Below are 122,218 nucleotides of genomic sequence, written 5' to 3' on the forward strand. Positions count from 1 at the left end.
TGCTGGGGTAACTTAAAATTTGTTTAGATATACTTCGAAAGAGCCGTGTCACCATATGTAAGGTTGGAAATACAGTGCCTCTTATCGATGTCATATTACCATGAGAATACATGTCAAGCAAATCTAAATGAAAAATGTAATGCTGACATGCTCATGCAGAAAACTGGACTGATCATTTTATCTGGCAAATACACCTTGCAGGCTGCTTTTAATGCATTTCAGAACTGGAAAAATGAGAAGTAAAAGTTTGTTTTTTAGGTTTTCAGCACTGACAGCCTCTAAGGCTCCCTCACTTTCGAGTCCTGTAAAATTACGGAGTAGTGCCTCTGGGTGATGGGCCGCAGGGGTCTGTATCGCAGCAGAGGGGAAGCCTAATCCACAATCAGTAAAGACCCTACATCAGCGAGGAAGCTAAGATTGACGATTTGTGACATGTTGCAGCTCCAGTGGACGAGGGGGAGACCCACCATGGTCAACCAGCTGCTCAGGGTGAAGACACCAGTGCTTTTAAAGGTGAGGAGACAATGCGGCTCTATTCTAAATATGTGGCTGGCTGTTAGACATCTATTAACCACCGAAGGTGAATGTACAGGATGCTTAATTCAAAAGATTCTAATTTAGGTTTGTTTTCACACCATTTATTTTTTATCGATCGACTGACCAACTTGTCATTATCTAAAAGTAAAGGAAAAATAAGATTTCGGAAGCCTGGGATGGGCTCCTGACCAGGATAAGCAGCTAGATGATGGATGGATGATTTAAGTCTTTACTTTAGATGCTGGTGCATTACCAAAAAGTGCTGGTGTTGGAAGCCTTGGTATTACATCAGTACGCTAGGTGAAGGCATGGCTGGAAGGAACAACACACATGCCCAGGTGGTGCAGGTGGGGGATCTGTGCATCCTGGCTGCTCATGTTATGTGGACTGGTAGGGTTGAGCTGGCCTGGAGGAGTTAAATAATGAGTTGGCTGGAGGAAAACAGGAGAGAAGACACGTAATTGGGTTTGTATGCAGGTGGGCCAGTGGCAACTGGGATATACAGCAGGTGCTTGGAGATACAAGAATGAGTTGTTTTCTGATTTCTTGCTTATCAAGGCCAAGGAAGTTAAGCAACAGGTGGGGCCCATGTGAATGGGGGTTGTGGCGTAAATGAATGACACATCCAAGCAGTGGCAAGAGCACTACAGCAAGTGCATTGGTTGGCTAGGGCTGGCCGATATATCAATATATCACGCGTGCACATCAATGACCAGGGCTTCAGATGACAGGTGAAACATGTGGACAAAAGGCCAGATTTTCGGGCAGGGAAGAGGCACAGGGGTAGCTGGAGCTGCACGATACACCCTCACAGCCCTGTATTTCCCATGGATGGGTCGCCATGGTGGACAGTCAAGACGGGCATGTTCTCTGACAGAACAGTAACTCCAAGGCCCTGTGTGATGGATTAAGCGCTCACTGCACTAAGAGCAGGGATTGTGCTGTCAGCAGAGGTTCCTGTGTGGGGCAGGAGACAGGAGGTAGCAGAATGGCTGAAGCCTCAGTCATACAGTCTCCTTGTTAGACTCATGCACTATGACTAGTCTGTGCAGCTAAGCTGCTACTTCCACTGTGTGTCTGCAGAAACTACTATGTACGGTCATGTAATAACCAGTGTCCCCTGTGCTATGAGTAACGTCATGCAAGCTACAAACGGAGAGTAGCACATGTAGCACCGCCTGGGTACTTTCTCTGCAGAAACCTTACCCGTTCTCTTAAACAACTTTACATATTTTTACAAGATGAACGCAGGGCCCCACCTAAGTCTTCCACGTGAAACCTTTGAAGTCCGTTTTCCGAGTTGCTTTATCTATACATATGCAGTATGTCAGATAATGATTTGACGTTGCCCCCTTTACCCCAGACCCCGTTCTCCCTGCTGGCCTGGCTTTTGTAGGGTGGTACATGCCCCCCTCCCCCTCCACCTACTGTACCAACTGCATCATGAAGTGTCTATTTATATTAAACAAAATACAGTGCTGTGCAAAAGTCTTGTGCAGCCAAAAGGAAAGTTAAAAGCTATTTTCTGGGTAGTAAGTGCACTTTTGCTCAGAACAAAGAACACAATTTATCATTAGAACACATGCAAATTAACACATGTAATATTCTCCAAAAAGGTACTGATATCTTGGATGGCTAGATGAACATCGCTTTGGTTTCCAAACCTCTCCTCAGGGGCATCTCAGACATTCTATGGATGTGTTACATTTCACAACCAGATCACTTAATTAAATTAGTTTAATCAATTAAGAAGTCAATGAGATGTTGTTCTGGTCTATTCAAAATAACATGGGTGTACCGGATGGTTTTGAAATGGCTGGCATACTTTGACAAATATCATAGTTTTACACCAACATTAATATCATTTACTGTTTTCTGACTGCCTAAGACTTCTGCACAATACTGTATGTCAATAACCAAGTTATAAAATATAAAGAAATGTGTATTGCATAACACACTCTTAAAGCTCTCGTGATACCTCAGGGCACAGAGACCAAATGAAGTCCATTACCTGGCAGAGTGCCAGACAGACACTGACACTGCAGTCCTTAGACTTTTGTGGCCCTTTTCTCCATTCTCAGGTCCTCCAGCTGAACTGAGTACTCAGGGTGAGGAATCTGAAGTAATGCAGCCTGACAGAAATCAGTCCAAAGGTGAGAGAGCACAGGAAAGCACAAATACACACAGCCCTGTTGGTCTGCTGTGCAGCCTTTTCTGGTGGCTGTTGAATTAAAATTTGTCTGGTGATAGTTGTGGGTTCGTGTTTACTTGCTCTAAGGCAGGCACTGGGGATCTCGTCAAGGCTACTCGTGCACTTTAAACCCCGGGTGTCTCTCTGGACTGTCAAACATACTCCTTATACATCTAGCCATAGCGTGCTGGGACCAGCGTTTGACATTAAGCCGTGATATAAATCTCCAATGGTGTTTTGTAAACCCTGCAAGCCGGTACATGGAAACATGGCACGCTGGCCTTGCCTGCAGTTTCCAGTGCATCAGACTGCGCTTTTGGTGGCACAGTAATAATGCATTACAACATTCAGAAGCATACATGAATGAATGACTGAAACACGGGATTATCAAATCCCTCCCATGCCCACACAAAACCAATCAGGCTCCTCTTCCATCCACTGCAGAAGAAATAGAAAGAATTAAATTGTATAGGGGAGTCACTTGCACTTCTGATGCTCCTTCCACGGTCAAAGCATTTTGTCTTCTTTATCCCCCCCAGACCCATGAGGAGTGAAGAGACAATCAGCCTCATCATGGGAAGACAGCAAGACTGTGCAAAGGCACCATCACACTGACATTGTCCACTGGGAGAACTAGATGTTCTAGGAAGAGTAGAACAAAGTTCATTAACTTTTACGCTTTTGATTTTTTTACTAATCGCTTTCTTTCATAGAACTATATATGAAATATATAGAAATGTATAAAAAAACTATATATATATATTAAAAAGCAAATTATAAAATATATTCAAAAATGAAATGGGGAAAACATATCAAAAGATTTCTCAAGGTGAAGAGTGTGTGAATTGGCAGTGATAGCTGGTAGGTAACCGGCCTGATCTGTGATGGGGCGTCCTAGGGGCAAAGCGTACCTACCCATCTGGGAGCTGGTAACAGAGGTCTACCATTAATGGTCCTTTGGTCTGCAATGTCCAATAGCTGAAACTCACCAACCATCCTCATTCCAGTTTCCTTTACGATCAAGTTTTTTGGAAAACCTGCTACATAAGACACCCCCCACCCCAGCAATTCAGACACTACAGGGCAGTGCACTTTTGTTTTCTAAAGGCGCCAGAAATGTGGTTATTCTGTAGGTTAATCCTGCATTTTGTATTTGAGACTGAGCAAGTCACAGAAGCCCAGGAAGATAAGTCACTAATAACCTTTTGATGCATCGACACTGCTACAAATCCAGCGCTTTGCGGCTTCAGCATTTTTCATAAGTCTTGAGAACGCATTTGAATAGCCAGCGACCAAATGGCAAAAGCATCGAAATTCACCATCATCTCCCTTAACCACATCAATTAGTTTTGATCCACATACCTGCGGTGTGTTCAGTGGGGCTTATTAAAAGAAAGAGTTCATTAATTTGAAAAGACGATTGAGTTTAGTTGCCTATCTGTGTGAGGAGAAATTTGGCAATTTTCTGTGCATGGTAGCTTTGCTTTAAACTTCCAAAACATAACACACTTTGTCCTCTGACTTTCTCTCTTAGCGTTTAAAGGATCTGCCTTATTTCACATCAACACATGACCATACAGGAAAAGTGAAGGTGTAAATGCAAATATTTAGTGGTGCATTGTTCTGCATACAAGTTGTATTTGTTAGTACATAATGTGGTGGCTGATGCCTGTGTTTCTTTTCCTTTCTAATTTATATGGAACAAAATGGGAAGTTTTTTTTTCCCCCTAAGTATTTTTTTTTCCAACAGAAATCAATTAGTTCCTTTCATCTGTGCCATGTCATATTTTACTCAATGAAATGCCTTCATACTTTGATGTTTGCTTTGCTAAACAATGACAAAAAAAAAATAAACGTTTAATCAATGCCTGAATAACATCTATTCTGCACGATTTTCATTATGGAAAAAAAAACAGGGATCCTCTAATGTATGCGGAGTCCATTTCTCTGCTTTCAGCTTGTGTGTTTTACATATGTGACTCATTTCAACAAAAGCACACTGTGGCCGTTAAAACCCTGAAAAAACCTGCACCATTTCTGTACCGGTGCTCAAACTCTTTGTTCTCCATCCATTACTGCATGATGGAAACACAACTCCATAGTTTGCAACATTGTCGACACTGGAAAAAAAATCACGAGGTACAGAGAGAGAGTTGAAGTACGACGCCTTGGGTAATGGTCTTATAAATAACATACATGCAGAATATTGGATCATTATATACACTCTAAAGAGAGCCTTGCCTTCCAGCCAGAGTGCTTTTTTTTTTGCTAAATTACTGCTGCTAATTCAATCGAGTCCAGTTCAACACTTCAGCTGGGCTAGTGCATTTAACAAGGAAAGCGATTCCTGTTGAAAGTACTGCTCTCGATTTAAAAGGCTGGCAGTAAAGGAGATGGTCAGTCACGGCCAGCCTTGCGTTAAGAAGGACAAGGAAGGCAGCTCACAAGTAACTGGTTGGGATCTAAGCAATCCCGTTATCAGGGCTTGCCTGAAGATGCATTTAAAATATATGTGGACTGATGCAGATTTGTGTGTCAGAAAATAAAAACAAAGAGAATCAGTATATAATACAATCCCTTCTGCCTTGTTTCATATTTACAAGGAAGTAAAATATTGTACCATGACTGGTGACTGACTAGATTTACCACTTACATATTAAGGTAAAAGTTTGCTCAGATAATGTACACAGTAGATATATGTGTACATTAGACGGTAATGTAATGTACCTGTAATACTTTCAAAACAAGTACTAAAAGTTCAATGCTAAAAAGTAAACCTAACACTAGCTCCAACCCTAACCCCTGCTGCCCTTTTTTACCCTTATTGTGTCATAGTTGAAGAAACAAAGATATCACACCATTAGGTTATAGGGCACTGTCTACACATCGCACAATACAGATAAACTAGTTGATTCTGTACAAGTTAGAAACTCAGATGACATATTTTACCTATAACACATTCCAAAAGTTCATAAATTAGGTAAATTTAAAAAGCTTCTGTTTTTCAAGGTTTTCAAAAAATGTACATGACCTGAAAGTTCAGAAATTTTAGATTAGTGCTTTTTAACCATCTTAAAATTTCAAACATCCGAATTTTTTCCCCACCATTTGGTCTGAGTTCTTCATTTTAGATGTGAGTGGTCACTCTCTCCCTTTGGTTTGAAGCTGACTGGCTTAAAGTCTCAAAAAGGTCATTGGGGCAAATTTCAAAGTAGAAGATTTCCGAATGAAAGATACTTAACACAAAATTTTAAACATTTAGGTTTAATTCCAGTCAAAAAAATAACTACCAGCCTCAAAAGGAGTCAGTTCTCTGATTGATTAATAATTGTCTGTTACACTGAATTGGAAAAGCCAATTCTCCAATTTACAATACAGGATTTAGCAAGTGGCCAAATATCCATCAATTAATTATGTTGTTTTGCACTGGCACCTGACATACCTGAAAGTGTTCGTCAATGGTGACGTGAGCCAGACAATGCCCTTTAAATGAGTAACCGATAACAAAAGGGATAACAAGATTTATATAGCTCCTGCCACCTGCTGATTAGGAAACTTCACAAAGGGCAGTTGATGAAATTCAGATTTAGTCCTTCCAGAATTTATTTAGCCTAATTACACAAATTTGCCTAGAAAACAAATGAGGGATTTATCTAATCTTTGATTAACTTTAGACTACATTCTGAACCATTTCTCTCTCAATATGGAATTTGGCTTTAAACCAACAAGAGGATTTACCTACAATCTTTATTTGACCACAGTGCTGTTCTACAAGAACTAACACACCTGAGACTTAAATAATATGTATTTCCATGACAATGGATGTTATGTACATCCATGCCTGTCTGACAAATACTGTACACAGGAGGGCATTTCAAGGACATCCAGTACTACAACACTAAGACGCCACATCACTCTAAATACATTGCATATTTTCCTGAGTGTTAAATTCAGAGAATAATTACAAGTGCATTGTTTCCACTGGTAATATTTCTCTATGACGGCCTACCACGTCAAAGTCTTTACTGCCATGGTTAAAAACACATCTATCCAATCAATCATGTAATCCACGGCCTTGGTGACTCACCCGGGAAGCCCGATTTCAGCTGGTTAACGGCACTAACAGCCTATATTACCTTATAAAGCTCTTATAGAATGAGCTTACTTGGGTTCTCTCAAGGAAAAAAAGCAAGACGAGGTAGGTAAACAGAATAGGCATTTAGTTAGGTTGGGGGATGGGCGATGATGCATCTCTCTCCACGCGCTCTTATACGCTATTCTCACACACACTGAAACCTGCTTATTTATCACAATTTTACCGTTACGATGTTATGTGGGAATGGGACCAAAACAGTAAAGTCTACCCGTAAACTACCCCCTTCTAACCTAGTGACATTAACAGTTGGGAGTAACAGCACATCCGTTACTCACTTCCCACAACAAATCCACTAAGTTAGAGTCAATACAATGCAGTGCAGTTAGGCTTTTACATTGTTAAGTGAAGCACTAGAGATGGGCAAACTGTTGAAGACTTAATTTAACAACCGCTAAACAAAACAGTTTAAACTGTCACTGAAAAATAAGTAGCCTGTATGTATTCATATAATTATTAAGCGTTTGTTTACCTCCATAAAGTGAGGGAACAATAAACAAAAATGTATGACAAGAGCTTGATTTCTGCATTTTTTTCAGTCCCCCCCCCTCCCCAAACCTCTTGATCCACTGAACACACTAAATTACTGATATACTAACATTAACAATCCCCACAAGGGCTTTTTATAGTTTAAGGATAAGAAAAAATATTACTAGTAAAGTTTTGTCAATATCTCTGCCACTTTCTGATCATCATCGCTGTACACGCCAGTTGTGGTCTGTGTAACAGGCATCGGGGCCCTCGGTCCTTAACAAGCACACAGTTTGCTCGTTTTCACAATGAATCAGCCTCCACTCAAATGATAACACATCACTTTCTACCATCCATGGTGTAAAGGCCAATGCTGTGTATGACAGCCTTCTTACAGCACATGCTCATTAAACTAGACTTGAAATCCAGCCTGTGGTCAACTGAACACACATCTCAGGCCTGCATTAAGTTTACACAGTGCAAGGGTTCCAAACTTCCGATAAGACGGGCAATACTTCAGCCATGGCAACAGCTGCAGATAACTCATTAAAAATGGAACAGCATTCATCAGCAGACTGAATTTTTGATGAGAGATGTTGAATTGAGACCATAGAAAATTCTGTAATACTTAGATCAATCACTGGCAGGAACATTTTAAAAACTCATTTAGTCTTGGGTTAAACGGGTAGACGCTACATGACTCGGACAGACACGTACAGCTGGAGCTTTGTGCCAAGTCACCTCATACGGGCGATTTTACTGAGGTCAATTCGCCTTTCAGTCATTTAATTAAACACAGATAAAGACTGGCCTAAAAAACACTTTACATTCTATTATTCTTTCATCACTCCATCTTGACACAAACATCTGTATAATAAAGCATTTTCATATATGTGACCTGTCCATTACTACCTGGCCAGTAAGGTTGACACCCGTCATCCATTTACTTTTCCGATGATTGTAATCAACCTATGGAATCCACATTAGAGCACCTTAATATTCCCAAAAGCCCACGCCTTCCTTTTTTCCCAAAAGTAACAACCTTCTCTGATTCCCTTTTGATTTCATCCTTTGTTCTTTTTCCTTGTTCAATGATATCACCAACATTCATCTGGATGTAACCGTTTTATCGCGTCTGCTAACAATGCTATGCTTTACAGCAATTATGAGGCTTCGCAGCCAACAATAAGCTGGTTAGCTAATAAATGACAACAAAAAAAACTAGACCTCAGAAGCAATTACTTCTATGTTCAATTCATAACAGTAATGAACCAAACATGGCCCCACGTGCTGCTCATATTAATTGGACTGAAGTACAAGGACCTGGAAACAACAAACTGAATTCATTATACAAGCTTTACAGCCACCATACCAAAGGGAAAAATCCAGGAAAACACACACACACACACACACACACACACACCTTGCACAAGGATTTGGAGAAGCATGTATGCCAAGTAAATCACATCAAATGTTGCTTAAACTAGCACATTCCCGACAGTGCTGCAGTTCCATCCTGACAAATGCATGTGTATGCGCACGCAACAATGAAAGGGGGAAAAAAGAAGTCAAAGAATTTGTAATCTGACATCAATGAATTTCTGATTCGACTGATACTTGCTTCTCTCCTGACGGCTGGTGATGGACTGATGTCCCCATTATGAATACTGGAGCTGTGAACAAGGTGCCTTCACTCATGAGGAGATACACCTTGGTAACCTGCGATACGAAACGTCAGCTTTCCCCCCCCCAATTTGTTTTTTTGTTATTGCCTTAGTCCTAAAAACACAAATGTGCTTAAAGCATTGATATATTTACTATTTAAATCTTAAGCCTTCACCGAAGGTCAAAACTATACCTCACCATCTCATCATCTCCGTGAGAAATCGAAATCAAAACAAGATAACAAAATCAGGGATGTTTTGCAAAGTGACTCCATACAGTCACTGTAATTACTTTCTTGGGTATCAGTGCTCAAGGGCCTATATTATGGGGAAGGGCTTCCATGATAAATGATTTCTGATACGATCCCTCTCTTGAACACTATAAGCTCCATAGGAAGCTGCCCAGGGTATCAGAGGTTGGTGACCCCTAATTATTGAAACATTGAATCGAAGATGGGAAGTTAATGGAATCAGGCCTGGCCTACACTCTGGACTGCAGGAGACAAAGCGATTACCAAGGAAGCAGGATGCTTGACACTGTGGGAAAAACATTTTAAAAAATGTGTCGCGGATAGCCGAGTTAAATCCCTTTGATTTTGTCACCGGTCAGAGAAAACCGCGCCAGAATGAATTAGCCAGGAGATTGACTGGCATGTTGCATTTCAAGAGAAAATACCACTTTCCAAGACTCATAAGAATTTTTAGGTGTGGTTCGGGTTCAGCTTCGCACACCAAGGTCTTAGTTCCCCCTGAAACTGTAAAACAAACCGAGCGTGACTGGCTGTCTACGCCAGTTTAAGGACTGTGCAAAGACGTGCAATGACAGAAGGTCAAAAGTGACTTCCATTATGTAAGAAAAATGAAACGCTTCATTGATTTGCTGATTCTGATTCAGAAGCGTTGTCATCTTGCAAGCACCAGAGCATGACGCATGTTATTGGATTGATTGTTTCTATAATACAACGTGCAGACGTACTGGATGATTGATACATAAAAGGTGATGCAGCACATGTCCAAGTCAATGGCAAGTTATTCTTGTGTTTCGTAAGTCACTGAAAAGCACAGTGCCAGGCCTGTGAATAACTGCTGCCCACACAGGAAAGCAGCACACTTTGCTAACATGTCAAAGATGAAGACAACATGCCATCAGTGAAGCATTGTACTGGGAGCGTCTATCAGTTTATACCAGTGGTCACCAGCTGCTGGCTGCATCCAGACCAAAGCACGACTGGCAGATCCCTCCCTGCCCTCCGACTGGCGAATCTGAAACGGCATACAGTCGTCTATCAATAATAGTGCAAGTCAGTCCACAGCATTTGCATGGAAGAAAATGAACAGATGAGTCCAAGCAAAGGAAACCACAAGAATCCTGCATTACTGGAAAGTGCTACACAGTCAAGCAATTCCCTGGTGAAACCCATAAACTGATGCTCTTATCAGGGCATACTCTGCCTATTTTGAAGAATTGAAAATATACGTTTTGTCTCTTGTATTTTGCAAAGTGCTTTTTGTCTAATAATGAGAAGTCATAGAGAAAAAGCCTAGTCCAGAGCAAAAATACTACAACTTCTGACTGGTACTCTGCTTGTCAGATTGCTTCACATCTGTTACTCTGAGGCCAATAGGAATATGAGAGTTAATATAAAGCGTATCTAAGGCAATTACCCTTAGAGGTAAGTGAGATGCCCTTGCCAAAGCCCTTATTCTCTCCAGAGGAATACAACAAATTACATTTAATCACTACAGGAGTTCTGGGCTAAATTAGCAAATGAAATAGCTCAGCATTAATATGTGCTCTAATGACACAGGGCAAGAACTTCACCTGATTGAGCGCCTTCAGAGACATTTCTTTTGCAAGGTACTATTGAGTCCCATGTGGTTTATCTATAAACACAATTTAACAAAAACCTTCAGACAATCACACATAACCCATCTAACCCTTACTTTGTGTGACATTCCACTACACTAACCTCAGACCATTCTAACATTTCAGACAAACCTCCAAAGTCAATCTCTAATTACATCATATCCTCAGTTGAGCTGCACTCCAAACCTAACCTCTGCTCTAAATCTAAGGCACTCAGCCCTTCTACCATGTCACTGTGAACCTAACCGTGTGTATAAATATGCAGATCTGACCCTCCTCTCAGCCCATCCGTACTTCAGCCTTGAATGATGGTACATTAAGTACACGACACCTTATGGCCCCTGGGCCATATTTAAGGACTTGCCAACAAAATGGAACACAGGAGTACAGTAGGAGCACTCTCCAGTTCCACTGCACCCCCTCTGCCTTCAGAAAACTTCCCAAGACATGTCATCCACCCCACGGGCAGACACCACACCGCCATGATCAATTATTCATATATGCGCACGCACACACATATGTCAACGCACAGATGAATGAATGTCGTCAATACAAATCTTATTATAGTACAACATAATACTGTTGGACCAGTTAACATTCCTGAGACCAAGTAGGTAAACCTGGAAAAGTTCACTAGGCAGAAATATTCAGGTATTTTATGCAGAAAAAAAGCTACATTATTATGATTCATAGCAAAGACATTCAGTGCGTTTTTGTTCTATTGACTGCAATGCTGTATAAACTGTACATAATCCTGTGAAAACACAATTTTATGTAGGTAGGAAATAGTTTGGAATTTGCACAAATGAGACCAGAACTGACTGAGCTTAGTATCAGGAAATTCCTAATCCCCTGCCCCAGGGTAAGAAACACTCTAATCGCTTGGAGAGCACTTATTAAACTGATTGGAGGAGGATTTCATTAAACCTGGAAAATTTCATACATTCTCATATACGGTTGAAGGAATTCATAACAGGTCCTACATCTCTGAAATTTTCTTCCTGGCATTTGGACCATGGTCTGTACTTCACAGATTCAGTGTTCCCAGTGAGAAGTTCACCATTATCCCCTACTTTCACACTTTTCACACCCACACTAAAGATTCATGGGAAATGTGAGGTTTAGATACCAGTATAGGATGGAGATAGCCCGTCTTGTTAAATGTAAATACTGAAATGTAGCAAAGCTCAAAATATTTCAATATAGTAGTAGCAGACAACTGGGAGCACAATGAGCAAGCAAGTGACGCAAAGAATACTGACATTTTGTAAAGCACAAAATTTCAATCTTCCACTGAAAAAAATCTCACATGACACGTTTTCCCATTCACAGTGCCCATAATACAATTCCCAGCAGCTAAGCAAGGATATGTCAGCCGTAATAAAATTTCAGGCTGGAATTTGTTTTCATGGAGGTTTCTGAATATTGTTAAATTCAGATACCCCACCACCTACAAGTTTAGAAGAAAAGTCAGTGCATTTCTGTATATTGTTACTAAGATTCTTGACAAAGGGCAAAACACAAGCTTAAACTAATGAATAAAGGAAATATCCCACTGGGAACTAATCACATTACTAATTTAGCTAAGTTTACTGTTTTAACACAACAATAACACAGGTTTCAAAATAATACAAATATTTTTTTTAAAACTGGGTGGCACACCACCAGCCCCATTGCGACGTATTTTACACCAGGTTTTCATTGTTAAAATGCAGCTGGAAGTAGTGGATTGGAAGGGAAAAGGTCTGGCCCAGCAAGCACCGGGGATGATTGCAAGGTAACAGAAGAGCACGGCTGGGAAAGGTCAAAACCGCTGCTGAGAGAAAATAAACGAAAATCCCGACTCACACCCTGGCACCCACATTACAGTCTGCCGGCTTGAACACAGGATTCCGCTCCCAACCCTCGAGAAGAGTCAGGATGACAGGTAGATGCTGTACCTTTCCATGTCTTTCATTAGCTCGCCCTAACATACACCCACGTCTGCCAAAGTGATGACTGACATGAATGAGTGGTACGGCTTGATCTGAGCATCCTGAAGAATCTATTCATTTGTTACTAGATTGAAACTTATTTGTAGGGGGGTCCTGAGCACAGGTGCCATCACTGGCCTGGTGTTCATACCCCCATTTTAACAAATGCACATCATTGGTGACGTGATACATATCCATAACAGCGATTTCTACCACCGTTCAACCATATCAGGTGTTAATTATAGTAAAAAGTATAGTAAATCAGTTTTACTTCCTGGAAATAGGAACATGCACAGATGGGTAATGGTGGCATAATATTACTGTAGCCGTGGCCAAAAGTTTTGAGAATGACACACGTATTGGTTTTCGCAAAGTCTGCTGCCTCAGTGTTTATGATGGCAATCTGCATATACTCCACAATATCATTAAGAGTGATCAGATGAACTGCAATTAATTGCAGTCCCTCTTTGCCATGAAAATGAAAATAATACGTTCTGTGCATAAATGTGTGTGTGTAACAGCAAGCAGACGTACCATTTCTCCTTAGCAAAGCTTACAGCAAAAAAAAAAAAAAAAAGACAACAGGAACAAATACTGTGCCCCCTGCGAGACACAAGGCCAGACTCACAGAGTACAGGCCAGGTCATGGTGCAATGCAGCAGGTCCCTGCTACAGCTGCTCACTGCCTCCGCCTCCGACCGGAGAACAGGGGTCAGTTGGGCCCCCACCTTCCCTCCTCAGCTCCTGCCCACTTGAACATGTACATACATACAAAGAACTGAACTGAATAAAAAACCCAGGAGCGCAGACATTAACCAGTGGGGCACGATGCTGACGCAGGTCACGGCTGTAAAATAAAGTTACTTGGACCATTCTGCTGTACTCCTCAACTACCCTAATGCTGAAAAAGGATCAGCTTAAGAGAACACCACCACCACCACCATCATCAATAATGCTATTATTAATTAATAATAATAATAGATGTAAGGTTACATCACCTGACTGCCCGCATGTGTTAAATGTGCATGCGTGACGAAAAACAGAAGCAGCCCCAGGGAGGGTCAGGACAAAAGTCCCAAAAGTCCCCAGTAGGTGGCAGACTTGGGAGAGAGTGCAGTAATACCATCAGCACAGTAATAACATCCTGGCAATTATAATTACATCTTAAAAGTATAAAACACTATCCCCATCTTATGCATGACATCACACTGCAGTCCATCAGTTACGAGTAATAGCACATGGCACATTCCCAAGTGTTTTCACATGAATGAATTTCAGTGATGCAAATAAATAAATCCTACACAAGTCACTATACAGTTAATACTACGGTATGTCTATATTTAGCACAAAAAAGCGGGGCCATTTTTTCCTCTAAACTGCAGATTAATCCAACATTACAAACACTTTCAAATATCTTAAAACCTACTGACTGTGCACAGGAGTGAGATGAAAAACATCTTCACAGTACTATTTACATCCTGCCTAAAGAAATGCACACCACCTATGAAAAGTTACCATATGTACTTATTATATTTACAGTAAACAGAGAGACTCATGACGATGGATTATTGATACATGGACCAAAACCCACAGAGGGTTTGGCGCAACGAAATTGACCAAGCAATTTGTAGTTGTTGGCATTTTGGAAATGCCATCAGTGTTTAGCATGGCGGCACTAGCAAAAAGGCCAGAATGCTCCATGGCAGCAGTAGCAGCGATTCAGCCACCATCAGTGAAATCCCCGGGGGCGATGTACGAGATGTGTATGAAACTTCTGCTGAAAATCTATCCTCTAGAATTCCAAACATTTAACACACCATCTGTTGAATAATATCAACAACAACAACAGACATGCATTCCTTCTCCCATATGGGGAAAGAGACCAATCACCTAGTTACTTGACACAGACCTTAAATACTCCCAGCAGGGGCGACTCAAAAAAATACAAGAAAAACGGATGAGCAGATGTCACCAGGTCATGGTTCTGTTGTTATAAATTTTTAACTAAGCCCAACTGTCTCATGCATTTTTAGGGTGACCTTTCTTCCCAACATGAGAGGGAAGACATTCTTCCTGTACATCTCCCCACAGGTATACCACCGAAATACTGACCGAATGAGACAAACAGGGTGGATGAATTGGAGGTATTATTTGGAATTGAATGTTTTGAAGAAATACATTCTCAGTCTTACTCGGTGTCATAAAAAAAATATATGTTTAAAAAAATAGCCGAAAAAAAAAATATTCTGATTGCATCTATACCCGAAGAATCTATCAATATTAAGACATAAGCCAACAAACATGCACACTGGCAGCTCAACTGTAGCCTAAAAAACTGTAGTCAAATGTAGCCGAAAATTCTAATCAACAAGTCAGCAGTTTATAGGAAATTAGTGGAAGATGGAGGACAAAAAAAAACATCACATTGCTCCTTCATTTAACAACCCTGTGAATCTGTGTAACCTTCATCCTCCAAAAATGTGTTACTTAGTGACAGTGCCTCCTCGGGTGTCTTGCTCAATGCTATCGCAGCAGTTTCAGCCCGATTCCAGAAACCGCAACTTTGAGTTTCTTAACAGCTATGCCATCTGCTGCCTCCACCAAAAAAGCTACTAAAATATGTAAGCTTTTAAGAATGTCATTCAAGGTTTGTACCTGAAATTATTCATGTTGGCTTTTCTGCTCGATGTTTCAGTCAAAGCGCTGCTGCAGTTGGCAACTCTACTGCTAAATTAGCACTGATGTCGGAAGGAGCAAGGACCCTCCAACCGTGTGAGGCCAATCTTTTCTGATGATGTCATTTCAGTTCATCGGACAGAATTGCTCCTTTACAACCATTTGAACACATCAAATCACACAAGGAGAAAAAAAACTATTTAATCTACTTTACTGCAGACTTCACAGTAAGAATTATTAAAATTGGGAACTTGAGCTCAAGGAACATTTCAACATTAAACCTCTTCATATAATTGTAACGTCTACATTTCAACACCATGTTGCTTTGCAGTAAAGCACAAGCACTTAAATATGTACATGCTTCATCTTGAAGGCTGAATTGCCAGTGCAATGGGTCCAATATCAATGGAATTTTAAGGTGCCTATAGGAGGCAGTGCTGACTAACAATAACGGTTGGAAGATGGATGGATGGATATTGTAAGACAGCTGGGGACTCAAGAATTTTATACGACTACCATTTAGGCATGACAGCATTGGAGGATAATTTATATCAACAGCAAGAACATCTGTGATTCTTTGATTTCTAAAAGCTCTATAAAACCTGTTGTTCACCAACAGAACTAAGTTTGATCACCAACTGCGACAAGTTTGGCTTCTTCTGTGACTATTGCAAGTTAACGGTCACATTTCTGTTACAGAGGTATATATAGCAGCCTTCACGTATCACAACAGATGTCTGCTATCTGACTGGACATGAGATTCCACACTATTAAGCTTTATAAGAGGAATGATGCGATAGCCTCAATAGGATCTAATCCCCTACCAAGAGGGCTTTCATTTTTATTATTATTTAAAATGGAAATTTGTCATTTTTAATTCTTGCTTAGTAGATGAGCCAGTCAACCCACATCTACCATATTACACAGCGTTATGCATGTATGGTATGTATGTTCTCCTGAGAACCCAAGAGTCGTCTGGCAGCTATGTAAAAAGCACAAAAACACAAAAAATTCGCCTCAGCTTGTAACAATCTCTGCTCCTGACGGAATGAAGAGATCAGTTTGCCTTATAAAGTCACACCTACTATGGGAAACAATCAGGTGCATTCATGAGCTATGAGGTCAGGGGCCTCCAGTGGATCTGGGACTGACTGCATTGCCAAGTTTCCAAGCTCCATTATGGGGGGCTTGTTGTTCTTTTAAAATTCAAAATTAAATTTTTGGAAGTTACAGGTCATTTTTGGGCATTTGCTAAACAGAGAGAATTTATATCACCACTAATTTATTCTGAAATTAGCCCTGGAAAGAAAATGTCTGTCTGGATAATTTAAAGCTTAGATAAGTGCACAAATCTCTCTGAAGACCACAATCCAGTCGTGCTTACACCCCTAAATATCAGTGCTCAGAGTCTCATGTACATCAGATTCTGATGACCACCGGTAACTGTCAGGCAAACATTTCTTTAGCGCGCTGCATTAAAATGGTTTTATGAATGGTATTAGAACGCAAGGCATTACACTTCAACAAACATCAGTAGACGACCACATTTCTGAATTACAATCAGCATGACCTCAACAGAATTACAAACAAAAACCAAAAAGCTCCCATATTCTGAAATAAGGCAGATTCTCTACTGACATTTGTGGTAAACTTCAGAGAGCAACAGACGGATGCCCTCAGTGCTTCAGCTCCTGAATCTGTCAAGCTTCTCTCACAAGGCAATGGTAACTAAATGGCAGGCGCGTTATACAGTACAGGGCTTTCAGCTGACTGCCAGAAAATTTGGAAAAGTAGTTCATCTCCTTAATCCCACCCAATTTTATAGCCTTATTCATATTTGTCAAATCACCCTTGCCTCCTGAAAGTCAATGTGAACAAACCAAAGAGTTTTTATGCATAGTGAAAGGACAGAGCACTCAAACATTAGAAGGCAGTCTAATTTATGATGTTTCTGTAATGTCCAGCTTTTTTAGCTAGATAATGTGTAATATCACATAGAGTAGCCTCAGCAAGCTCACTGAAGTGCAGTCAGGGATAGGGACATTTATAAATAAATTGAAGTCTACAACTAATCCATATTCCTTTTAAGTTGTGTATGCACAAATAATCCATGTGCAGATACTTATTACCTATATATAAACACCAATTTAGAATGTGTGCAGATTACAAGAGGTTATTCTAATGCATATTTAAAGCATATTTTGGACAATCAATAAAAACACTTGAATTTTCTGTTCATTTATCACATCAGTCACTGCACTGACACACAAGTAATTCTACAACTACACAAAGAAAGATTTACTTAACCATAGCAAGGTTCAAGATCATTATGCATTTTAAATACATATAAAGCTCAAAACAACACAGTCTTAATGGAGTCACATGAAACGCGGGAAATGTGTATATACTTTCAAGATACATCAAGTTAAAATATTGACTCTGATTAATTCATTCTGGATACAGTTTCAGTTCATGAAATTAAAACAATAAGAATGACCTAACAAATATTACCACATATGGGCGTTTTTCTTTTGTTAGCCAATTCTTTCCCCTTGTTATTTGATTAAGGAGGCAAGCGAGAACAGGCAGGAAATAAACCCATCTTCTTTTTCCGATCTTAATTGAACCGTAATGAACTGTTTATCCATTTGCTAGGTTCTCATGTTTACACTTGTACTTGAGACAAAGTATGGGTCATTCCCGTTCACTGCTAAGTGGTTTTTGATTAGCAAGACCAACACATCCATTTTTCTGGAAATAATAATAATTTAAAAAAATCTAGCCAGTGGGTTGCTATAATTGCGTTTGACTCTAATATATTATCGCACATAAGGGAAGGAAGAAAATCATTAAAATGACAAATGGAATTTTAGATTAAGAGGAATTGTTTATAGTATTTTCTTATTTAAAAAGTCATGGCGAATAACCTAAATAGCGCCGAATGAGCGTTTAAGGAAAAATATATAGCCTACTTGTTCCCCGCAGCGTATAGAAACTGTAATTAAGAACGGAAGTTATCGTCAACCATGTGCAAGGTTAATTAAAACTGCAGAACTGGCCTGATACACCGAGCTTCCAAGGCAGGTACGTCGGTGATGCGGACTTATGTATTTTCACGCCACTTTATTAAGCCAACTTTTGATACATTCGTTCGAACGCAAGCAGAAAAGGCATCACTAAAATAAAAAAAAAAAAAAATATATATATATATATATATATATATATATATATATAAATAAATTGATGAGTATGAGAAGTAGGACATTTCCGTTCCGCGGGCCTACGTCGCCAATTTCGCGCGCATTGATCTGACGACCCGGCCGCGTTACTTACCATCTTACACCCCCCCCCCCCCGTAAGTATCCGTGCGCGGATCCAGTTCAAATAAACGTGAACCTGAGTTTTTAACGGAAGGCAGCCGTTAGCTAATTAAGCATTTTATAATGTTCAATGGATTCCATTCATCCTTTTCTAACCACGGGTGTGAAGGTGTAACTTTACTCACAATTCAACAGAACCTAGTATGCCTTTTGTCATTTTTATTCAGTCTGATTGTTTGATGTTTGTCGTTGTCTCCAAGCAGAAACTACGATTTTTACGCGAAAATTAGGTAAACCGCTTCAAGGCTTCCCACGTTGGTCGTGGAGGGCTAGTCTGTCAGAAACGTACATTTACACTTATAAAAATCAAAGGGGGAAAAAAGATATTAATCTTCAGTCTGAACATGACAACTATGGCAAACGCATATTATGCCATCTTAGCATGTTTTTATGTTTGGATAAAGCATATTTTATACGCATTTCACCCATAAAATGTTTGGCCCGGCCACAGACTAAATTGTGTGTGTATATATAATAGTTAGAATGGTTTCCCCATTAATTTATTTACCTTCATCTACAGAGTTAAAGATTTTAAATGGACAGTTAACCCAAAAACTGAAAAAGATGTTTTAGAAGGGCCTGTTTATCCATCTAGGTTGTTCTGTTGGAAGTTAACTAGTTTTGGAGAAAACGGCCGTAGAAATGTCGGGCTTCTCTCGAATATAATGGAAGTGAATGGCATTTTTTTGTAGTCATTAAGAACCAAAAACATACATTTTAAAAATTCGACAGTAGTGTTTCTTACCAGGAATTATGACCCGGTTATTGGAGATAATTCAGAGATTTTGGAGCGAGCAGTCTGACGTACGAACTACTTTCTTCAACCGAACGCCGCACACCAATCACTGCGCAGAAGATACGAGGACGAGTACGCAGTGATACGATTGGTGTGGAGTTCGGTAGAAGAAAATAGTTCCTACAAGTATTTGCCATTGATGGAAAGCTATGCACCAAACGTAGACGAGTCTTTTGAGGAGACATGCAGGGCATTCTGGGTTGTGGTTTACCTGGGAGGCAGCACGTGAAGGGGATCTCAACCAGTTTAACGACATGCTCATGAAATTCATTCAGAAAAATAAATAAATAAACAAAGCAACAAATTATATATTTTCAAAACATTTCTGGTTTGAAGATACAAGCTTTCATACTGGGCTCGCCAGGCCACATATGTGTAATGAGTATGTTTCAGTTACTGCACAACTTACTTTTGTTTATATGGGATTTTCACTAGTAAGTTTCCAGAAAGACTATTTATACTGAAGCACGATGCTATAAATAATTGCAAAAATAAACACTGGTGAGGTATATTTGATTTTGTGTGTTTAATAGTTATTTCTGTTTTGAGAGGTTGGAGACCAAAAGTATATGAAATGAAACCATTTGTTACGGCAGATATGCTGTATGAAATTTAAAGGGTTAAATCACTTTGATTTTGGAGCACTAACACCACAATGAAATATACAATTAATGTCCACAACTAAACAATAGCTAGAATATCCCATTAATAAGATCACAGCATGCCCTTCTCTTCCATTGTTTTGCTGTTAGTTACAATCTCGGCGAGTTTCATTCGAGATGAGCTCCAAACCCAGAATGGTAATTGTTTCCTATATGACTTACTACAGCTTCTGCCGAGGGCTTTGTGTTTGCTAAGCAGCATACAGCTGCATTGTTAAAATACATTGGATTTCAAAAAGAATTTATCGATTCCATTTGGACAGAAAAACACACTAAGCTTCAATAAAACACATGCAAATGTATTATAAATCGAAGTTTGATAGGAGTTGACATAATATAAAAATATGCTAAGATATAAAAACCGACTAAAATCTGCTGTAAAAACAAGCAAAAATCTTATTAAACTCCTCACTCTAAGCCAATTTTCATAAATGTAAAAGGGACAGCTATTCCAGTGTTGGATGTATGGAATTTCAATAAAACCTTTTTCAAAGCTATGTTAATGTCTGTTTTTGTATGTCTTCCTCTCAGTGGGTTAAAAATTGCCTAGAGGCTCAACTTACTCAAGTGACCAACATTTTTGACAAGCTAAACAAATTGGAAAAATTAATTCCAGTTTCAGAGCCTAATTCCCATCTCTGGGTATTATATATTTTCCCCTTTAACTGGGGTAGAGTTTGCCTTTCATGAAAATTCATCAACTCTCATAAGCAAAGGAACCACTATAGGTGAACTAGGCTTTGGTAAACACTTAACTGAGATGAAACGTGATGACATTCATTATCTGCCATCAGTTCAAAGACAGGGGAGCTATTGAAATGAGTGATAGACACGGACTTTCCAGTTTGCAGACTTTGAATATAATCTCCCATTTACAACATGAAAAATCAAGAGCACAAAGATCTGAAGTAGGAAGATAGGGCAAAAAGCAATTAAAATGCATGCATTTCTCTTTTATTTTGCAAAGCAAAATTTTAACAGCACAGATGATGCAGTGGACCTAATTTCTTTGAGGGCATATGGACAATGTTCCCAATCTCCTGAATCATAACAGCAATCATTGTGACCATAACGCCCATTTCAAAGAAATAACAGAAAACATTTTAGAAATCATTTAAATATCACTTTTCCCTAATAGCAGTATTGCAGTCAAACTGAATGGACACACTTGGATGAATTCAACATATATGCTTCACTTTAATTTTGGATAGTCTGTTTAAAATAGAGGCTTGGCACTTAGTTGCCTTCAGGAGGATCTGTGCTTATGAGAATGATCAGATTCTAACGGCTTCATCCTGGCAACGCTGACCAGGTTAAGAGGTTGGAGGATAGATGACTGATGGCTTCTTCTGCACTGGAGCCCAAGTCCCTCACTAGAGCCTGCTTCCCTAATGGCTGTTTCACGCTGAGCTGCTTTGAAGTTACACCTGGTCCATTAAGAATGACTCTACTTTCAGTACTTTTTCTTCATTAGAGTAGCCCAGATTTCTGAGGGGTGAGTCGGGGGGGGGGGGGTGGCTGGCGGCTGCACGGTGGAGAAGTCTGTGTAAATCGAACCTGAAGTGTGCCAGTTCAGATCCCATGAGGACGGTGATGTCGTCTCGAACAAGGCCTGCTGAATTACCAGAGTTAAGATATTCAGGCCTACAAAGCGATGAGAACAGAATAGATGTTGATAAAAAAAAAAAAAAAAAAGATTAAGCACAACAAAATAACCAGAGAAAAATTAGTTTTCATTCATAGCTTCATTCAGCCAAGGAAGATAGGATGCTGTCAGACCAGATGTTTAAAAAAAAAAAAACAAAGTTTTTCCCTTCTCAGAACAATTAGTGAAGTGTGATGTCACAACAGACGCCGAAGCACAGTACAGTCCTTTGGGCAGTAAATCCATGTAAATTTATGCCAACAGCCTCTTGGATTAAACTCAAATCAACGCAGGACAGCATAAACAGCGTTTACCCCAAAAGTGAGCACTGCGCACTAATTCTTAATCAAGTGAAGTGCAAATTGAGGATGCAGCGTCCATCTCTTAGAAACGGCACTGCAGGTTCTCATCTGTTGCCAGCTAATAATGATCCATAGATCCCCTGCTACATATTCATTGCCCAGAGACAAGGTCCGTCACAGAACATTTACCCTGTCCATTCGAGCCGTAATTTAAACGTTACTTTAAAACACATCGCACCTTAGTTTCATTGAAAAAAGCCGTATTAAGCTCGTCAACCTATGTGATTGGAATGTGGCTCATTTCAAACAGACATTTCGCTGGTGGGGCAGATCTAAAAGCCTTTGCAATTACAGCTGCATATCCTTGGGCTGAGCACGACATTTAATTGTGATTTATCGTGGGTAGGTGCAATGCCCAAACTCTGGCAGACTGCATACATATACAGGAAGGTGCAGGTTGTGCACAGAACAGCTGCCTTGAACAAAGTATTTTTTCTCAGGGAAACCATGGTAACCGAATCAGACTGAAAAGCTATCAAAAAGTGGGCAAGCGGTTTAATGCAAATGGCCTCACTGGTAGCACTCGGGTAGAATCAGTTTGGAGACCAGCCCGGCATCTTCTCAGCTTCATCATCACTGTCACACTGTTGGCCTACAAAATATGTACGGATATTACCTTCTCCAGAGCTGCTGATGACACGCAGAGCACTGACATCTACAGGCTCCAATCACTACACCCTATTACCTCTATCTCTTGCCTAAATAGAAAAATCTGCCACAAATGTCACAATGACACAAAATTCATTCGTCCAAGTATTTTCGATGTACACTGAAATTCTGCAAAACATTCCTCCAAGATGCAAGGCTTACAATAACAAATGTGAAAACTGCCCATACTGTGATATCTGTACGTCTCCAAACTGCAACAACACCCATCACTCACTGGTCAGCACTGGATGAATGTTGGAAATGAAAAATAAGGAACTGTGAACAATTTTGATTTACAAAGAATGGAAACAATCGGGCTGTTGAGCCTGGATGCGCAAACAGCATGATGTAGAAATAATAGAGTTTTTACCAGTTGTGGTCTCCCTGTCCTTCTTTGCCTTTTCCCAAAGTTGCCATCAATTTTGACATGGCTGCTGCTGCTGACACACTTTTATATCCTTTATAACATTTTTATAAAGGACTATTATAAATGATCATGTCATTCAGCTGGTCTCCAGCCCGGAGCTGGGTCTTCTCTATGTAAACACTGAGTAACAGAGTCCCTAACAGTAAAACGAGATGGATTCTCTCACTACACCCAGGCTTGGTACTCACCTGTTCCCGAGTCATTTGAGTCCTACATACTGTAAGCTTAAGTATCACTCTGTGGGTTGCAAACGCTTTCGTTTCAAATAGCCCAGGTGAAAGCTGCCCGTCGTTCTGAAGATAGTATGCTGCCTGACTGTAGACTGGGGGGAAGCACAGATCTCAACAGTCCAGCTGCAAAGGTGCAGTGGTTGCGTCCAAATTCAGGGGCTGCATTCGAAGACCAAATGCATTACAGTGGCATGAAAAGGTTGTCCCGTTTGGAAGACTCCTTCATATGCCGTCTAGATACCCCGAGATTCATTGTGCAGAGGAGAAGTGGGTGACTCAAGGGTAAGGCTGGGAACAGCCGGTGCTGGCCGTACCCTTAAGTATATCCCTTTTGTCAACGCTTTCAGTTCATACTTCGAAGAACGCACCTTACAAAGACTGTGCCTTCGTAGACTGTGTCCAATGAAAGATGCAGCCCCTGAATTTGGACACAGCTAGTGGGTCAAACAGTGAATCAAATGCTACTCCAATAAAATGAACTACTATGAACTTTATGATACACCAGGCGATAAGAGAAATGAGAAAACAACACAAGAACAAAAGGGACAGTACAGCATGCCAAAGTGAGCAATTTATTAAGCCAGTGTGACTGAAAATCAAAATCAGCTTGGACTGGTTTTTATACATACAGAATATAAACACAATGAGAGAAAGACTCTCAAAACAAACTGCAATATTTCTCCCAAAACAAGATCTGAACGATTTCCTGCATCACATACATTAGTCATCTACAGACAGACCAGCTTAACGTTGTAATCCAGCTCAGAGTCGCTCTGAGACATCAAAACACGATGAACAATCATATAGTAGTGAAAAGTCCGATTGTCACAAAGACAAAATGGTGGGCTCCTTCGTCTTGTTGGGATGCAACAAAATACATGGCAACACACAATAGAGGAAATGTCGATTTGAATGTCTGATTTACATTCCCTTCGTGACATTCATTACACGTGTGTTTATATGTAAATACAACCATTTCGCTGTTTGCTAACAATGTGGTTACATAGATACATTATGTTTTCTATGGCTTGCAAGAGATAATCAGGAAGTTGGCCAATATCATTAACCAGAAGGCAGGATAGGTAAGCTCAAGATAAGCTGGAGTGCAGTTTGAGGTCGGTCATTAATTAGTAGTGAGTGTTAAGTAGTGGGAAGTCCTACACAGTGAATGGGCCAGGCTTGGGGACCTGGGTCCCTGAGGAGACACAGTGTGTCTTCTGCTAGCGTTCCTACGCTGGAAGACTTTAGTTGCGAAGTGGACCTGAGCAAGAGTTGGACGCAGCGTGGGGAGGGACGAGGAGATTTTCCAGTCCGCAACAGGTCCCTGCCAGAACCGCCACTCCTGTAAGTCATCATCAGGAACTGCATCTCCTAAAGGCGTGCTCTGAAGGAAGCCAGCTGACCTTCGCCAAGCTGCAGAAAGCTCCGCCCACAAGTGACAAAAACCCTGAGGGTTTAAATGCCACAGCCAGACGGTGCCGTGACTATACCATGGAGCACAGAGAGGTGGCATTTTGTCTTTCCGGACACATTTGATTCCACCTTTTTCATATCCCATTTTGAAATATGTCAAAGCTTTTAGTTTGTGGGACATTATATTATGAATCCACCCATCACCTGGGACCAGATAAGCCAAATGAAACATTTAAATTTGCTCTTATAATGCTCTTTTTAAATGTTAATTATCACCCTAAAACATTTAAATGGGGCAGATAAAGAGCTTCTTCTGTTTATTGCTGTTTCTCCTGAAAAGATTTCAATTCCGTGTTTATTTTTGAACATGCAGCCTAAACTGAATGTGCAATGAAGGAAAATGAAAAATTAACAATTCTTGAAAGTCGCGCAGCTTTTACTGGAAATTAATAGATGCCTCGGTAGCGCTTTAATGCATTGTTTCGGTACGTGGCACTCGGCAAGAATATGCTAATCTATTCTAAACAAATCGCAGAGACTGACAGAAACATTGTTGCCTGGGAATCATATAGGAAGCCTTTAGCAGCACGGAGTACAAAGAGTCTTTGTGACGGACTCCACAATAAGGTGCAGCTTCAATAGTGCACGGAGATCCTCTATCTGTATCTTCTGGATTTTCACATCTCCCATAAAACTGCGGCACCCTTTTCCTGCTTCCCTGCTTGTCAAGCCCTGGAGATTCATCTTTATTTAACTGAAATAAAGACAGTAACTGTCCCGGCCCACCTTCACGTTCAATGTTTAATGGGGGGGGGGGGGGTCATAACAAAGGTTATGGCACACCTGTTCCTCAAAACAGTGCGGCGCTGATTTAATGCTAAGCTTAATGGCCCGAAGAGTATCCGATAGCCTCTACCTTTTCACCATTCCGCTGTCACCTTTGCGGGTGGTTGCCGCAGCAACGGGTACAAGAAGATGAGGTCCAAGGCATACTACGTGGCATAAGGCCACTGGGGACGAGACCCAAATGAAAAACACTGCCATGGATGTTGTTTGAATGCGCTACCTCAGCCAGATACTTGAAAATGCACGTAGACTCACAGAAGGGTTAGGCGTAATTGAAAACTACGGATGATTAACTTGGGTAGAAAGTTCTGTTGCTTTGCAGACTCTGGTCGGTTCCTCTTGGATGCCTTCAAAACTCAATTACCAGTTTCAGGCTCATTTTGATATTAATTTATTGGCCCACAGAAATTGAAAAGACAGCAGTCCTGAGGCGGTGCCAGGAGGTGGGAGGCTAAACTTTCGCCTTTGTTTCTGAGGTTGGTCGCGTCTGACCGAACCCGGAGGCGGGGGACCTTGCCGTGGTCTACGGAGAAGGGGAAGTGAGAGAGCGACGAAAAAACAGCTCAAAGATACCCCCGTTAGCTACAGCGAAACACTGTAGGAAAAAAACCACAGCCCAATGTACAGTGGTGGACATAATGCATCAAGAAGATTTAACAGGATAATGCTTTATTTGTCTGTTTTCTTGGGAGGGTGTCGGCTGCCCGTTCTCTCTTTGAAAACACTCGGAACAGTTCCGGATCAGCATGGAACCTGGTTTCAGGCACATGATCCGGACTCCTATGTGTCAAGCTGCGGTAAGCTGAGCAAGGCTGTGCAGAAACACTCGCCTGAAAGTCCACCGCCCTTGCCCTCAGCCTGTACCATGGCTACTGTAGTCGAACACGCCCTTCCTGAAGAATGGGGAGAACTCGCAGATGGCGTGCTTAGACAGCCGGAAGCCGGAGCGCTCCGCGTGCAGCGGGGAGTCCCTTGAGTCCAGCATCACCTGGAAGAAGTTCTTCAGGTATCTCTGCGGATGGAAAAAAACACCTTCAATACTGGGAACTATTGAGGAACTATTGAGGAACTATTGAATCTCTCTCACTAGAGAACACTAGTACCACATGCCAATGAATATGTGAGTTCACCATAAATGGGCAGTGAACCGAAATCACACAAAAGATGCATGTATTATTTATGGGGGGAGGAAGGGGGCACGGAACTGACTGAATTAGGGGATATGTATTAAAAAAGACAAATGAGGGCCAATCCAAGTGATTGTTTTGATAAATATTTCAAAGCAGCCCAAAAACTTCTTTATGGTTTATAGAGGTTTATAAATGAGTTTGTCAAGCTTTGCAACATCCCTCTCCCATTTGATTTAAGGGCTTTGGGGGGGGGGGGCATTGCCTGCACCAGCCAATTAAACTGAACTTGCTGGCTCAGAAGGCAAATAAATGTCTCCCATCGAAGCAGAGCATGCTGGGAGGGCTAAAAGTTCCAACCTGCGCCTTACTTTCCCACACAAAATTATTTATCATATTTCATAAAGGTACCACTGCTTCCGACCCCCTCCAATCTGGGCTATTTTCATAATTGGCGGATTATTGTTCATGGGAATTGCTGCATCACATTTACATATTTACATGAGTAATTGTTTCATAAGAAGATGCTGTAATGCAATTCCACTGCAATCTCACCCCCTGAACCTCGCAGGCAGCCTCCACCTCATGCGAACACGGCTTTATTGTGCACCAGCCGCCAATAAGAGAAACCTGCTGAAAAGCGGCTTCCTGCCACGCTCAGACACGGACAGCATGCAGGCCGCGATATCAAATCTTGTGTCCGGGTGGGGGGGGTGACGTTGCCATTCCGTCCTGCGCGGGGCTCCAGTCTCCTCAGGGAGCCAATCGGAGGGAGATCTCAATCCCCCCCGGGAAAGACAGAGGGATACCAATTCATTTACAATTCATGGTTTCACATGCTAATGCCAAGATGTTTACAGAACTTGGGAGAGAATGGCGTTTAGCATGAAGGTCACCGAGGCGTGCAGTTTAAAAAGAAAATCTATAAATCCCGCGTATTTGTAACTCCGAGTGCCAATTCAAATGAGCAACTATGCAAGGAGGACCTGTTTTTTTTTTGTTGCGTTCTGAAAGCCAGCTGCATAATTTCTAAAACTAATCTGCTGCTGAATGTCTTGGGGGTGGGGGGGGGTGTGTGCTGGGTAAAAATGTATTGTAAATTATGCAAATTGTGACAAAAAGGGCAAGCGATGCACTGGGGAATAATCGTAATAAATGCTGCCTGGAAATTTAAATAATCTGGTAAAAATCTACAAAAATAATGGACTGCGACTCCTCATATTTAGTATTCAAATTAGCCTGGTGACAATGAGAGTCCATCACTGTTATCATCATTTTTGGTGCTCAACAGATGTGTTTATACAGATCTTAAAAATCTATTGTCATTACAGTCTTCTCATTATTTACCATTAATGAAAAACTAGACTAGAGCAAAATTAAATACAACTGTGACTGAAGTCCCAGGGTACGTATACAACATCATGTGACCTCATGGGTGTAGAAATTTTGGGCTCATAAGCATAGATCCTTCGCTAATATGCTAGTCGCCGAGTCCCTGTGTTTGCCATGCTTTCATCATCTGATGGTGCCTACAAGGAAATGATTTGAATTAATGGTGACTGTCTGTTTCTCTCAGGCCCATAGAAGTCAGAATTCCTCCGAGGGGCGTAGACAAGCTAGCGCTCTATGGACAAGGCTTCACGGACTCACGCTGCAAAGAAACGCTCCCCATGGTGCAGCTTCTAGCGTAAATGCATTTATTAATGCGTAAACAGAAGATGAAGGGCGAGGCTGCTGCTCAGTGAGCCTCATTACCCTGCATCCTGCGCTCCCGCTGCCTGAAATTAATGCAAGTCGGGTTTCCGTGACGGAACTCGTCAGCGACGCGAGATCTGGGATCCTGCAGTCGGGAGGGTGTGGAAGATGATGAGGAAGGAGGATGAGGAAGACTGAGAACAAAGCGCTCTTCAGCCATCGGAACATTGCGGACAGCCTGCATTATTCCTGACATTTGCACTCAGGTCAGCTCCTCCCACAAATGCCACTCGTGAGGTCCCAGTACCACGGGTCAAGGCCTCGAAAGGAACTAATGGCGAACCAGAACCTTGCATTAATTAATGCCCGGACGTCCCTAAGCCACAGAAAGTAACGACGCGAGGAATCAAGGGTCGCCGTTTCGATTTCCAGGTGCATAATCACCACAGCTGCAATTAATTAATTTGTGTGATTAATTTAGCATCACTGTCAAACGCAGGAGCCTGGAGAGGTGCTAAAGATCCGAAGAGGAAGATGGGAATCGTTACAATCTCCGAGTGGTTTGTCTAATGCGACTCTCGGCTTCTACAGACCAAGAGCCGGGTTGAAACCTTGAAAAGCAAAGTTTAAGGGGGGGGGCAGTAGAGGTCAATAGACCTGCCAACAACCTAATGGAAAAGGGGTTCAAATACTGCCTATCAAAGGTCATACACCCCCTGTAAGAACCTGACAGCCAGATTGACTGAGTCGACCACTGAGACGATAGATAGATAGATAGCTGGATAGGTAGATAGACAGAAAGATAGACAGATGCAGATTGTATCGAAGGGCCATCGATTTACCACCTGTACCTTGGCAGGACAATTGGAAAGTTGCTTTTCTGTGCCGTCAGTTTCATAACGCCCTGCATTTTTCTGCCGTTTAATTTCCGAAGGATTAGCGTTCCACTGATGTTGGTTTTCAAACAAGCATTATTCTGTTATTATTCCAATTTCAATCTAGTTTTTTTTTTTTCCTTCTTTGAATCCGCAAAACCCCACTTTAAACCTCTGCAGTGTAGACGGCTTAGCATGCTGCTGAACCGTAAGGGAAAAGCATAAACAGAGCAGCATTTACATATCTGAGTATCCGCTAAAAGTATAATTTCCTAGGCTTTGATTAAGCGGATACGTGAGCGGAAGCTGAGGGTGTCTGAGGCGCTCCCAGCTGTCCGCCGGCTCCTGTTTCCCGCCAAACGCCCGACTGCCTGAGGTTCCGCAGGGCTGTTTACGTCCTCTTTCGTCCGCCATAAACATCCATCATCCGCCTGCCTCCACCTGGCACGGTACCATTTGTCCTAATATCTACGGCTGTCCCGTACTATTAGCCGATATTGAAATGCGCATAAGTGTGCTGAATTCCCATCGAGCCCCCCACCCCCTCCCCCTCATGGCAGCTCCAATCCGTACGTCACTCCGGGGGCTGCCAGCGGTACACGGCACGCTCCTCTAATCTGTCTCCCCAGGCTCTCGGATGGGCCTCCGTAGGATGACGGACGGGGAGGTGCGTCTGGGCGAGGGGAACCGAAAGAGAGCGACGCCAATTAAATCTTTCCACCAGCCGCCACGCAACACGTCGTCCTGGCTGCGAATGATGAATGCTGATTTCCACCCGCCACACCACCCTCCCCCTGGGTTGTGGGCAGAGGGGGGCAAAAAACCAGGTGAGTTGACGAGACTCGGCACCCGCCTGCCCGTCTCAGTCTCCCCGACGAGCTGCCCTGCCGCCTGTCCCAAAACAGGACGTGGTGTCCCTTTGGTGAAGCTGACGCCAGATGGATGATAGATTGCCAGAGAATGGCAGGAAAGGGAGAATGAGGTGAGGGGAGTCGGGGGTGGTGGGGGGGGGGGGGGGGGGGGATCCAGCCCACAGCTCAATCTTTCTCTAAGCAAGATGCACCGTTAAGAAGAAACAAGGTAAATGTGGGCAGAGAGGGAAGTTCCGATGGACGCTACACTATCCCACAAGGCAGGTGCAGCTACAAATTACTTGCGCGAGATATTTGTGTCAAGATCGAGGAGGGAGTACCATCTCTGTACAAATTTAAGTATAAAATAATGCTGTGTCATTGGTAAATATCTGGGTCAGGCAACATGCAAGATGGCGACGGCAGAAAGTCCGAAACGTACATACATGCTGTACATACTACAGTACGGTCGAGTGCTAGGCTTAGTACATACTATGTATGTAAAGTATGCGATTTCACATGCAAAGTTTGTTGAAGTTTCTCACTGCCCTTGTTCTCATGAGAGATAGTCAGACATTTTAATTAACGTCACAAAACCAGGCGGTGGATTTCACCCTTCCTCATCCTCGTGCCATTTCCTTTAGCTGTGGAGGATACTACAGCAATGAGTCACTGCGTATGTTCTGTTGTTCTTAAACACAGGATGGGGGGCAACGGCCTTCACAATTAAGTACACTGACACTGGGAAATTTTAATGAACTGTTGGAAAACATGTTCAGGGTCTAAGAGGGGAATGCAGAACAACGCGGAAATCCCTACTGCACTGACATTTATCTTAAAGAAGCACAGAAAGGGGCTTCGCTAGAATGCAAACCTTTCCCACAGCACCCGAGGCCTGCGAACCAATTGATCAGCCGTGGGGGGGCGGGGGGCACTATCCGCTGCATGCGTTGGAAGCTCTGGGTATGCCTCACCCCCGTAACGGTGACACACGAGCCAGTTCCCAAGTCCCCCAAGAATGCATCTCCCCAAGGAGATTCCTTCGGCCAGTTTAATTTAGGATGTCTCAGTGCAGGGTTGTGGCACGGCTTAGCAGCCCAAAAAACCAGATTGGACTGGACCTGCAGGCGTGGTGAATTGACCCAGAACACCAGTGTCCCACAGCAACAGTTGTCAAGCTAAAGATATGAGAGGAGAAGATGGATTGTGGGCTTGGAGGTTACCTTCAGTTATTGGGGGGGGGGGGGGGGGGGGGGGGGACAAAGTGGGGGGTGTCTGTTAACTGCAATCAAAGCCAACGAACAAAAAGAGGAATGGAGTAAGAGACATGGATTCCTCTCCCGGTCTTACAGGGCACTATGGGAGTGCAGCACAGAGATCTCCGAACGTTACAGAAACGATGAATCCGCCTGATCAGCTGCGCGTCGCCGTATTACGCCAGCGTGATCCCCCCCCCCCCCCACGAGCCATGTGCTGCATCTCCCGTGCCGCCAGTTTGAAAAGTAATTGATCGTGGAGATTCTTGCGTGGACAGCCAAGACCCCCGAATGAGGCTACACTGCATGTGAGGAAGCGGGTAGCCGTGCAGACGAAGGTGACAGATGCCGGATGGCAGCTATGGAAGGACGTTTTTGAAGGCAGGCACAGCGTTAAGATGTGACAGAGGACCGGATCTGTCAGGATCGATGGGCGGAGCCATCAGTGGACAGCGAGCCAAACAGGCGCCTGAAGGGGCCGAAGCACGAAGAGCCCCGACTCCGGGAAAACCGCGCTTCCGGAACATACCTCCAGGTGACCCCCTCCGCTCAGCGACCATTCTTTCGTCCCGGTTTCCGAACAACTTCTTCGGTGGGAACTCCAGGGAGCTCAGCTGCAGGGGGGACAGGAGAGAACAGCAAAAAATATCCGTGTTAAGGTATCAGAAAGAGCTGGGGAGGGGGGGGGGCTGGACCTCATAACTGGACAAGTAGGGGATAGGCAGGGTACGAAGGACAGCAGTAAGTGTAAGTAGCAGGGGGTTGTGGTGTCCCTAGCTGATGGTGCACTACCATGTTCCACCTGTGTGGGGTGCTGTGAGAGAACGGCGAGACTGCCGCTCTGGTCCCACCAAAAGCTATCCGACATATTTTTCCATTAGTTTTTACCGCCAATCATTGATACGTTTCTTAACACACCGACACTCGTGAATCGTAAATACATCACGGAAAAGTGGGACGAACTGATCCGGCGGGACAGCGGCACATGATGCTAACCGGGGTTCACCGCTAACCGTGCAGCCCCTGGCGAGGACCCGTATATCTGGGGAGAGAGGAAAGAGGGCACCACTCAAAATACCCTGGAGGGGAAAGCAGCCTAAGTAATTGGAGGAGAAACTCCCAGAGGACAAAGCAGAGGTATAGTAAACAGAGTGAGGAAGCCTATCGCCTTGTATTAGCATAACTGTCTCCAGAAAGGAAGAGGGGAGGAAAGGAGCACCCTCCTTGGTGGCTGGGGTAGCTCACTCCCCCCACCGAAGATTAGCGCACGGCTCAGATGGGCCATTAAGCGCTTAGGTACCGTTCCCCAGGTACGTCTCGTAGGTTCCTTACGCTGTCCTAACTCGACCGTCACTAGCCATCGTGGAAGCCCAGGGGGTTAGTATGGAGAAGCCCTCTGAGTGCTACCATTTTTACCGCTCAGTGCTTCACTCAGTGGCCAAGTACACCACAGAGGATGCTGGCCTATTGGTGATACCTCGGGCCAATAGAAAATGAGTAGCTGTTGACTGTGATGTATCCAATTGGCCAAATTTGACACACGGTATTTTTTATTTTTTTTCCCCAAAAGGAAGAGACTCACTTCTAAATATATATTCTCTGACACAACACACGTGTCGAATTCATTCTGTCGCAACTTGATAAGGATTCTGATGAGAGGAAAGGAACCCAAGCGAGGGAGCATCAGTTCATGATAAAACAAATCGGACACGCTCTCCTCTTATCAGTGGCCCCGATATTAACCTGTTTTGGCACGAGAGATTCCCCCGCAGACGATGCAGCGGCTATCGCAGCCTCTCATGTGACCCAGCGGACAGGGCACAAAAGGTCACCTGGGGGGGCAGGGATGTCTGTGGAGTGAGAGGAACCACGCCCCCTAGTGAGCGGCGTGACAGGAAGCCAAAGATATACATTCCCAAAGCGCAGCACCTCGAGGTTTTATGAATTTCATGAACGGCTCGTACAGATGTGCATTATGCATAGCAGGGAAAAAAAAAAAAAATTGATGATATCTCCCATTCACTTTGCGTTTGGTTCAGACACAGCGGATGTTATGGCACCTGGGGAAAAGGGCATCGGAACTCGGCACATCAACACCATCATCATCATCATCATCATCATCATCATCATCCCGGGATGATTCCAAATGAAAGGGCAGCTGCTGCACTCTCTCCTCTTCCCACTTCTGGCTGCAGCTGTTCTCCTCTGTGGACGACTGGAAAAGTGGAGCATGCTAACATTCGGGCTCGCAGCTGACAGAACTTCGGGGTCTCCAGCGCCAACGACTTGCCTCTCTCATCTGTTACGCCCCAAAGTTAGAGCTCAGTCCGACAAACTTACTGTAAAGCAAGGGGATGGCAATCCTGCAGGGGGCGCTGTGTGGCTCAATGAGTTCAGCCTCTGTGCATGTGACCAGAAGGTTACCAGTTTGAATCCTATCTGCAGCAGAATAATCACATTGCCATGGGGCCATTGGACAAGGTCCTTGATCCCAAAAATGCTCCAAGGACACTGGACAAATAGCTGACCTTGTGCTTGAACCTATACAGTATGTGCATGTGTATGTCTTATAGGTTAGCAAGAAAACATATATGAAAGGAAGAATTCTAATGCATCTGTACTGATATTTCTGCAAATGGAAAATAAAGCATGATCTGCAACTGCATGCAAAATCAAAGTTAAGATCGAAGATCAAGCCACTTTGACCCCTTGGAGGCAGCCAGGCAGAGCGTAAGTTTGAGCTGCAACACACGTGTTTGTCAAATAGCCGAGGAAGCTCAGGGAAAGTATGAAAAAGAACTGGCTCCTGACCGGGCTCAGAGAAAAGGGACGTCCTTCAAACTGCAGGGCCGGCGATGGGGGCCGGCGATGGGGGCCGGCTCAAGACGACAGCTAGTTGGGACTGGTTTGACTTTAAAAGTAGCGATGACCCCGTTACTCGCGTGCCATTTGTGAGAAGATGCTCTCATTATGCAGCAACCCTAAGAAAAGCCGCGTGACTCGGAGGAGCGGAGCTGTAAAAGAAATCTGTTGCGAGCTAATTATGCATTTTCCTGTGCAATTTATAACACTGCGTCGCCTGAAGTAACACTTAGCTTTGGCGGTGTGATTAATGCTGTCATATTAAAGCCGGAGGGAGCTGGGCGGTAGTGGTGCTGCTGGGGGGGGGGCAGGACAGTCAAAAAAAACTTTCTTCCATTGGATCACGTTCATGTAGTTCCAGGTGGCACCAGTTCCATAAAGTATGTTCCAGCAATGACATCGTCTCCCTTTATCAGCCAGTGTGTCACCAATAGACCTATCGTGACCAGTATCCTTTGTCAGTCAGTGAATGTACCCAGGCACCGGAATGGGTACGAGACCCTCCACACTGCTGTCGCGGCCGAGCAGGCAGATGGATTATAAATAATATCTAAATAAGACCGTTTTCAATTTAGCCGGGATAAAAAGAAGCATTCTGCCGCGGATGAAAGAGAAATGAATGAGGATGATGTTCAGTTACAGGGCAAAATATGGCCGAGCTTCCAGGCAGTAAGCTGCACTAATTAACTTGAGTGGCCGATCTTACCGTAAGAAGTGCGGCGATACGCGGCAAGACACTTGAGGAGGCTGGATTTTGTTACCTCCGAATACTGCGGTCTTAGCTAAAAAGGTTAAAATGGAGAGGGAAGAAACGGCAAGCCAGGATTCAAGTGAAAGGAAAACGACTCCATCACTTTAGGTCGTCTTCTCTTGTCACTCTTGCCTGGTTTTCTAGAATGTCTGGTAGACGACTGCTGTCCATGCATCCCCTGAAAACAAAGTAACCTCGACGCTATCAAAGACCATGACCTGTTCGTATCTAAAATCAAACAAGGGGCAGGTTGGGTTTTTGACGCCAACAATCAGTGTGTAGAATATGCCAGAAGAGCTTCTGCATTCATCTTGACCGTATGCTTTTCCGAAGTACCTACAGGAGCAGGCTACCCCAATTCATTCAAGGTACCCTGACAATTTTGCAATGTTTTTCAATATAGTGATGCATTCGCTCATTGTCCCTCCTCCAAAGTTCATTATTTTTTGAAGCACAGTGTTTACTTACTAAAGCCTTTTATCTACTTACCTTCAATTACTCACTGGTTGAGAACAGGGGAAAAAAAAAACACTAGGAAACAAACACAAGCTGCTTTAAGCTAAGATGCTCTAATTAGTGCTTGTTTTTAATAAGTAAATGGAGACGAAAATTAAATACTGTCGTGCCTTTCATCAGAGTTTCTTCATTGCAGGCCAGACAAAGGCGCACAAAAGGTACACCCACACAGAACGGGAAAGCAGGAAGATGTTTGAGGCACTTTCAGGAGGATTAAGCTGTTCTTTCAAGTTAGTAGGAGTATTACAATGTAAATAAACAGGAAAAAAAAGACATCAATGTTGAGCTTAAAGGGGCAAAAAGAAAAAAAAATAACTCCGGAATTATTTAGTATTTGTCTGCAGTTTCAAATTCAGCTACTGTATTTGCTGTCGGCTAAGAGTTTTCTGGTTAACCCATAAGGACTGAAAGGAAACTTGTGAGGACAGTATGAGCACACGTGACATGTTACACAGGATGTGATGTTGGCTTTCGCCAACAGGCACAACACTGCCCCCTAATGAACCAGGTGACTCGAACTCCTTTTGGAGGGTGAAGAGGGCTGATCAGAAGAAATGAAAACTCACTGGGTGCCGTTCCATCATTTGCAACCACCACTCCCACAAGACAACCTCTTAGACAAAACAACTTTAACATAGCCGCCTCTGCAGAATGATTACCCGAAAATAGACTGCCATTCCCCTGAGTACCATTCAGTCCTGCCGGTACCTGAAAACACATTGACCGCCCTTATTTCCTTTTCAGGGGCGGGGGGTTTAATTGCGGGTCCCTCTGGTCCATCTAGACCAGTTTCAGGTCATGTAAATCTTAACATGTAAATAACCTGTTTTTGTGTTAATTGGAAAACCACTAAGGGCAGGTAGTAGAATTGGATTTTCCAAGGTCTGTCAACCTTGAACAAAAATCTTGATGAGCTGCTTCTTTCGTAAAAAGGGAAGGACGCTTTTGTCTGTTAATTATATTTTAACATGATAAAACTTCTCTGTGAAGGGAAGTGAGACACAGCAGAACAGGCTTCTGTGAGTGACGTTTGGGGGTGCCATTGTACGAGTCTCCTTTGAGGCAGGGCCCAGGACAAATTCCATCAGAGGATCCGATAAAAACGGCTTTCGCTGGCATGGGCTGGCTTTCATTAAGGGGAAATAACAGAGGAGAAAATTGGGAAGTTAAAAAAAAAAGGAGACAGACGACTGCCGGTTTCGAGAAAAATGAATTGGAAAGAGCCACAGTGCTTTAAATGGCCCGTTTTCACACGCCGTGCTTTTTTCTTCAAAATATGTCCTTGCCACAAGGCCCAAGACAAAAAAAAAATAATAATAAAGAAATAAGAAAAGCAAGGAAATCAACATAAATTTCCATGGTTGATGCTTTGTGTATTTCAGACGATGCACACAGACACACTAATACACACATACACACACAGACACACACAAGAAGGATTAAAGACAGAAATGATTCCTAAACGATCATCCTTCACTATCTGCTTATTTGCACGGGGGATTTAGAATTCGTTTCTCTTGCGATTAATAATGCAAGCTAACAGCACCTGAAAAGAACCTCAGAAGGGCAACATCATTCGTGAGAAGTTTGAGGAGAACCTCAGAGCCCGATAGCCCGCCCGTGGACATCAAACAGCTTAATCGCAACTCTTCCTATTGAGCTGGACATGCTCACATCCCATTCGGGGCTGGACCCAAACCACTTGCATTCTGTCAGTCATACCTTTTCCCTCCCCAAAGTAAATAAGTTAATAAAAGTCTCAGAATGTAACCAAACCAAGATCACGTTGGTTGCCCTGGTGTAAGCCGTCAAACCAAAACAACTAATGTCGATGACACCACACCTTAAGAGGGCTGAGGTGCAGGGCTGGTACCATCTGTTCCAATCACACAACCTTGATGTTATTCCTGTTCTGGCGCGTCATGAAACCATGGCAGAGTTAGCAGTGATGCCAGAGAGAATAAATCCCGAGGGTTTATACTATTGACCCCAAGTCAAAAATCATCCGGAAGATCCTAGAACTTTTTTTGATACCCGTACTTACAACTGCTAAATGATTTGAAATTTTTTTTGTAAAAAAAACTCGTCTTCTCGAGTTTACAGCCCAAAGGACCCCATGTGTTTCACACCATGTTGTTTCCATAACCGCTAAACGTAAGCAAAAGATAAATGACTGAATTGCAGCTTTTCGCGAATTAACAGTTACGTTATTTTACACCGAGGGTTTATCGCATTTATTTTGTTTAGCATATAATTAGCTAAAAATAAAACTTAAACCCTCAACCTTAACTAATAAGGATTCATGCCTTTGTTCTGAGCATAATGGGTTTCAAAAATTATCTTGGAAACACTGCAGCCAAACAATTAACAAAATCTATCCCTTTTGTTGTTAGAAAGGCGGGCCAAAGATTTAACCGTGCAGAAATTATGTTGTGGGTATGTGCATCATGCTATAATTATGGAGAACGTGGCAAGAACACTTGCTTTTCAAGAATCATTTTTCTCTTCTCGAAATATTTTATTTTCTCAAGCAAAAACTTGTATCCATGCATTCACCTGCCTCACAATTGATGAGATGAGAACCCTTTATTGCTGTTGCAATACACCATGTCACTAGTCACAAGTACCAGTGAAAAAACTGGCCATCAACCCGACCATACATATACACAAACATCACAGTAGGGGGTAGACAGGTCGGGAGACATATATTTATTATTTAATTTTACTATAGATAATAAAATTTACAAACTTGTGCACCAGGAGATTCCTACAATATGCTTCCGTGGCCGAGCAGCTGCATGCAAGCCTCACGTCACCAAGCACAAAGCGTTAGATGCAGTGGTGTGAAGCTCACCACCACTGCACTCTGGAGCACTGGAAATGTGTTCTGTGGTGTGATGAATCACGCTTCTCTGTCAGACAGTCTAATGGATGGGTCTGGGTTGGCAGATGCCAGGAGAACATTACCAGCCTTACTGCATGGTGCCAACTGTAAATTTTGGCGGAGGAGGGATAATGGTCTGGGGTTGTTTTGCAGGGACTGGGCTAGACCCCTTAGTTCCAGTGAAGGGAACTCTTAATGTTTCAGCATACCAAGATATTTTAAACAATTCTATGCTTCCAACTTTGTGGGAACAGTTTGGGGATTTCCAGTTCCAGCATGGCTGTGCCCCAGTACACAAAGACACTGGTGTGGAAGAACTTGACTGACCCACACAGTGTCCTGAGCCTCAACCACATTGGACACCTTTGAGATGAAATGGAATGGAATGGAGACTGTGAGCCAACACTTCACATCCAACATTAGTGCCTCACAAATGCTCCTCTGGGCAAAAATTCCCAGACAAAATCTTGTGGAAAGCCTTCCCAGAAGAGTGGCAGCTGTTATAGCTGCAAAGGGGGGACCAGCTCCATATTGATGCCTATGGATTTACAATGTCACAAAAGCTATAATATATGCATGTATATATGTATGTGTGTATATATGTATGTATATATATATATATGTATGTGTATATATGCATGCGTGCATGTCCGTACGTACGTGTGTGTTTGTGTCCATCATATTTTCGTACCTCAGTGGATTCAGCCTCTGTGCCTGTGATAGGAAGGTTGCTGGTTCGAATCCCATGCTTGGGTGAAAAGCCACATTTTGTTAACCCTTTGATAAATACTCCTGGGGTGCTGTATGGATAGCTGATGCTGTGCTCAGACCCCAAGTTGTCTTAAGAATGGAATAAACAATACACACAGACACACACACTCCCCAGTGTACCTGGATTCATGCTTATGTGTGCATGAGTATATATACATACTATACTTAGTCATGTATATATAGAGTTACCTTCCTAAGTCTCAAAACGACAGACAGGGGGTGTGAGCGGGGAGCTGGAACCCCGTACTCCCCGATACGCCACTCCCGTAGTACCTCCCCCGGGGGACGTGCTCCTCACCGTGCCATGAACTCGTCAGCCTGCGATTTTAATAACCGTCTGTAGAATAATGCGTATTCGGGGAGCTGGGAGGCTGTCCCGGGCTGAGCGCTGGAGTAGGGAGATAATTCCCGGCCCGCGGCGGTAAGTGACACGTCTCATTCATCCTGAAATACAGGTAATGAGTCGCTGCCGCCTGCCACAGTCAGACTCGCTTATGGCCGGCATCACTCACAGGGCGGCGATCCCGGGCGTACGCCGCGTTCCCACCACACTCAATCCCCCTCCATTTCACAGCAAACTTTGTTAACCATGAAAGGTGGGGGGGGGGGGGGGGGGGGGGCAGATAAAGCCTGTTAAAAGCTGGGGACTCAGAGATGGGGACAAGACGGGATGGCACAATGGGGCCAGCGTGAGGCGTCAGAGAGCCAGGTTCAAGGCTGCCTGGGACGTGTCACATGTCAGGTGTTAAAGGGCACTGCAGACAACACTCACGCGTGAGCTACCCGGAATGTTAACGAAGCTGCGGCCAAAATTACAGCCCTGTAACCTCAGCTTTTACAGAGTGCTTTGCTGGTCCCAGAGTGGACCCTCACATTGTACCCTCTCCACCGACGACTCCAGTGCTATCTGTGTCGCTCAGTTTCCCCAGCCGGGCCACCGACTCCAAGACAGCCGCCCAGGAGGACAAGACAACCCCCATTCCCTCGTGGAGCCATTTGGGCTGGGAACAGGGCAGACAGAACCTGCAGACTGGAGGGTGAGGGAGATCATGGCTACTCCCATTTAACCTCCCGTATCCACGCCGAATACACTAGTAAGATGCGAACGAGCGGGACCGTCCACAAGAGCTTGGCCAAAGAGTAATACGAGCTTATTAACGGCAGCAGATGGAGATGCTGTAAACATGTCGGATAATGATTAGCAGAGGACCCATTACGTACTCTGGTTCGTTATCTTCCTGTTCCGCACAGAAGTCTGAGTGATAAAGAGGACCAGGAAGAAGATCACTCAAGAGGATTAGAGGATGTGCAAAAAGGTTCCAGTGAAAAGGCTAATTATCCACCCGACCTGCGGTGGTATTTATGTGGTTCTGGGGTCCCTGGTAAGGCGAGGCCTGGCAGAGCATCTGACCCTAGTTGGCCTGGTGACATTAAAGTGGCGAGAGACCATTATAAACATCCTCACTGTTTCTCCCTTAATCGGTCCATGTTCCAGTGGTACAGCTCACCCAACTTGGGGGAATATTGTCATCGTCACGTTTAAAATACATAGGAAACCATCTGAAGTCAGGCTGGAGGGATTTAGAAGGCCAGTTATATTATAAGATAAAGGACAGTGTGTGGCTCAGTGGGTTAGGATGCCGTGCCTGTAATCAGGAGGTTGCTGGTTCAGATCCCAGGGTCGGCACAGTGATTTTACAGTGACCCCTGACCAAGGTCCTTAACCTCCAAATGCTGCAGGGACTGTCTGACCCTGCTCTCTCAGAAAAAATGCATATGGCTTTGGATAAAAATGTCTGCAAAATAAATAAAACGTACAGTAATAACAGGTGGAGAGTTCAGGTCCATAAAGTACTAATCCAGGCCAAGGTTTTGTTTCAATTCAAACAGCCAGCTGAGGACTCTCTCACTGAGGCTCCTTATACTCCACTGGTTGGTTAAAACAAAACCTTGGTCTGGATTTGTACTTTCTGGACCAGAACTTCTGGTGAAATGGAATAACGGTAACAGTAATGGGCCTGGGGATATCGAAACCCGACCTGGGAAATCTGCTTTTCCATTTTGAAGATCAGAAGTGAATTCCAAGTAAATGGATATGCGATTGGCCTACATACATGCCACTGAGGGCAAACGGCTACAATCACTGAAAGCAGGTCTAGAGCAACGGCTGGGAAAAATTTGACCAAAACAAAGTGCGCACCGAATATGGACATCAAACAAACTGCAGCAATAACAGGCATGTGGAATCTAAAGGCTCACCTCAGGATATTTCATCTTCAGGGTCTTGTGCATTTCCCGAAAGCGGCTGTATCTCCTGAACACCGCCCACGTCTCGTCCAGGACTGTGATCTGTTAGAGCAGGGGAACAGGATGCAAGCTGACTGCCAGCCTCTTTTCGGCAAACCGTCGCAGTGTTCCAAGGCCACTCGGAAGTGGCAGCACAAAAATGAACACAAACAAAATGCACGGATGAGACCAAACGCATGTTAATGAGGAGATTATGCAAGAGAAAAGAAACATCGACAACCCAGCTAATATAGGACTTTATCCTCATACGAGAGAAAGGAAAAGTTACTTTCTTCACTTTTACCCAATATGAAAGGACAAATACATATAACTCTGAAATAGCGTGTATGGGGAGGCTATTCAGGGTTATTTAATGAATACGTATAAAACCTTTCCGAAAAGGAACTTCCTTTCAATGTGCTTTGTGTCCTTGGTATATGGGTGCTGGACGTCTGTACAAAAATAAGCGATGAAAGCCAGGCTGAAGTCCTACAGGTTGAGGGGAAAAAACCTCTGAAACCAAACACCCACCCGAAACAGGGTACCTGAGCCCCACAGAGAGGTGGAAATGTTGACCTGTGACACACACACACACATACACACATACATACATACACATATACACACATACATACATACATACATACATATATATATATATATATATATATATATATATATATATATATATATATATGAAAAAAGGGCTGCATCTGGTTAATGAGGCAGATATTTAAACTGTGCAGGCTGAATGTGCAGGAGTGCGTTTAACAATAAGAAAAGGAACATTTCTCCCATTAAAAATAAAACATGTGCATTGCATGGTCCGTGCCTGTGAGAAGGGGGGGGGGGGATGTGCTTCACAAGCCCGGATAAATGAAAAGTGTGTGTTTTTAATTATGGTGCCGTTATCGGCCAAGAGCTGGGGGACTGGGTCTCCCTTCCCTGCCCATCTCCGAATTAAGCACCGTTAAATAATCAGTGGAAATATTTGTACTATATTAGCTGTGATATCATTTTTGAACTCCAGAAGCGGAGTGACGAAAAAAAAAGGAGAATTAAAACATAAATCCAATCTCTAGGCTGCACATCTATGCAGTCCGCGCTTTTCAAAATGACGGCATTAAATTATGACTTCTCATCTTTTTTTAATTCAACTGCCTGAGATGACAAGATTCACAGCCGGTGACACAAACGCTAATTAAATGTCGTCAACCCAGAAAAGTATACTGGAAAAAGAAGGGAACCTTTTACACAGTGGGGGCTTTTTACGGAGATAAAATAATTCGATTTCTCAGAAGGGTACCTCGGCTCCATTCAGAGCTTCCTCCTTCACACCTCGCAGAGCAGCGGGAACTGACTGCATGCTATCGAACCCTGTGATTTCAGGCACTCTACTGGACAGGCCTAGAGGTCTGAACCGACCTTGAGCACTTCGCCCACCTCTTGATGCTCATCAGCAATGAGAATTCATATGAAACAAAGATGGCAGCGATAAGGTAACGTGTATCAAGGGGCATCAAGTGTGTGTGAGCCTGTTTCCTTGATGGCGGGAAAGGTTTGAGAAGCCGCTCACCTTGACCTCGAACTCATAGTGCTCATCTTTGCCTTGACCGCGCAGAACATAGCGAGGAATGCTGATCTTCACCGGGTTCTTCATATCCACTCGGCAGGGTCCGAGAGAGCGGGAAATGAGGCGCTATGCAGGAGAAACATGCAGCCAGTACACAAATGCTTAGGAGATGCATACACACACGAATACAGCAAAGAGGGTAAACACTGCAATCGTCCAGCGTTTCCCGAAAACCACCCAAAGTTATTCAAACATTGCCAGTTTGTGTATAAATAGACTCTACTTGTCCATCAGGGACCAGGAATATTGAGCGTATTTTTCAGAGTTGCTTGTTTTGAAGATACCTAGTAAGGTCCCTACTGCCACATAAGCTGGTGGTAACCATTAAATTAGAGAAGAATGAGAAAGTGAGAGAAGACCACGTCCAGAAGGTCTTGAACTTTCACTTGTAGGTTAAATAACTGGACTGATGCAGTCTTATTGCACTGGATCATAAGGCTTGGAGAGTCGTTAAAGGTAAAAGAGGAAGAAAATCCAGGTGGGTGGGGTCAATCGTAATAATGAACGTACCAGTGTGAAGCCTGCTGACCCAGAAAGACGAAATATTCTATATTGTCATCAATATGGTCACCTGGAGTCGGTGTTTACCTGACGGTACCTATTATCATTATTATTATTATTATTATTATTATTATTATTAAAGTATAATAGGTCAGACATCCAACCTACGTAAGAGACCAGAGAGCATGAACACACTGACACCCTGGGAACTGATGTCTTTGATACCAGCCCCCCACCTCCTAATCCAAACAGCACATGCATTAAACATGAACGTGTTGGCGGACATCGGCGGCACGGATGCAGCCAAGATCAGAACGACAGGCCGACGGTTGGAAGCCCGCGATTCCACATCTAAAGCGCAAAGCCTTCGTCGGGGCATCCTGTGGGGCTCAGAGAAAACGCCGAGAGGCAGAATGCGAGGGATTAGACAAATACAGGCACTGCATCAAATTTCTCTAGCATAAAAATTGATTAGATTTGTCTTACTGTATGCAAGCATCTGTGACGCGCAAGACACGGACTGCGACCGCTCATCCATACGCATCTTAAACACTGTTGTCAGTATTCCAACCGTGTCCCGTCATGGTCAAAATATTCAAACTGTCCCATGAGTTTAATTTCCAAACGTCTGCTGTCAGATCAAATCACTGTCTCAGTGGCATCAGGCTGTTTGCTCCAGGTAATACTGCAGTCAGGGATTTCCTGAGATAAAGGCACGTTTTTTACAGAATCAAGACCGTGTGCATGTGACGCGCTACATCAATGCTTGATAAGCCTCCGTTGATAATTATCATATGTTAATAGACATTTATCGGCAGAATTTTAATGGGAAAATCCAAATAAAGCATTCTGTTGCTTTTGAGATAAACCCCAAATCGATGCTAATTTTTTTTTATATATATATAATTAAATAACCCAGTTCTCCTGTCAAATTCACTTTTTCTGATGATGCAACAAGAGACATATGTAAGCAAGTCCGGAAAAGCAAACAGGTTATGCTTCGCTACGGTTTCATACAAAGAAACCAAAAGTTACCATTCTGTCAAATAGCTCAAATGAAGTAGATGATAAAAACCCAAATGCTTACAGCCAGCACCCATCACAAAACCGTATTTAAGGGTAAAGATCTGGAAGCTATTATTACCTACAGAATAAAGCCATGTCATGATTGTCCCAGTTTAGTGTTACTCTTGCTATATTGTGGTACGAAATAAAAACAGTAAGACACTGTCTTGTTATGCGACGTTACAAACTCGTTCCTTATGTCACTGCACAAGCATTTTGATGTAATGGCGGTTATCTTTTTAAATAGAAGGCCTATTTAGTGAGTGCTTTCCACTCCAATGCTAACAAAACAAACCGATTCGGAGCCAGTGTTTCAGGCCTGCTCTTCTCTGGAGAGAAGACAAACACAAACAGTGCGGTCCACCTGGGGGATCTCTGCCTGAGCACAATCAGACAGAGGATGGTGCAAGAACTCCTCTCTTACTGGCAAAAATCAGGCTCCTGGGATGGAGAAAGCCCAGCTCCTCCTAATTCGTCGACAGTGTGAACCAGGCATGTATTCCAAATTAAACAGATAAGAAGAGGTTAGGTGAGAACCATTACATCACACAGTCATTAACATATGTAGCTTTACCAAATACATTTATAGATATACTCTTTATTACATTATAATTTAAGAAATCTTTCCTCAGTGTCAACCCCCTTTTTTCTGAGTCGTTTCATTAATTACGAGGCACTGAGTTCTTTGATCAGACATTTATGTTATAAATGAGGACGCTGGGCCTCAGTAGCAGAGGCGAAAGTTAATTTCCACACTTCAGACTGAAGGGATGAATTACAGCCCGGGGGAAACGGGACTGCCGCCAAGCAGGATTCCTGCTGGACCCGCAGTTCAGGGTGACTCCTGCGTCTATCTTTTCCCCAGGAAGAGATAATGTCCAGTCTGTCTGGTGCATCCTTGGTGGCCGCCATCAAGCAACGGGCATCCGAATGCCGGCGAACGGTAATCTCCTTGATGCGGGCGCGCTGGGGCACTGGGGTACCTCATGGACCAGACCCACATGTGTGTTTGCGTGAATAAACTGGCAGAGAGCATCTGGGAATGAGCAGAGGGTCACCAATGCCCTCGCACTGGTGTATAAGAGTAGCTGAATGTCAACAAGGGAGGGCTGGTCTTGACCCATGTTGCCATGGGATAAGGAAGACAAGGTCAGCCAAGAATTTCTTGAACCGACAGCAGAGGCGACACCCATCGTCCAATATGAGTTCAGGAGCATGAGCTCTCCAGTCTAAAGACAGCCACAAAAGGTCCTCCTGGAGAAGGGGTGGTCCATGTATCTAGACTCCACTCTGTCTGGTTTATGACCTTCAAAATGACCCGGCAAAATTCCTGGGTGAGGTCTTTATTGTGGGTGTAGACAGCCAGCACGACACCATCTGTGGAGTCCAAGAGCTGGACGCTCTGGCTGGCAAAGCTGACACTGATCTCATTAGGCTGCTACAAGGGCAGCATGGTGAAATATGGTCAAAGTTTGATATGACTACCATAAGTCAACACATACAAAATACATTCTAACAAACTGTAAAGAAGGGAAGAATGTAAACTATTGGCAACCATGAGCCACAACACACAGAGTGCCTTCTGGGAGGAGAATACCTCTTGAGGTATCACAGAGTCCAGGCAAGAGAGAGAGGGGCTGCAGCTGCAGAAGGTCCTCAGGAAACTCCAAAAGCCTCCGGCAAAACACCTGAATGCCACCCCTTTGATATTTAACTGCAGAGCTCTGCAAGGGCCCAGTCTCCCCTGAGGGAGTCAAGGCCAACTCCACAACAAGGGAAGGAGGTAGAGTGGGCACATCTGCGGAACCACCCCTCTCACAAACGTCTGGTTTGTAGGTCACGTCAAGCTGTACGCGATGTATCAACGGTAGCTCCTTGATAGCGGAGCACACTTGGTTGAACCAGCTGCTTCCTTGTTGGAAGTCTGGCCTGTCGGAAGACCCTGCGAATGCTCTCCAGACAATAAGCGGCGACTTTCAACATCCAGGAGGACGTACTTGCCAAGGTCGGCAGGCCATAAGAGCCTGCCGTGAGATTCTGGGGCACAGATCGGGTTTTAGAAGGCAACTCTTTGGTCCTTTGCAGCGGATCTCACAACGGAGATGTGACTGCATGTGTATTCCCTCCTTTGACGGGCTTTTCTGCGAAAGGATTCCAGGTGGAGCACTGGCCCTGGAGAGCAGTGTCAAATTCATGGCTTCTCCGTGGACCGAAAGGCGAGTGAGACGGAGGGGGCTCGATCTAACAAGGTCCCCCCAGGTCTGGGATGTGAGCCACTGCAGACGTGGGGGCCCTTGTTAGCTGGCATCTCAGCGCCATCATCCCCAGACCCACCCCCAATCTGACAAGAGCCATCCTGGCATGCTGCCTCTCTCCGCTCCCCCACCGCCCCGCACTTCCTTGATTTATGAGGAGCGAAATCTGCACCTTCCTGGTCAGCATGGAATTCCACTGTAGATCCCCAGCCTCTGCCAATGTGACCCTCTCCCTTGTCACAGTCCTCTAGACAACAAAGCTCCACTTCTCCAAAGTGCCACTTCTCCTCTTGTTCTTCAGAGCTCTGTCCCATATTACTGCCCAGAGCCGGCTCCAGTTTGAGAGAATGCAGGGAGCCAGGCCGTGGCAAAGATTCAGGTCTTCTCTGTGTAGAAGAATGGATGGGGAGTTTGGGGGGGGGGCATTACTTAACCAGTATCTATTATTTATGTATAATTCTTCAGCACTCATCATTATATGGATCAGAATTTGGACACTTTGAAGTGATAATTCTTTTCTTTAACCGTCCACCAGGGTTATGAGAATCACACGATAATTGGAGACAAGTTTAAGGAATAGAAATCGAGACAGAAATTAACTGAAGAGGAAATAATTTCAGAAAGGGGAAATTATTGCTTGGAGAGGAGATAAAATGTATCCAATTTAACCCCCCTCCCCCACCCCGTTGATGTTTTGAAAGACACAGCCTTTTAAGGATTACCTACGCAAGAAAATAAAAATACGATTCAAAAACTGAGCATTAGAGCAAAATATTGCTGCTTGTGTTTGCGCTGTGGATGCCAGTGGGGCGCACTGTGCATTCTGGGCACCGCTCCAGCAAGATTATTTTGTGTTTTCAACGCTTGGCCGCGTATCACTTCAAAGCAGCCGACCACGGTTTGCGGAAAACGACAAGACCCTTGACGCAGGGGACAACTTCAGGTGCCCCCTCTGAGAGTTTGGTCCCCCGGGAGCCCAGCCGATGACAGTCAGGGGCGGGGGACCGACATCCGTCCCGCTTATCGGCCTCCCGAAGGAGAAGCCATAAATCACTCCCTTGACGTCGCCGCCGAGCTTCTGACTCCGTCTCTTGCTGACAAAAAGGTGAGAGGCGACTTCTGTAACCGCTTTTCTAACATTTCACTCCGCAAGAAATTTGCCTAATTTAATCACTGCCATGTAACTTGTTTTGCAGATTTTCTTTTCTTTTATTGGAAAAAAAAAAAGTTACTGGCGACCAAGTTTTAGAGCATTTTACCATTTTACTGCACTTTTACTGAAATTCCTTCACACTTTCTCATAATTACCTACTTTCCGTGAAACCAGTATTTTACAGCTGTTGTACCTTAATGGCCATTAAGGAAAGTGTTTCTGGAAAGGGAGAAAAAAAAATCATCCTATAAACAGCGGCCATTAAAAAAATAGGAGCGATTTAATTTACACCACTACATCATCATCTGTTTGCAGCCGGCATGCCTACATTTTCAGGCCTTTGGTTTTTTTTCTTCTTCAAAAAAGCTGCTATAGATCACAGACAAGAAGAGGAAGAAGCCGAACGACATCAAAAATAAGTATTATAAGATCTGTTTTTCTAGGGCTTTCCATACAGCTACTAATTTTGAGGAAATAGAACAAGAGAAACAGAATAATTACGCCCTTAAAATCTGTCTGTCCGTGATTGCCGCGTGATTGCGGAACACGACACACGTCCATGAATAAAATGAAAATAAACAGGATGTCGAAGGGCATCGCGAAGCTGCGAGGTAACCAATCAGAACGCGCCGTGGGAGGACATGCTTATAAAGCCCATGGGGTGGATGGATGGGGCCAAAAAGAAGCGTGGAATGGAGCTGGGATCATCCATCTATTCTGCTAGCACCTGACCCTCACCCTTTCCCTTAATTTATTTTTTTTAATGAAATCTGGTGTATACAAACAAACCTCAGCATTTGCGATTACGGTGATGGATTATGGGTTACACATCAACGACTCTTATTATTCACGCCAGAGTCCTGCTGCATGCAGGAGGGGCGGGGGCCTGGGGGGGGGGAGGGGGGGCTGTAAGGATTTTATGCTCCTTGTTATCAGAGTCCCCCATATCAGACTGTTACTTAGCTAAATGGTGATAAGCACTGACATTAAACAGTTTGGAGTCAACCAGCATAACCCCGACCAGCTTGGACGCAATCTACAGCCTCTGCTACCTGCGGTGATGCAAAGACTTGGGGGGGTTGGGGGTGTTACTGCTAGGGTTCACTCTAACAAAAGACCCTCGTTTTGTTCAGGGGACTGGTGAGCGAGGAGGGTGACCCATATAAGCTGGGGTCTGAGTGAAGGTCGGAAGAGAGTAACAACCGTGGTGAAGGACACGGGCCTGGAACCTGCCACTTCATCAGGAAGAACTCAGCTGTTGTACCTTTGAGTATTGTAGCTCTCCAGGAAATTATTAATGAAAAACATCACAAGTAACTCTGGATAGACATGTGGTTGGGTGGAGGGAGGCTTAGACTACTACTTCCTTCACCCACTGTAACTCTTCCACTGACAGGGAAAGCTCATCAGCTACAGAGCTCACCTCATACTTCAGCTTACGCAGATCAATCCCGTTTTGAGGTTTCTCCTCTTCCTGTATGTGGGGGGAGAGAGAGCAAGAGAGAGAGGGAAAGGAAGAAAAAGGGGGAGAGAGAGAGACAGAGAGAGAAAGGGAGAAAAAGGGGGGGGAGAGAGAGGGGTATTCTTAGCCCAACAATCAAAATGATAACAATAACCACCAACAAATCACATTGGGGCAGAAACTCCAGGCCGGACCAACGCAAAGCAGCCATTACTAACAGCCACCTGATTCACTGATCCTTCTCTACCCGCGGCAGGGGAGGGCAAACTGGGCTGTTATGCACATTGCGACAAGCGCAGCCCCAGGGTGAGCGAGACCTTCAGTTCGGGCCGAGGGAGGGCAGCACATGCAGTCGTGATCCATGCTTTATAAGCCTGAGTCCCCCAAGACCAGATCCCTCCTCCTACTTACCTCATCTGCCTCTTTAAGGGAGCTACACTCACTATTAGATGCTTGTCCCCCCTGCAGAACAGGAGAACGGTCACTTTCCCTGGCAACCTACCCCCTCCCCCCCCCATTATTATGGAACAGTCCGAGAGACGGGGAATTATATTGACAACCTGGCAACTCAAACAACTTTGCGCCCAAAAGGTGGGGCTGGTGGCTGAAGGAGAGAAGGGTCACAGATACAGAAACACAGTTCACTCCATTAAACGCTCCCCACATTCTGCAATTACATTTCCTGAGGCTAGAATGTACGACCTGGAGGGGCGCTGGGATGTGGTATGTGGTACTGACCTGACTATGATTATTTTATTGTTTTTTTTTTTTTGCATGTAATACACAAGCGGGCAACATAACCAAGAAAAAACCCACAGATTACTTTCTATTTCAACCGTCAGTTTAATTTCTGGCTCGCAGGAACCCAATGTTCTGCATGATCAGCTGAAAGAGAATGAATTATGCCCCCGTATGATTAAACCTGACAGTGCCGCTCTGCCCTCCGAGGGCGGCCTGTTTAACCGAGGTGCGATCCACTCCGCTTTCTTTTACGCCTGCAAACCCGTCCCCCTCCAGAGCCATTGGAGAGCCGCTTTATAAACGGATCAAACCCTCACGGGTCCTTCCTGGCCTTGGGCTGGACCTTAAAGGTACGGCGACACCGGGCAGGCCGGAGCGAGGTGACACACCTTCAGCGCCTCGCAGGGGAGCGAGAGCTCGATGCTGGCCCCATCATTGAAGAGATTCATCTTGTGCAGCCTCCTCTGTACCTCCTCCTCAATGTACGCGCTGATCCTGCTCACAGAAGAGGGAAAGCCATCAAAACACAAGGAAAACACCACCATACATTTGTAATTCTATTACCGTGTTAGAAGAAGGAAAGGAAGGGAAAAAAAACAAAAAAGGACATTTCTTTTTAATGATATTTACAGAGGAGAAGAGCAAAGCAAAGCAATTAGGTTTGTATTCAGATGCACACCGGCAGGCTCTTTGCTCTCATTTGAAAGGCAATTTTAATTACTTGGCATGCGCTGACACTGGAGACTTTTTCGCGGTTTGCAGGCTGTTAATGCTTTTCCTCCCAAAACCATCTATTAGACTCAAATAGTGAAATATCTCTGCGAGATCAGAGGCCTCCAAGTAGCTGTGAAATTAAACCGAATGTGTAGGTTGGTGGATTTATGGATTTTCAAAGAGCTTGGGTTCTGGGCAGAAACCCCCCCCCCCCCCCCCAGGCTTCCGACAGCAAGGGATCACCCCAGCCGCCCGCGTCCGGCCGCCCACCTGTCGTCGGCGATGGGCAGCATGCCAGGCCTCACGGGGCTGACGGGGGATGTACCCAGACCCGCCTTCTCGTCCCCGCTGCTGTGCCGGCTCCGTGGGCTGCCCTCGCTCTCCCGGATCCTCTGTTTCAGCTGCTGGATCTCTCTCTCTAGCCTTTGGGGGGGGGGGAGCAGAAAGACCAAAAAAAGAGGAGGGCGAGAGGGAGGGGGGGGGGGGGGAGAGTGAGAGCGGAAATCCAGCAGGGAAAATGAAAAAATGAGAAACGAGAGAGCAAAAAAAATGATGGTGAGCGATGGTGGGGGGGGGGGGGGTGAAAAGAGGGGGCTGAACTCCTTTTCAAACGGGCAGTCGTGTGCGAAATGACCAGCTGGGGGGGGTTGGTGTCTTCTGAACCTCCACCTTCTGGTGTAGTGAACGGGATTGGATTCCGAGAGACCGACCTCTACGGGCCCATATTCACAATCGGTCGCAATCGATTAGGCAGCATTTGCCCGTCGAAACAAACATGCAAGCGCGACCTGCGCCTTAGCGGTTACTCTCCCTGCGCGGAGTGATTTCCTCTGCCTATTCGGGCAATAAAGGATGAAGGAGAAAGGAGAAAAAACTCAAACTCTACAGGGAGCTCAATTTAAACTGTATTCCAATTAGAAGCCGACAAGGTAAATTAGGCAAACCTCGCACTGCCGAAATTTCATACTTGTACGTTCAGCTAAATTGGAACTCAGAGGAAATGATTCTTCCCGCCGATTTTCCCATGTTATGCCGTATTAAGTCTGCGGATACCTGAGGAAAGTCGATAACTGTAAAGTTAATTAGCATCCCCCCCCCCCCCCCCGACAACATGGGGCACCGGGTCGTTGACTCTGCAGCTGGCCCAAGGGTGAGCTGGCTAAAGAGACAAACAAACAAATAAACAGGCCCTTGACTAGGCAGCAAATCAGCTCTGAGCGTCACTTAATGCGCGGCGAGGCCAAGCGGTTCAGGAAATCACACGGTTCAGGTGCGATGCCGTTGCAGCCTTCGCTCGCAGCGCCTCGGGGAAGCCCGCTGACCTCAGCTGCACTGCCGCATGCTCAGCTGTTAAATGGGCGAATATGGAGAGCCCGTTCAAGCTTCCAGAACAGCAACCAAAGCATCAGCAAGCAAAAAAGAACCATCATCTAGAACATAAACTCCATCATCACCACCACGGTGAATATGCCACTGGCAAGCCTCAAGACCTAGACTGAAGACCGAATGATCTGTGGAGAAGTGCAGGCTGTTAGAGTGGTGTTTCCCAACACGGCCCTCGGGGACGTCAGACAGTAGACATTTTTGAAAAATTGTGGAACGTCTGGCAGGGAGCAAAAACAAGGACCAGGTTGGGAAACACTGAAGCTGGACATTAAATGGTAAAATACAACATGCTCTACAAGCCTCACGCTTTTTTACGTTCCCTGAATGTTCTTACGTTGCACTTCTGGTCCTTAAATAGTCTTATTAGTTTCTTGCTTTGTTACTTGTTGTTGTGTAGCTCCTGCTCCAGTCCTGCTTACACTCGTACCTGGGCTTTCACTGGAAGCTCAGCCTAGCTACACTTATGCCTCTCTGACTCCTTCACAGCATGTATGTAATGTGCTATTTGCCTCACTTTGGATGAAGGCATCAGCTAAATATCTAAATGTAAATACACATTTTTCTGCTGCCTTTTCAAATGTGAGTTTTTACACGGTCCCCCCAGGGTCTGGGCAGTTTCCCCTCATCCCATGACGTAGGCCCACCTCTCCCTGTCCAGCTCTATGGTCCTGTGCTCCGCCTCCAAGTTGGCCTGAAGCCCCGCCTGGCTGTTGGAAAGGTCCAGGCCGGAAAGCTTGCGTTTCTGTTCCTCCAGCTCCAGCTCCAGGGTGGAGCTGAGCTGCAGGGCGGAGTGCCGTCGCTCGAGGCGCGCCACCGCCTCCTGCAGGGCCTCGCGCTGCTGCTTCTCGCGGCACTCCAGGATCTCCTTTTCCTTGCGGCGCACCTTCTCCTCCTGCCGGGCCACGTTGGCTGTGAACTCGTAGGTCTCCCGCAGCTGCTGCAGCTGGTCGGCGCTGGCCAGGTACAGCGACAGCTGCTCCTCCTTCTCCTCCAGCTCCTTCTCTACCTGGTAGAGGGCGTTGTCCAGGCCCGGAGGGCCCCGCTCCAAGATCTCCGCCACGGAGCGACGCTCCTCCTCCAAGGCGGGCAGCCGTGTCTGTGTCAGGCGCTCCAGCTGCCGCTCCTTGTAGCGGAGCCACTGATCCGCTTGCCAGATGCGCTCCTTCTCCTGCGCCAGCCTGGCCACATCCTGGGCACCTGCCTTCTGCCTTTGGTGCTCCTCGTGGGCATGGAGGAGCACACCCAGGGCCTTCCGCTCGCTCTGCACGTCCATTTCCAGACGCTCCTTTTGCCGCAGAAGCCCAGCCCGGAGTCGCTCCAGCTGTGCGAGCTGCGCCACCTTGAAGTCCACGTAGTGGGCCTTGGCAATCCGCACCTCTGGGTGCTCCTCACTGCCATCGGGCCGCGCCTCCTTGGCCTCCAGCAGGGCACCCCTAATGCCCTCCAGGACAGCACGCTCGTCCTCGGCCCTCTGCACGTCATCCATGCGCAAGAGACCCATGCTCTCCTGCTTCTCACGTAGCTGCTCCTCCAGCCGGCCCACCAGGCGGCGCTGTTCCAGCTCCTGTTCCTCTAGCCGCCGCTTCTCCGCCTCCATTCGCATGGCCTGCTCATCACGTTCCCGCCGCAGCTTCTCCAGCTCGCGGAAGATCTCGGTCTTCTCAGCACGCTCCTTGTGGTGGGCCTCATGCAGCCGGTCCTGCTCCTCCTGGGCGCGGCTCAGACGCTCCTCCTCGAAGCGCTCCTTCTCGGCCAGGAGGTCACGCAGCCGGCTCTCGATGTCGCGGCTGCGACGCATCAGGCTCTCCTCTTGCCAGCGGATGCGCAGCTGCACCTGCTCCGACTCCTTGCGCTGGGACTCCACCTCCTGCTGGATGCGCTCCAGCTCCGCCTTCTCGCACCTCTGCTTCTCCTCCATCTCCTTAATCAAACGCCTGCCCATCAGAGAGAACGTAAAACGTTAGGAAGCCCACACCCGACGGCGTATTAAGCTTGACAAGCCAGGAGATCGCCCGAGAGCGCCTCCTGCAGGTCATCTCTGAAAGAACAGCCTTTCTTTCATACCGTTTATTCTCCAGTTTCTCCAGCTCCTCGCGCTGCTGCCTTTCGAATTCCAGCCTGCGGAAGGGGCGAGAGGCATTTCGGCAGTCAGGCAGAGCCGACCCCATCGCGACAATGGGTGGTGAGCACATGCTGACCGCAAAGGCCCAAGCTGACAAATGAAACGGGGGTGGGGGGTTTCATGCAACCACTCTCATGCCACTTATCAATCCTTGCCATCAGCCACATTCTTTTTCCAGCTGGCTATGATGGAGGTTAAGGAGAAATAAGGATTACAGTAAAAGGGGAGGCAATGAAATACAGGCAAACACGGAGAGGCACCACAGCGTCAGTGGCAGGTTAGCGCTCGGCGCGAAGCGGCAGCCACATTAGCATGGTGGGGGTCGCTCTACCTGAGACAGACGGGCCCCTTTACGCCGAAGAGTCTGCCGCCGCAGGCGCGGAGAGAGCAGAGACATCCAGTTAGCCATCGCATATGCGCAGTCGGGGTCACCTCCATCCTACCCACCCCTACGGCCAGCCGGCCTCCCACCCCCAAGAAAATATACATTAGATGACACAGATCACGGCGATAGGCTTTGCTGAGATACTGCCATAAGGTAACATCAACTACAGAAGCACCACCAAGTTCACACACAAAAAAACCGCGACGGGGCCTGCTGGAGCGACGCCTGTAGGTGCACCTGGGTGTGTGACTGATCCGAGTGCCCTGCAATGGGTCTGGCTTCCTTTTCTGGGTTACTTCCTGCCCCACACCCGTAGCTTCCAGGATAGGCTCCAGACTCCTGGGACCTTGCATCCAATAAGTGGGTGCAGAAAATGAATGCTGGCCCAATAAGGCAACAAGGTTTTCAGTTCCGACAAAATCAAGTCCTGGGCATTACTGCCCATAGTTACTGTTTATTAAATAGCTTTTGTGATTATCAGGGCCGACCTCACAGCTCAATAGGGCAGAAGGCACATTAAGATCAAGCTTTAATTGTGGGAGCCACGCCCGCGAGCTCATTGTAAGTCTGTCTCACCACCTACGTCCTCATTGACAGAGATCCTGGGGTCTTCAGGAAACTGCACCACAGCTGTGCTCCGGAGGCAGAAGCAATTACTCAGGATCATTTCGGGAAGTTAAATAAACAGTCCGACATGCGGGCTACAACGTCTCACTTAACTAAAAGCAGACTGCCTGGTTTGTCTCTAGAAATACAAGACAAAGTAACCTTTCCCTCACTCGGGTCTCAATTAGATCTCCATTCTGTCAACAAAATTTCACAGAACATTCGCAGAATTTAAAACCCACTGTGTTTCAGCCCCGGGAGATGCCCATTCGCAGGATATGTCCGAAATGAGCAAACCTCCAGCTCCCACAAGTTAAGCAGAAGGTTGACAGCCAGCTTTGCCTCTGCACACACAGGTCCATTTCCAGTGAAATTATACCACACCAGTCCGTCACATTAATCTCAAAAGTCTAATAAATCTTTGCTTGGATACACCATTAACCTTGCACTGGATTGTACCAGAATATCTCTCAAATAATAATAATAAAAAAAAAAAAGTTTAACCTTTTTAACAAGTTTAACCTCCTGTGGGCAAAAACTTTTTTTATGGTAAAAATTTAATTTTTTAAATATATAGCCGCTGTCCAAGTTTATATTACTTTCTCTAGCTCACTTGTAAACACGGACCCGCGATTTATGCCGAACCCCCGGGGTGAAAGAAAAATGCACAATTAAAAAAGGTGAACCCAGTCTGACCCCATAAAAATTCAATCTGCTGTAGAGGTCCCCAATGCCTGTGGGAAACCTCAGTACATCCAGTGATGGTGAACACCAGGGGCGAAATGACTGGCACCCAGCAGACCACGATCAGAACACCATAGGAAAATAAAACAGTAGAAAAATTGTTTTAAATTGAAAAGAAAAGGCAATTTATTAATAATTTGTCACCAAAAAAGGTAAACGTTAGGACAGGGTAAGGCAAGTCATACATTATTAGTACCTGACCAAAGATAAATCACTCACTTGCCCAGCTATCTGCCTCCATTCCCCTCTCAGGGGGATATTAATCCTGTGCGGCTTCTCGTACGTTTCTCTCGTACATTTGTTTTTCCCGCTCTCCTTTGACGGGAAGAGGGCAGTTTTACAGACAACCCCCCCAACTCAGAAATTGTATTTCGGACTGAAATGGGAACCTGTCCGGAAGTTTAACCGATCTCTGCTGAGAATGCGGGCCTGACCCCGCTCTAATCTCATTGGGGTCTTTTGTTCCGACGGGCATGTCGGTTAACTTACCATTTGACGGGTCATCTGATACGCGCCCGGACTATCTGCTCCGGCCTTTATTTTGCTATTTGTTTTTTAAGTGTCTAGCACCGAAGCCGACCGCCTGCTTCAATCTGACTGGCAGCCCTTGCCAGGATTTCTGACAGTTAAAAGATTACCATAATTAAATTAATATATGCAGAGAGGGCCCAATCCTATGAGACGCTCCCATTGGCGGAGCGGAGTGAGCTCAACCAGATTAGCTGGAATGCATCAGTCTTGTTATTTATTCCGACGATTCCGACGACGGTTAAGCGGGAGAACGCGATTTCTTTTGGCACGTCAGATGAACAGACATAGCTGTTGAAAATGTAAATTCTGGACAGGAGGAGGACGGGAGGAGTGGGGAATATATTGCTCCATCTTCTCATGAAAGTTTCATGAAGAAGAAACTCTAGTAGGACTCGAGGGAGAAGGACAAGGCCTCCCACGCACACCTGTAGGAGGCGCCGATATAGATTCTGTAGGTGAGGCGATTATTGAGACACCGAAGGAGGCCAAGCTCGGAAATGGGGTCCTGGAAAAGTCTCCACGGACTCCCACAGGGTGCACAAAACCTCCAGGCACTTAGGTCCAAAATCGTCTCGCATTTTTTTGGAATTACAGACGCTGAATTGCCATAAGCTCTGCTGATGTCAAAGGCGGAAAAAAATGAATTATTACAGAATTAACAGGATGGTTACGGAGATGTCAAAGCCCTCGGGGAGGAAATCAGGTGGTCAGCGCTGTGTCAGCACACTTCGTATGGGGGAGTCCCTCGCTGACACTGTGCTGCTCATATTAGTGCTCCTCCCAGTGGCCTGGAGGAAGGATTAAAAATAGGAGGCAGACATTTCCAGTCAGAGATGTGACCTGCCCCCCATAGTGGCCCAGTATTAACACCAGGCAAGCTTAATACCGTCTCCAAATCTGATTGGCCAATTCGCACAGCTTTCAAGCATTCAGTAAACACAAGAAGATGTGCAATGTTTACACACTCGCCTCGCAAGCCGGCACGCTCTGTTACCCCGTTTATTACTTTCGGGACTTCCGGCTCAAAATTAAAGCACTAAGAGAATGTGCAGTGGAGTGCAGTGCAGTGGCCTTGTTGACCCTGGAGGAAATACTGCCCTGAAGTAATTATTATAATGCGTTTTATTGTTTATTAATAATCTGTTTACCAGTAGCAGCTGCCAATAAGCTGCTAGAACAGTCAGAAATTTAGATAAAAATAATAAACAACAACAACAGAAAACATAGTAAAGTCACAAATAAAAATCACACAAAAGTGATTCAGGAGATGGAAACACAGCTGAACAGCAACTCACCAATGATCAGATGCTTCATAAAAATATGTTCAATCAAAGCAAGGCAAAGTGACTGTTATCTCACACAGCATGAGCAGACACACCCTTGTGTCAGGTCAAAGCCGTAAACAGGCTGAGATTCCCAGCCAAGATCTGCGGCTGAAACGTATTATTTTATCAGGGTTTCTCGCCCCGCACTTCTCCGCATCGCCCCGTCAGTGTTTATTCCCCGCCCCCCCCCCCTGCCCGCCGCGGTCCACTGCAGGTTGACAGATACGCGCGACCACGCGCCATTCTCAAGGTTGTCCGGCAGCTGCAGCCTTAAATCAAGGCCGGTGTACGGAAAGGAGGCTTTCGGCAGAGAAGGTTGTTCGATCGGATGCTCGCCGGGGCTTTGAATTAAGACTTCCAATCTATTCCTGTCCCCTGATGCACGGAGCCTTGTGCGAGGAGTGGCAGGAATCAGAATTATCTAAAGCACATGAATTCAGCCTCGATAAACTCAACGTGACAGGCTCACTTGCCTCTGCTTATTCCTCTCAAGTGCGCGCACACACACACACACACACACACACACACATCAAGCAAAGGTTCAATAATATATACGAGTACAAATGTCCCCTCACCACATCATAACCTGGTCATGTATGCATTTACACGCAGAACTTATAGCTAAAATAAAATGGTAATTTTTCCACAGTGTCATTGCTCTGAGGAAGATGAAAGAGGAAGAAGCGTTGAAAGACCAAAAATCAGGGTTTACAGTGGGGGGAAGGGAGAGGGGCGGGGCCAGCCAGGTGGAGGGGGCGGGGCCAGAGCACAGCGAGTGCGGAGCGGCTGCTTGGGAATAGGCGGGGCCATGCACGCTGCAGCACAAGGTGCCTGCCTCACTTACCCCGGGTTGTAGAGCATGACCGCTGACAGGTTCTCGCAGGACTTAGAGAGGTCCGTCATGGACAGGCTGAGGGTGGACAGGAGCCCGCTCTGAAACAGCAAGCGAGACAGGGGCGCTTGATGCGACAGGATGGAGCCGTCGGTGAAACGCGCGGAATCACGGGTGACAAATGTCCCATTTCAGTCCGGAGGCACGAGGGACGGAGTGTGATGAGGGCCCACGAATCAAATTTCATTGCCTCCTACAAGATGCCGGAAGGCCGACTCGAGAAAATTTCGCATGTCGGAGGCGGTTTCAGACAATGACGTACGTGTGACCTTTCGGCAGACAGCTGGCAGCGGAATGAGGCCTTGCCTCACAACCGAGCACAGTCATGTGTCCAGGAAATGAAGAGAAAGTATCATAGCCTTTCCCAGACACGCTTAATACAGATAACTGCATTTATTACATGGGGGGGAGGGAAGGCCACCACTGTAGATGTGTGGCATTCCAATGGCTTTACCCCAAATGGTGGTACCGCTGCTGTCTGACATTTCATTTTACACCGTGTGCTGTCTTTGTACTATGTTTTACACTTTATGTATCATGCTGTTGCATGCAGAATTTCCCCCGTGATCAATCAAGTTCATCGTCATTATTTCATCTTAGTTTATGACAAGACTGTCATACCTATTAAAGCAGAAAAGGCTGAAAAGATGATGACAAGAAGAATCAGGAGAAATTTCTATGTATGTGTGTGTGTGTGTGTGTGTGTGTGTGTGTGTGTGTGTGTGTATATATATATATATATATTAACATGTATTGTGTGCATAAAAATGTAACCTAATTAACATTAATAAGAACACCATGGTCTTAAAGGCATTTCTCTATTTTTCACACAGTTAAAAACTGTGAGCTCCTCAGGATAAAAGCCTTTCCAGAAGAATCGCTCCACATTTCATCAGATAAACGAAGTGCCGAGTCACGCCACCATCAAGGAAAAGGCCGGTCTGAAGGTGACAGGAGAGAACAGGCAGCGAGGACGCCTCCTAAATATGTAGGGACCACCTGCAGATATCTAATTACCTGCAAAACTAACAGCATCTGGCTACCGGCTCATAAAACAAAGCTGAGGCCTGACAGCTTCCCGGCCCTCACATGAGGAAAAACGCTCCTCAGTGAAAAACAATCTTCTGCTCTTCCAAAAAAAAGACAGCAAAAACAAAAAAATATGATATTTTAAGAATGGATTGATTTGCCTCAAATCCAATCAAATAAGGCGTATTTCCTCTGAGAAAAATCGCACGTCATCGGAGAGTTGCACCCGACACCTCCCTTGGGATCCCTTCTCCACAGATGGCTGTGGGGGTGCACAGTCAACGGGGGCTAAGAAGCCAGATCTGGGTGCAGACCCAGCAGCAACGGCCGTACCTTCCTCTTCTCCCGGAGCTCCGCAGCCTCCGTGGGGTGATTAAACCGGAACATGTTGGTCCGACCCAGTAATATGACAGCACCTGTCAGAACAAATCCAGCGAGCCAATTACAGATGTATGGCATCGAGACACGCAGCCCATCTCGCACCTGCCACGAAGCTGAGAATACGCTCAGCTACCATGAATATATAACTGTTTTAAAACTCACCGAAACCCCTCAAAGCACAGGTGTCGCTGGCTAACTGCATAAGCTCTATTAAACACTATTACAACGACTGACTATTTTAACGGAAAACGAAACAAAGTACTGCGTCACTGCGAGTGGAACAAACTAGCTGACTGCAAAACGTAAAAAAAAAAAAAAAAAAAAAAAAAGAAAAATCGGATTCAACGTGTACCCAGAATGCCTTTCAGCACCCACTTCCTCTCCCATGCACATATTACTTCAATCCCAGTGCCGTTAATGACTTCGCGGGAGTGACAAAGCAGGCCGAGCTGGGGACGTGATGGATTTCCGCAGCCGGGGTGAGAAATGGCTGCTGGGCACAGCGGCAGCGCTGCCGCCGTCTAAATGGCATATTGGCTAAATTGAAATTGTTATAAAGCAACCTGGCACGGCTCGCCTTTCTGATTCCCACCCCTCCCACCCTTTATCTCGCAGGGACCTGCAGAGAATAGATCATGCGGGCAGCAGACACGATGCCATTCTCCCAGGATATCCAAAGTTTCAGCTTCACCCGCCCCTTTAGAGAAGGTTAATCCTCTTCCCACCTGAACTCCAGGCCGCTATCGGCTCTATCTGACAATTAACCACATGGCCGAGCCACTTCTCCTCGCCCGCCTCCCGCCCCGGCGTATGTCGACTAGCAGTGACGGATACTCCGGACCACTCCAATCCCTCAAGTTCGTATGCAGGGAGTATCTCTCCGGGGGGGGGAGAGGTGGGTACGCGTGGGCATGAGGGGCAATTCGTTAATGTGACTGATCAACAGGCACACGTGACCGTGTGGGACAGACTGTTTTCTTCCGCCGTGATGAACGTTAAGTCAAAAAAATGGGGGGGATTCAAACAGATGTGTGGGGCCAATAGGCTGAAAGACCTGCAATATACGCGGTGATGGGGGGGGGGGGGGGGGTACACAGGCACATGGTGGACAGGGGGGGGGTTTGATCACCTTGGTTCAGCTGGCAGGGTTCTACAGCCTGCACCCCATTAACGGAACACTGGGCTCCATCCAGCGGGACCAGGGTCACGGTGCCGTCGAGGTTCTCGAAGACGCAATGTTCGCTCTCCAGGTCCAGGCCGTGAAGAACTAGCACAGAAAAAGAAGCATCCAGAGATGATTACATATGGAAACTTCAGAGAGAAATAGCAAGACTTAACAGTATCTTCTAGTAAAATTATGGATGGGATTTTGGGGGGGGGGGAATCAATACATATCTTGCCCTCACCAATGTCCTGCTCCGTCGTGGCATCTTCACGGCCAACATAGGTCCTTCCTTCCTAAAAGGACAAACAAAAAGGTTACATAACAGGTCCAGACCTAAGAAAGTCTTCCCCAGCCAGAGAAAATCACAGAAACTCCTTCTGATGTGATTCTTGGCTGCATATTTTTACATTGACAATAATAAAACACTGTTACCACACTTTCCTTGAAAAACGAGAGAACAAACAGTCTCTCCTGCTCACCTTCAGATGATACAGGATGATTCCAGTACTGAGAAGGTCATCATCGATGCCAATTAAGTGAGGCAATTCAGAGTCCAGGACCACCCCGATACCCTCCTTTCTTAAAGCAAGTGTCTCCTCCTACGAAAGACAAAAAGGATTGGGTGCATGAGACAGAAACCTATTTCTGTTTTCTGCTATTTGTGGAGAGGTGGTCATGTGACCAGGATCATATGCTAATTTATTCCAGCTGTCCTTTATTCAAGGAAAAAACAACAACACGTATAAAGTGATGTGTTCTGTTTTGTGTTGGTTCCATAAACCCAGACCATCAATTCCTTTCGGGGGTCCCTGAAACAGCCCCACCATATCCCATGTTTACCATCATATTTACTTGCCGGTTCCTATTGCCCCAAGGAAGCCACCGCTCCTCAATAAAATATTTACTGCCCACCCCGCAGAACCGGAGAAACTGTCACGCCACCAGTCCTTCTGTCCCGCGGTGACCAATACGAGACTAAGGTGGATATGAAATACAGGGGAAGCTGGAAATCAGGACAGTACCCCCTCAAACGGGAACACTCTGGAGTCTTGGGAGACTCTCGCCAGAGGTGTTTTCTAGGTGTTGAACCAGTGAACCACTCGTCCAACCTAACATCCCACTCCCACATTGACTTGTCACTAACAGCGGCGCCCAGGATCTAATCTGTGACTGCGCTGGGTACCGTTGTGTGTACCGTTTGTCTCCTCGGAGTTGAGTATTTGTTGCGTCTGTCAACTTCTCTGTAGCTCGACACGCAAGAGTGGTGGATGCATCAAGCAGCCGCCCGCTCTGATTTGTCCGCCACTCACAGAAGAGTGGAAACAAAGACAAAAAAGCCGAGCCATGGTTTATGAGGACTGAAGCACCTGTGAGCGGAGGGGAGGACGACCTCATTCCAGCCTGCTCATTACAGGTTTTTTTAATCCTGCCCGGTGACAGCACGATCATCCACAGCCAGGGGTCCGCACTACCAAAGCACTTGCATGGACTCGGAGAAGGAACGGGCATGCATGCCCCCCAAACACGGGCGAATGACAATGAAACAAGGTGAGTGTGTGACAAGCTCCATCCTTCGCACCCAGGACGGATTCCCCTACTCCATGGCACATGCTTAACCCAGGCAAACTCGACATAGAGCAAGGTGAACGTCTGCAGTCTCCTCTATGACCAGAAACAGCAGAAAATTAATGTTTTTCTTTTGGTTGATGTACAGGTAACGTCCAAGAGATCTGGGAGGGAGACATTTATGGTTTCTGATGAAGGCACCCAAAGAAAACTTGCCAGTACAGACCAGAAGCTCCTGAATCTGAAGGTCTGAAGGTCCTGAATTAGCACAGCATTCAGAATAATAAGCTCAATAACACTTCTTTGTTTGCCCATATAGGGCAACCTCTTCTTCCCAGGGCTTCCTTGGGTACTCTTAAGAATCATAGAGATCCTGTATTGGATATTTGGAAAATTGACTGATGGATGGATGGATGGATGGATGCAATGAACATGTTTTGGACTGTAAATGTACTGCACCTCCCATGCTCCTGAGTGGTCCAGCAATACCGGGCTTAAAACGACTGAAACAGAACACAGAACCTAACAGAAAGGACATGCATCGCTTGCTGTATATCTACTGCGCTTGTGTTTCACAGCCGAGCAACAATAAATTAGAGAAATAATTCAGAACTCATCATTTATTCAACGTCCTTTGACATGGCGGATAATAGCATCTGCTATAACGATAACAATGCACTCGGCTCCCTCGCCCCATTCGCCGTTTGTCTGCCTGCCAAAGAGCAAGCACGCTTTGTGCAAACAAACACGCAACCTGCAATAAAACATGACAGCGCGCCTGAATAGCGCCGAATGCGCTGCAGCCGCATTCGCCCGAAAAGCGGCATTTCGTGTACACAAATGCTGGATGTCAAAGACGCAAATAATATACGGGATTTGAGGCTCTGTGATCTGTACACGAGGAGATAATTCTGCCCAGCGGACCCGGATTTTATAAAAACTGCCGATTACACCAAAAATATTACCAAAATAAAAACTACGAATCAATGGGCAGGTGGAAAATGCGAAAGGTAAATAGGTATTTACACTTGTTTTTTTACCAGAAAAGCAGAGGAATGATTAGCAGATAATTTGCACCTTTCCAAGGCCACAAAGGACACCGGCGAGGTCACTACGATGGTTTTGGGGGCTGTCTAGTCAAGGCTAATGAGTAGTAGCCATCTTGGATTTCCTCACACACACACAACCCCAGGGCATAACGTGCCTTGCATCGTTAACTGCCACCATAACCGGCGTGTGGCTGTCCCCCCGAGACTCCGGGTAGTCCATTGAGCTGCCGCGAGATGTTGCCACTCTGGGATTAGCGTGTTCTTAATACACATCTCCCATAACAAGTATGTCAGGAATCAGGAGGCCTGCCTTGACAGGAAACAAAATGGTAGAGGTGTGGGCAGACATCTTAAGGGACCCGGTGATGTCCCCCCCCCCACCCATGGTCGATATGGAGCCCTCCACCCCAGCGTAGGCTGTCAGCGAGGCCTCGCGAAACACACAAGAGTGTTCTTTAATAAATTCCAGAGGGTAAATATCCTAAATCACATACCCGAGCCCCAGATCTGCGAGCGCTGGGCCGCTGGGCGCTTCCCTGACACCTCTGTAGAATTCTCAGCCTAAAAAGCCGCCCCAGCAAAGGTATCTGGGCCGTGCGGCACGAGTGCACCAGTTAATCACAAGTCCCATTAAAGTCACACGCTCCACACACAGGTCTGCAGCCCCTGACAAAGCCACCGGAGGCCATCTGCCCGCGGGACTGTTTTTATACGTTTCTTTTTCTCCATTAATCACCACGAAGCAATAAGTCTTTAGCAGAGCATAAGCAAAGGGCCCTTTGAGGAGTGAGACTCGCAGTCCTACACGGTACTGGCCGCATAAAAATCTGAAACACTTTTTAGTCCAGGCCAAGCTGGACAGATTGCCCCCCAAACCCATCCCCCACTCCCCATGGACATGCTTGTTGCTGTATAACATTGGTAAATGCAAGTAAATAAGCAAGACATATCCATCCATCCATACTCAAAACACTTAACCCAGACAGGGTCACAGATGGGCCTGCAGCCTACTCGAGGCATCACGAGGCAGAAGGTGGGGGCACACAGAAAGTATCTGGGGGAAAAAAAAAAGATTTTAAGGCCATTTGGGCTGCTGAAATCAAGATTCCAAAAGCCCAAGAAAGATAACCTGAGGGCAGGAAAAGGGTCACAAGAGGGGTTATGGGGGGGGGGGAGAGGGGCAGGGCAAGAGTAGGATGCAGATGTGGCAGGACACGGACCGGGAAGGAGGAAGGACGGGGGCATAGGAAACACCCCCAGACGGAGACGGGATTACGGGAAAGGGAATAGCATCAACGCTAATCGGCGTATCTTAAAGCAGGGGTGCCGGGCGGGGGCTCCGCGTTTCCCGCTCTTCTCCTCCTCCGCCGCCCCAATTAAATTACCTCAGCAGCGTGTGCGGCCGGCCTGTCAAGGATCTCTCTCCGCGTTAAGACACAGGACACTTGCATCACATTTCTATGGAGTATTAAGTATTTCCCCAGACCTCCCATGGTTAAGGGAAAATATATCAGACAAATGTCAATATTGTGGATGGAAGAGGTACTTACTGACTGACTGACTGACTGACTGACTGACTGAGTCTCTCTCTCTCTCTCTCTCTCTCTCTCTCTCTCTCTCATTCCTCCTCCTCCTCTTCCTGATATCAAATTTGGGGAATCTGATGAATGATGCTTCTACTTCCACCAAACCCTTCCTTTCAAAGTTAAAAGAAGCAAAGCCCCCCAACCCCCAGTCCCCCACACATCCCCCCCCCCCCCCCCCCGCAGACTCTGACTGTGAGACACTGACTGCGATCCCGTGTCTAATTAAAGGAATCCTTCAAAGACTTCATTAGCGGCAGTTCGGCGCAGTCCCAGATTAATGTGGCGTGTCACTTTTACGCCACACCGTTTGTTTTACGAACTATCGACGCTCTCGGGGCACGTGCACGCCTACACTCACGAGGAAACGCACCACGGAGAGGGAGATCAAGTCTCCCTGCTCCTCTTTTCAAGGATCAGCTGGCAAACTCTTGACGGATACCAAAGCTTTCCATCCCGTTCAAATCCATCATCAGTACTGATGACCACTTAGTATTCATGGTTAAGGCCGCCCCTGCATATGATATATTATATATACAGGTTATATATACTTGTATAATGATTAATACATCTACCCCACCCACAGGAAAAGACCTATTAAAATACGTCCACCATGCTGAACTAGCAGCTTCCAGTTTCCAAATTCAGAGCCTTTGAAGTCAAGGTTAAAAAGAAAGAAGCCAAATCTTCCTCCATCGCCGTTATTTTCAGTCAATAACCTTGGTTGTCAGGATCACTTTTTCCAGCCGCGCAGGATCATAAACTGATTGACGATCAAGTGGGCCCAGCTGGCCTTTTTGCGTCGGCCAGGACAGCCATTCTCAGCCGCTACTTGTACTTGGCTATGGGGGGATGGGGTGGGGGGGGGGGTGGGGGAGGGTGGTGGGGTTTAAGAACCCAGGATGGCGCTTATAATTACATCTGCAGGAAACACGGCTCACGTGGGCCGCATCTGACGAGCTCTCTAATTAGCGTCGTCAGTCGTATCAGAATTCAAGAGAAATGTAAGCGAGACTAGCGACTGACTGCGAGAGACACTCACCATGAAGCGAGTTATGTTTCAATAGGGACGGAACATAAAGAGATACCAAGGAGATGAATCAAAGCAATACTATTAATTCACATTATCACGTGATCAAAGAAGATATCGTTTTTTTTTTTCCATATATTTAATTTTTATATTGTTGGACTGTTGGCTAGAAAATCAACATAGCAAGAATCATTCACATCATTGCAGGGCAGAATTATGATTTAGGCTGATGGTAAAAGAAATTATGGGATGCCAGCTTCTTCGCTGTGAATGCAGATGTTCTGGGAAGGACATGGAAAAAAAAACACCAAAGAAGGTAGGCACGTGTTCCTACTGTCATCTGGAAGTACGAGAGAAAAACAGCCAGAGCTTCACATTCCTGCATCTTGGGGAAAATCAGGAAGGTTCTGGAGTAGCTTTGATCATCTGGAAACATCACAGATCAGACCATCATTATACAACATGTAAGAAGTTAGTCAGTCCAGTCTGACCAGATTCAATTAACACATTTGGAGAAATCACCCCCCCCCAAATGATCAACCTCTTCTGAGATATCTCAAGGTCCAAGGGATTAAGCTTTGGTCTGTATTCCAATGAAGTTTCAAATTAGTCACCATCGCGACACTCACCGTACTCACTTCCTGTCACGCACATGCTGGATACATCATTAACGAGTCAACCTTGGCTGCAGAAACAGGGTATTCATTAAGCGTTAAAGGGGCATTTCACCCCAAAACTGAAAAGCCATGTTTTAGAGGGACTTTAGTGCTAACTATCCAACACGGTTGTTCTGCTGAATTTTGCGGAAATTTTCCAACATATTTTTTTGCCGCTTTAATCACCATGGAAAGAATGTCATTCAGTCCCATTATATTCGAGAGAAGACCAACATTTCTACAGGCAACATCTCCAAAACTATAGGCAACTCCACACAAAAGAACCTAGACGGACAGACAGCACTAAAGCCCCTGTTAAACATATTTTTCCGGGGTGACCTAACCATTCAAAGCAACGTTTGGAGCACATCTGACGCACACCAGTATCTCAGAATCAAGACGCATTATTTTGATTTTGTTGCCATTTTTTGTCAGATTTGGACACCATTAGCCAAGCAAACGGCACGGAGCGCATTTGTTTGCTATGTCTCTCTTATACCTCCAAACTGTCCTTGGGTTGAACCAAGTGTAAGGATGGAACTCTGGGGCCTAGTGAGCTAATTGCATAGATAAACTAAAAACATTTCCGTTGACAATGAATGTAACGAGACCCAGATCTCAAATAGCATGTGAAGCATCAACATCCGCAAACCCAGGGGAGGTAGGCAGGGCGGCATGGGCTTTCGGAGGAAGACAGGCGAGAAAAGATCGAGGTCCCCGTCCGCTTGCAGCACCACATGAAGCCGCGAGAGGAAAAAAAAAAAGATGAAATGACCACACTAGGGATCGTCCTTTCCTCCGCCGACCGTCAAGAGGTCACACGTATACGAAGTGACAATGATGCATCAGGGGCAACAGTGGATGAAGCAGAGCAGAGGCGAAACGGTAATTAAAAACAGCGGGGGCCGCCGCGGATGTCCACGGCGGGCTAATTAAAGCAGAACTGCCGAGATGACGGAGTCGTGAAGATCGTCGGGAAACTTCAGCGCTACGTCAGGAAGGCTACACTCCTCACTCCGCTAAAGGGAACCAGCACGACAACCCTTAACGACTGGCGCTATTAAAGGCTTCTGAAAGCCACTATTCATGCATGGAGACACTTTCACACTCCTGCAAATCTCTGAAATAACCCTTCTGGTTACACACAATTAAGAAAACCCTGTATAAAGCAGAAAGCTCACAAAAAAGGTAATTATCTTCAGCTGACTTGCTGGAATCCACTATCGATCTCATTACACTCATCAGAAAGGCAATTCGAAGTCTCTGGGAGAAAAAAAATTTGCCAATGTTCTATTTTAAATACTGACTAAGGGAATTGGTACCTCAATTAATTAACAGGTACCCAGATTTCACAATGAGGCGGTCTAAGCACATCAAAATAAGGCGGCGCAAAGACAGAGTGTTGATTAGTGGAGCTGGGATCTAACTTAGCTTTCAAACCACCAGACTCTCCCAGAGCACCATCGCGATAAAACACACTTGCATCACCCCCAGGTCACATAGGAAAGGCGGCGTTCAGTTAACGAGAGAGCCTGGTCAGAGGAAATGGCGGAGAATGTGACACAGTGGTGACAAGCAGGGACCAGAGATGAGCCTCAGATCTCGGGCTCCGGGACAGACGAAAGCGACCAGGGGAGGTCTGACCACCCTATATCCCACACAACCTCCCCTGCTCCTTAAATTCAATACAGCAACAATCGCCTAAAAACTACAAGGAAGAGAAACACTTTCGTTAACTTAAAAATACATTTAAAAGAACAGGCTCTAAATGTTGTGAATGCTAGACAGGAAGGCTATTATTGCATTTTTTAACAGATGATTTTTTATTTTTTAAATATTCTGGTTTGCCTGCATGGCCCAGAACTCTGGTTGAGAGGAGGCAGCCGAGGGAGTGTGTGCCTAACAGGAACAGCTAACACCACATTAACACCTCTCCGCTGATACAGCAACCTGGTCCTCAGTGATTCTCCGACTCTTCCCACCCGCCAGGGTCTGGAAGCCAAGATGCAGATGACAAGCCTCTAAAACTGGTGCAAAATCAACAGCAACTTTTTTTTTAAAAAAAAAAGAAAAAAAAAAACATCACATTCAGATTTTTCTCCTCACCTATTAAGCTCCAGCAATAACAAACTAACTCACAAAACAACCACGTAAAAGTAAAATGCTTTTACTTCTGCTTTTCTTTAACATTGCTGCATAACACAGATACTGTACGTCGCACTCAAGTCAACGAATAAAAAAAACGTGAATTGCTATTCTAACGCCATCACAGGTATCGGTTTTTTAAACAACATGGACAGCGATCACCTTCGTGAGGAACACAGGAAGAGAAGAATGCGACCGCGTGATCGCAGCTTGAAGGCATGAAGCTGCCCGTCAAATGTTGGCATGGCACTGGATACGAACATCGACGGGCAGAGGATAGTGATTCCCCTCAATGTCTAAACACGTACCTGCGGAATAAAGCTGCACGTTTTTTGTTTCTTTAAAGATGACTAGATATGGTTTCATTATAGCAGGCCTACAGATACAAATTCATAAACGCAGTCATTGGATAAACAAACCCAACGCTTTACCCTGTCGGCTCTGCTGATGCTCCCGCTTAGGGCCACGGTGCTAACGCTAAAACCCATCGTCTGCATTTTTGACACCGATTCTAGCACATCTGCAGGGAACATCAAAACACTGGCATCTGCCACGGCCGACAAGCGCAGGTTTTTGCTTTCTAATCCAGATGTTAGCAACATCAAATCAGCTTGGCTTCTCGGAGACACCTTTCAAGTCACAGCAGACAGCTGCGTGGACAGGCAAACGGCCAGACGATCGTCTCCACTCCACAGACACACCTTTTCCTTAACCCTTAGGCCCTAGGATGTGTTCAGCATTGCACCACCTCGGGAAGTGTCATATCGATATGCCACCACAAGGGGGCGATACCCGGGGAAGTCCCCCGCAGCCACTAAAACCTCCTAAGCAAGATTCCACGGGAAACATGTGCTGCATAAGACTGCCTGCTAGCTAGGAAACACAACAGTTAGCCTCCAACAACGGTCGCTGGGCAACTGCCAAGAATGTGAGCCAACCGTGCCAGCATCCAAGTATCCAAGCTGAAGGCTCAAGATTCTAACAGGCAAACACTTAACAGTGGCACACTGCACTGCATTTTGGGTAAAATGTGACTGTTTCAAGAAACATTGCATTATGGTTGAGTAAAGTTGGCAATATTTAGAAAGGAGCTTCCATTCACTCCCTAAGGCACTGTGTTTACTACGCCCCCCACAGGACCGGACACGTATGTGCGCAGTCTCTGGTCAGTAATTGATGTCTGCTGCGAACCACCTCAATGGTTATAGGGGAATTCTGCCTGAGTTTAATAATTTCATACACCACTGCTCATATTTAATTTAAAGTGAATAACAGACTGGGGAGGGGGGACTGTGTCCATTGATGTACACATCACAGTATGGCTCGTTTTTAGAACACAAACGCCTCGCTTGTCAGACACGAGCAAGGGCTGAGACAGAGGTCAGGAGATATTGATGAGTCTCTGCTCTCCTTCATTCTGGTGACATTACAGGGTGAAACCTTTCAGGAAACCAAGTCAGTTCATGCAATGCAACGTCCTTCGGATACACGAGGACACCACATTCCAGAGAGTAACTCCACCTCGAAGAAGAGAGGAGAATGCGTGCAGCAAAGCATTATTATTTGCCGCCCCCCCCCCCCCCCCCGAAACCGGAGCACATACGCTCGTGGGGCCACGTATATAATGCTGCGTACGCCCATTTCAACGGTCACCTCGAGATGTATGAAAACAAAATTTTTCCACGCCGGTTTCAGATCGTGCGTACGCACGTTCCTGCTCGGTTCTGTAAACGGGCATCACCCAGCATCAGAGCAGTGCCACTGGGCCTGTGTGGTTTCCCTTTCGTTTTTATATTCGCATCCATGATGCCGGCTTTATCAAATACGCATATCGTTAACAAATACAAGGCCCTTGACTGTAATCAATCTGTAACAATATGGCACGTAGAATGGCCAAAGCATTCCAGCTACTGTGATTGCCAATGTTGTTAGAAGACATCGCAAATGGTTGAATTAGAAGAGATTCTGTTTAGAGGTCATACTGATTTCTTGTCCCGCGATGATGACTGGCTTCTAAGTCAGTTTTGATTTCAAACAGCTATCCTCTTGGAGCTGTGCGCTGACCTGGGGCCGGCAGGGACTTTACAACATAAATTGGCTGACAGATCGGGTATTTCTCAGCCGTCACCAAGTCACACCAAGCTGCATGGGAAGGTTTTGTCTGCTTATCATCCAGATATATAAGATTTCCTTAAACTGTGGTTGACAAACATCAAAGGACGATTCGCAGCAACGTGCGCTTTTTCGAATGCAATCGGAACGATCGACAGCACGCACACTTCCACAAAGGGTGAGAGCACAACCAGCGCCCGAAGTTGTGCTTGGCACAGGAACACCACCAATGTCTGGAGTTACGTCCCCAGCACGGGTGCAGCATCGGTAATATTGCATCTGCTGCCTGCTTGTTTGTCTTATTTAACATGCAGCCTATTTAAACGAATATTGATAATATTAAGTAGAAAATCACTCATCTTCACCCTCTGGCAAAATGGCAGTTAATACTGTATCCCCAAAAATTGCAGCAACTTGCTGCTCAAACTGTGTGAATTCTGCCACCTCCTCCAGTGTTGACACTCAGATGATGGGCCGCAACTCGTCTTTTCACGTTGACTTTAATATCTGACCACTTCTTCTTTATTCGGGGTGGGGTGACTCATGCAGGCGTGTTAAATTTCACGTTTTTATAAAGAGAAAGTGCATAGAACTTTACTTACGCATTTTTATGCATCTGAATTTTTTTGTACGTACGCACATTTCTAGTTTTGTCCGTACGCCATGTTTTAGTCTGAATTGTACACAAGGCATTTGACATGGGGTGGGGGGGAGACAAAAAAAACAGAAAAGAAAAAAAAACACAAATCGAAGTGGGGTATTTTGGCAAAACAGCCTCGCCGCGTGAATTCTAGAGGGAGACTGTCCCTGGGCATGCTAAACCAGAAGGCGTGCTAAACCAGAGGGCGTGCTAATCGAGAGAGGGGGTGTACTGATCCAGAGGAGTTCCTCTCACAGCAGCAACACCAACAGAAACAGAGGAAGACTTTAAGCATCTTATTACTTTTTAAACCAAAGCTTTCACACTGAAAATTATCTTGAAGCAATTTGACGTAATTCTGGTGAAGATCTTCATCAAAGAAATTTAACCTACGGGCAGCTTTCTGCGCCCACGAGCTTCACTACTTTGCTTCCACTGACCCCTGGTGGTCGTCCCATTTGTTTTGCCCTGAGGGCAAATCCCATCCCATGACCCCGCCCCACCCTTTAGCCTGACCAATCAGGTAGAGCATCTTTTAGCGGGTTATCTAAATATGCATAAAGACATTCAGAAATTGCGTAAACAACACACCAGCGATGGATATCACACATACAAATTAAAATTAAGGCTAAATAAAAGTCTGATGCAGCCTGATTTTTCTTTTCTATCGCTCCCCCTTTTCTCCCTTGCAGACTTATCGACAGCAGCTGTGTTGTTTCGGTCTAAGAGCCACAGCACATTGCCTCTGTGGCACGTCTAAGTCATCGGCCATTATTTTCCCTAATCATCTTAAACTATTTCCCACGGCGGGGAAAATGGTTTTGCAGATAAGGCTACATGAAATGAATGCAAAGCCCATATCTGTGCCTCCGGGCAGGGAAGCGGAGAGAGAAACATCTTCCTGCTGAACCTGAGCATCTCCGCCCCCAAAGGATGGCAAAGGCAGAAGAGATGATGGCTGGCTCTTCATAATGAAAGTCCAAACCAGGGCCTCATATCTGTAATATATACAGAGTCTCCCCTGTGCATTTCAAACTTCAGGATCAGACAGGTGGCCAAAGTTGTGCCTGATGGGTAACAGTTGTGCCTCTTTTTAATCAGGCAGTCGCTAGACACCCTCCTGCTTGCTTTCTACGCACCACCTCCTAACCCCTTGGCCGATATTAGCAGCTATCCATTTAAAGCCTTCTGGATCCATCTGCAGAAGTACACTGGAACTAATATACCCGCACAGGTCGGCATTCCTGCAGAGTCCATCAAAGACTTCTTCGACAAGGACTCCCCGTTGCTCTCCTCAAATTCACTGGCGAACGCTCTTATCTTGGGTAATTTACCGAGCAGCTACTCCTGATCTGCCCTCCATTTCTTTACTCTAATCATCTGGCGATTAGCTTCCCGTGATACTGAGGCTCAATGCTAACACAATAAGTAACCTCGATGGTGTTCCTGCATGCAACCTCAGCGATGAACAGGGCCCGCCGTCCAGCTGGCGCCCCCCCCCCCCCCGCCTCCTCCCCCAGAGTCTGTCAGTGGGGGCCCTCTTGCCGATAGCATGTAGGACAACTTGTTGGGTTGTTTTCCCATTAACGCCGAACAATGGACGCAGCTCCTGGCGAAGGCCCAGTCCCCTATGCGCCTGCCAACCGTTACGGCTCTGCTTCTTAAGCAACGCTTGAAACCAGAGGCGAAGACGCTCGAATGGCGGCTACATGCCCCCCCCCCAACCCTGTAGCAAAGAGGGCTTTCAGACAGCAAAACAAAGGAAAAGAAGCATGACCCACCGGCAACCAAACTACACTGCCAGGGTGTAGGGAATCCTGGACTGCTGCTGTGGGGGTGGGGGGGGGGGATTTCCTGGGATGGGATGGAAGGAGAAACGGAGGCCCCCTTTAACTGACCAACCAGTGCAGCCCCCGACAGGACTCCTGGGACTCCCTGTACCTTCGGCACAGGCCTCAACCAACAAACCAACCATTAGGAAAGCGACAACAATGGCTGTAACCCCCCCGGCTTAATCACACAGTACACACACACACACACACGCATTATCGAAAACATTTTACGTGATAATAAAATTAAAAAATACATTTTACATAACACGCACAGACGTGATGTGTGTTAATATCTGCCCCCTCACGCCAGAAGAGCATTTAAAGCATGACCAGGAACCGCTTCTCCGTCAGCCTCCTAATGATGCCTGGCTCCCGCTCTGACAAACGGTACAGTAAACTTCAGAGGAATAAGCAGCGATCCGCCATATGGGGAGGGCTCACACTCGTCCCTCTGATCTGATTCCACTCCTCTCACTCTGTTCACACTGTCAGATATAGACTTCAGGATCATTAAATTGGTTTAATGGCTGTTGGTTGCAATTCCGCTGTAAATAACTGAAAAATGTGACGGAGACGCCGGACGGACTCGTTCCGGCTACATCCCACACGGAGGCTCCTCAGCAAGCATCTTCGGTGGTTCTGCAGAGGCACCTAGTGGCCGTGCGGGTGAACTGCAAGGAGTCGTATGCAGGACAAGGCCGAACGGTCCCTACCGCCGCTGCTGCTGAGGGTCAGGTCTACGGCGGGTCCCACTGGGGGCTCTGACCGTTTGACCCCTAGGCAACGGCGCCATCTGCAGGCGCGACACAAATGTGCTGCGTCCCAAACCACCCGAACTCAAAGTTTTGGCGACAGTCTCGAAAAAAACGTGTCAAGGAGCTCCAAGACATTTTTTCCTTTCATCAGCTGCCTGCCGGCCACAGAGACCAAAACCCTCACATCTGTCTCCGATTTACATTCTACACAATCCTGCCAATATATTCCAGCTATTTTCCTGAGAGGCTATATCCCATGCGGGGCTGGAATACAGCCTTCTCTTCTGATGGGGAGCAGAACATTCCGGATGGTGTGGGGTGGGGGGGCAAATCAACTGTCCGGAGATGAGCGTCACCGCAGAAGCTACGTTAATCTGGCTCCCTTCTCCAGCTCGTTGGCGAGATGGATTTGGAAAACGATCAGTAAAAAAAAAAAAAAAAAAAAAAAAAATCAATTAAAGGCCTGCTAAACCGCTCATTATTTAGCAGGAATAAATCTGGCAGGCATGCCAAAAAAGTCACAATGGCAGCAGCAAGCGTCTCGGAAACGGCAGTCTATACAAAGGCGACCAATTAGAATGCAGGAGACAGCACTGCGCTGTCTGGGTTCCGGGAAATATCCGGGGCCAACAACAAATTGGTCCCTCGACGTCTGGATGCGGAAAAAAAAAAATTATAAAACACCCTCGACAACATACAAGGTGCCAGCGAAATAAAAAATATATATATAACACAGGTGCCATTTCGGGGCCTGGTCTCAGGGTGGAACGGATGCCGAACTCTGAGGCGGCGCTGGGCCATCTGTCAGGTTTGTTTGTTGTCACCCCAGCGCAGGCTGGCGGGGAGGGGGGGTGCGAGCCTTCTGCAGCTCTGAGCGAGTCCCCATGGGCGCAGCCAGGGGTTTCGAGTCCCACGGCGTCGAGGGCAGCCGGCACAAGGGCCGCATGCTAATGTCCGAGGCCCCCTCGGATGGGGGCGCCTGGCCTCGCCAGCAGAGGTCACCGGCGGGACAAATGCTCCTTAAGCCCCGCCCCCTTAGAGGCATATCCAGCCAGGGGGTGTGTCACACTCCATATGACACACCTGACCGCAGCCACTTTGCGTGCTGATCGCCACTAACCGGCGTGTGAGAGGATGGTTGCCTAGTAACCTATGATGCTATAGTTGCTAAGCCAATATCACCGAAAAAAAAACTGCAATGTGCAAACAGCCGAAAGAAAAATAAATACGGGTTTATTAAAATTGGCTGAGGAGCAGCATTACTTCATAATGGCACACTGGGCTGCAAGGAGGCCTAACAGGGAATCGGTGACAGGTTAATCCCAGGCGGAATGGCTGGTGGGTTTGGCATGGCCACTTACCTTCAGTATGTTCTGGGTTTCATTCCATTTGTTCGTCCATTCCTTGGTTAGTTCAATGACCTGGAAGACATTGAAGGGATCAATATCAGATGGGCATGCGGCTGATGGCACGTACCACCCACCCCAAGGAAGATACGCGGTCATCACTGAACCAGCAGGTGGATCCGTGGGGCGGGGCATGGCTAGAGGTAGCTCAGGGATTTCTGGGTGAGGAAGCAGCTTTGGGACCAGCGGTGGGGAACACCACACATTTGGGGGCGAGAAACAGTAAAACGGACTTACTCTGGCCTCGTTCTGATGAAGCTTCTCCTCCATGCTGAGGGCCGTGGGCGAGTCCAGCAGCGCAATCTGAGAAGATGAGAAGCGGCAGGTAGCACCACGGAAAACATCAAAAGAGAGCACTGCCCAGCGGCGACGGGGGTGGGGGGCTGACCTGGTTGCCCTGGGCGAGCAGCGCCTTCAGACGGGCGATCTCCGCCCTCAGCTCACGGATCAGCTTCACGTTGCTGTCCTCGTTGATCGTGGGCTTGTTGATGATATTCTTGGCCCGGTTCGCGTAGCGGAGCGTGCTTAGCGTCTCGCCGTAGTTCACGTCAGCGGGCGAGATGGCTGCCGGGCAACAAGGTGGCGGCGACAGCAGAGATGAAGAGCTACGTTTCAGTTCTAAGTCATTAACAAAGATTAAAGTCCTTCATGAATCCTTCAGATTAAAAAGAAGAAACCGTAACGTGATGCAATCGCAGAAGCTCTTTAATATCAAGACATCAGTCCAGATACAATGACTGGAGCAATCTAGGGGGTCTCTGAAGAAGTAGTTGGTACCGTGTGAGAATTAAAACAAGATCTCTCTTAGGACGAGATCGTTCTGAGGACAAGATCTTTCTGAGGAAGAGATCTCCCTCAGGGTGATCACACAGGGTTTCTGACTCAGGAAGACTCACTGGCAATCATTATGGTCTTGGAGTTCCCACCCAAGCTGTCCTTCAACAGCCACGTCAGCACAGAGTCTCGGTACGGCACAAACACCTGCTTCTTCTTGCCACCGGAGCCCCCAATGCTGTCCTGAGAAAGGTCAGCTTGGAGGCAGGAGAGGAGAGAGAACATTACTCTAGCTTGGCAAAGACACCCTGGCTACAGTGATTTCAAGCCCCCCTTTGAATATTTATAAATACATAATACATCCTACAAGGATGCCCTAAAATCCCATGTCTGATTAATGACTGTTCTTCGTTTAATTTTCTCCATTAATCGCAAATAAAAGCTTTCATAAGTTTATTCTCCATGGTACTTAGCTCTAACAAGCAGTATATATGACCAATTCGCATGAAGGCCATATGTCTTTCTGCGGTAAGTACTGCTGAGCCAACAGTCCCAGGTCACATGACGGCCAGCATCCTCACCCAGCGCCGAGATGACATTGCCTAGAGTGACCAAGGACTTGTTGATGTTGCCGCCCTCCTTCAGTCTGACGCCAGTGGCCCCTGTGGCATCCGCCCGCTCGCTGCCCGCCAGGTCCACCAGGTGGATCTTGCTCACGGTCTCGCAGGGCATCTCTGCGTCGAACTTAGCCTGCGGACGTACGGCGAGGAACGATTCAGCCGGGGTGGCCACAGACAAGGGAGAAGTTCATTCATCTCACAAGGCGACGGGAAGAAGAGCTGCGTGGCCCTTCAACTGATTACTTAATTGATTCATTATTGGAATAATTGATTTAGAAGTGCACAATGCAGACAGGTTTCCTAACGGAAAAAGCCAAGTGTCAATAAAGGCATCGGGTTTTAGACAAAGCGGGGAAAAAAGCAGATAGTATTATGGGATGGCCATAATGGTGTTTCTGAGTTTAGGGTAAACATCACTAACAAAGCTACTAATGAGGAGCATTTCAATTCCACACACTTAAAAAAACACGGTTTTAAAGTAATGGGCGAGTACATTTACTGAAGCATATTTTCTTTAAATGATGTTCAGCAACTCAAAATATGACTCACACTGTTTTGCTATTTTATTATATTTGTCAATGAGGGGAAAATCGTTGCGCACCCCCGTGAGACACCCACGAGAACTTTCTGTACTAAGACGGGTTCATTTCAGGGGGCACAGAGGGGCTGTAAGGCCACGTCCCACTGAAGCAGCACTCCGGTCTCAGATCTCCGCACTTGCCTGCGTGAAGTTGATAGTGAAGATGGCGTGCGAGCGGCTGCTGACGTCATTCATGCCTGTGCTGGCCGTGGTGCGGTTGATGTTGCCGGCCTCCATCAGATCTTCCACGTCACCGTAGTTCTGTACCAGGTGCTTCGAGAGGTCTGGGGGGGGGCAAGAAACAGAAAGTGATGGTGAAAATGTCCCTCACAGCTAAATTTATACCTATTACCCTTTAGATAAGAGGTGACAAACACCATCATAGCTTCTTTAGTGTGAAGAGCCACCTCTCTCGAAGTTGCCCAGCAAAACAGTGAGATATTAAACCCTAAACAGGGGCAGGGAGTGGCTCAGTGGGTTAAGATCCTGTATTTGTAATTGGAAGGTCACTAGTTCCAATTCCATGATGCACAGAATGAGCTCTTATCCTCAGTTGCTGCAGAGACTGGCTGATGAGACCCTGCTTTCACATGTATGTTGCTTTGCATAAAAGACTCAACCAAGGAATGGACTAAATAAATGGCAGGTTACTGGGGCTCACTGGGATGACTGGGTGAAACCAGAAAACATTCTCAAACACAGGGTCTGAGGAATGTCACACCTGTGAAAGATAGCCAGTCCCTCGGCATCATGGGCCACCCAGCCAGCTTACCCTCCACGTAGGGGCCATCCTTGGGGTGTTCCCTAACCCGCAGGTTGAACGTCTTGGTGGACTTCCTCCGCAGAAGGTCCCGAACCCGCTCGTTGTAGATCTCCAAGTAACTGAGGACAGAGAACACCGTCAAAACCGTGCAGATCCCGGCACGGACCAAAGTGCGGCAACGAGAAAATAAATACAAAGTTCCGGAAGCTGTGCAGAGCGACGGATGCACCAAGATACATGTCAAGATCAAAACTAACCAATGATAGAGCCGGAAACAGCTCACAAGCACATCAGACATGAGACTTTTCTCGTCATATTTGCATATCTGCATAGAGATTAGAAGTAGCCTTTCATGGAAAATTTTTAATGAAGCGGCTACCAGACAGTCACGGGCTATTAGCAGCGGACGCGACGCTGATTAATTGCATTCAGTTGCTGATGCGATCCTAGAGCAGATCTCTGATTCGCTGTGTCTTTGACATACAAAATAATGAACACAAGTGCAAATGGAAGGCCAATGCATCCCATGGCTGCCTTAATGTCCGCTTACATGGTAGAGAACATGGGGGAGGGGGACGAGTAATATGCCAGGTGGAAACATTAATGGAGCAGACAGCACTAATCATCGGGACTTTTTGGGACATCACGCAATGACCCCTGCTCACAGAGTCCAGAAAACGGACATCTCTCTCTTTGTAGGTAATATGGAGTTTAGCACCCCCCCCCCCATCATCAGTAATGCTCGCATAACCCATCCCCCCCAGTCTGGCTTGGCCTTCACCCACTGGTGACCTCAAGCAGCTCGCGCTGGCTTTGACGCCGACCTTCTAAAGCGTTTATAACTCATTAGATGGCTCCTAAACGAGGCCGGCCCCCTGGGTGGACAGACACTTCCTGCCTGACGAGCGGGATAATTAACAACCAAGCCTAGCTTCCAGGGGTCCTGCTGCGTACCTGAGATTATGGATCTCCGGCACTGAACAGAGAACTTTATCTCAAAAATCCTCTCGCCACCCCCCTCCCCACAAAGGCCCTGGTGCCGTATAAAGTGCATGAATAACAAGATAAATCCAGGACAGGTAGTGCAGTGTAGGACGCTCGTCAACCCCACAGCCTGAAGGAACCAGGCTACCTGCTCAATTAATGACATCGAGGGTTATTTTTGCTAACAAGACGAAAATGACCTCATCAACAGAAAACGCTGCACGCTCCAGACGAAGTCTCTAAAGACTCACTTTTTCAGACACAGAAGATGGACAAAGTTAGGGCTACACGTGCTCTGTGTACTTCCGTAACACTGTGAAGTCTCCCCTCTTCACCCTGCACCACCACCAACCAACTCACTCCACCCAACTGGTGCCCCCACCAGGCTGTGCAGCTCCGCTACACCCATTTGGGGAGCAGAGTCTGTTCCTTACCTGACCTCGGTGCGGAAGGAGGCCTCGTCCCAGCGGCTCATGTCGGAGATGCGGCTGAACAAGCCCTCGCAGATCCGGGGGATGAGGCCCAAGTCACCCTAGAGAGATGGAGAGACACACTCACTGCCATGTTCCCTCGCCAGCTTAACGTCACTGCATTTCCTGCTGTCCCTGAACATCTAGACAGAAATACAGTGATGGAGGCTGCGCTAATCGCTCTGTTTCGGGGGGGGGGGGGGGGGGTTCACCGTGACGGGCAGTTTAAGCATACCGTGCTTCTCGCAAATGTCGCAATAAAAGCCAAAGCGAGCGTCACAACTTCTTTACAGCTGGAAATAGGACTAAATCAAAGTCGTAAAAAGTGGCAGCCTGACAAAGTCGCTACTGAACACCAAGCCGAGAGAAACCCCCCTAATGTCGTGCGAGAGATGCTGAGGCGCGAGTCGGGTTTTAATGACATGTGCCCGGTGCCTGTATAAGACCCTGTGCGTGTGTACGTCACCTTCAGGAGGACATGTACCGTATGGCAACTTCTAAAGTTACCGCGGCTTCCATAAACATTCTCAGCGATCGTGGATTTCTTCAGCGGACCATGAATATTAAAGCTGATGATACGATTATCAAGCATGTCAACAAGGTTCCCCAAAAGTGACCTTGCGAGGACAGCAGCACGGGGAGTCGCGGAAATGTAATTAACAGCCGCTCGCGTTTTCCTGCGCGTGGGCCGGGAAATGTGAGACCGCAGAACAATCTGCGATTAGCGGAAATGTGTTTATTAAGTCTGTTAACTCCCCTTCCTCCAGCTGCTCGGCATACAGCCGCTAGCCGCAGGTCTCTTCATGCGATGTTATCGCTGCATCTCTGCCTGTCCCAGTCACACACACACACACAGAGGTGAGCGTACTTTGAGCACAGTGAAGGTCAGTCTCTCAGCTGTACTTATGGTTGACAGGTTACATGAGTTGCAATATTAAACAATAGTGTTTCTTCTAATAAACAATTAGCACCTGCATGCTAATAAATATGACAATAGCTCTACACCAAATAAAAACCTTGAGACCTGTGAAGATTTTCCCCCTGCATAATGCATAATGAAGGTCTGTCCCTGAGCAGTACTTATCCTTGGGAAGCTATACGAGTTACCATACACAGTGCTATGCAAAATTATTTCCTGTCAAAGGAGATGATTAAATGATCTTCATGTCACGTATAAAACTACGATACCTGTTAAAGGGTGCTAGCTTAACCATTTTGAAACCTCACTCCAGGACCCGAGGCAACCATTCAGTGCATCCATGTAATTTTTTTTCGACCAATGCCCCACCTAGTGTGGCTAATCAATATCTAATTGACTTTTAAAAACTTAAATTTAATAATATTTAGTTAAGCGATTGATTGATTGATTGATTGATTGATTGATTAAACTGTGATTTATATTCTGAGTAAATATACATTTATTGGAGGTGAATGGTTCAGGTCTTGAAAGTTGAGTACACCAACCAGTTGAGCACAAAGAGTCACTGTCACAGGGTACTCAACTGGTTGGTTGAAACAAAATCTCGGTCTGGATTTGTACTTTCTGGACCTGAACTATCCACCTCAGACACCTACTACCCAAAAAGTTCTTTTGACTACCTAAGATATTGGACAGTACCTTAAAACAGTACTGTTTCTTTAAACATACTATTAGCATGCTAATTATAGCATTTGCTACACTCCAAATAAAAAAATCTTGAGATTGGCGATTATTTCGCTCACTAAAATGCGTGTTTTCTCTTTGACGCACTGTATGCATACACACATTTTCCATGTCTTATAACAATTTTCTGATATTACTGTTTTGAGGCCTGAAAATGTTTAACTGATTATTTATTGGAGTGACGAAATAACTGCTGCAGTGGTGGACTGGACCAAACTAATGGTTCTGAAGGCATCAGTCAGAGAAAGCAGAGGATAGAAGGAGCCTCGTGGGTCCTACCGGGTTTCCCATCATGGTGTAGGACTTCCCAGAGCCTGTCTGACCATAGGCGAAAATGCAGGCATTGTAACCCTCGAAAGCAGCCTTGAGGACGTCGGAGCCCAAGTCCTTGAAGACCTGCAGCGACAAAAGAGCCAATCAGTGGACAGGGTGGGACAGGGAAACCCCCCAGACCAGGAGAAAATCAAGACCTTAGCAGTAACATCAAGTAATTTCATAGTAGGCCTGTGAACAAATTCTTGGCCTAAACTCAAGAGCGCCCCCTGGCTGTGGTGGAAGCATCGACAGTGAAATCAGCAGATGAACAAACATTCAGATGGATAGTATACAATAGTCTAGGCAGTGAGGGGAAGGAGGGTGCAGTCAACCCAGTCGGCAGCCACAGGGGCATCTACAGCCGTCCTAAGGTGAATAAACACACATCATTTAAAGTGGCGGCGTCACCTCCAACGCACCTGTCTGGGGCAAATTCAACAGCTGGCAAACTGCGTCACATGACTCACCTCTACTCCCCTTTACCACCCATATCAGGCAGGAGGGACCATGCAGCAGAGAGTCAATGACACAGGGGAACACAGGCGCATCAATTACATAAAGAAAACCCATAAATGACGGCGGCACGGTGCAAGGATGCAACTTCACCTGCAGCTTTCCCAGAATCCCCGGCATACATTAAGAAAGCATAAACCTGTCTATGTGACTTATGCCCAGGATTACGGTATATGTTAAGTAAACATGTCATTAAAAAACCGCCATTAATGCTAATGACATTGAGATGGCACTAGTCCATCACTGCATGCTAGAAGCCATTATGCATCGATATTGTGATTCAGAGTTTGCTTTCATTTATCCTTCTGCCGACTCGGCCTTGGGGAGGGATTAAAGGGCCGGGAAGCAACGTGGGCATTGATAGATGTCTGGAAACTTCCGCCTGGCATCAGCCATCCGGACTCTGCCGGCGGAGGCATGTAGGGCACTTAAAAACAACTAGGGCTTCGGCGTCGACCTTCAGCCGTCGTACCATTTTAAGCAAACGGCAGCCACTTCTCCTTCTCACATCATCTTCTAAAAGCCCGATTTAAAGGTAACCTGCGTCTATCCTTTTGCAGGAGTGTGCATCGCCTCCTCTTTGCAGAGGGAGATGAATGCAGAGCAGGTTTCCTGATGTTCCCTGAGGAGAACGTGGGTGGACATCGGTGACAGCCGGCCATCCCAGCGCGGATACGCTTCCCAGGAAAGTACCGGACGCTCCCAACGCATCCCGAAACGGAGATCAAATCTCCCACTCCCCTCACTCTCGTGACGGGAAGCAGAGCTCGGATCGTCAATTAGCGCCGAGATATTCGACAGACACCAGAAACCTCATGTTTCAGGGCATTCGCATTGCGTGGAGAGTCTCCTTTTAATCAAAGCCAATGTCCAAGATAAAAAAAAAAAAACATCCCTTTAATCAACAGCGAGAAAGCGAGCAGAAGAACACATATATTATTCTTCATCTCATGCAACTGACAGCTTGGTTATCTGTCTACGGACCCGTGACTTTTAATAACTGCATAAAAAATACCACCATTCCTCAGGAGAATTGCTGGTATGATCCACATCAGAAGGCTTCGCACGTCACACATCTACTGAACAGACACCAGACACGCCAGGCCTCAACGAACCCCTCAAACAGCAGCTTCAGCGCGGCAAACGCTGACAGAATTCTTCCTCTGTTTTTCAGGACGGTCTCTGGTCTTTCTCACAAGCTGTGATTTTTCATCCGGAAAAATAATACTGCAGCTGTCTGGGTCTTAGGTGACAGTCTGCTGAACATCCAAAATATTCGTACAAGGACGGCTTAATATTAAATAATTGAATAATACGGATCCCCTTCGCTATGATAGATAATTAAACATCTACAGTGAAATCACTGCACATTAGGAAACAGTTAAAATGACCAGTTACTAATGTTGCTGCAGTGGACAGTTTTATTATTTCACAGTTTGAAGCTTTTTTTTAGATACTGTATAAGACACGCTAAAGCCATGATTCAGAAATACACTGGGGGAAATAAATGGAAAAAAATGTTTTAATAAACTGAAAACTCATTTTATTCACACATGGGCCTTTAACATTATAGCACTAAATATTGTTCGATTGTATTTCACAACCAGAATGTAAAGCATGTTTTGCTGAAAGTTCAGTAAATGCATGACCATCTTTGCAAATAAACAAACAAACAACCGAAATAAAACAGAAAACAATTATGTAGGTATTGTCTTCGTTCGTGTTATTAAGGTAAAAAAAAATCATTGAGTCTTGAACCTAGTGTTTTGTTATGTAGTTTCAAAGCCATATTGAATTTTAATTTAGTGATCAATTGTCATTGTTGACACACCACAGCACACAGCACACAGCACACAACAATGAAATGTGTCTTCTGCATTTAACCCATATGTGACAATATGACATACAGTGAGGGATATAAGTATTTGACCCCTTGCTGAATTCTTAAGTTGACCCATTAATAAAGGACTGAGAAGTCTGTAATTTCACTGGTATGTTTATTTAAACAACAAAAGATAGATTATTAACAAAACAAGCAAGTAAAAATCATTATGTCATTATGACAGTTGCAAACCAATTTGTCATTTATCTAGGGAAATAAGTATTTGATCCCTTAGAACACATACTTTAGTACTTGGTGGAATAACCATTGTTTGCAAGCACAGCTGTCTGACGTTTCTTGTAGTTGGTCACCAGGATTGTGTGCAGATCATCAGGGATTCTCATCCACTCCTCTTTGCAGATCTCCTTCAAATCTCTAAGGTTTTTAGGCTGTAACTCGGATAGATGAAGCCTGAATTCCCTCCATAGATTTTCTATGGGATTAAAGTCCGGAGACTGGCTAGGGCCCCCCATGACCTTAATGTGCTTCTTCTTGAATCACTTCTTTGCTGCCTTATCCGTACGCCTAGGGTGGTTGTCTTACTGGAAGACCCACCCGCTGAAGGGGTGGCTGAAAGGAGGTGGTTCTCATCCAAGATTTTACGGTACATGGCCCCATCCATCTTTCCTTCGATGCGGTGCAGCCGTCCTGTACCCTTGGCAGAAAAACACCCCCAAGCATAATGCTTCCCCCTCCGTGTTTGACAGTAGGCATGGTGTTCCTAGTCAGCATTCTTTTTCCTCCAAACACAGCGAGTAGAGTTGATGCCAAACAGCTCGAGTTTGGTCTCATCTGACCACATAACATTCTTTCAAGCCTCATTGGAATTATTCAGGTTTTCACTGGCATACTTCAGACGGGCCTGAACATGGGCCCTCTTGAGCAGGGGTACTTAGCGAGCACTGCAGGATTTCAAGCCGTAACGGCAGGATGTGTTACCAATGGTTTTCTTGGTGACTGTGGTCCCCGCTGCTTTGGAATCATTAACAATGATCCTCCCATGTATATCTGGGGTTAGCCCTCACCATTCTTAAGATCAGTGATGCTGCATGAGATAAAATCTTCCTTGGGGCCCCAGACCGAGGGAGATTGACAGTTATTTTGTCTTTCTTCCATTTGCGAATATTTCCACCAACAGTTGTCACTTCCTCACCAGGTTGTTTGCTGATGGTAATGCAGCCAATTCCACCTTTGTGAAGGTCAACAATCGTTTCTCCGATGTCCTTAGACGTCTCTTTGGTATTTCCCAGAGTGATAAGGTTGAAGACGTAGACAGGTTAGTGACCCAAGAATGGCACTAACAAATTAGTGCCATTAAATGACAATGATGGCTTGGTATCTGCTAATACTTATTTAAGTATCACTTGTCTTATGTTAGTGCACATGCACTTGACCTAATTTCTTGCTGGCTTGTAGGGGATCAAATACTTATTTCCCTATATAAATGACAAATTGGTTTGTGACTGTTACATAATGATTTGCTTGTTTTGTTAATTATCTATCTTTTCCTGTTTAAATAAACACACCAGTGGAATTACAGACTTCTCATTTCTTTATTAATGGGTCAACTTAAGAATTCAGCAGAGGCTCAAATAATTATTTCCCTCACTGTAGCAGGGGGCAGCTAATTCGGCGCCCGGGGAGCAGTGCTTGGGGGCGGTACCTTGCTCAGGGTACCTCAGTGGTGCCTTGCTGGTCGGGGATTCGAACCTGCAATCCATCGATTACAAGTGTGCTTCCCTAATCATTAAGCCACCACTACCCACAAATTGATCTATTATTAAAAAAAACAACTATTTAATATCATATTTTCAACAGCAGAGGGGGAAAACAGGCAACTATACAATACTCTTTGCATCCAGTAAAAAAGTATAAGCCTTATAATTGGGACATATTTGATAGTTTGTTGTTTGCAGTTTTAGAAGCAGAGCACACCGGACTTTTGAGAGCTCGCATTGTGAAACGAACACATCTGTATAAGGTTGGCGATTGTCTGAACCCCCCTTGAGCACCATGCCAGTCCTTTGCGGGTTACATACAAATTCACATACACAATCGCACTGCAATTTAGACACGCCGGTTAGTCTACCTGTCTGTCTTTTGCCTGTGGGAAGAAAGCAGAGTTCCTAGCAAATAAAACCACACAAGGAGAACATGCAAAGTCCACACACAAGACACAAAGATGGGATTCAAACTCTCAGTCCTGCTACACAATATACTACTAATAAACCACAACTGCTGTATAAGCTACATGAAAATGAAAGGCAAAGATTAAATCTGCACAAACCCCCCCCCCCCCCCCCCCCTGCCAAATGTTAGTCGACTGTTAATCTCAACCAGTGATGAGCTACTGACACACTCTGATGGAAACAGTAGGTGCCACTACTAATATTCACTATGCTTTTCTGTCAGGGCTCAGCAAGACTGAACTAAGGAAGAGGAAAGAATATTGTGGAGGGTCAACCCACCACTATCCACTAGGTGGCGCCCTTAGAATGAAAACCAACAAATTATATCCTTCGCCTAATAAATTGAAAATACTGCAGTTCTGCTTCTTCATGAGATTAACCTGAGGAGAAAAAAATACTGACTAAACATGGCTTAACAAAGAAATAGCTCTCATTTTGGAATATTTTTCCCAGTAAAAGGGGAGCTGATCCCTAAATTAGACCAAAACAATAAGTAACACTTTTCACCTGACCCAGTTACATGCGTCAGCCTGGAACGAAACATTCAGCTTAATCTGGGACAAGGCTGTAGCTTAAAGTATAATCTGATTCCAGGCAACCCTAAACCCTAACCAGCCAACTCTCTCTACACCCAGCTCTGAAGGAATGCTCCAGACTTTGAAACCACAAGCACGCAAACTAGATTTTCAAAACGAAGGGATTGAGAGATATATAACAATCATTAATCTGCATCATTCAGAAGTGATTCACAACCCATAGACAACACAGAAAGCAAAGCAGCCACATGCACAAACGGACGCAAACATACAATCACAAAAGGTGCTTTACAGTCACCTGACCAGCATGTTGTCAGACTGTGGGAAGAAAGTTAGCGGAAACCTACATAAACAGGGAGAACATGCAAACTGCACACGCACGTTTATCAGGCTAGCTAGCTGATTTTAAATGCCTCCGTCATTTAAAGTGTCACGAGGCATCAAAAGCTAGGAAAGTCTATGCTTGTACCTTCTCCTGGGACACAAAGGTAGCGCTTCTTCCGTCACCGGAATCATAGGAGAAGTCGTACGTGAAGGTCTTGACCCGTTCCCGTACGGAATCTCCTGACAAGCCTTCGGGAATCTGTGGAAGGAGATAACCGGTGACGTGGCGGGACAAGGGGCATCTGGCCCCCCGTAAGGGGAACGTGTGCAGAAACTATCAGTTTCCAAGGGCCGCGAGCCCCTTACGACCCCCGGATGTGGGCGTCTCCCGTCAGCAGAATCTCACCTTTATGTTCGTTACAGATGTCTTGTTCCCTTCCATGTGAATGATGACTTTGGCGGATAAATCCTTTTCCCTATAAGACAGAGAGACACACAAAAAGGAAAAAGATTTTTAACATCAGAGAGGCTTTCAGCTGCCATGCTGCCAGCAGGACAAAAGCTTGGAAGGGGCTTCACAGCACATTGCAAAGGTGAAAATATCAGATCCACAGAAGTTCCATCCACCCATCTGTCATCCAAGAGCTCATCCGGTAGATGGTCATGGCAGAACGGGAGGATAAGCTGGCCAGAGCAGGGTGCAAAGCAGGGGACACCCTGCATGCCGAGCTACTCCAGAAGCTGTAAAGGCTACATTCCTGCATGTTGTCTTTAGGAAGAATTAAATAGTAATGACCAGATTTACAATTTGTTCTCTGTACAGAGGTGCGAAATCAGAGTACTGTCTGTCAGTGAAGGATGCAAGATGACCTCAACCTGCATTTGTTTCATATTTTTTTTCTTTTGATTTCCTTTCACCTAGTCCACCAGATCAAGACATGAAGTTCGAAATGAAGAGTTGGCTCTTCACCAAGCAGAGTGTAACTTCAGGGATATTAAGTGAAACTGTAACTGTTGTATGTAACATCCCCAAAGCCCCTCGACATGCCACCTTATGCATTACCAGTCAAAGGTTTTAGAGCACAACATTTCTTCTTCACATTTAAGCAGTTTCAATCCAATGAATGACCGGAAATGGTGAGGTAAGCAGTAAAGTATCAGAGGTTTAAAAAAAAAAGTTTAAATAAGCAAAAACTGAAATGAGCGTTATAAAAAAGGGCCTTTTTCAGGGGCACGTGATAGGTTAGCAACTTACAGCTGTTCTGTAGCTATTCAAGTAAACGAAGTCTTGCAAGCTGAAGCACGGAATTTGCACGTGTCCCAGCTTCTGCTGAGAACTTCCAGACCCTCTGTCTATATCAGAGTAATGTTGGATCAGACTGTTACTACAAACTATGAAGCGTTTCTTGGACAATACTGCACTGCAGAAAGATGTGTATTCCGAATGGCATAAAAACGGCAATTAAATTAAATGAGACAGAACATTATAACCATTAGAAGTGTAAGGCTTTCTTTTAGAAAAATTGCAAAGAAGAAGAGTGTCGGTCTTTTATTTAAAATTTAAATTAAACTTCGTAAACTAAATGATTTCTTGGTTTTTATTTTCTACTGTTGTTCTGTGCTTTGATTTCACTGAACATTGAGACGTTAAACCTTCATATAGGTTTAGACAAAGAAACAGGTGATCTAAAACTTCTGCGAAGTAGTGTACCTTAAAGGGGAGGCCCTGACTAAACATGTCACTCTAACACAGTCTGTCTCCCTGCATGTCACAGCGGTGTCACAAAAGAGGAACATACCACTGTTTAATATGTTAAAGAACTGTTTCCCCAAACCAAACAGACAAGCAGGTTGCGTGATAACGTAACACTGTAATTGTTCTTTTTGCCCAAAGGAGAATCACATGAATCACAGAATCACGTGGCCGAATGCGGTCATTGGCTGCACTTCCTGGGACTGGCGATCTCAGCTCCAGAGGCTACAGTATGTGATCCCAGATCGGAACATGTTTCCACAATAGAGAGTAGCCCACAGACTTCAAGGGGAGCAATAAGGTGAAATTTTGAAGACCGCATTCTCAACGAAATCTCCCCTGCATCTGCAACACTGTACGGTCTAGCAGAGAGAAAGCAAAACCAGGTGCTTTAACTCCTAAATAAAAACACATCAGCATAGATGTACCCCCTTTCCTGCTCTTTACTTTGTTCATTCAGTCCTGCTAAACTGTCAACAACTATGAACAACAACCGGATTAGTCCTGGTTACTTGAATGATGCATTAAAATCGGTAATCGTCAGCTAGTCTAAGCTGACCTTGTCTTTTAAGATGAAAAAAAATCCTATTACCCATAATAATTATACACACGGCTGCTAATTATCGCCAAAGTAATAACATAAAGGAATGACAACTACCTACTGCAGCACTCAAAATCTATGGCGTAAATACGGTAATGATAAAATCGGTATGTGGGACAGCGACTTTTTTTATTACAAGTTTGGGGGTTTAGTGCTTCATTTATCAGGCGCAAGGTGTCGATCGGGGTTGTGTCTATTTACCGTCACGGGGCATTAATGCTTGACTCTGTTATTAGCTGCTCCATTAGCTACAGACCTATCGCCTAACTGCAAACTTCACAAAGATGATCGCATACAATCGTTGAAACTGGCACGGATCAGTCCGGGACACAACCTACCGCCTGTTCATGGGCCTGACGCGGACGGCGACCCGCACCGATGCCATCGCACATCCCTGAGGTCCAGTCAGCGTCACCTGCTTCACGAAGCGGCTTCCCAGACAGCCCGAAATCCCGGAGCACTGCCCAGTCAACACGGATCTGTTAAAGCCCCTTTCGCCGCGGCGGCTCCGCTTACGGCAGAACAGGTTTGGCGTGATGTCTGTTTTTCCCTCTACTGATGAACTGAAGCGAGGAGTCTACCTGCCGTTGTTCGTAGCTCACTTCCCATCGCGTTAAAGCTTTAACAGCTAACTATACTTGATTACTTTTCCCGCAAAGGGGTGACAAACTTCGCCCAGCATCGTCATCAGGCAAAATACAAAGCCGGCTCTCGCTCGCGGGAAGGACAAACTGCACCGGCGCAGAAACGCGTTTGGGAATAATGTCCGTTTCATTGCAGATAATGAGGGTGTGTGGTGCTGTGAAAATAAACATATCTTGAAACGAGTGTATCTGTATAAAGAATGAAATCTACTAAACTGCAGAAAATAGGATTCCACTATTATACGTCATTTATTTATGAGTAGAAAAAAATTATAATACAGAACTTATATTTTCACTGATATATAACATTGTCCACCGGAGAATTTCAAATAAAAATGGTATTCGTTGCAAACGAATTATGTAAAATAGGGTCCAGTTTGGTTGTGCACGAAATCAGGTAGAAACAGGAACTGATTATAACGGCTTCCGTCCTGCCGGGGGAGCAACTACACGTGTTGCACACAGGAAGTGCGCTTAGGCGTGAGTTTCCTGGTTGTGGTGCTACATTTAAACACAGTAGCGTGAGTTTTTTCTTGTTTGATGTTTCTTTTTCTCTTTTTGTTGTATTGCGTTAGGTTTACTTAAGCAGTGCGAGTATATGGTTCCAGTTATGTTGATTGTTTTATTTGTTTTATGTTTAGCCATTTGCCTATCTTTTTATTTTGTCCGCTAAATTAACCTATGTCCATTGTCGTTTTATGTGTACCGTATTTGAGCATTTACGTTTTAGTGTTTTTTAGCTATTGTTTTATTAAAAATACACAATGAAAGAGTAATATATTATTTATTAAAATTTAAAATAGCGCCGTTCAACGTTGATTAAAATGCTTTACTTTTTACAGAAGGAGGATCCAGAACACCAATCATGGACATACGGCCCAACCACACCATCTACATAAATAATGTAAACGATAAAATTAAGAAAGAAGGTACGCGCCATATCTTTTCTAATGGTTCTTTGTGGCTTTTTTCCCCAACTAAAATCTATTAATCACACTTAGCATAGTTTTCATACCTTCTCAGTATATAATTAATTCTTATCTTGTCGTAGACCACGGAATTGTTTTCATAATTATGACGCTCGTAGGGGTGTCACAGCAGCGCCATGTTAAGCACAGTCACCTCGCGGAGTAGAGGGTTCGAGTATTTAGCTCGCCTCTATGTGTGTGGAGTTTGCATGTTCTCCCCTGATTCTTGTGGAGTCCCCCCCTCCCCCCCCCCCCCCCCCCCCCAATTCAATCAAGCTAAGGACAATTTGAGTTGCCAGACTTGTCTGTGAATGTGGTGTGTTTCCTGCATTGGGTTGCTCCCTGTCTAGAGTTATTACCTGCCTTGCACCCACTGCTTCTGGGACAGGCTCTGGACCCTGCAACCCTGTATCAGACAAGTGGCTATGTGGAATGAATGAATGACACACTAATGGATTACTAATGGGTTATTTTTGGATTATCTTGTTACAGAGTTGAAGAGGTCGCTTTATGCGTTGTTCTCCCAATTTGGGCAAATCCTCGATATTGTAGCGCTTAAGACCATGAAGATGAGAGGACAAGCATTCGTGGTTTTCAAAGAGCTGACTGCTGCCACCAACGCCCTTCGGCAGCTGCAGAGCTTCCCCTTCTACAACAAACCCATGGTACGCTGTGATTTTTCATTTTATTTCCAGTTGATTCGCTTTCACGGGCGGATGGTCACGTTCTCGTGTGCTCACATCTCTGTGCAGCGGATCCAGTATGCGAAGACAGATTCCGAAATCATTTCAAAAACGCGCGGCACGTTTGGCGAGAAAGAGAAAAAGAAGGACAAGAAGAAAAAGACTCAAGAACAGGCGCTGAACGCAGCCAAGAAACCGGCATCGGTAAATGAATAAATGTCTGCTATTGCGATTAAAGTCATCTTTGGTGATGTGTTGGTGCAGCATATATGGAAAGGGAATGCATTTATTCAGTTGGAACAAGACTCTGAGATGTTTTTCGCGTTGGGCCTGTCCAGCTGAACACATCACCAAAGGGAGATTATTTATTGAACATTAATCTGTCTGTTTTGTTCCTCGTAGGGTTCTGCTACCCCACAGGCAAATGCAGCCCCATCCCAGCAGGTTTGTGTCTGAAACTCTAAATACTAGTAGCTTATTTGTTTACATCAGAAGTAAACAAATCTACAAGGTCTGTGTCGCTAGGGTATCTTGAAATATTCTGTTTTATGAGTAGAAAACAGTGCCGATATGCTTGCTGAATGTGTTTTGACTTCTGTTTTCCTAACATGTAAAGTGACTGCTCATGGTACTATACTGTAAACCACCCCCTTCCTTATTGCAGGTTCCCGATAATCCACCTAATTACATTTTGTTCCTCAATAACCTCCCTGAGGAAACGAATGAGATGATGCTCTCAATGCTGTTCAATCAGTAAGTAGAAACCTCCGTCCACCAGGATCTCCAGTAATGGTTCGTTACCCAGTAGATTGTGTTTTTAAAATATATTCAGCTATAACTCCTGTGAACATATAGTAATCAAAAATATAAACTTCTGGCTCTAGTCTAGGAAGACAACACTATTTAAAATGTATTAAAAGCAATCTTTTTAAAATTGAGTGTTAAATTTGAATTTGATACAGGCAAACGCCTTAGTTTACCGGTGTTAAAATAAGCCGTACTCTGCCCAGGTTCCCTGGTTTCAAAGAGGTACGACTGGTGCCAGGGAGGCATGACATCGCCTTTGTGGAATTTGAGAGTGAAGGGCAGGCGGGCACGGCCAGGGACGCCCTCCAGGGCTTCCGCATCACCTCCACCTGCGCGATGAAGATCACCTATGCCAAGAAGTAGCCCGCTGGAGTCTGGCTGGATGCTACTCCATGGACTGTGGAAGCAGATTTCTATTTTATATGTATTTTTTTTTCTCTTCTAGGAAAAAGTGAATTTGTCTTTTGAATAGAGTGGGGACTTTTGAACATGTTGTTCAAAACTCAAATAAAGGACTTTTTTTAAAAAGAAAATATGATTTGGTGCCATGTAATGTCATTCTAACGTGAGACGAGCCCTTATGTAACTTCTACTGTATTTGCGGGCACATAACTCCAGTGGGATAGTGAAAATGCCAGACTCTAACCAACAAGAATCGGCATGTCTGTTCGGCTCCAGCAAATATGCCTGCAATACACCTAGAATATATATTTTCTTTTTAATGTGTCCCTGTTATCCTCCTGTTAATTTTTTATTTTTTTTGCTTAAATGCGGGTTTTTGTCTTGGTAGTTCAGTGGTTCATTAAAGCATATGAACAGTACAAATTGGCTTTGTAAATGTTAAGCTTATTTTGATTTTTCACTTCCCGCTTTGTTTGACGTTCCTTTTAATTGCATGTCGGCACTCTTCCATAGTCCCCAGGTTCTCTTCTGACAACACTTTAGCGCCTCTTAAGCTCACGACGTCATTTATTAACGCTGTACCAGCAAATTAACACGCAAATAACCTGCACAGAAACATCCAGAGACTTTGCAAGCATTTTCGCTTCCGTAATTCGTCTTCTATTCTTCTGCAAAAAGGGAAACTACCATTTCTTTGCTTTGCTTACATTGGTGATCATGTTATTAGGTTTTGTAAGCTCATAATGCCCTTACAGAGAGGATGGACTCGGAATAACTTGTGGAGATTATGAAAGTAACAGACTTAAGGTTTTGTGTTTTGCTGTAATGAGACACACAACATTAGTCCAGAAACCTAAATGTATCGAAACATCAGAAAGAAGTTTTTGAATCTTGCCAATGAACTGGTGGGGAATCATGGCCTCGTAAAACAAGGTTTTATTTTCGTAGGACTGCCACTGATTTATGTGGGTGGGTGTGTCAGGAAAATGGGGAGCAGGACAGCGTAGGATCCAGAAGATAGGAGGAGTTTTAACGTGGAGCGAACAGCCTGACTTATGAAGGTAGCAGCCTGGAATGTGGGGGGGGGGGGGGCGTGTCTTCAGTGGGATGGGGGTGGGTTTTGTTGCCTAAGTTTCACCAATTTCTGTAGTGAGACGGCAGTTTGACAAAGAGCTTCATGACCGCCAGTCGTCTCACTCACTTACGTCCGCCAGGATGGCCCCACTGAGCCGCCTCGCGTTTGTGCTGTTCACGCTCTGCGCTCTGTGCCGACTCTCCTTCCCCTTCGCTATGGATAAGCTGGCTGACGCCAAGCTCTGCGTGGATGAGGAATGCTCACGTAAGTGGTAGTGCAAACAGACCTGAAAATACCATCAATCTCAATGAGTTTCTAGGATTCTGGGTCTTCGCCTGTCATTAAGATCTTGTCTTATTTCTGGCTCTCAGGTACAATTTCCGTGGCGAGGGTCATCGAGGACTTCATAGCTCCAGATTGCAGGTTTATCAACCTCAGGAGGGGTCAGACGGTGTATGTCTATTCCAAACTGGTGGCAGAAGAGGGCACAGGTGTCTTCTGGTCTGGAAGTGTATGTAACTATATTTTTATATTTAGTAACACTATTTAGTCAGTATAAAGGCCTCAACTACATCTCTGTATGGATAATTTGGAAATCTGGCATGCAAAAATGACGAAGTAGCAGGCAACCCTGCAAAAACCCTTTGTTATTCCTTGAACCGATTTACCTGTTAGCTTACAGCAATCTTGGGTAGGATTCTTTCATGTCCAGACATTTTCCAGCTGCCTGCGACGCTGAACGTAAACAGACACACCCTGTATCCCTTCAGTAACCAACAGTGATACTTTGATCAATCTTGTTCTGTTGCAGCTGGCAGTAATTTTACATTTTGGCCATGAGCGGGTTGCTGGTGCAGCGTAGGTCCCCATTGTGACTATTGTGGTTGTACTGGGGCCAGGCCAGTGTAGTTGCTTGCAGCTCAGGAACTGTCAGCGCCGGTTCTGTTTTCTATTAGTTCCCCTGGCGTACCCCTTGAAGGAGACTCTCTCCAATGTGTGGCAGGTCTACAGTGACAGGTATGTGGACCAGATGGGAATTGTCGGCTACTTCCCCAGCAACCTGGTGAAAGAGATGCATGTGTTTGAGAAGGCAGAGGTCGAGGTTCCCACTGAGGTAGGCTTCCAAGTGCACAAGCTTTTGGAATAAGAGATTAAAGAAACCATGACAAACCAGTTCATTTTAATTACTGTGCGAATGTTAAGGAATATGGATGGATGGATGAATGGAACATCCCCTTTGTTCATCGAAATGTTTCTTTCTTCACAGGCTGTTGACTTCTACTGTATTTGAATCTCAAAGCAGGAAGTAACGAGAAACTGCCTTACAATTCATACTGTATTCTTTCTCCTTTTTCTGTGTCTTGTATTTCCTTTAATCTGCCTTGGGAAAAGGGAAGGAGCAGAACCCTGAAGCCGGGAGTCTGTCTCCGACGTGCATCACCTTTTGCTTTGATATACATCCTGCATTCATATAAATATATAATGTGACTTTTTTTTCCAATAAAATGTGTTGCCCATTTGGAAATGATGTACGGTAGATTCGAATTAAATAAAGAAAATTGGGTAGAGAAAAAAATGCAAACCAAATGATCATACTATCATTTTTATGGTTTTATATTATATTTTGACTGTTAGAATTATGATTAAAGTATGGAGTTCTGCAGTGTTCAACCATTAGCACTCTTGTTAATAATAATAATAATAATAATAAATAATATGTCACTGACCCCTTTTGGGGATCTTCTCTTTCTGCCCCCCATCATGACACAAGACACACACGTAGGTGATGGCCAACTTGGGAGTGAGGGGCAGCCTCCTGTAACGACACCCATGGAACTCGGGGTTAAGGGCATTGCTCAAGGGCCCATGGACATGGGACAATTCTGCTGGGGCTGGGCTTCAACCACCAACCTTCCATTTACAGGCACAGAGGCTTAACCCACTGAACCACAGGTTGCCCCCTACTGGTCAAAGGTGAAACAACACATTAACAGGAAACAAGACAAGATGAGAGAAAATTAGATTTATATATAGTTTGTAAAAAGCAAGGTAATGAAAACAAAACTGTAGTTTCTCTGGAAGCCTGGTACAAGATGGAGATATAGGCAGGGGCCCCAGAAGGCAAGGGAGAGAAGTTAGGGCAGTTCCAGGGGCCCCTGAATGACTGGGTATTGGGTTCAATCATAAACAATACCAGCATAAAAAAGAAGCAATTAAGTCCTGGGAAAGTACTGGCTGAATACAAATCCATCCATCCATTTTCTGTAAATAAAAAAACCTAAAATGACAATCTGGGTCATTGAATTTTAGAAATATAACTCGTTATACTGTTATGTTATTGTATTCTTCTCCCGTATTCTGTTCCTTAATTATCATGTTTAGGTTATTCAGATGCAATGGGTGAGAAAGTGGTATGACCACTGATTGTCCAGTAGAGGGCGATAAAATAACGCTAGAGAAGACCTGCGCTCCGAGAAGAATGTTGTTCAGTTGAAGTACCATTTCATTATAGCGAGAGAAGTAAATTGAAAACTTCCACCAAGTGTCTTAATGTCTTTTTGCCTCCTGTTACCTAACTAATAAATAGTGCAACAGTCCATACAATAACAAATTCAAATCCTCGACTAAATAACTGTCTCGCAATAGCTCCAAACAGCGACGTAAATATGATTTTGTCTGTTCATTAAACACATTGGCTATCATTCATGCTGATGCAATTACCTAAAGTGTATAATTTTATAGCATTACAGTTGTGCATGCAATAAGTCCGGTTCTGGAAATCTCACTGAGTAAAATACAATTCCGGGAAAAGCAGCAGTAAACCCATTGCTTAAAAAAAAAAAGAAAATAAAAGAGCTCCTTGGTCTGACATGTATCTCCTTCCCCCTCCCCCTTCCCACCCCCGGGAATGGATCAGCTTATGACAGCATACTATGCTCAGAATGACAGGGGCACCATTGTTGATAATGTAAAGATCATTACATGATGTGCTCCCTTTAACACGATCTAGCCTGGCTTGTTGGGAAAGGTGTCCTTCGAGTTGATCCATTGAAATTGAAATTCGGTGTAGTTTTCCCCACACACGCTCTCTCTCTCTCTCTCTCTCTCTCTCTCTCTCTCTATCCTTGGAGGAAGCTGAGTGGTTGCTATGGAGTTTAGCTCTTGTTCAGTTGTAAATCGTACTTGGTAAATTCTCAAAGGAGGTGGGGGTGGGGAGGGAGCTGGGGGGGGGGGGGGGGTTGGTGGGTCTGATCTGAGACACTGAAGTCTCTTTTCTGTCTCACATCAGGTGTGCCAGGGCATAGATGATGTGGTATATACACTGAAGACCATCACCGGCAGCCAGCGGACTGCTTTACACTAACCCTAACCCTAACCTGCTCTCACTCTCAAGACTAAACATTCAAATTTCAATTCCTTATTGTCACTGTACATGACAGCGCAACAAGACTGGGGTGGCAGCTTCCCGAGCGCTGAAAACAAAACACAAGAACAGGCAGAACAGGACGTGACATTTAACGATATATACAAAATACAGAATAGTCAATGAATAAGTGGAAATCAATAGATATGTGAAAAGTACATTGGAAAAACAGTGTATGGTGGTGTGGTTGGTGGAGTTGAGAGTCCTTAGTCTGAGTCCTTCAGTGCCCAATTCAGCCTGGTTACCACACTGGGGTAAAGATTGTTCCGGTAGTGTTCTGCTGTGACTGCCCTGTACCTTCTACTGGATGATGACAGTTCAGACAAATGGTGTTCAGGTGTGATATCTTGCTCAGCACACTTGTGACTCTGCGAAGACAATAAGAGTTACAGATGTGTTGCTGGGAAGGTACAGTAGTGGAGTTTGACTCACTATCAGTCATATTTTGCTGCTTGCATACATGACCCCTATTGGGGGGGTAAATGGCTTCGGGGGTTTGGGTTTGGCACAAGCTAACGTTCTATGATGGACTTGGAACACAAACATCCGACTCCAGGCTTGAGGATGAACAACTGGACCAAATCCTGGCCTTGTGTTGCCTGGTCAATGAAGGTAAAACTCTTATTCTATTATTCATGATTCATTCACAACGTCCAAAGCAGCATATTTACTATTTGTTTGCAACATTATGTTGAAATGACTAAAGAACCTAGGAGCCTGCCAGTATGAAACCCCACAGCCGCATGCGCAGTCATTACACCTTCTGTGAAAGATCTACTTCCTATACTTCCACCCGCACTGGATTCCCCAGTTAGTCATGGCCACACACCACTGCAAGCACTCCAGATGCAAATAAAACACAGTCTCTCGGTATAATTTATACCTAATTTATAATTTATACCTACCTTAAGATAATCCCGTTCAAGGAAATTGCTAAGACGGTATTCAGCCAGCAACCTTTCTGAAATGCCACGTTAAAATGGACTGCAGGAGAGACTGATGGGGCACCGGCTTTGTTTGCTCATCAGAGATTGCGTGCTATTGTCACTTTGTTTTGGTGTTGATTAATTTCTGTTGGGGTTGCAGCCGTCGCCGTGGGTGTAAGATGGAGTGGAATCGCTGCAGGAGGAGGTAATAACCTAGTCGAGCACATTTTCTCCCTGCCCCCGTAGAAGTATTGGTGCAACATGCAGTTTTAAACAAATAGCGTGCTTATTTTCCAAGTGTCAAACCTGCAATAACAGTCAAATAATAAGGTAAAGTAAGCCAACATATATTTAGCTTTTTTGTTATGTTGAGTAAGATAAGTTGAATGTTAGCGATAGACTATTTTTTATTTAATAGGCAACATACTATACAATAGGGGGATATTTAATAGGCCTGCTTTATGTAATGGAGGAATTGCTATTCATGGGTATGATAGAGGTTAGCCTAAAGGACTGTAGGTTCACGCTGGTCCTGGTCTGTCAGTTGTTGAGGTGGCCGAACTGCTGAGCTATGCAAATGTTCCACCTGCTTCCGAGGAGAACAGCACAGTTTAACCTTGAGACAATGGTAGTAGCAGTCTCGGGGGTGGGGGGGGGGGGGGAGTTAATGGTGGCAGTACACCTCCATGAATATGCAAAGGTGAACAGGCAAGATTTTCGTGCGATGATGCCGGATATGAATCCGTAGGGAGCCGTATCTGCAAAGTGACACACGGTTCGTGACTGAGGCACCCTTTGAGGTTTCTTACATTGCCGGCTGCCGCCCACATACCTGAGAGCGGTTCTCTTTCCAAACGCTTTTCTGTATTCATGATTGGCTGTCTGACTCTTTCAGCTCTTGTTGGGTTGCTGTGGTGAGGAGCTTCACTCTGTTGGATGATGAAGGTCTTTCATGTTGGGTTCATGGGGAGGCATTATCTGAAATCAATCATTTGTAATCAATTGTGAATATATGGCGACATGTTTAGGGGCTGTATTGTACTTATAGGCTTCTTTTCTGTAAAGAATGAGGGAAAATAGTTATTCTACATATTTTCAGGCTTGCTAATTATTTACTAAGTAGATACTGCTCTGGAAAAATATATGAGAGCACTCCATATTTAAAAAAAAAAAAAAAAATCTGCATTTTTAAACCCTGGTTTACTCCTGGGTCTGCTAGCAGTAGGCTACATCGCAGGTTACTTTCAAGCTCAAAGTGTGTAAGACAGCAGTATGTAAGAACAAGGGGATACGGGAGACACTGGGAACGGCCAAAAACCAGCCAGGTAAAGGGCAACAGCGACTTTCTAATACCAGAGATGATCATCAACTTATCCGACAGTTTCTCATGAATCGGAAGATGTCGTCAAGTGACCTTCAAAAGGAATGGGAAACATTAAGTGGTGTGGAGTGCACGTCTGGGACAAGTTCGTATCAGGCTCCTAGAAGCAGGACTGAAGTCCCGTAAAGCAAGGAAGAAGCCCTTCATCAGCGAGAAGCCGGGAAGAGCCAGGCTGGAGTTTGCAATATATATATAATCTGCTGGAGTCAGTCCTTTGGGAAACACTGTGCTCTGATTTACTAATTGCACCAATTATTAAAGAATTGGTAACATCTGGTCGGTCTGGAGGACATCAGTGAACACAATTCTGTAGAAAGGAGTATAAAAATGTATTCTGAGGGTTTCAAAAGATGAGAAACCACCCAAGGCACAAATTTCCTGTTCGATCCAAGCGGCACTCCAACGCAAAGCAGTAATAAAACAAGAAAATAGGTACCACATTTCCCCCGAGCAGAAGGAGCCATGAAGCCCGCAGTGGCTCTGATATAATCCGGCTTTTATTAAAGTCCGGGGTCGCGAAGGCAGCTAGATATCGGTTAATGATCAAAAACGTGCGGGCGCATGCTAGTAGGGTAATATGAGGCTTGATTACCAGTATCAGCAGCATTGTAGTTTGATTCATGGACCGAGCGTCCCGAAGCACATGCATCTGCATGCATTAAAGTACATTTCCTTTCCGACGTCACGCTCTCTCCGCGGGGCTGCATCAAGGCCGTCACTTTGCACATCCTCATCCCGACAGTTGTCTTCCTTATTCCCCTTCATCACGTCTTTCCTTGCCAAATCAATTTAAAGGTGCCGGTTTCTTACAGGTTTCACGGCAGATGCCTTGCCAAGGCTGCCATCTTAATTGATCTGACGCAATATGTGCTGTTATCATCCGTATCGTTTATCTGTTTCAATTAGCACCAAAGTCGCATTGACGACGCTCCCTATTTTCTTGCTTTTGTGGAAAGTGCCTTGAGCATACTGATATCTGCGAGCGAAGAGATATTTTCAACACAGACGTCAGCGATGGTTTCAGTTTTATTCTCCCTAGTTTCAAACACACAGACACCTGGACAAGATAAAAAAAAACTAAAAAAGATTGTGAGAAACGAGAAGGATGTTTTGGAAAAAGCAGAAAATGACTAAAATGGGGTTTCTATAAGGTCAATTAAGTCATTACCATCCTTTAGTAAGTTAGTAGTAGGTTAGTATGCTGTATCTACAATGCGTATATAAAAACAAAGTAGGTGCTCAAGACAGAAATATTATTTTGGCTGATATGCAGGAACAAGTATGACAGATGGGGGTGATCATCTGCAATGATTCATGTAGTTACTGGTCTTCACTGAACATTCAATGTCCGTGCAGTGGGAACGTGTGTCTGTCTTGACCTTAAAACCATTGTGATCATGTTTGAATACAACTTGTTCTGGGTATAAGTAGAGGTTGATCCTCCCTTGAGGACAAAACTCAGCATGGTATGACGTTTTCCACACCACTATGCAGAAACTGGCATTTGGATGGAGGTAACAGATGACAACATGGCTTGCGGGTAGAGGGGCTTTGGTTGCCAAAGTCAGCTGACCAGCTGGCTGCATACCGTGAAAAAATTAGAAGGTACTGAGGATTATGGGAAAATGTTAGGCTTTGCCCTACTCTTTCAGCTGCTTTTGCATATGGCTGCCATTTAAGAGAACCTTCGTGGAAGGAGGAGGAGACAAGCACATGGAGATGACTTCAGGGGAGGTTGTGAATTGAGGAGGTGGCTTGCTTGAAAGGAAGTCAGGTTGGAACCCGCCGTGCAGAGGACCAGCAAATTCAGGGCATACTCTGAGAAAATACTGCAGGTCACGGTTGCATGGTGTTCTCTCGTTCTCCCACCCGATTTCTTAATTAATCTGTAGTCAGATATACGTTCATTATAACGTTATAAAAATAAGAAGTGAAATGTTTGGCAGCTTTGCTTTAAACCTTCCAGAAGAATCACTGTCAAAACTAGGTCGAAAAGAAAACTAGTCTAATACTGAAGAGCTTCCCCTCATTTTCATATTCCCAATGTCAAGTAAATCTTTTTAGGGATGGTCGCATTTCTTTTCGGTGTTCTTCTTGAGTCCGATATTAATTATCTGTTTTCTTGTCCTACGCAGGGTCCAGGGCCTGTCTCAGAGGCTATGGGTGCAAGGCAGAGAATAACCCAGGATGGGGGAGCAAGCCAATGCAGGGCGCACTCACCATGTGGTGATATGGATTGACTGTAGAGTGTATTTGGACTGGTGGGGAAACCACAGCGCCCAACAGAACCTCCACAATGACATGGGGTGAGCGTGCACAGGGCCAGTGTGGCGACTGAAAGCCTGCTTCCAGAAGCAGGAGGCAAAACGTGGCTCTTGCGCAACCACGCTGCTCCTCAAATACAAACCGTTTAATCACTTCGAAGCGGCCTTGTAAAAATACTAAAATATGCCACTGGAGGGCGGCATTGTTCAGCAACCTCTCTATGCTGTTTTTCTAGACAATTAATGCAATTGGTTTATGAGAATAATCTTTCCAAGATATCTTGTCTGTGACACCCATGAAAAGGAAATAATGTAGAAAGTTTTAAAATTAATTTTGTGTTACAATTAATTAATTAAAGTAAGTTTAAACATATTCCGCTTTTTTGAATAGTTACGGTATGAGCAAAGTACAGTCTTTGGGTAGAAAATATAGGGTTAGGGTATATTAAAGTGGCAGCGATTGTCATCATTTCCAAAGAACAGCGTGAGAGGGAGACATGCAATAAGTAAAATCGGATTAGGCTACATTTTCTGCCCACGGGACATTAAATTAACTCTGCTGCACACTTTGGGGCTCCAGATTTCTGGGATGTCGATTTTCATTTTTGCTGACACCTTTACTGGAATAGTGTGTCAAGCAGAAACCTCTGAGCGCTACACTGCCAGACAGATCCCATCCAAATATCTGGTAGGCTCAACAAGGCATGCTGCATTTAAGAATGTGCTAATGAGGAGCGTCGACAAGCTTTAAGTGAATAGTTTTGAAGTGCCTCGAGTGCTTGTGTCCCCTTCGGAACAGAGCAGGATAATTACACTGAATATTTTATGTGTCATTTTTACAGCCATGGTAATTTTTCTCACATGATTAATGTCATTGTCACCGACTGTCATTTTAGTTTGTCTGTGGTGTTTGTGCCTTTTCCCTGGTAAAAAGCAGGTGTTGTCAGACAAAAGATGACACCGCTGGGCACACAGCCTTCGTGTCTGCGAGTAAGTTTGAGCTCTGCGGGCGGCTGGGTGCTTCGGAGCTCGTTACCCACACAGTCTGTTACAGTGAACCCCCCCCCCCCCCACAAAGCCCTCAGACGGGCCTGGATTCGGTCTCCATAGCGCACCAATAGGGCACCACCATCCCTGAGTGGGGTTTCCATGGCTACTGGCAGGGCTGCTCTGTGTGCATGACTGACACAGAGTGATGGGCAGACCTCTGTGGGCACCAGCTGTGTGGTGGATGGGTGGGTGTGTGCGTGTCTGTGTGTATGGGGGGGGGAGGGGGTGTTTTTCTGCAGTGTTGCACTGTACTCATTTTAAGAATGTACAGCGTGTCCAAATGATGCCTTTCCACAGCATACAGAAAAAAATGGATCGACCGAACAAAGCTGATTCCATATTTACGTTTTATAATAACACATTTTCAAAAGTTCCGCTAATGCATTGAATAATAAAATAATAAAGTTTACATTTAATCTATCTTTTTACGTGGTATGAGCCAGATAATATGTGACATATTTTGAATATTCTGAACGAAACAATGACCTTCTGACATTACCGCAGTCATTACTGGGAGCAGGTCGGGTCGGGCCTGTTACTTGTATAAGGAGACTGTTTTCTGATGAACATGAAATGCAAAGGGAAAAGAAGCACGTTTATTTTTATTTTTTTAATTCCCCTTGAGTGATTCAGCGCCAGTACAAAGGGTGAAGAAAAAAATCCGACCTTGGTCTTATAACGGGAATATGGTGTGGGCTACATATTCGTTGTACTGCCTGTGTTAATGTATTTATAAATACAATAAATCCCAAGGGAACTGCCACCAAATGGACAGGGTGGCGGGGGTGGGAAAGACGCAGGTGCTTCAGGGAGGGGGGAGCGGCCGATAAAGAAGTAAAGACACCAAAGGTGAGGACATCTGTTAGGGGACGTCATGTAGGGAGGCTACGCTGAAGCTGGAGTCCAGTGTGCGATTCAGTGGAACGGTATCATGGAACAGCGACAAAGGCAGACAAGTGGTTGAAGTGACCAGGGGATGCATGGTTTGGCTGTTTCAAGGTGCAGCAGCTGCCCTCCCTGGCAGCACTATAGACGAACCCCTGAAACATGGACCCTCCTATCAAATGCAAGATTGGTTGCCACATTATCATGGTAGAGGGCTAGAAGTGATAATCGTATTGGTTTGTCAGGAGGGGTTTTGGGGTTTGAGATATTTTTACAGTGTTCATGGTATGCGAATTAAATTTGCCTGAAAGACAGCCCCATTGACTACTTAGTTCTCTTGTAATGCAAATATATTTCTAGTTTATTTTTCCTGAGAAAGTATGTACCCTTTCATATTTCCATGTGTCCCTTATCCTGCAATATGTGCATTTGAAGTTGCATTTGAAATAAGAATAAAAAAGATCCCCTATGAAAAATCCAGCCTTGTCTTCATAATAGTAACCTGGGCCTATCAGACAGTTTCTGGAAGAAAAGCAGGGAACCGGTGGAGTGTTTGTTCACTGGGGACAGTTCATCACACCCCACCAGCAAACAAGGTCAGCACTCGATTTGTTGTGGGAGATGTTTACTCAGGAAAGGAGAGGTCTTTATTCTCAGGCTGACGAGGTCCATCTGGGCTGCAAGCAGGGTGAACCGTAGCCATAATGCTTAGGGAATGAGCTTCAGGGCTAATAGGCCACAGAGCTGGGAATGACAGCTGCCATTTTCATATTTCTGGGCAACCTGAATTGCTCTCAGGGATTTTTTTCAGAAAGTATCGAAGTGCCGTTGGACTTGGTTTGTCATTATTAAATTAGTCTCTTTAATTCAGTGTGGGGCCACAGCTTTTCTCTAGCAGTTGCTCATTTTAGAACATGGACATTTTGGCTGATTGCTTCACAGGTAGCGAGAGCAAAGCCCCCCCCGGATCTGAGCCCACAGCCTTCTGGTTACAGGGGCAGTCTCCCAGCCGCTGGCCCACGGCGGCCGTTCTCTTTCCGGGGAGGATCGTTGCGCTGCAAAGCCTGATCCAATGGAGGTATGGTACGCTAAAGAGGGCAGAGATAGCAAATTAAACCCTGCCTCCCCCCCCCCCCCCCCCCCCCCCCCATCGATTTCATGGGGAACACACAGCTTTATTCCCCTCATGGTAGATGAGCAAAAGAATAAATTCCATGACCCCCCATGGCATGCTGAGAAATAGAATGAGGTGCGAGGAGGTGCGTGTTGCCTAGCGGCAGAGTTGGTTCTGCTTTCCCCCAGCCTCATTGTAGGGTCCTTTAGTGGTGAGGATCATCGCCATGTGTTCCACTTAAGCTCGCCTCGTTTGGAAAATTACTGCCTGTTTTCCCACCTTATTGAGGTTAGTTAAGCGAAGCCGCACAGGCAGATCTGAGAAACTGTCACCTTCTACTGTTGAATTTAACGATCTGGCAGAATGGACGTGCTTGCAGAAGGCCGAGACAAAAATGGCTGCTAATTAACACGAGCCCTTAAATTACAGCAATTAATTTGCCTTTGTTATTTTCACAAACTTAAAATATCCGATACATATGATTATCCTCTATTAAACATGTTTTTTTTTTTAAAGGTGCTACTTGAATTCTGGCTTTCTGGGAAAGACTGTCAATGTGCTGTGATTTTCTCTATTTTGCACGCTTGTTATAATTATTATTATTTGTAATAAATGGTTTGCTTTTATGTGAGTCGTTATGGAAAAAGAGCGAACTGAGGTGTTTATTGCATTGAGGAGTATCTGAGTCGAATCACTGCGCAGCTTTTCTCATTGACCGAACAATGAGAGATACCATTATAATCAATGCACAATGGCCTAATGAAGACCTTATTTGGACTCCTATTTCCAAACAGCGGGACCCAATTTTTTCACAGTATTTTTTATGCCACAGAGCTGTTTCCATACAAAAGAACCATATCACACCTGAATAAACCCCCACAATTCTGGTTCCCAGTGCTGTCTGACCGCCATGGTTACCGCCATGGTTACCATGTTCTGAACCTGAATCATGGGTCGAGCAGGAGGATAGGGAGGTAAACCGCTGCTCCCTTGTACAGAAAGGAACTTCTTAAGCAAAACTTTGTGTGTTAAGCGTCGGCCAAGCGCAGAGTGCATAGGTACTAGTCTCCTGCCGAAATGCGGATCTCGCAGGCTGGCCTGACCTATGGAGAGAGATGCCGTGTGTCATATATTCTAGGAATGATTATAATAACACTGAGAACTACAGGCTACAGGTCATATAATTAGCTTGCAGTGCTACTAATCATTTCTCTAAACAGCTGAAGTGTTTGCTAGGCTTGAGGGGACAGAAGTATCTCATTTCCTGCTTACCCCCAGGTTTCCTATATCGCCTTTTATGTGCTTGACCAGGACAGTAATGACATGGCCCCATGAGTCATTTGAACCAGCAGCGAACGGCAAACCATGTGAGAGAAGAGGAAGGACCCGCGTGGCACCTGTTACTCAGTGGTATCCTGTGGGTCCTCAGTGCTGGGCATCCCCATGCCAGGCCGTCTATTCAACTGCCTGTTTGTTTTCACCCCACCTTAGTTTAGCTTTGAGCTAAATGACGCAGCATTTGTTGCATTTGAGGGACCTCCTGCTGCTCGCTCCCCAGTCTCCCGGTTTGCGTAAGTGAGCGACGTCAGTCGCTCACGAGTCAGCAAGGGTGTCCTTTCTGTGCCATTAACCCCCCCCACCGACTTAAGCTGAGCGTCCGCCTGTGGTCGTGTGCCAACATGTGACATTGGTGTTGTTAGCCTGTCAGCTGCCTTCACTTTAAAACAACCTGCTTTGCTCCTCACCTGTTATACTCGATCTGGGCCCTTCTTGTTCACGCCTAATCATTTCCCATTGGCTGTGCGATATTTATAGGCACCATACGTCAGGCCAAACACCCTCTGGGGGATTTGCTGGCCCCGAGGCAAACCCCATGCAGCCATGCGTCAGCTGGGGCTCTTATCCCACAGTGACATAAAAGAGGGTGTTTTAGTGTGACTGGCAGTGCCAGCACAATGACTGGGGGGGGGGTGCTGCCCTCCCAAATGACCATCCGCCTCCCCAAAAATACTCACCCGTAGATTAACCTCTTAGCCTTTCCCCCCACCCCCAAGGGTGTACCTACAAATTATGTGCCCCTTGACAAAATAACACCTTCAGGTCTCCCCGGGTCCCTATAAAATGCTTGACCTCCTAAATTTGCCAGGGTATTGATGGTTTTTGGCCTTTGCCATATGAGAAAACCACACCTTTGTTTTCCAAAATCATCAGGAAAAGTTTTTTTTTTCTTCTTGTTTGAGAGAACGTGCCTTGCTGAAGGAAAAGGGGATAAATTTAATTTGATACCCACTGATAATCCTGGACACGATCAATACCGTCCAAGGCTGAGAAAACAGATATCAATGATATTATTATAGTCAGGCCAAGAGGACAACAAGTGGCATCCTCGTGAAGTGATAAATTGCAGCGAGCTGTGTGCATTAGACGACAGGAAAGGGTGTTTTACCTGTCTCCCGTAACGCACCTACACAAATGAAGCGTGGAAATTATCGGAGCAGCTGCCGAGGAAAAATAAATAAATAGGCCTCCACACAGGGGACACGTGAATAATTTGACCTCGGGCTGACCGATCGGCTGAAGATAGTGCGTCACAGTTGGGTAGCAATGAGATATTGAAGAGCCCTGCGCTGAGGTCTCAAAGTGCATATGATTGATGCTTTGTTTGACGTATTAAGCTGGTCGTGCGCTTGTCAGAAAGTACTGGAATAAATAACCAGTGTGGGCCCGGGGGGGGCCGTGGGGGGGGGCATCAGAATTTCTTACGGAGCCTTCAGGAATCGGTGTCAAAACCATTATTTATCTGGCATCACCTTCATCTTCAGCTTGACGATCACATGGATCTGTCTAAGTGGGTTTACTTGCGCGCAGGGAGCTTAAACTACACTCGTCGTTCTATCTGAGGTTTTAAAAAATAGGTCGAGCGGTTCCCCTACGTAGCGAGGCTGACGCAGCGCACTTTTTCACCGCGCCCGTTCAGCTGGATGTTCCTCGGGAGGCTTTGGGCTCAGCTCCCCCGTCAGCGCCTCTCCCGGCAGCTGCTCAGCCATCCGTGTCCGTCTGGGACTCCCCCACTCTCTGAAAAGACGGCGTTCCTCCACCACAGGCCTTAATTCCCAAATCACTGCCTCCGTCCGGATCATTTTCCACCATTTATTTTCCCGAAAAAAAGGTTTATTTGTATTTGAGAATGAAACCTGAAATGGAAAATGTGAGACGGGTTATATGTGACTAATTCATATTCATTGATTATACTTAATAGACGGGCTTACTCGTCTAAACAATTTTACTGGATTAGACTCAAAAGAGTACAGAGCTCTTCTTTTGATTAAGGTTAAAAAGAACAGGCTGCAGTTGGGTTTGCTGATATAATAAGTACTTTTTCACCTTTTCCCAGGCAGATAAAATCAGCAGATACAAGTAAGATGGAGATAGCCTCGGGCCATTGGGATTACAGAATTTAACGATATAGTTATCATCAAACACTGTGACCTCTCTCAGGAAACCCACGATCTGTAGGATGAGAAGTACTTATTGTTTTACAGTGTAAAACCACTGTGTTGCAGGGATTTTTTTTATGAAACAATAAAAAATATAAATAAATAATATACATTGTAATTTTACAAATGAAACGTCCTCAGGAACAACCGTGAACACAACAAATTATAAGCAGTCGCTTCAAAAAACATGAAATACTGTATGGCAAGTCTGGCTTCAAAAAACATCAAACATGGCAAGTCTTAACTCAAACTCCACACCTGAAGAAGGCTTCTTTGAAACAGACCTCAAGGTGTGAACATGAATGGAGGAAGCATCTGCAACAAATGTATACAATGCTAGTATTTGCGTTAATCATGGTAAGAAATTCACATTTTCTGCGTGGCTTTAATAATTGTGTAAATGCATTTTATGGATTTATCACCAGACTCAAATCCATAAAGCTTCCCTTGAATCTTGGTCATGTGATCGTATATTAATGGAATGACACCGGGATTCCCAAAGACCTCACAAGCTGGTCATTGCTGCAGACTTGTGTAGAGCATTCAGTGACTGCAGTGCAAATATAATGAGCAATCAGCCGTGAATATGGATAAATGAAGCCAACGCGTCCTTCTCGGAGCATCTGGAAGCTCTTCGATGAGGCTCTACAGGGCAGCCTGGGAGGGTGGATCCGTCTCTACAACTGCGATGGCTGTCAGTCACAGACGATGGCTGTCAGTCACAGACGATGGCTGTTAGTCACAGACGATGGCTGTCAGTCACAGACGATGGTTGTCAGTCACAGACGATGGCTGTCAGTCACAGCTGTCTCGTCCAAGGCTCAGGTGTCCCAGGTGAGCTCCTCTTTTTTGACGTCACTTGTTGGAAAAGGTCTGCGATGGGCTGGCCCCCCATGCTGGGTTGTTCCCTGCCTCGTGCCCAGTAGGATAAGCGGTTTGGAAAATGGATGGATGGATGTTGGAAAAGGTCTCATGGACAAACTGATCTTTCCGGATAAGAAATATGCATGTTGTGGCTGGGGTTCACCTGGCGTCTTCGGAGACACCGTTTTGCCATCTGTGTCCTTCAGACCTGTTAACGCGGTGTGATTGCAACCAATTATCCATTGCACAAAGAACATGGCTAAGTAAGACAATTAAATGATGTATGACTATGGCTGTGCAGGCGTGCGATATCCCGTTCCTGTGGCTGTGTGGGCGTGTCATATCCCGTTCCTGTGGCTGTACGGGTGTGTCATATCCCGTTCCTGTGGCTGTGTGGGCGTGTCATATCCCGTTCCTGTGGCTGTACGGGCGTGTCATATCCCGTTCCTGTGGCTGTGCAGGCGTGTGATATCCCGTTCCTGTGGCTGTGCAGGCGTGTGATATCCCGTTCCTGTGGCTGTACGGGCATGTCATATCCCGTTCCTGTGGCTGTGCAGGCGTGCGATATCCCGTTCCTGTGGCTGTGTGGGTGTGCGATATCCCGTTCCTGTGGCTGTGCAGGCGTGCGATATCCCGTTCCTGTGGCTGTGCAGGCGTGTGATATCCCGTTCCTGTGGCTGTACGGGCATGTCATATCCCGTTCCTGTGGCTGTGTGGGCGTGCGATATCCCGTTCCTGTGGCTGTGTAGGCGTGTGATATCCCGTTCCTGTGGCTGTGCGGGCGTGTCATATCCCATTCCTGTGGCTGTGCGGGCGTGTGATATCCCGTTCCTGTGGCTGTGTATGTGTGTGATATCCCATTCCTGTGGCTGTGCAGACGTGCGATATCCTGTTCCTGTAGCTGTGCAGGCTTTTCATATCCCGTTCCTGTGGCTGTGCGGGCGTGTGATATCCCATTCCTGTGGCTGTGCAGGCGTGTGATATCCCGTTCCTGTAGCTGTGCAGGCGTGTGATATCCCGTTCCTGTGGCTGTGCTGGCGTGTGATACCCCGTTCCTGTAGCTGTGCAGGCTTGTCATATCCCGTTCTTGTGGCTGTGCAGGCGTGCGATATCCTGTTCCTGTAGCTGTGCAGGCATGTGATATCCCATTCCTGTGGCTGTGCAGGCGTGTGATATCCCGTTCCTGTAGCTGTGCAGGCATGTGATATTGCGTTCCTGTAGCTGTGCAGGCTTTTCATATCCCGTTCCTGTGGCTGTGTAGGTGTGTGATATCCCATTCCTGTGGCTGGGCAGGCGTGTGATATCCCATTCCTGTAGCTGTGCAGGCTTTTCATATCCCGTTCTTGTGGCTGTGTGGTATCTTGTTCCCGTGGCTGTGCAGGTTTCTACATTTTTATAAACTTGTTTTTAATCTGAGCTTTAACTGTTTTATATAATCCATTGTCACAACCACTTAAAATAAAAGTAACTTCATTGTGCTTAAAGATGGCAAATACATTTTTCTTAATTTCATAAATTGTCAATATTTTCTGGAAAGTGATAAAATGTAGATAATCCCACAGACACTTTCATTTCCTTTGGTTTTTTATTTACCGGCTGTTTTATTGAGATTTTCCTCTGTGAGCCGTGTATACTGCATGTCTTAGTTGACACCCCCTCCCCACCTACGCACACAAAAACCTCATTTGAATGTCTAATTTTCATACCTTTGAAATGACGCATGCCATATTATTGGCCTTATCATGGCGCTTTTTCGCTGTTTCCTCGCTAACCGTGCAGATAACGGCGCCTCATTACCGCCATTGTCTTTCCTCATCACCGTCTCTCAGGCACTGAGGAGGTGGCGGTGAAGGCGGGACACACTGGAAGAAGTCAAATGAAGATCTACTTCCCTTGACCGAGAAAAATGAAATGACTCTTTGTTTGCTGTTTGCACAAGCGCAGGTACATCGGGATGCTTCTCTTTGCATATCCCATCTTACTCTCCTTATTGAGGCATACATGCAAAAAGAATGAAATTTGTGGTTCAGCTGCAGGATTTGAACTGATGACCTTCTGCTGACTGGCATAGAGGCCTTGCCTGCTCAGCCACACAACCCCACCCACCTTTCTACAGATGGGTGTGGAATCTATGTGACTTTTAACAAGAAGATGTGTGACTTTTTTGCGTTTTTGAGTTTATATGATTCTTTCACTGTTCAGTGCATCCATTCTTGTTTGGATTTTGGTTGCACCCCCAAAAAAATTACAACCTACAGGCTTGGGGTATAGAGAAGCGCTTGTTGCTTGGAGCGAGATTAGGCTCAGGATCCCTGGATCTATGTTCATTTTCCATGAACAGATCCACACTAAAAAAAAAAAGAAAAACGAAAAAATTAAGTTCTTTCTTTCACACAACAATATGCTGGATTTGAGGGCAATTGGAGTCAATCTGTGAGACAGGGATTGCTGAGGTTTGTTAACCTTAATGGGGCCTTTATTGATTGAACAGTGCACACCAGCACATGGCCGGTTCAGTATCGGAAAGCGCTGCCTAGATCAGTCGCCGGCTGGTTTATTGCCCCTCAGTAATAATTCCTAACGCATGGCTACATTGGGGTGTCATTGAATTCCCTTTAAAGCATTTTTGGGCCATCAATGCTTAGCTCCACTCATTGCTTTAATTAAGAATGACAATTGTTTCTGGGCTTGTTAGAGAGCCCACTCCCCATCGTCCAACTTGTCATGTGCCCCACTTGGATGGACTGCCCTCCCTCTACCAATATAATTTGTTAATAATGCTGTAAAAATTGTACGAACATTATTTGTGTCAGATACATATTTGTATCTCTCTTAACTGATTGTGCTCCTGCCGTTCCGGTGCTTTACTGAGGAATGCGTCTCTTTAATATGACTTAGTGGCCTAATGGTTATTCGCAAAAATGAATCCTTTTAGGAAATTGCATCATTGCGAAAAATGCTACTTTCCCAACAGTGACTGCATCCCGTAATGCGACGCACGGCGACGTCACATGCGACGCTCACGCTGCTGCTGGTCACGGAACGGAAACATTAAATCAAGGTGAAGTGCAGCTTCGGAGCCGGTCTGGCTGATCCGCGGCATCCAGGCTTCACACCCACGCGCGAGGAAGCTGCCGGGGGCCCCTGAGCGTCACTGGCCACAAAGGACATGGCCGAGTTCAATTTTCACACCGTTACACTGTGGCAAATTGGAGAGGGCCATTAATCCATTAATGCCAGGTAGTGGAAAAACACTGACTGCTAGCGAGTCAGACCTTTAAAGGTTGTTCCTGTTTTTTTTCAAGGCCATTGTTCGAGACCATTGTAAAGTGCTCGCGGGGTCAGATGTAAGAATGGACACAGCCATTGAAAAATAAAGGTCTAGATTTGCCAGGCAAACATCCATCTGTCTCGTAAACAAAGGAGAGCCTAATTAGCTTTTGAGCGGAGATCTAACTTGACAACCGAGCTGTTTCTCCAACACCAGGGCTCACGCGTCTCGGCTCCCTGATTTCGATATTAATGTAGTGCGATGTTGTGTGCTACGGCAGCAGGTTATCTCTGATACATGGGTTTATAGTCCAGCAGATCGTTCAGAGACCTGGGGGGGGGGGGGGGGGGGAAAGGGCCCCTACCGTCTGCTGCTGTTGAAATCAATATCGGTTCGTTTTCCTTGCTCTATAGTTGGAAGATCGATGATACGTTGTTTGAGATACAGCGTCCTCTCCTGGCGAGTCTCTGTTCTGGCACCAGAAGAGTCCGCCCGCATGGGACTGTGCTCAGACCTCGGCGCAGATGGAGCGGAAGATGGGCTGCCACGGATGTGCCGGATCATTCCGGAGATCGCGGCCGCCGATTACTTATCAGTAGGTGGCTACAAGTCTGGAGTTTCAAGCCCCCCCGAAATGTCAAGCACTTTCCCCTAATTGAACCAGCAACGCTATGTTTTACCCCCCCTCCAACCCACCCCGTTCTCCCAGGATACAGCCCTAACATCCATGTCCACTGTGTGCCTCCAGTTCAGGGTTCTCCAGTAAGTCTACTGGATATGTATCTCTGAAGGAGGCTTCTGATTGATTCTCAGGCTCACCGCATTGGGGGGGGGGGGGGGGGGGGGGGGGGTTGGAAAACCAGGCTCGCCCTTTTGCCCTTTTCGATAAAAGACTGTTTGCTTTTTTAATGGACTCTGCTCCCAGCGCCAGCTTGTGTGCTCCCCCCCCCCCCACCCCCCCAGTGAGGGGGTGAGTGGCGGTCCGGAAGATCAGGCGTTGCCCCTGTTAGCATTAGCGCTAATGTGATTTTAAAGTGGAAAAGCGCCAATCTCCAGCCCGGCCCAAGCGAGCATGTTTATCATCTTTTACGTCTTCTTCAGCAACATTACCTCCTTTACAACACTTAGTTTCGAGTGCTGTTTTCATTTAGGTAGCCAACAGCAGTGGCTATTACACTGTAACGCATGCTTAGGTGTGCTTCGTGCACCTGATCCACAAGGAGGCAAAGGGGAAAGCTTGTTCTGCTACCAAGAAGCTTCCAAAGGACCCAAAAAGGTCGCAACTGCACTGTGGGGTCCACTGACGGAGGAGGGCGTCTAAGAAGGTGCCCGCTGTTCAGGATGCATAAGATTTGCAGTGTTACCTCATTCTCTGGAATTTCTCTCTGTTTGCAGAACTGAAAAATCAAACTCATCACCTGTTCCTCACTCCCTTCTAGCACAGGCTTTCAAAGACCATGACCAGTAACTACATTTCAGGATCTGGATGTTGTGGGTGTTGGGGTTCACTGTTACTTTTGGGTGAACTGCATTGACCATTTCTTGTGCCATGCTGTTTAAATCCCCCAGTTTTAACGCGCTGAGGGTGGTCGATGATCTGCATCTCAGAGGCGCACAAAAATATTGTGTTTCTCTCCATCTCAAATTCAAGATGTTGTTATTGAGAGAGCTGATTATTTGCATTATTTCAGTATTATTTCAAGGTGGATTATTGAAGGACTCACTAGGAATTGGATGCAGGTTTTTTGTTTATTGTGCTGCTTCAGACCCCCTGACCTTCTTCGATCTCTGGGCTTTTTCCTTTTAAAGGGTGGTGGAGTGAGTGCTGGTGGGGGAGGCACACGCGGCTGGACGCAGACCTTCTGTGGCTGCCCTCCAGAACCGGCCACCTGGTCCATCCTCTGCACCCAGACAGAAGAGAGACATCCTCACCTCTGCATTTCATGAAGCTCTCAGACGCCAAGAGAAAAGGGGACACCACTCCTGATGCTGCTGTTCTTAACAACGGATTCTGCCGATTGTTTATTTTTACATTTAAATGTCCGCTCAAGGACCTATCCCATGATGCCTTGCTTCCAAAGCACAAGGCCTTTAAAGGACACTGGTACTCCAGAGGGGGAAATAAGATGTCATTTTTTTACCTCCCAGGCAGACATATTCCTAGAACAATATGTCGCTTACCTCCTCGTGTGCCTCGCCGAGAAGAGAATGAATTATAAAAAAATAAAAAATGTATTATAAAATATTACTAGCAATCTGATGCAATCTTAATAAAACAATACTAATGCTGTGTTTTTTGATGTGAACTAAATACATTAGCAAAATTACACTTCTTTAATATTCATAAAATTATTACCAGCATCACGTCTGTGAGACGCTTATAAAAATCATCACTGGAGGCACCATTGGAATTGGATTACGGAATTAACTGGTCTTGCTGGTGTCTGTGGTAATGAAGTTAGGTCATGATCTGCTGCTCCTCTGTCGCCCTCTGGCAAAGGCTGGTGTTTTGGGGGGCTGTGCTCCCCCCCCCCATGTCACGACTGCAAAATTCCCTGAATCACAGGTGGTATTAGTCACACGTCTTGAATTTGCTAATGTGACATTTTAAAATCTGCGCCTAATTTTAAAAAACCAAGCGTATGAGTCGGCGCTTCTTTTAACATCTTGTCATACGCCGCTATTCGGTTACGCCACATGAATTACAGAGGTACACAGCTTAGGGTCCCAGCTCTGTCATCTGTTAGAGTCGCATGTTTGCACACTGATGTTTTACTGTCCTGTTCCCTGCTTGGATTAGCTACCAATGAACAAGAATCCAATTATTTTAAACAGCTTCTCTTCCAGCCAGTGTTAAGGCGATCCTCTGCCCATTACCGGGAAACACGGGGATTAAGACGAGATACATACCATACAAATCAACGGGGGAACCTTTCTTACACACTAAAGACAACATCTCACACGCTCCAAAGTCAGGTTTCCAGTTTATCTGTGTGACGAATTCCAGTTTGAATACAGGTGAAACACTAGAGATGCAAATAGAAAAATTGCTTTCATGGTAAATAAACAAGCAAGGAAGTCTCCCTTAAATCAATGGACGTGTGGCATTTAAATAGGAAATAATTGATTTACTGACCGCAGTTACTTTGATGGCCAACTGTCATTATTCTAAGTGACATGGGGCGATATCAAGGTGCTGCTTTCAATTAAGCAGAGAGATAATGCACAATATACAGAGTGTAGTTTAATTTAATAACAGGAGATGGCAAAAAGCCTGTGCATCTCTGTGGCCATATGTTTCTGTGGTTCAGTAGGAGGTGAGAGAAGTTGATGGTTTTGACCCACCACACACACAGTTAGGAGTGTCGAATTAGGACCTCATGCCCATTCTGTTGAACCATAGAACATTCTACCCATTGATTGTGTAATTCTGTTATCGAATCTGACTAAGCTGAGCCACAAAACACCAGCCTCTCCTTATGGTCTATCAGCTGGTGACTCAGTCCAGTTCACCAGACCAGATGAGAGAGAGGGAAGTGTCAGTTGTATGCAGCGTGCAAGGATCAGTGGGCTGCCCATTAAGAGCCACCGCTGGAAGACCACGACGATACTGGTAAACAGTCGCAATTTTATGGAGAGAGGCTTAGTAGCATAGCAGACTCGTCACCAATCAAGATGACATGAAGGACCCATAATCTCATATTCAACACATCTGTCACCTATAATTTGTCTTTGTCAGAGAGATCTTCTGCTGCTCTTCCATCTGCCGTCCACGTCTGTCTTTCTCAGCCCCCTTTGGTGCTGACATCAAATCATTCTGCCTCAAGCCTGGTGGGGCACAAAGAGCAATCTGGCGGAAACCGGATACAGTCAAGGGTGCCTGAATGCATGGGCTTACCTGGAATAAAGCCTCAACTGTCCTTGTTCAATAAAAATATAATGCACCCCCCCCTCCCTGGTCGATAGCTACAGCTGAAAATAGTAGGGGGGCCTCTGCTGACTCAAATAGCCCAGGAGCTCCAGACCGTGTTGATGTGCCTCTTGATAGAGTAGGTGGAGGGAGTCTGACTGAACATTCTCCAATTTCTCAACACATAGAGTGTTACGCTAAAATCACAGAGGTTGTAGGTTGCATGCCAGGAAGTGCGCATTAAAAAATAAAACTGCCATCTTTCCTCCACTGTAAGCTACTTTGTATAAATGGCTAAATGTAGGACGGCCACAGTAATGGAAAAAAATTCATATTGTGATATTTGAAATTTTTGTGATAAATATCACAATGTTTATCGAATAAGTTGGTGGTGTTGCCATGAGCGCAAGCAAACAAAAAACAGTACAGACAAAAGACAGTACAGACAAATCATTTGCTTTTGCTCAATACTGTCTATATGGAATCTAAAATATATACATACAGCGAAAGACTAATGTGTTTTCATTACCAGTTTGAGGGCATGCAAAAGCCTTGATGGAAAACTTCAGGTTAATTTTGTAACATGTACTAGATAATCTTGAACATGAACAATGATTAAAATTGAAAAACATGTTAAGTGTTGTTTTCGCGACCGAGTCAAAATGCTTTCGTGTAATTTACTGATAGTCTCAACCCAACTGACTTTTATGGTCCTTGCAAAGTGACGAGTGCATGTGCATAATATGCAAGGTTGATATTAATATCTACTCCGGTTTCCCCCCACAGTCCAAAAACATGCTGAGGCTAATTGGAGTTACTAAACTGCCCGTAGGTGTGCATGTGTGAGTGAATGGTGTGTGAGTTTGCCCTGCGATGGGCTGGCCCCCCATCCTGGGTTGTTTCCTGCCTCGTGCCCATTGCTTCCGGGATCGGCTCCGGACCCCCCGCGACCCAGTAGGATAAGCGGTTTGGAAAATCGACGGATGGATGGATGTATATTAATATCGCTGATCATACACTAACAATAAAATCTATGCATCCAAAAACCTAGAAATTGTGGTAAATTATATCAGATGGACGTCTCTTCTAGATTAGTCTTGGGAAATGAGAGCTGTGCGAGTTTCCCTTTTGTATCAAAAAAGAAAAGTTGTAGCATGATTTGTTCAATTTAATTCGCCTTAATTTGCCTGGTCTTTAGATCGCATGTCCTGCGATGTGATTATAGTCCATGCATATATCGCAGTGACAATACTAAAATGATGTATTGTGCAGCCCTATCTAAATGTAAAAATGGCCTTTCCTGCTGTCTGTGTTAGATTTACCTTAAACCTCCCTTCTGTGGCATGAATGGAATAATAATGGCAAGATCACAAGGATGCTCCCTCATCCCAAGGATCTTTAATAATGCAGATTGCAGTCTGACAGATTCCGATTCCAGAATGTTAATGGTCTTGCAGAAATTCTATTTATTTGTTGAGTCACCCGAGTTTACATTTCATTTGCAGTGTGTTTGTGAAAGGAGTAACGGGAACCAGGTTTGAGGGGGTGGGGGTGAAGTAGATCTTGACCATGAACTTCATGGAGATGAAATGAGGCATCCTGTTTAGTTTGCACTGTGATCTGTAACAGATTCCACCCCCTGGAGGACAATAGAGCTTTATCGTGAAAAGGAGGATGTGGAAAATATCCAATCAGCCGCTCTTACTCTGATGAGATAATTTGAGGCTTGTGGAGGAACAGAGTCTAACAGGCTGGTGAAAGAGCACCTGGCCTGTATTGGGCCGAATATTCAATGACCAACTTTCGGCTTGGGACGTAAAGAGCCGTGTATCATCCGAGCTATTCTTTGTCGGAACTGGCACGGGTTGAATTGTTCTTGCCAACGTGTTCCTGTGCACCCCCACATGGTGGCCAATTTTTGACATTTGATGGGTTGATTTAACTGGGCGTGCAAGGTGCCGAACTGCCCCCGTGGAAGAATCACTATGGCATTCTGCGGTCAAAGACATTTCCATACCACGATATGCTAAACGTAACAGCCACTCTTCCTAGCCTTTGTTTTAAAATATATACGGGAATGAGAGTTCAGATGAAAGTGTCTCATTCCAACAGTCGTGCTGAAAACCTTTGTTAACATACTCCAGCCTCCCATCTTCCCGGGAACGTGGATGATGCCACATAAATGAGAAGGTGACAATTATGTCCAGGAAAGGAGCGACAGGGGCCTCCGAATCCGCATCCACCCACTGTGCCGACTGCACGCTTGGCAGCTCACATCACGCCGCTCGACGACCGCGAGATTCCTAGCTGCCGGTAATCCTGTTTTATTTCCACATTAAACCACAGTGACTAATTTCACTCATGGGATCCCCGACAGTTGCGCACAGAGAAAGATTTTGAGTTTGACATGCAGTTCTTGCGGGAATTACTTGTACCCCAGTTTGCTGAACAAAGTCTATGCACCATTCGGTGGCTAAACAGAAAACAAGAGGCGATCCCTGTGCACCAGAGCATCTGTTAACTTGGGCCTCCCAGGTCCTATGTTTGTAAGAAGGCTTAGTGTCTTATGGACCAGGAGGTGCTTAGCTGTATTGACCAGAGTTGGTGCTATTCTGGAATGCATTGATCAATTCCAATCCAAATCAGGAGATGGAACCTGGAGTTGGGATTGGAAAAAAACCATGGGGAACAGGATTAGAATTGAATTTCAGGGAGATTGAAATTACAGCTCCATTTCCTGATATGAATTGCAATTGATCAGTCCCCCGTCCCTGATATTGACACAATTGGGGTCTTGAGTTACCCAGCTGGTAGAATGACGATGCTAAGGTCCCTGAAAATCTGACGGAGTGAAGCTGTGGGAATGGCCATCTATCTTAGTGGGCTTTCTCTTCGAAGAGGGAAAACATGCCTGCCAGGTGTCCTTATGGTTCATCATGGGAGATGCTGGACCCTCAGAGGAGTTAGCGCATAAGGACAGTCGCACAGGAAAGGCAGACCCCAGCCAGACGAGAAGGTGGAAGGATTCATCCAAAGCCTCTTGTGGTCTCCTGAGACGATAAATTCAGGTACTGGGCTGTGTGCTTCTCTGTCAATATTTATAATGAAAACAAAACCCGGACGTGCCTGTGGCGGAACTGGAGAGCCGGATCAGAATCATCCATCACTGCAATCGATACTGATGCAACGGCTGTTATTACCTGCTTGCCCGGGGCAGTAGGGACAGCGCCCGAGGAGTCGTTACCAGTTGGAGAAAGGAGAGAGCCTCCCAATCAGCGCTCCAGGAGCTTAGAGGGGGAGAGAAGTCCCTCTAGATTGTTTGCTCTTTGTTTAGCTGAATGGAAGATCCCACTTTATCGTAGGGCCCGAACCATGTTTTATTTTTAGGGCACACTAGTTTCCCAGGCAACGGAAAACCAATTGTTGAATTTTCCTCAGTGCAAGAAGTCTCGTTCTGAATACCCCTCGAGCTCAAAACAGTGAAGACAGGGGTGATAGGGAGGGACACTACGCACCCCTCAGCCACAGTCAAAGCACCGCAACGCAGTGACACAGTGCATAGGAAATGATCTCATTTATGTCTGTTTGTGCATGTTTTTCTGGCAACAAATTACCAAAGACAGGATTAGATATTGATGTTGTAGAAACAAAGCATTGCAATTGTTTTGCTATTTAAATGTGTCATATAGGACTATGACAGGGCCTGAGATTTCATTATCAACATCTTTTTCATTAAAAAGAAGAATGAGAATCCTGATGAATTTATAGTTTGCTCTGTGTTTACAATCATTTTGGTTTGTATAGATCTAATAGGTCAACTACTCATTACAGAGGGGGATATTGCCAGCCTTGTCAAGGATGAATGCATTGCGATTGCTAATGGACGCTGAGCCCGCTGATGGATTTTCCACTGCGGAGCAGCTATTGTACAGTAGATGAAAGGAGAGATGTCCTTTGTTTACTTTAGTAGATCTCAATAAAAAAGGCACCTTGTCGTATATGTTACCCAGTGAGACATTTGTTTTGTAACACGGTAAAGCTTTCAACTGGCAACCTCTGGGTGATTCACACGTTTCACGTCATAAATCCTCGAAAAGTGGACTCGGACCTTTAAGGCCGTCAAGGCACAGACCCTGGCAGATGGTTTTCTGTGCATCTGAGCTTTGATGGCAGCGTTCAGCTAGTGCCAGGAGAAGGGCATTACTCGTGGCCTCACAGAAGAAGGTCAGAGAGGCCCCCAGAAGCCAGCAGGTGGAGCAATGGTCAAGGAACCAGACTAGTTATGAAAAATTATTGTTACAGGGGACTGCAATTACACTGGAATACTTTAACGGGTTTGCTTTAGCTGATACACAGTCCTGCTCTGTGAGTCACACTGGAAAAAGGTCAGCAGTAGAGCAATTTAAT

The 122,218-nt window shown here is 45.3% G+C and overlaps 4 protein-coding genes across 11 annotated transcripts in view; 3 read left to right on the forward strand and 1 right to left on the reverse strand.

Moving 5' to 3' along the window:
• Nucleotides 1-4,604, forward strand: part of macrod2 (mono-ADP ribosylhydrolase 2) — a 430,585-nt gene extending 425,981 nt beyond the window's left edge. Inside the window, exons 18-20 of the mRNA XM_049008306.1 lie at nt 442-513; nt 2,619-2,690; nt 3,268-4,604. Coding sequence (XP_048864263.1) covers nt 442-513; nt 2,619-2,690; nt 3,268-3,275 — 152 coding nt within the window. The 3' untranslated portion in view covers nt 3,276-4,604. The remainder of the gene's footprint in view (nt 1-441; nt 514-2,618; nt 2,691-3,267) is intronic.
• A 19,636-nt stretch (nt 4,605-24,240) lies between these two features.
• Nucleotides 24,241-91,113, reverse strand: kif16ba (kinesin family member 16Ba). Of its 5 annotated transcripts, XM_049008299.1 has the most exons (28): nt 90,985-91,113; nt 88,699-88,768; nt 88,438-88,551; nt 82,813-82,929; nt 80,835-80,932; nt 79,426-79,535; nt 78,795-78,937; nt 78,035-78,203; nt 77,576-77,710; nt 77,068-77,243; nt 76,917-76,982; nt 76,635-76,694; nt 62,385-62,504; nt 62,147-62,198; nt 61,870-62,007; nt 60,693-60,775; nt 59,283-59,371; nt 55,179-55,211; nt 54,790-54,843; nt 53,370-54,659; nt 51,610-51,762; nt 51,015-51,120; nt 50,296-50,346; nt 49,846-49,896; nt 43,392-43,514; nt 41,789-41,878; nt 32,275-32,359; nt 24,241-26,953 (listed from the first exon to the last, which is right to left on the reverse strand). In XM_049008299.1, exons 1-28 carry the CDS (start codon nt 91,029-91,031, stop codon nt 26,868-26,870), a joined length of 3,909 nt encoding a protein of 1,302 aa, XP_048864256.1. In that variant the 5' UTR covers nt 91,032-91,113; the 3' UTR covers nt 24,241-26,867. The 5 variants fall into 5 exon arrangements, with proteins under 5 accessions (XP_048864256.1, XP_048864257.1, XP_048864258.1 ...); XM_049008300.1 differs by lacking the exon at nt 55,179-55,211; XM_049008301.1 differs by lacking the exon at nt 50,296-50,346.
• On the forward strand, nt 91,032-94,281 carry snrpb2 (small nuclear ribonucleoprotein polypeptide B2). Of its 4 annotated transcripts, none has more exons than XM_049008310.1 (7): nt 91,032-91,172; nt 92,133-92,219; nt 92,751-92,923; nt 93,011-93,145; nt 93,344-93,385; nt 93,606-93,694; nt 93,952-94,281. In XM_049008310.1, the coding sequence occupies exons 2-7, from the start codon at nt 92,156-92,158 to the stop codon at nt 94,109-94,111; spliced, it is 663 nt and encodes a 220-aa protein (XP_048864267.1). In that variant the 5' UTR covers nt 91,032-91,172; nt 92,133-92,155; the 3' UTR covers nt 94,112-94,281. The 4 variants fall into 4 exon arrangements, with proteins under 4 accessions (XP_048864267.1, XP_048864266.1, XP_048864268.1 ...); XM_049008309.1 differs by lacking the exon at nt 91,032-91,172 and adding an exon at nt 91,709-91,811; XM_049008311.1 differs by lacking the exon at nt 91,032-91,172 and adding an exon at nt 91,748-91,770.
• Nucleotides 94,282-95,286: 1,005 nt separating this feature from the next.
• On the forward strand, nt 95,287-96,750 carry LOC125738854 (otoraplin-like). The gene is made up of 4 exons (XM_049008313.1): nt 95,287-95,489; nt 95,597-95,736; nt 96,229-96,339; nt 96,493-96,750. The coding sequence occupies exons 1-4, from the start codon at nt 95,366-95,368 to the stop codon at nt 96,514-96,516; spliced, it is 399 nt and encodes a 132-aa protein (XP_048864270.1). The 5' UTR covers nt 95,287-95,365; the 3' UTR covers nt 96,517-96,750.
• Nucleotides 96,751-122,218: the final 25,468 nt, after the last annotated feature.

The sequence above is a fragment of the Brienomyrus brachyistius genome, chromosome 3 (assembly GCF_023856365.1).
Source record: "Brienomyrus brachyistius isolate T26 chromosome 3, BBRACH_0.4, whole genome shotgun sequence".
In the NCBI taxonomy this organism is placed as follows: Eukaryota; Metazoa; Chordata; class Actinopteri; order Osteoglossiformes; family Mormyridae; genus Brienomyrus; species Brienomyrus brachyistius.

What these genes read in the sequence shown, in the direction of transcription:
- kif16ba (XM_049008303.1), bottom strand. Translation starts at nt 91,031, where the DNA reads ATGGCATCGGTGCGGGTCGCCGTCCGCGTCAGGCCCATGAACAGGCG. An exon ending in CACGACGGAGCAGGACATTG is followed by an intron (nt 62,008 to 62,146) that starts GTGAGGGCAAGA and finishes TTTCTGTGCTAG; the next exon opens with TTCTTCACGGCCTGGACCTG. An exon ending in CTGCCCATCGCCGACGACAG is followed by an intron (nt 51,121 to 51,609) that starts GTGGGCGGCCGG and finishes TTCTGTGAGCAG; the next exon opens with GATCAGCGCGTACATTGAGG.
- snrpb2 (XM_049008310.1), top strand. Translation starts at nt 92,156, where the DNA reads ATGGACATACGGCCCAACCACACCATCTACATAAATAATGTAAACGAT. An exon ending in CGATAAAATTAAGAAAGAAG is followed by an intron (nt 92,220 to 92,750) that starts GTACGCGCCATA and finishes ATCTTGTTACAG; the next exon opens with AGTTGAAGAGGTCGCTTTAT. An exon ending in ATGCAGCCCCATCCCAGCAG is followed by an intron (nt 93,386 to 93,605) that starts GTTTGTGTCTGA and finishes TCCTTATTGCAG; the next exon opens with GTTCCCGATAATCCACCTAA.
- LOC125738854 (XM_049008313.1), top strand. Translation starts at nt 95,366, where the DNA reads ATGGCCCCACTGAGCCGCCTCGCGTTTGTGCTGTTCACGCTCTGCGCT. An exon ending in GTGTCTTCTGGTCTGGAAGT is followed by an intron (nt 95,737 to 96,228) that starts GTATGTAACTAT and finishes AATGTGTGGCAG; the next exon opens with GTCTACAGTGACAGGTATGT. An exon ending in AGGTCGAGGTTCCCACTGAG is followed by an intron (nt 96,340 to 96,492) that starts GTAGGCTTCCAA and finishes CTTTCTTCACAG; the next exon opens with GCTGTTGACTTCTACTGTAT.